The following is a 144,179-nucleotide window of genomic DNA, read 5'->3' as shown; positions in this document are numbered from 1 at the left end:
TAAGCTCTACATCAAAAGCAGTACAAAACAACTCTAAACCTCCAGGCTACTGTGGGATTATACAGTCATGAAATACTTTATCCTGCCTTAAAAGCTGTCTTTGACTTTCCGCCTTGGGCGGTTTTTAGAAAAAGGCCCCAGCTCCCAGCTGCACAGCGTAAAAGCTGAGCTTGCAAGATGTATTTGTGAAGGAGAAATGCAGACGCCCCAAATTTTATCCAGCCCAAAGATCCAGGGCAGATAAACTAACATTAAAATATCTCTTCCCGCTCCCACAAGTTGCCTGATAAGTCATAGGCTATTGCTGGAACACCTACTGCTTAGTGACTGGAGGAGAAAGCTAGCTCAGAGCAGGAGAACATTTACTGGGAAGCTGTGATTGTGCCAAGAGCCGCAATATGCTTTTATCACATTAGAAAACCGGTAAGCTATGCTGTGATTTGGATGCACTGCCTTGACATGGAGATGCAGGAACAGTGTTGGCTGGGACATCACATTGCTCCCTGCAACAGGCCAAATTGATATTGTCAGAATTGGCTGAAAGAAATGGTGCTATGAAGAAAAGAGAAAAGGCTATGCAGAAAGGAAGAGGCTTGCTTTTCAAACAGCTGGGGTCAACGGGGACAGGGAACAAATTTAGGTTCCACTCCAGTGGTGTCATCACAAGTACATAGGATTTCCTTTCTACCATGTAAGGTAATGGTTGCCATTCACTCCTATGGAGAAAAATTAAGTACTGCATTTGCAGAAAGGGCAAATTCTGCTCTAGCCCAATCAGAATTGCCCTCTTGTGTGGAGGAGCTCTACAGACAAACATTGGTACTCGCAGAGATCTTCCTGTGATGTGCTTCAAACATGCCAAAGGCCAGGGGCATGGCCTCCAGAGGTCATTGATGACTGTGGTTTGGGTCCATGTGGCCCTGTGATCTACGCTCACATATTATTTCAGTGTGTGGTGTGAGAGGCCCTTATTTGCTTTGGAACCTAGGGCAATGCAATGCAGATGAAGAGATGGGCTGGTGCAGAATAGGAGCAAGCTGGATTCTGATGGGCTCAGCAAAGACAAAGTTCAGCCCCTATATCTTTAGCCAGGGGTGGGGAACCTCTAGCCCACAGACCAAATCAGGTCTGCCAGGCCAGCCAATCCAGCCTGCATCACCCAGCTTTCTGGTTGCATCACCCCTGATGTCACTGACTTGACACCAGGTGTGGGACATCTGCAGTTGCCAAGGAGCAAATGGCAGTGCACGGCTTAGGGTGTGATGCTAATTATTCCTTTGCAACGGGTCTTTGATAGGATATTGTTCCGATCCAGCAATGAATGCAAGCCCTGCTGCTTTCTAGCAGGCTCAGATCCACCTGATGTTATATGGTATCAGGCAATTGACAGATAGATGGACCTGCAGAAGGATGGCTAATTTTTGATCTGGCCATGCCGGACAAAAGTGGTTCCCAGCTCCTGCTCTATGGTGTCCACAAGCATCCTATAAAGTCCATGAGCACACTCATTTACTTTCCCCCATATAAAAATTGTGGTTGCCATTCATTCATTTTCCTATAGAGGGGGGAAAGAGCACTGGGGCTGTTTGTCCATCTAGTTTAGTACTGTCTACTCCTATTGGCCACAACCCTCTGGGGTCTCAGACAGAGGTCTTTCACATCACCTGAGAGGCCTTTTTGACTCGTCTGCTGCCATTTTAACTGGATTGAACCTATGAGTACTCTGTCATTGAGCTATGCTCCCACTGCAATCAGAGACACTGTAACAAAACCTGCCCCTACTTCTAATACTGGCTGGCCTGAGCTCCGCAGGCTGCGATTCTGCAGGGCAATGCAACAAAGCACAGCCCTTTCTCCAAACACACCCTCCCCACTTTAACAATGAGCGTTTTTGCTACTTTCCAAACCCTGGTTTGCTTTTTGCTATCCAGTTCTAGGTATGTCACTGTCAGCCCCTCATAATTGTTTCTGGTTAGCCAACCATGTTCAGGATTGGCTTTCCCAGTGGACATTATCTCCGAAACACATTTGGGGCTGAGAGAAAAGGGCAGGCTGTTGCCACGTTCAGGCTAGCCAAAGTGTCAGTCACCTTTCCTGCTGTGTTGATCCAGACAGAGACATCTAAATGCAGAAACTCATCCAAATGGCGGTGTATTCATCTGCTACCAATAAGCCTTCTGTTCCAGGGAGGTAAGAAATGCGCGTAAGTAAGTAGCCAATATTCTATGAATCAACTTTAGCAGCTGTTCTTACACATAGGTTCTTTTACCTAGTCTACCATCCAGGGAGCTCAGGGAAAACTCAGACTTTCTGGGAAAGATACAGAAACTTCAGCTCCCTCACAAGTAGCTTCATTCGTCAAATAATCACATGCATGTCAGTTGAAATGAATCATGAACCTCTACCTTTTCCTTGCAAACCCCACCTCCCTACAAGTGCCTCTCAAGGGGAGGAAAGGTTTCCCAAAAGCCTCCACATGCTACAATATTCCAAAATACATATAAGAGTGATTTCCAACAGAGGGGAATAGCTTAAGGCAGGCATAGGGAACCTTTTTGACCCAATGGGCCAAACCCTTTACTCCCCACCCCCATCCCTATGGGCCAACACACCTGTCAATCATCTGGTGTCCCAACCAACCACATCAGGTGACTGACACCTGTCAAAGCTCCTTGTGCAGTGCTTCCCAAACAACCAGCTTCAGAAGTGTTGCAAAAGAGTTTCACGTGCATACATGAAGTGGGGGGGAATCTTTGGCCCTCCCAGAAGCTCTAGCAAGCATGGCCAATGGCCAGAGATTATGGAAGTTGTTGTTCCCCACACCTGATACATGATGTCAATTGTAGGGCAGGTGCTTGTAAGCTGCCTGAGATGACCTTGCAGGCCAGATGTGAAGGCCTGGAGCAGGCTTCCTCAAACTCAGCCCTCCAGCTGCTTTTGGCCTACAACTCCCATGATCCCTAGCTAGCAGGACCAATGGTCAGGGATGATGGGAAATGTAGTCTCCAAACATCTGGAGGGCTGAGTTTGAGGATGCCTGGCCTGGAGGACCAAGGGAACCCCAGCTCTGCCCTGGGGGCTCAGGAGAAAGGCTTGCTACCATTGCCTCCTAACATCTGCTTTCTAAGACAATCACCTCACTCTTACTCATAGTAAACTGGCAGCCCCCGTGCCAATTATGTGAAATGAGGCTGTGGCTGGAGAGGGGGTGTGACCTGAAGAGTGGCTAAAGGGCCAGATAGGGAAACCTGGAGGGCCGCACTCAGTCCTTGAACCTGAGGTTTTCTGTGCATGCCTCACAGTTTATATTATACTGGGGGAGAGCGGAGGGCACCTGAACAAATAGCTCTCCTGTTAGGATACACTGAATTACTTTCCAGCCCACCTGAAAGCATTGCCGATTATGTTCTATTTTTGCTGTGCCTTTCCAAAGGACAACAAGGTAATAGCTCCTTGCTTTTTGAAGCTACAGGGTATGTGCTTTCCCTATCTTGGCAGTAAAAAGGTCTTTTCCTCTGAACTGCTTCTAGCTGCTTGTGTTCTTCTACTGTGCTGTCTTGAATTGCTTCAGCGTGGCTACCTCTGCTCATTACAAATGGAGATGAGGGTTTCTGTTGAAAACGTGCGGCAATTACCAGCCGTATTTTCAGAAGGTGGCATTGATTTGGCAAAGGTTAGGAATGTAAATAATTAAATAATAATAACAACAACACTTAGGATTTATAGGGTGCACTTCAAGTGTTCCAAAGTGCCTCACATATATTACCTCAGTAGTTCTTATAAATGTTCCGCAACATTATCCATATTGCAGGAGCAGGTGTTGAGACTGAGAAGAGCTGTTTGCATGGCCAGGTGGAGACCCCCCCCCCAACCCCAGGTGACCCCCCGGGAGGAATAATGACTCATGACAACGTGTTATGGGATTAAAATTGCCCACAACTTTATTAAACTTTCAGATGTACGGAGACCTTGGCTTAGGCATTGGGCGTTTATCCCTCCCAGTCCCCAACTGGGGATCTGGGGAACATCAGGGTGTTCAGGCCTAGAGAGAGTCACAAGGGCCAGGTAGAAAGGCTTGGAAGGCCACATTTGGCCCTTGGCCTGAGGTTCTCCGGCCCCAACATATGACATCAGGGAAAACGATATTGGACTGGTTAAGGTGGTGCTCACAGGTTCGATCCATCCTTATTTCTGAAGTTGCTATGCCAGCTTTTCAAAAGGAAAATCAGAAAATGAATGGATTCACCTTCAACCCTGTTATGTGCTCCAGTTGAGATGCCACTGAGTGAAATCTAAAGGGGAAATGTGGTGAAGTGCTATGGGGCATTGGGAGGGAATGCAAGCACTGAATCTTTCCTGCATAATGGTTGTGATAGATATAGCCGATAACTTTAGGTCAGGAAAAATTATTATCATTAAATTATTATTATCATTAGATTCTTGTAACTGCTCCTAGAAATCAGTGTCCCCTCTCCCCCCAAAAAATAATAATATAAATCTAGTCAACCTCCTATTTAGCACAGGAAATCAAATGCTAGGGTATCCCTTCTGCCTGAAGCCGCCTCTTGAAGACTTCCAGCAAGGAAGAGCCTTCCACCCAAGTACAGTGGTGCCTCGCAAGACGAAAAGAATCCGTTCCGTGAGTCTCTTCGTCTAGCGTTTTTTTCGTCTTGCAAAGCAAGCCCATTAGCGGATTAGCGGATTAGCGCTATTAGCGGTTTAGCGGCTATTAGCGGCTATTAAAGGCTTAAGGGATTAGCGGATTAGCTGCTAAAAGGCTATTAGCAGCTTAGTGCCTTAGAAAAAGGGGGTGGGGAGCGGAAAAAAAACCCCAGGAATCGCAAGACATTTTTGTCTTGTGAAGCAAGCCCATAGCAAATTCGTCCTGCGAAGCACCTCCAAAACGGAAAACCCTTTCGTCTAGCGGGTTTTCCGTCTTGCGAGGCATTCGTCTTGCGGGGCACCACTGTAATTGGTTATACAGTCATTGTTCTTACCCTCAATAACCTTCCCCTAATGATCAGCCAAAATCTGCCCTCCTTTAATTTGAGTCCATCTCATGAGGTCCTCCTGCCTGCTGAGGGAACAGAAAACAAGGCCATGTCCACACCATACATTCACAAGCACTGTTATATCACTTTAAACAGCCATGGCTTCCCCTAAAGAATTTGGGAGCTGCAATTTGCTAAGGGTGCTAAAGTTGTTAGGAAATCCCTAATCCCCTTACAGAGTTCCCTGTGATGAGGAATTGATTGTTAAACCACTCTGAGAATTGTAGCTCTGTGAGGGAAATAGGGGTCTCCTAACTACTCTCTTAAATGACACCTCCCATAATTCTTTGGGGGAAGCCATAACTGCTTAAAATAGTATCACAGTGCTTTAAATGTATGGTGTCAATGTGGCCCAAGCCTTTGCCCTCTTCTCTGTGCAGATAGGATTAACCGAAGTTGTAGTATATTCAAAAGTAACAGACACCATTCACGTGGCTTAAGTCTGTACTTGTTCGCTGTTGAATCTTCACACCTTTGCCTACAGATTCCTTTTCATTAGATTAATAATTTTAAATTAACATAAGCAGCAGGGCTGTCAGTCATCACAAAAGTCATGAGTTTGAATATCAAACCAGGGAGAGCTAGAGAGGAAGGAAATCATTAATTACTTTTCTGTAACTGACACATGCTTTTTTCTACTTGCTTTTTTTAAATGACATTTTCTCTGCCATTAGTTTACTGTGAGCATCTTCAGCGCTCCCCCTGCTCCCCCTTGCAGCCATCTCCCTCAAGAGCAAAATTAAATTTAAACTGCTAAAGTCAGACCTTTTCTGAAGTCAAGATAATCTTTAGAATAGATTTTTTTAAAGGTCGTTTTGAACTTTGTCGGAGCATACAGGCATGGAACAGAGACCCAAACCATTCAGCTAAATAATGCCATCCAACTAGCTCTGTCACCATTACTGGGACAAATTCATCACTTACTTGAAATTGTCTTCTCCCCTCTTTTCCCTCTACATACCATTTTCTGAGAACCACTCAAACTAAACATCTCGCACAAAAGCCAGGATCTTTGCAGAGCACCCAGTTTTGGCTAGAAATAAAACCCAGAACTGAAAATTTAATTCAGGGGTCAGCAAGGTTTACCTCGCCTTGGCTGGTTCACTCCAGTGGAGATCCCTCTGTGGGCCGGAACACATGTGTGTGCACGTGCGATTTCTGGTGTCTGCGTCCGCGCAGACTTGATATCTGGCGTCTGTGTCTGCACAGATGCGATTTCCAGCGCCGTGGGAGCGAGTCCCCATGCTGTGCTGTGCCAGTTTAGCACAGTGTGTGGGGACTCGTTGAGTGGACGGCTTGGTTTGGGGGCGGCTCGTGGGCTGGTTAAACTTGTGGCCATGGACCTTAGGTTGCCAACCCATGATTTAATTCAACTTTTCAAGCAGCCTATTCAGTGTGTTACCTCCTCAGCCTAGCACTGCCCAACAGACATGTAAGGTGGCTCACCAAGGGTTGGATAATCTTCATTACTATGCTTGTCCAAGTTTCCAAAACGACGGCTTTTCAAGTGCTTACCAGGCCTCAATTCACAGCTGGTGGAGTGCAATGAACTTGTTGAAATGAGAACTGTGCTTTAACATGTCTTCCAGTTTCTTATAATTTTTATTCCCCATTGAAAGAGGCTTCCATTTCTCTCCCTCTTTCTCGGAGCACTTTAGAATTCGGGTGGGTGTAGGGCTGGGCTTATCATATCATTGTGAAATGGCCTTTTCTGACCATTAACTATTTCTCCAGTGCTCTGTGGCCTTCCAAGGTTGCCTGCGCTTCTGGATCTAAGAAATATGACAACTCCCCCTGAACTTTAGTTGAAGCTGGGGAGGTTGGCTACTGAGCAACTGACCTTGGCTAGATAATTCAGTATGAAAGAAGGCATTGCTTTCTATTCTGACCCATGTTTGTCGCTTGCAGCGCCATTCCAGTTCCGCTGCAGTTCGACTTCTTACAAAAAGTATGCTATTTGTCTTGCTGTCTGCTGTGGTGAAATTTTACGTAAATTACATGATGATTGTGTTATTCCACACCGTTCATTTCAACGCAAAAGAAACACAATGCAAATGCAGGGCGGTGGGGGGGGGGGTGTCATCAATCACATATTGTTTGAGAACAACAACATTGAATACCAATCACTTTCACTGGATTGATTTCCATTCCAGACATGGGGCAAATAAGTAAACATCTGGCAATTTCCACTTCTGTTTCTGGTGGAGTTCTTTGGCGTCCCTAGAGAACACTGATATTGTTTTTAAGTGAAGTTCTTTATTTTACCTTTAAAACTGAATAAATAATCATGTCACACCAACTTCTTTAAAAGTCTTTTTAAAAGCACCATTCACTTTAACAAACAACAACAACAACAAACAGGTGCCAGATGTGCAATAAATAGCCTTTGTGCATTCACATGCCTACTGATTAACATCCTATGCCTTTTGGGATGTGTTTGTGGGAACAGATGTGGGGAGTGGGATTATTGGTTTGTTTTGGTTTTCGTTGTGTGTTTCGTGTCTTTATCTTGTATTTTTTATGCTGTGAACCACTCTGGGATCTATGGATGAAGGGCGGTATACAAATTTAATAAATAATATTAAAAGATAATGCTGGAAAGCCTAGATGAGGGTGTCATGAAGTATTCAGGAAATGTGGGCTCCCAGGTAGGCTGCAGAATGCAGAGCACCAGAGAGATGATTTACAGAGTGAAATAAAGGATACTCTCAAAGTCCACTTGGCCATTAAGTGCAACAAAACCCCAGCACATGAGAATTTCTTACAAACTTTCTCTCTCTTTTGAAAATTTTTGAATGTACAGTAGTTTCTTTTCTCATAAATTTGTTGGAGAGTGGAGGTGGGGTGAAGAAGCAGGAAAGCACTAACTGAGACACAATATGAACAGAACTAGTTTAGAATCAGTATTTTTAAAATATAGTCAGTTCATCAAACCAAGTAACAGGGTTCCAGTTTGCCAGAACCAGAAGGAACAAAATGGTCATCTAGTCCCAATTATTTCCCGAATGGGAGAAGTATGTTCCACCCACTATAGCCTTGCACTATAGTCAGCTGCTAGATTTTATTTATTTATCATATTTATATACCACCGTTCATCAAAATCTACTTCAGGGCAGGTTACAATAATCTTTTTTTAAAGAGCAATACAATATAGTTGGAATTGTGTGATACAGTACAACGCTTTATGTTCTGCAGTCCCACCTCAGTGCCCTATAAAAAGGCAGCTCCTTACATAGCACTGTGTCATACACACTTAAAATCCCAAATCTCTATCTCCCAGTTGTTCCTTATCTGCCCAATGGGATTAAGAGTGGCCCACCTCACAAAGATTTTGTGAAAATAATGAACTGGAGGAATGTGAACACTGATGATAGCTCAGTCCTCACCATGTTACGTGGCTGCTCTGTCTCATTTATTTCAGTGGGATCTATTTCCACGGAAGCATGTTCAGAATTGGACACCAAGAACTGATTTCAGGACGGCCAAAAATCTAGGGCAGGGCAGCATTTGTGGGGAAAGCAGGTGATATTTTTAAAGCATCAGAGTTCCCATAGTTGAGCCAAAGCTCTGGCGTGAAGCTGAGAGCCAGAGAAAGGCAGAAACTTCCTGTTGGGTTGTCTCTCTCTTTTACAGGCTCCTTCTGCACAAAAACTTTACTCCTGTTTCAAACAATGTAATTAACCACTGGGATTGCCCCTGCCCCTGCAGCGCTCACACTTCCTCAGTAGCAATTATGCTCCAGTTGAAATGTAGCTAATGAAGGAACGCTGAGCACCAATTATACTCGCTCCTAAATGAAAACAACATACCTTGCAGTGTAGAAGGCAGCAGGATAACCATCTTCCTTCTCCCCACCTCCAGCCCTTTTCTGCCTAGAGAGTGTTTCCCCCCCACAATTGCTTCCTTACAAGGTATAAAGCAAGATGGGAACATTCCAAGCAAAGGATTATGAGGTGGTCTAAATTAACTCTCCAGTCAGATGAGAAGCGGGGAAACATCAGAGCAAAACCCAGGAGTAGCTAGCTACATTAGTAAAATTATAAAGGAACGCTGAGGTGTGAATGGAACAGAAGCAGTCTCTTCACTGCTGGTATGAATCAACAAAATTGTTTCTGTTGTACTTGTTTTCCTGTTGCAAAAGGTATGCATGAGGAAGCCAGTCACAGCTGAATGTGTGCAGCTATAATCGCCTAAAATGGGAATATAAACACTTCGATGTGCCTAGGTTTGAAGCCTTAACTTGACAGCCCTGCTGAATTCAGTAGGACTTATTTCTGAGTAAATGTGCGTAGGGTTGGGTTGTATGTCTGCTTAAGTGCTTTTCTACGTTGGGGTCCAAAGAAACAACTAACCAATCTTTGCTATTATATTCCATCAAGTATACACCTTCTTCCTCCAAAGAATCCTGCTAACTGTAGTTTAAGGATGCTGGGAATTGTAGCTCTGTGACAGGTAAACTACACTTCTCAGGATTCTTTGGGGGAAGTCATGTGCTTTAAATGTACGGTGTGGATGTGACCATCAAGTTTGCCATGTGGTGGGGGAAAAAATGCTATGATAACCAGGCTTGAGTCTAGCTAGACTAGGGCTGTGTAGACACTATACCTCTAAAACGTATTCTAAGTGCATTCTTTCCCTCAAAGAATTATGGGCACTGCAGTCTGTTAAGAATAGCCAGGAATTGCAATTCAGTGAGAAGAGTTTGGATTTGATATCCCGCTTTATCACTACCCGAAGGAGTCTCAAAGCGGCTGACATTCTCCTTTCCCTTCCTTCCCCACAACAAACACTCTGTGAGATGAGTGGGGCTGAGAGACTTCAGAGAAGTGTGACTAGCCCAAGGTCACCCAGCAGCTGCATGTGGAGGAGCGGGAAAACGAACCCGGTTCACCAGATTACGAGTCTACCACTCTCAACCACAACACCACACTGGCTCTCTAGGGCTACACTGCTGAGGGCTAAACTGCTGAAAGTAGGTCTATTTCTAGCGGGGGGGGGGGGGTTGGAGAGGAAGAAAGGGAAGCCTACGAGCCTGGAAGCAGTAAGAGCTTCTTTTGACACCCCCCACTTTCTTCCATCTTCCTTAAACCTATGAATACAAGAATGTTTGTAGATTCTGCCTGCAGATAGGGTGCACATGCATTTTCTACTTCTCCCTGAACAACCCATGGATTAGCAAAGAACAAAGACATGCTGCACTGTAGGCTAATGATAATCCCAGGAGACACGTTTTTTCCAGGAACTCCCATAAAGGTTTGTCATCACTGCAATTAAGCTCAGTGATGAACCTGGGGGAAATGGAATCAATATGTACCTTCACCACTGTGCGGACTCTCCTCATTCCAACTCAGTTATCTGTGTGCTGGAAGAAAATGGCATAATTGCTGGCAATAAGCTTCAGAAGGGTGGCAAAATCATTCATACCTTTGTCTTAAAACATAATGGTGACCATGTTTACATCATCAGCAACAGGGACAGTTGCTCCAGTGTCCCTGTTTCTGATGATGTGAGGGGGGAAGTAAGGGGGAAGCTGTCTACCTCAGGGAAGGGGAACCTTTTTTATCTCAAGGGCAATAATAATAATAATAATAATAATAATAATAATAATTTATTACTTATTATTATTTATACTCCACCCATCTGGCTGGGTTTCCTCAGCCACTCTGGGCGGCTCCCAACAGAATATTAAAAACATGATAAAACATCAAACATTAAAAACTTCCCTAAACAGGGCTGCCTTCAGATGTCTTCTAAAAGTCAGATCGTTGTTTATTTCCTGCTGGGAGGGTGTTCCACAGGGTGGGCACCACTACCGAGAAGGCTCTCTGCCTGGTTCCCTATAACCTCACTTCTAGTCATGAGGGAACTGCCAGAAGGCCCTCAGAGCAGGACCTCAGTGTCTGGGCAGAACGATGGGGGTGGAGACGCTCCTTTGGGTTTACTGGACTAAGGCCGTTTAGGGTTTGAAAGGTCAACACCAACACTTTGTATTGTGCTCGGAAACGTACCCCTTGCAGCCATCCTTCTGGGGATTTTGTGCCATGGTGGATGTGACCAAACAAAAAAGTGGGTGCAACCACTTCTCTCTGTGTGTGTCCTATACACACACATGCATTTCTACAGACACATGTATAAATGCACACAGCCTTTCTCACACATCCACTCTACCCAAAGACCACCAGAATGCCACAATAAAACCTGTGAGTTCTTAAGATGGCCCAAGACTCTTTGTTGCTTTGACTGCCTTTGACCACCTTATACATCCTTAGATGTATAAACAGACACAAGAAATAAGTACAGGAAGCTCTACTAAGTCAGAACATCTCATTGTCTGCACTGACTGGCAACAGCTCTCCACACATTCAGAGACCAAGGTCTCTCTCTCGGCCCTACCTGGAAATGCTATGGATTGAACCCGAGGTCTTATACATACAGCAAGTGCTCAACAACTGAGCTATGGCCCTTCCCCAACAAGTTAAGGCAAGAGCAGATATAATAATTCAAGGGAGAGTAAGGATTTGTCTCAGCACCCTTGCCCCACTTCCACCCTGCTCTTCTCTCCCATCTCGGGGCTATCCATTTCTTCCCCAGCTGCCTCCTTCCTGTCTTGCCGCAGGCAGAGCGTTGCAAGGTGCTGAGGGCAGCTGCTTTATGAAGGGCTCCGGGATCCTTCCAATTCCAAAACCCCACATTCAGTCAGTGATAAAACGTTACATTATGATGGGTAGCCAGCCTGCATTATTGCCATCTGTAGTTCATGATTCCCCCCTTAATGAGGCTGCTGTTGAGAACCATACATAATCGGAAAAGATACTGATGCTAGCAGTTTCCTATTACTATAAAAATTAAAGCAGTCAAATCATTACCGCATAAAAAAGATTGTCTTTTTTTTTTAAGAAAACCTCAGAAACCTTCACATTTGTCGGAAGTACTTTTAATTTTCCGTTATTTAGTTCTTCAGGCACTAGAATGGCCCGGTTCCCATCCGTGCAACATAATTCTGTGAATTTTACACTGAAACCTGACAACACACTGCCCTCTACTGTATTTTTTCCCCAACTGGCATGTTAAAATACAAAACGAAGATTGCCTGTCTGCTTGACTGCACCCATCCTTTGGCATAAATGGATATCAGCAGATGGGTTGTTTGGATTTATCAAAGACTAAAACCCAAAACGTCTGTGCGAGAGTATCAGGATTACAGAATCCAAGACAGGAGAGGACGTCCATGCTGCTGGCTGCTCATAAGTTTTCTCTAAAACCCATTGTATCTGTTGAGAAACTGACAAGATATTAAAGGAGACTTTCTCTCATTTTTCCATTTCACACCCCATTCTCAAACTCCAGATTCCACACTGATCCAGCATTTTCCTAGGAGACCAAAAGTGATAACTAAGACGGATAACCACAACTAATGTTTGGGAAACGTAAGAGCAATCAATAAACACATGTAGCAGCTGCAGTCTAGTCATTTGGTTTTATAAAGAGACTCATGAATCCCCCTCCAATTTTGTTTCATGTCCTGCTTGTATACAAAAAGATTCATGAAATGCCAGGGCATGCCTCCATAGAAGAAGGGGTAGTAGTCTAGGTGAGTGTTCCAGGGCTCATTTGATATACTTAGGCAGTCAAGTCATGTACCCACAGCAGTGACCAGAGGAGAAATGAATGCTGGGAGAAGCAGAGAGAGAATAAGTGCCATGGTGCGTGCATCTGCAGCAGCACAACCAGATGACTTCATCTGCCCTAGCTGCAACAAAGCATGTCTGTCCTCAGCTTGACCTCACCCCCAAAGGTACACTCCTCCATTGTCTCCCAAGACAGACAGGTGCCAATTTTGCTTTGATTTAGAGCTGGATATTTGACCTTTTTGGTACAGAACGTACATTCCTTTCAACATTATATGGATGGATTGAATGCATTAAATTTAACTAGAGACAATGTTAACCGTCCCATACCAAGTTCTTTACTGCAGAAGGAGTTACCAGATGCAAAAGGCAAGGCAATGGCTGATCTCGTAACTGGGAACAGGAAGGTATTATAATATTTTTAAACCTTTAGTTTAGTTCAAGATGGGATTGGATGCTTAGGGTACCATCTTTCCTGCGTTTTGGAGAGTGCATTTCCCCAAGCCTTCTGGTCTGGGCAGAGGCAGCTCGAGACATTTTGGTGTCTGAAGCAAAAACGGGTGGCCAAGCACAGCGGGGTGGCAAACTCCACAAGGGCATCTCCTCAAGAAGCCCTCGCCAAGCCTCACCAGCCTGCTGGGTGGGTGGAGCTTCTGAAAAGGAGATTGGCAGCAAAACTGGACAGCAGAACCACTCTGCTGCCACCAAAGCCTCCTTTACTTGGGTTACTTCTGTGGTGGCACTGGAGCAGGCAGGGCACTTGCGGGGGGTGCCACCTCTTCCATTTCCACTGCCTGAGGCAGCTGTCTCAGCCCTCGTCATGGGTGGGCCAGCTCTGGGTCTGGGGGAATGTTGGGAGACACTTTAAACAAAGATGAAACACTGTCTATGCTGGTGAATGCATGGTATTAACAGTATTTGAAACCAGTTTTGTCTTCATGTAAGCTCATGTAATGACACCTTGGGGGTAATTTCCCTTTTTACATTTCTGTAATGGTGAAATGACCGTTTGCATTTCATCCTTTCATTGACAAATTCACTAAATCTATTTTCAGTCTGGTGAACCTTAAGCATTTTTAGGTCTCACTGTCTCTCCAGTTGGAAAGATTTACATCCCAAAACTGTTTGTGGTAACTCAGAGGAAGTTAAGTCCCACAGAGTTCTGTATGAATAGGATAATGTTCTTAAGTATGTGCTTAACTCTCCCATTGAAATCAATGAGATTTAACCATGCATAATTTTGGTTGTATTGCCCCACTGCAGTTTGCATTTGCACATTAGTCCTCCAGTCGTGGAATTATATCTGCTTCGATTTTGCTTCACCAAAACTGCAAATGCTGATTAGGAAAACTGAGTGATTATGGTAGTTTCTGAGATCACTCGTCAAAGAACAAATGAAAGGACAAAATGTTTGCTGGGGCACTGCATACTATGGGAAGAGCACTCCGGTAGCAAAGAGAAAAACCATGTAAATAGAATTTAAGAGACCAACTGCTAATACATCTGTGACAAAAGACAATGTAAAAATCTGTGCTTTTGAATTATTATCTGACCTCCCTGCTGTGCATACTTGAGCTGCTGCAGGATAAAATAAATTGGCTGTGCGAATAGAACGGCAGGAAATGTTTGAATATTCCTTACCCAGAAATGTTAACCTTTTGTTGTAGCTGGCCTTCCTGTCAAATCTAAGGGTATGCCTTTAGCAAGGAAAGAATCTGGAACTAAAACAAAAATGGAACTAAATCTGGTAGGGATGTGCCTTGGTTCTATGTGTACCCCAAAATAATGAGGTGAATCTGGGTGATCCAAGGTAGTAATTTATGTTACCAAGTTGAGTCATGCCATTGACAAGGCTTGTTGAGGAGGATCAGTAAGGTGCTTAGCTTTCTGATTAACCATGTTGCCTCAGTTTCCCCCTTTTTTTCGGGACTGTCCCCCAGAAACTAGAAGAGGAAAGTGGATTTCTATTTTCCCACACCAAAATGGTAAAGTCTGCACTTGCAAGAGAATCAGTACATCTATCTTTCTGAAATTTAATAGGCTTCAACCTCTCAGAATGGAGGGCCAAGGCTGAAATCTGTATTCAATTATGGCAGAAAATAAAAAAGTTGGAGTTTGATTTTTAAAAATGAATAAATATTAAAGGTTCCCTGCACACACACACACACACACACACACAAACCCTTGATAGGTCTGTCTTATAGTTGGCAGGCTCAATCCACTCTAGAAGAGTTCTTCTGCCTGCAAATTCCTTCCACTTATGTGAAAAGGGAGGAAATGTTACAGCCATTTTTACATTCTCCATTAAAGTCAATATGGGTAAAACAGAGCTCCTGACTATTGTGTTGTCTCATACAATATTTGTGTTCAGTAACTTGCCAAATGTACATAAACCTTTAAGAACAGAATTGCTAATAAAACAGAAAGAAACCATATCACCAATCAACTCTAAGCAGAACAAAAACCAAAACAAAGGAAAGGAAAACTTAGAAGGCAAGATATTCACAAATCTCAGTACACTGGGAATACAAGGCTTCTACTTGCTAATAAATAATAATTGTTGCTGTAATCAATAGGTAGAATTCAATATCGTGCTCTTCCAAGCATTCTGTCTGTGCAAGCATTGCAGCTTGAAAGATGGAATCACCTTCCTATCCTCTCCTCTCCTCACACACTGTTCTTGGGTTTCTCCTGCCCTGCAAGACAATTTCAGGGTGGAAGGGTGGAAGGAGAAGGGGCAAAGGCCCATTGTGCAAACAGAAGTCTGTGTACAGTGCTTCTGCCAGCTGTTAACTGTTTAGGTGAATCCTACCCAATGAATTTTTGCCGCTTTGGCTTCTTAGCAGATCAAATTCTGACTAGAATAAAGAACTGGATTGGAATGACACAATCTGAAACAAGTTGTTTCCACATGATACAGATACGTGGTGATTTGCTGCACATCCCTTAAATCTAGAACCAGAATCTCAGACCTGCCTAGCTGGAGCTAAGTTCCCAGTCTAGAGCTTCTTCCAGATGTTGGTGCAATGTGAACAATGGGTTAAATCACACAGCACTTGGTCTCTTGTCTCGAGTTAGCATATCCCCCCACATCTGGATGTTCAGAGATAAGAGAGCAGATGCGCTGGGTTACCATAGCAACACCAGCAAGGTTGAGGGTATGACTTGCTGAGTCATTCACCTGCCTGTTGGTTCATGAGTGGGTATAACAGTCTCTAGGGCATTGCTTTCATTTTGTCCTGTTGCATGTTTGTGTCCTGTCCTGTTTGCTGTCAGGGTCTGACTCTGAATCTCCAAGAGTAGGGGGAAGAGGCTGTGGGTTTTACACAGCAGCATTAGCAAGTATGGTGATAGTGTTTGTAAATCTCTCTGTACATATGTATCTGTATTTCAAAGTCCAGAAGAACTGTATATATTAGATAGCAGTGTTTAGCTTTGTCTTGTGTCTGGAGACAATAAACACTTTGTTACTTTGAACTGTGTGGGAGAGGAGCTTTTCTAAACCAGAGACTCTGGAAGAAGCTGTTCTGCTGGAAGCGGGAAATCTCTGAAGACACCGCTTGGGCTCTGCATATTCTGTTGATACAACACACTGTCTGAGGTGTGGTGAACTGCCAACTGACTTCCACAAGTCACCAGCACCAAATAGGTGTTCCTGGTGGGATCGCTGTTCCTAATGCATGCAAGATTCTCTTAAGAGTCCACCTGATGTCCTCTACACCAAAATGCTGGGCTGAATTCCTTCTCATTACAGTGGTACCTCGGGTTAAGTACTTAATTCATTCCGGAGGTCCGTTCTTAACCCGAAACTGTTCTTAACCTGAAGCACAACTTTAGCTAATGGGGCCTCCTGCTGCCACCGCGCCACCAGAGCACAATTTCTGTTCTCATCCTGAAGCAAAGTTCTTAACCCGAGGTACTATTTCTGGGTTACCTGAAGCGTATGTAACCTGAAGCGTATGTAACCCGAGGTACCACTGTAAGTATGTGTGTGTGTTTCACATAATAAAAAACACTTCAGAATACTTTACAAGGTAGTACTATTATCACAATTTGGGGGGGGGGGGGGCAAAGGAATTAACACTGAGAAATAGGCTCAGAGTCAATTAACCTGATATGCTTGCAGAGCTCCTGCTAGCACCATAGGGCTTCCCCCCTTCCTCCCATGTGTCCCCCATATCTTCCCCAAATCCACTCTGGATGGTTGGGAAATCCTACAGAACACTGGGGGAAGAGGGGGCTTGTTCCATCTGCTAAGCCATGGGTAGGCAAACTAAGGCCCGGGGGCCAGATCTGGCCCAATCGCCTTCTAAATCCGGCCCACGGATGGTCCGGGAATCAGTGTGTTTTTACATGAGTAGTATGTGTTATTTTATTTAAAATGCATCTCTGGGTTATTTGTAGGGCATAGGAATTCATTCTTTTTTTCTTTTCAAAACATAGTCCGGCCCCCACACCCCCACAAGGTCTGAGGGACAGTGGACCAGCCCCCTGCTGAAAAAGCTTGCTGACCCCTGTGCTAAGCAGAAACACTTGCGCTGACAGAACAATCATAGTATACCGTCGAATTCTTCCCATACTGTTTACAATTCCCTCTAGCCATGTGTACATATACCTGTAACTCAGGATAGGACATTATGCATCTGATGAAGTGGGCTGTCATCCACAAAAGCTTCCACTATAATAAATTGGCTAGTTTTTCAGGTGCCACAAGACTCCTGGTTGTTTTTACTGCATTTTCCTGCTCTTCAGTGGAGAAGCTTATCTCTTTTCAATTTGTACAGCAAAGGAAGCTTCTAACCGTGCCCAAGCTGTTTGTGGGTACCCTGATCTCATACCCCTCCCAGTTTGGGTGGCAAATTTGCTGTGTGAATCACACACAGTTGCAAGTTATAATTTACTTAATGGTGCCAACATATGCGAAACTGCTTCAAATATCTTTTAGCATAATTTGCTACCGACGTTAGTCAGTAAATCCGAGATGACAGCTGTTTCCATGTCACCCAAATGACCGGATACCAATGAAGCTTGCGACAGTCTTGTCTGGAAAGACTGCCTCATTTCATCATTAGGCCTGCAAAGTAGATCAAAAGTCCTAAGGATAAATATCTAGGGCTGTCTTCCAGCATATGATTGATTCATGTGGTTATCTACATAAGGTCAACCCATTACCATCTATTTCAACAGAGGTACCGGTTCCTGGATTTCTCCAATGGATGCCTTCAGCACCTCAGATGCATTTCTGCATTTATTTCCAAAATACCTACACTGACTTTTCAAAGCAATTTGCTTAGGGTACGTAAAAATGTACAAAGCTGCTTTATCCATTTTGGCACTGACATTGCTTACACGGATTGGCCGCTCCAAGGTTTCAGGAATCGTTCCCAGCCTTACAAGAAGAGACCTGGAACCTTCTGCATGCAAAACCTGTGCTATATCACTGAGCTATGGAAGTAAGTAAAGGTAAAGGGACCCCTGACCATTAGGTCCAGTCGTGACCGACTTTGGGGTTGCGGCGCTCATCTCGCTTTATTGGCAAAGGGAGCCAGAGTACAGCTTCTGGGTCATGTGGCCAGCATGACTAAGCCGCTTCTGGCAAACCAGAGCAGCACACGGAAATGCCATTTGCCTTCCTGCCAGAGCGGTACCTATTTATCTACTTGCACTTTGACATGCTTTCGAACTGCTAGGTGGGCAGCAGCTGGGACCAAACAATGGGAGCTCACCCCGTTGCAGGGATTTGAACCACTGACCTTCTGATCGGCAAGCCCTAGGCTCTGTGGTTTAACCCACAGCACCACCCGTGTCCCTGAGCTATGGAAGTACATAACAATAAAAAACATGAAACCACAAAGTATGTAAAAGCTCATAAAATAATTAGGAAAACATCATTTTAAAGAGCAACAGGGGGGAAACACTTATTCAGGAGTGGTCTGCACCTGGCTTTCTTATTTTTGTTTGTTTCAGCATAGGAAATCTATACTGTTTGAAGTGATCCTAACCACTAACTTTCCCCTTTTTTGCATTTTCTCTTATTTGATCAAAAGATTATGGCTACAACCGGACAGAAGTTTAGACATCCATGCAATTTTTATGTGTGTATATAAACTCCCAAATACTTTCCCACAAGCATTCATCTGCATTCTACATTTTTTTTTATATATTACCCAGAAGAGAAATTTAGCTTAAAAGAGAAAAGGCATTTCTCAACACAGTCCTCCAGATGGCAGATTTTGCCAGGTTTTTGCAGTCCTGAGCTCCAAAAGCTCAATATAAAAAGCACATGCATGTAAAAGTTTGCAGGCAGATGTTTTAAAGTATCGCATACACCTAGGAGATTTCAAACCGTAGTCTTGTGGTATGCTAAAGGCTAATGTATGTATTATAGCACAAGTTCCCATGGCTTAGAGTCTGCTTCATCAGATATCTGTGACAGCTCCATGTGAAGCTTTTAAGCACACCAGTTTTGCTATGTTAATTAAGACCTGCAGCAGGACAGGAAACCATTATATGAGTTCAGTCCCAAAAGGATACAATCGAACTTCTTTGTAAGTTCAGCAATTTCATTTTTATTTTTTGCTTCGAGAATGGCAATTAGGGACTTAATCAGGGATACTCCTTCAGCTTTACAATTGTTGGGAATAAGAACAGCCTGCTGGATCAGTTCAGTTGCCCAACTAGTCCAGCATCACTGTTCTCACAGTGGCCAACCAGATGTCTGTGGGAAACCTTTAAGCAGAGTTCAAGCACAAGAACAAACTTCCCTCCTGTGGTTTCCAGCAAATGGTATTCAGGAGTATTGCTGCCTCCAGCTGTGGAGGGAAAGCACAGCCATCATAGCGAACAGCCATTGAAAGCCAGTGTGGCGTAGTGGTTAAGAGCAGTAGTCTCGTAATCTGGGGAACCGGGTTCGCGTCTCCATTCCTCCACATGCAGCTGCTGGGTGACCTTGGGCTAGTCACACTTCTCTGAAGTCTCTCAGCCCCACTCACCTCACAGAGTGTTTGTTGTGGGGGAGGAAGGGAAAGGAGAATGTTAGCCGCTTTGAGACTCCTTCAGGTAGTGATAAAGCGGGATATCAAATCCAAACTCCTCTCCCCTCCTCCTCCTCCTCCTTCTTCTCCTTGAATTTGTCCAATCCTACTTTGCAGCCTTCTTGATGGGGGGCCATCACTCTTGTGGGAGCAAGTTCCATAGGTTATGTGTGAAAAGGTACTTTATCTGTCTTGAATTTCACTACATTCAGCTTTCTTGGATGTCCAACAACAGTTCTAGTACTACGAGATGGTGAGAAAAATGTTCCCCTGGCCACTTTCTTCATGCCATGCATAATTTTATTAGCTTTTGTCATGTCACCTCTCACTCACCTTTTCTCTAAGCTTCAAAGTCCCAAACGCTTCAAGCTTCCTTCTTAAGGGAGTTGCTCCACCCCCGTGATCACTCTGGTTACCCATATTTGCTTCAAACATGCAAAACTTATTTTGAAATTGAAAATATTCTTGTGGAGGTTGCTCACCACCCCAAATCTCTGCTGAGCAGTAGCAAGATTACAGGGGGTTCCGGGCGCTCACCCAAGGTAGTGTTTCTGTTGGGAAAATCGAGGCGCAGTGGAGGCTGGTGTCTTTAAGAAAGATGGTTTGTTTTACACATACAGTGGTACCTCGGGTTACATACGCTACAGGTTACAGACGCTTCAGGTTACAGACTCCGCTAACCCAGAAATAGTGCTTCAGGTTAAGAACTTTGCTTCAGGATGAGAACAGAAATCGTGCTCCGGCGGCGCGGCGGCAGCAGGAGGCCCCATTAGCTAAAGTGCTGCTTCAGGTTAAGAACAGTTTCAGGTTAAGAACGGACCTCCGGAACGAATTAAGTACTTAACCCGAGGTACCACTGTATTTACACCTAAAGTCTTCAATGGAGGGGGTGCAGAACATTATACCCCAAGAGCGTCTCTCATTGTCCCTTTCATGGCTTCAGCAAGCTTGGGTCCAGGACCCAAGTGCAACCTCTTCCAGTCAGCACTGCATGGAGTTCTGCCTACTTCCTCCTTCTTTTGCCCAGAACACCTTTAGATTTCAAAAAGGACACATTTTTCTGTGACATCATGCCCTCTGTCTCCTTGGCAACCTCCCAAATCTCCTGTCTCCATCCGTGCTTCGGAGGTGAGGAAGGATAGCTTTTTGCATTGCCAATGGCCTCAATGACACAGTACCTGGCTTCCCATTGTTTCTCAATAGCTCTGCACTTAGCTAACCCAGCTAGGATGGTTTGCATAAGCTAACCAAGGAATTTCTTGTCTGGCAGTTCTGCAGCTTGTATTTTCCCTTTAGATCCCAAATATTATCTAAATAATACCATCTATTAGTTTCTACTGTTCACTAACAGACTCAGGTACCCAAATCTACAATATGCAGTCAATATTTTGAAAATAGTTAATGGAAGCCCAGCTAAGCAGCCAATGTATTTTTCTCCGTACAACGCAATACTATATAGCGTAATACAAGGCAAGTGGGCATGGCAAAGGCATTTCAAGGCGAATAACACCGGCTGTATACAGATTATAGCATTGTGGTTGTTTATTCATCAGTTCTTCCAGTTGATTGATTTGTTTCCACAAAGTTCATGCAGAAGTTACCGTATGCAACATCCACTATATGCTGAGCATTTATTCTGAGTTGCATCCAACTAAATCATTGAGAGAGAGAGAGAGAGAGAGAGAGAGAGAGAGAGAAACTTGTACAAGAGCAACATAACTTCCCCTCCCTCTCTGCTCCCCTGAGATTCATAGAGTTCCAAGAGCAGATTTGGGGGGCAGGTGGGGGGAGGAGAGGGAGATGTTCCCTTGTGTTCATACTGCATGCTCTGAGAGCAGGATGCTGGGCGAGATGTGCCATGGGCCTGATCCAGCAGCCTCTCCTTATGTTCTTATGAAAGTACTTTGAATAAGCACAGCTCCTGCCTCCTTCCTCTGATCGCTAGATATGACACTATTTCCTTTCCAGGCTTTCACATAATCATCAATTCTACATGTGGTCCTATGAAAGGAACCCAGTGCGAGGTCACATGCAAAAATAGGAGGCAATAGCCATGGGGCATTGGCACAGACCTTCTAGAAGACAGATTTGCAGCTTTCTAATATGGTGAGTCTGTAGCTAGACACATTCACGTAAGATGCCTCTTTGTGGTGGACAGGAAAGATGCAGATCTTTTGCAGATCTTACTGCAAAAAATTGTGTGTGCTATATTACGAAAACTATTCATCTGAAGCCATGCTGTTGCAATGGCATCTCTGATATTGGTCAGACTGGCTGCACACTTGAACTTGAAGTTTAAAGTGAACTTCTGGACTTTCATTAGGTTGTTAGTCACCGTACGTGAGCAGCACTTGTCCTGATTTCACTGCTATTAGCTATGTCCATGATTCATTTGACATATTTGAGTGTGTTTCTAAAGCAGTAACAGGTCAAATGATTGACAACCTGGTCCTGAGCTTACATCCTTGATAGTGTTTGTTCATAAGTAAGATCCAATGGTGTCACTGAAACTTGTGTTTAGTAATACATGACATTGCATTATGTAGAACTTCCTCCTCCATAAATATTTCTGGGTTAGAGTTGCATGCACAGTAACTTCCTGGGCAGATCCAGAGCAGGCTATAAATCTCAAGTTGATGTAAGCTATCTTTGTGTCTTAAATCCACTTGCCCAAGAAATGTGTTATGTATGCTCCCAGGTTAACTAATCACCAATTACTCTTAATACAGAAATTATATCCAAAGTCTTCACTAAATCTGCTGTTTTCTAGCAAGATCAAGCAGGCTTTGCTAACTATATTCATGGATCAGAAAAAGTAAGAATATTACTGAATAGAATTACAGCAAATAAACAATGAATCCTCATGCATTAGGAATCTTGTCGTCAGATGCTGAAAAATATTTTGTCTGTGTTAGTTTTTTGCTAACTCCCTATTTATTCACTATTGAAAAACAGCCATATCATTATTATTTTTCCCCATGCTAACTCCTTGGTGATACCTGATGGGTTCTTATTTTTATATGTTTTGTTGCAAATATTGTGTATGTGTGTTTTAAATTCTATATTCCCTCTCTGATTGTTTGCGGGGAGTTACTGGGTTGTTCCTGTTTTTACTTTGATTATGTATTTTGTGTTTTCATATTGTGATTTTATCCTGCGAACCACTCTGAGACCTGTGGGTATAGGGCGGTATATAAATTTAATTTAACAACAACAGTCCAGCATCTACTACAACCATCACCAATGGCTGCTGCTTAACATTATTTGCTTTGCACAGATACGAAACAGCATTTGCCTTCATCTCTGTTTTAGTTAACCTTGCACTACAGTAACTTGTGCAGTTCGGTAGGATAAGAGCCTGCTGGATCAGGGCAATGGGGCAATGGCCCTTCCAGTCCAACATCCTCTTCTCACTGTGTCCAACCAGAAGCTCATGTGAAGCTTGGAAGCAGCACATGAGCACAACAACACTCTGCCCACTTATGATTCCCAGCAATTGGTATTCAGAGAAATACTGCCTCTGGCGGTGTAACTAGAGATTAAGATATGATGGAGGCAGACCAAAATACTTATATATGTAGATGGCAAGCCTTTCAACACTTTCACCTAACACCTAACCCTAATCCTAACCCTAACCCTAACCCAAAAACTTACTAACTTACTAACTTACTTACTAACAGCTTCAGTGAAATGTCAAGATCTCAGAATTAACTGGAGGAAAGTTGTACAGCAAGTCCCAATCTGCTGGCTAAGTAAGTAGCTATAGGATTTGGCAGAAGCACCTGGAGACTGGCTTTGAATGCAGAAGGCCCCTGCTGCCTTTCCTGGTAGAGCTGGGAATGTCCCCCACCTAAAACCCTGGAGACCTGCCTCCTCTTAGTGTAGACAACACTGAGCTAGATGGACTCATGGTCTAACTCAATATGCGGCAGTTTCTTATGTTCCTAGAATACCAGACACATGGCCACCATGACAGATGTGCCAGAAGAACAGCCTTGATACACCCAATGAACCCAGGAAAGGTGTGTCAGTGGAACAGTTAACTGGGGGAGTCATTGCATGGACGCATAGCATGGACTCTGTATCCTACACTCCTTTAATGGTAGCATGGGCTTCTGCCAGCAGAGTGAGGCTTCTACAGATTCCTAAAGCTCTGCAGCTGGCAGACTGTGAATAAAGGATTGTGTACTTTGGGTCCTTAGGTTCAGTATGGCACAATCCAATTCGGAACATGGGAAGGAAAGTCTCTACTGGGGGGAGGGAAGAGACCTTTGAGGATGTTACCAGTAACAATGGTGTTCTGCCAAGTTTTGTAGCATGGCAAAACAGGTGTTCTTTGCCATCCCACATAGATGGCATTACTTCATTTGCAGCTTATACATCTATTTGACAACAAAACCCAGTGTGAGAGAGATGCTTGTGCAATTTCAGAGACTCCATCAGCAATAGAACTATTACAAAATACACCAGAACCACCTCACCCAGTGGTGGCAGTTTATGATGCGTAATATTTCAGAAGCACGTGGAAGCTTCGAGTAAGGAGTTCAAAAAGGCCATTCAGCCTAATCAATGGAAGGCAGTGTTGCAGCCCATTACGCAAACAAGACTGAGGATAAGATTATAATTAATGCAACTCCAAATTATTTGCAGTGTTTCCTGGATGCCTCAGTAACATGCAGTGTGTGCTCAATTTGTGCATATGCTATGATCACATAAACTTGTTTTATCATTTCTTCAGTGAGGTGACTGACGTTGAATGAATCTGATTTTGAAGAAGGTAGTAGATTTTAAATATAACTATCATATGTACTTAGATAGTTTGAGTGGTCCCTATTCAAGCATTACTGATATAGAGTGGTTGGAAACAGAAGAATAATGGGGGAACCAGATGAGGAACCCGCAAGGGAAGACTTAGAACCTGGGGATTTGCGGTGGGGCAACGATGGGTGGTCAGAGCAAGATGACTGGGAGGAGGTGTCAGAAGCTGAAGAGGTAACAGGGATTGGTGAGCTAGGAGAGTCTATGTCAGAGAGAAGTCCAGAATCAGAGTCAGAAGCTGAAGCAGGAGAATGGGATACGGGATAGCAGGAGGCAGAGATGATCCTGCTGTGATGAGCTCACCTCCCACCTTGATTCCCAGAACCAGAAGAGGCATGAAAAGGGCAGAGAAGAGGTTGTCTTCACATAGGAGCAGTCTCCACTTGCTTGGAAAAAAGCCCTGGAGAGGTGGGGGAAGGTGGGGGACTTTCAGTCTCGGCAACTAATCCATCAGGCGTGACCTACCGGGGATGAGCTGCTGTGCTTATTAGGCTTGACACTCCACCAAATCTGTGCAGATTGTGTTCTTGCTAATGAAGAGCTAACTCCAACTTGCATGGTGCGAGAGCCAGTGTGGTGCAGTGGTTAAGAGCTGTGGAGGGAAAGCATAGCCATCATAACGAACAGCCATTGAAAGCCAGTGTGGTGTAGTGGTTTAAAGCGGTAGACTCGTAATCTGGTGAACCAGGTTCGCTTCTCCGCTCCTCCACATGCAGCTGCTGGGTGACCTTGGGCTAGTCACACTTCCTTGAAGTCTCTCAGCCCCACTCACCTCACAGAGTGTTTGTTGTGGGGGAGGAAGGGTAAGGAGATTGTTAGCCGCTTTGAGACTCCTTAGGGTGGTGATAAAGCGGGATATCAAATCCAAACTCTTCTTCTTCTTCTTAACTCCTGACAATTACATGCCAACTTCTAGTTCAACTGGCCTGACCTCTTCATGACCACAGCAGTTGTGAAAGACCAACTGTGGGAAAGCCTACAGAGGAAGGGGGAGAGAGAAGTAATATACCCATTACATGCCTGATTTCCTGGAACAGCTAAAAAATTGACTCTTTTCCTGCACTCCTCCCACATGATCAGAGGAACTAAACATTTTCTATGTACGGGAGGTTTTTTTGTTTCTTCAGCTTTTTGTTCTGGAATTCACTGCTTGAAAATTCTGGCCTGTTTTTCCCTTATACACATCACACTGCTCCTTACATACTGAAAAGGGACTGACATATCTGTCAATTTCTGTTTCTTTTCTTCTTTTTTAGTCTTAAGTTCAGTTCTCCATATTTCCATATAAGTTTGCATTTTTTAAAAAGTCTTCATGAGAATTCACCAGCATTTCAGTGTGATTTTTGCCTAGTATCCATTTTCCTATGCAGTTTTCTGCAATATACACATTTTCACAAAGCAATCTTCCCTTATGCAATTTTGTATGTTATTTTCACTAATCTGTGCATTCTTATGCACACTTTACCCAAGTGCATTTTTTTCCCTTTTGGTTAACATTATTGGTGGAGAGCTGCATTGCAAAATTTGTAGTGCCAATTTCAAAAGCTGTTTTTTTGGTTTGTGCATTGATTCAGAAGCTGCAAATTTGGTAAGTAAACCTTTAAGCATGGGCTGAATCAAATTTATTCCCCATTCCTAATTATTGTATTCGTGTGTGTGTGTGTGTGTAATTTATATATATATATATATATATATATATATATATATATATATATAACATTTTAATGGTTTTAATTGAATGTTTTGTTTTGAGAGCCACTTTGAGAACTCATGTGAAAAAAATGAAACTCTATTGAATAAATACAAATAAATGCTGTGGTTTGCAGCACCTTCTGATTTTTTTTCCAGGTTTTAGGCGTGCCCAGTAATTAACCAATTTTGTGGGGGGGAAATGTCTAAGTTAACAAAATGAAATTACAGGTTATTATTTCTCAATGGAGTCTCATGTGGTCCTACTACATCATTTGAAGAATTTTGCACTTGAAAGAGATGAATAATGAGTTGATGGCCGCAAGATATGCCTTGCAAGTTACTGGAAGAGATATTGCTCCTATTTCAGACTGTTTTGGAAAACATGGCATATTTTAAGAAAGATGGGGAAATGAAAGCAAATTCTGATTTTTTTAATAAGAAAGTGGTATTTATTTATTTATTAAAGAGTTTTGGAAAAATGAATGTCAGGATGCTGTACACAACAGTATACTTTATATTATGAATCACTGTGTTTGATTAGTGGATAGTGAAATTTGTATATGAGTGTTGTCTTCATTGCAAATATACAATAAAGAAAAAATAAAAATTAACACAGAGCACTGGGGTTCATCACTGTTGGCAGCAGCAGAACACCAAAGTACTGAGTTCATGAGAAAAGACTGAGATGCACCTGCAATCTAGGAACAGGCAATGAGACAAAAGGGTTCCTTCATTTTGTAAAAAAAAATACTCTGGATTTACTTTTTGGAGTCCATCAACAGCTATTGCATACGCTCCAACATTTCTCCGCTGAAAACAGGGACGTCCTATTCCATAATAATAATAAAAAAATTATTATTTATACTCTACCCATCTGACTGGGTTGCCCCAGCCACTCTGGGTGGCTTCCCAACATAATAAAACATTAAAAATAAAAAAGCTTCCCTATACAGGGCTGCCTTCAGATGTCTTCTGAAGGTTGTATGATTACCTATCTCTTTGGTTTGGGGGGGGGGTGTCACATAACTCCATATCCTCCAACATTTCTCTGATGAAAATAGGAATGTCTTAAAGAAAAGTGGAACATTCTGGTATCAAATCAGAAACTGGGATGGCTTTTGTAAATCTGGGACTGTCCCTGGAAAACAGGGACACTTGTGTCTGCAATTGTTATTGACTGCTATGTGCAGCCTCCTGCATCAGAGGAGCCATGCTTCTCAATGTCAGTTGCTGGGATACAACAGCAAGACGATTGCTGGTCCAGCATCCTGTTCTCTAGTCCAGCAGCCAACCAAAGGCCTGTGGGAAGCACACAAGCAGGACCTGAGCTCAACAGTACTCTGTCAGCTTGCGATTTCCAAAAACTGATATTCACAGACGGAATGCCTCTGACAGTGGAGGCAGAACACGGCCCTTGTGGCTAGGGGCTGCTGATATAACTCTCCTAGTTGGTGGCTGTCTCTTGTGGGAGCGAGTTCCACAGCTCATGCATTGTGTGAAAAAGAGGTTCATAGAATCTTAAGAGTTAGAAGGGACCCAAGGGTCTTCTAGTCCAATGCAGGAATCTCAACTAAAGCATCCATGACAGATGGCCACCCAACCTCTGCTTAGAAACCTCCAAGGAAGGAGAGCCCACCACCTCCAGAGGGAGTCCCTTCCACGGCCGAGCAGCTGTCAGAAAGTTTTTCCTGATGTTGAGTCTGAATCTCCTTTCTTCTAACTTGAAGCCAGGGTGCTTTACACAGCAATATTTATACGCATTTTGAAACTTCCAGCATGCAGCTTCGTGGAGTCTGAAAGGCGCTATGGCAGAGCAAATAAAACTTTTGTCCACTTTCCCCATGCCTTTTTTCTTGACACGAAAAAGTCCTATATGATGCAACCTTTCATCACAGGGAAACTTGCCACATCCCCTCGGTCATTTGGGTCGCCCTTTTCTGAATCTTTATTATTATCATTAAGAGATTCCACATTTGGGTTGACGGAGGGAAGAGTGCGCGAGCCCGGGAAATGTCCTTTGAACTCTCCTCGAGAGTAACCCTTCGTTTCACAACTGCGCAACACGGGCAGGGAAACCTCTGCGCGGCGCCAAGAATCCTGACCTCCCTTCCTCTCCCGTTTTGCTCAAGGGCCCATCCCTGGCGGGGGCTTATCCTGCTCGCCCGCCCTGAGGAAGGCCGAGGGGTTCAATCGTCCCTCTCCCGCCTCCTCTCCAGGCCCCTTGGCGGGCCCGCCCGCTCCCCTGAGGGCGAAAGCGGAGAGGGGCGGAGTCGAGGGCCGCCCCCACTGCCCATGCGCAAGCAGGGCGAGTGAGTTTACCGCCTCAGCAGCAGCCGCTGCTGCTGCATTTAGCCATAGCGGCTCATCGCCGCAGACACCGCCGCCGCCGCCGTCTCTTCTGCTCCTCCTCAGGCCAGAGAAGCCAGCCAGCCATGCCGCCTCCGGGTCAGGTCCGGATGCCGGACTGGGACGCCCTGAAGCTCCGCGTGCGGAGCCTGATCAGCTCCCACCGGGTCATGATCTTCAGCAAGAGCTACTGCCCCTTCTGCAGGAAGGTGAGGCGCGGAGGGAGGAAGCGGGCGTCGCCTTGGCAACGACCCCGGCAAGGGCAGCGGGGGCGTCGGAGGCCCGAGGAGGCCGCGCTGCCCGCCGCCGGGAGAGAGGGGGAACTAGGCCCCCCACCTCTCGAGGGAGCGCCTCTTCACAGCGCAGGCTCGCGCCGCGCCGCGGTGGGAGTGAGGGGCAGGGGGCGCGCAGACAGGGCTCTGCTGCCTTCAGTATCCGCGGAGACGCCCGCGCATCCTCCTCACGGGACAGCCCGCTCCCTTGAGGCTTGGCTGCGGTTGCGGGGTAAGTGTCCCGGAGTGGCTCCACCAGGGTCGGCTTTGTGAGCGTCGAGTGACAGAGCCTAGCAGGAATGGCGAGGGGCCTCGACCGCCCTCTGCCTCGGTGGATTTTATTGGTTTATCTAATGGCATTCCTATTGCAATCACCTTTTCCTCGCCCTCCCCGTTCTTGCAAGGCTATCCAGATGCTTGGAAAGGCTGGTGCGAATTCTAATCTGATTCGGTGTTTTAACTTATTGTATGCGTTCATGAGACCTCCGGGTATAGGGGCAATGCTGTATATAAATTCAATTAATAATAGTAATAGTAATGTGTAGCAGTTTCCACACACACACACACAGTTTTATGGTTTTAGCTTTTTGTAAACCGTTCTGAGATCTGCTTGCAAGCAGGCTGTGTATAGGTTTTATGAAATAAACAAATAGGTTTAATCTCCCTTGCCAGCTCTGTGAGGCAGGTTAGGCTGAAAAGCGGTGTCTGGGCCAAAGGTCACTCAGTGAGCTGCATGGCTGAGTAGGGATTCATTCACGCTCTTGCCTCTGACACACTAACCACTACACCATACTGTCTCTCGATGTTGACCTGGTATTGCTTTATTGGGGGAAAGGACACGATTCAAGGTGGGCCTGAACTAGAAGTCCGAGTCTTCATAACCCACTGCCCTTCTGCTTCTTTTTCAACTTTAATGCTAGGGTTTCCTAATTAATTACCAAATGGACTAAAATTTTAAAGATGCTGTTTTGGAATGAAACCTCATTGAAATAACAGACAACTGTGTCCAGGATCAGACTTCAGATCTGTTTGTAGGTCATATGTCTTTGATAAGTTTGTGGAATCCAGTTGTGATTCCTGACTTACGTTATGTGTTAGAGGTGTGGGGCATAAGATTGGAAATAGAAAAGGCAGTAAAACCAGTATCTATTAAATAGGGATTAAATATGGTGTTTTTAAAAGACATATTTGGGACCTGTAGCTCAAAATAAGTTCACTTCAGCTGACTTGAAGATAGCTCAGCTGTGTTAGGCATTTAACTGGCTAAATCTGTCATTCAAGGGAAATATGTTTTGATCATCAGAAGTCTGTTAAATCTTTTCAGTGGGGATGAAGAGCCTGAAGTAATCATAGGGTGGTAAATAAATAATAATAATAACAATAATAAGATTAATTAAGGTGTGTATTTTTCTCTCCCTTTGGTGTGTCAGGCGCCCACATCAGAGCTTTTGAAATAAAGGCTTCCCTGATGGAACTAGGGATGGGCAACAAGTCGAACCGCAAGAGACAGTCTCTAACTTTATCTTATGTTTGTGGCTGCAGCTAATATGTATGCTTTAAGCAGATAAGCTGATGATTAAAGCTTCTTCTATAATATGATCATGAGGAACAACAGATCAGTTAGATGACATGTTCATCTCTGATTACTTGTGCACTTTTTGACATGTCACTGGAAATGGAAGTTTTGTATTAAGAGATTTGTATGATTTAATTGGTTTCCTAGTCAAAGTATTGCTTATGGACCACCATAATGTTTTCAAGTGTGGTTAGTTTTTGCATGTCACATTGACATGTAAAGGAAAGGCTGGGGAAAAGTGGAAACAGAACTCTGTGCGTTTTCCTGGCCCTGTACAGCTCTTACTCTCTGTATGGAAAGTCATAACTGGTCCAAATCAGGAAGCAATCTAATACCAAAAATGAGTCATAGCAGAGCTAAAAAAATTATATGGGTAAAAGATCATATGTTCTTCTTGAACTAGTTGTCAAGACTGAGTATGAGTATAGGCTACTGTGTGTTGAAATCCCCTTCCACTACCAGAAAACAATCAAATAACATAGTAGTAAGCAATTAGGGAGCTGAAGTGAAATGTTGATAGTGAATTAACACAAGTAAAACCAGGTAATAGTTATCTAAATAATAGTAAAGGCGCAAACCAACAATAGAGTGAGAAGGTAAATGAAGATTTCTGGGTCAAAAAGTGGACTTGTCGAGATTAGGAGACTATGTGGCTCTAGATACATAGTACTTTTTTTAAAAGCTGGTGATTGTTTCTTCGTGTAGCATTATTTGGCTAACCATATAATAAAATTAAATATTCTGTTTTCCTCCACTGGCAGTTATTAGTAACAGTAAGCTGATTTTCAATGTATAAGGAAAAGCCACAAAAATATAAAGTATTGAACCCAACAGACAATTATTTGGTTGGTTAGTTCAAAGGAGAGAATTTCAATCCCTCGCTTGTTAGGGTTTAACAATGTAAAATCTGTCATTTATAATTAGTGTATAATACATTGTACTGCTTGGTATATTTATGAAAGGTTGTATTTAACATCACCAGAAGAAGGCACCATGAACAACAGTTCTTTCCCATCCCCTCCTGTTCCTGAGCATTCATGAAAAGCTTCTCTATGGGGTTTAGGAGAACCTACACAACATTATGGGCTGTGTCTTATGATGCTGTAGTCACAGTCATGTCCAAAGTCCGTTTTGGGGGCCTAATCTGGCCCACAGGTCTGTTTAATCCTGCCCCTGTGGCAGTTTATTTCCTGGGGTAAAATCCTTTTAAAAGCTGAACAACTTCAATCCTAAAAAAGGTCAACAACTTTGGACTTTGGTCAGCCCCCACGGCCCTTCACTTCATCAAATCTGGCCCTCTTTGAAAAAAGTTTGGACACCACCAGGAGGAAATAGTCTATTCCTGAGATCTTCGGACGAGTGTTGCAGTATTCCTTTGCCTAATTTGGGGTGATTCCACCTCCCATTGTAACCTTGTTAAGACACAGCCCACAGTGTTGGGCAATTTTTCTCCCCTAATCCTGTTGGGGATGGGGGATGGGCGGGGAGGGAAAGATTGGTTGCATAAGGTCCCTTCCACTCATGTGATGCTGGATGCAACTTGAAAGTCACAGAGCAATTATTTAAAATTTTTCTCTGACGTATCTTTTTAGTGGAGCTTACACTCAGATGAGCGTGCATTAGATCACAGTCTCAGAAGTAGAAATGCCTTAGTTCTTTACATTTGTGAATACATGTACAGTTGTACCTTAGTTTTCAAACGCCTTGGGAGTCCAGTGTTTTGGCATGCCAAATAATCGAAAACTGGAAGTGATTGTTCCAGTTTTTGAACTTTCTTTGGAACCTGAATGTCTGACGCGGTTTCCGATTGGCTGCAAGAGCTTCCTGCAGCCAATCGGAAACCGTGCCTTGGTTCCCAAATGTTTTAGAAGTCAAACGGACTTCTGGAACAGATTCCATTCGACTTCCAAGGTACTTCTGTAATACTAGAGATAACTGTAGATTGCTACACGCGGTATGCTTGGTTCTGGTGTCTCCAGGTAGCACATAGATCACCTGAAAAAAGCAAGGAGCCATTCAGAAGCCACCAAGACCCTGTTTTCCTGCTTGCATATAGATAGCAGCAGCAAGGTGCAGAAGTGCATCTTGGATTTGAATGTTGAATTCACAGGAATTATCATTCTCTAATGATATAGATTGCCATACACAAAAATCTTCACATGTAATCTGAAGAAAAAATCTTTTGAGTAAAGCCTTGTCCTTAAACCATTTCACTTATCCCAAATGATTATAATTATTCCACACTCTAACCAGCTGAGCTATCCAGAGGAGTTGTTTTCAATGTTCCTCAAAGCAATTTTCCATTTGGAAAAAAACTGAAGAGAAGTCTTCAGGGGACGGTTCCCAATGTTTTTCCAAGGTTTTCCCCAGGCTTCCACAGCTCTGAGGTAAGCGTTTTCTTCAGCTCTTCTATATCAGTGCAGTGATACAAGTTTTCTGGAAAACATTAAATTAGAAACTTTCCCCATTACCCTAAATTGATTGGCTTATGATAAGCAAAACAACATGCCACTTAAGCATGCTGTTGTTTTTATATGCTGTTTAAAAACTGTCAGAATTTTTAGTGGTCAAAAGTATTGCCCTTACAGTGCAATCCTATGCATCTCTGCTCAAAAGTTACTGCTATCTAAAAGTGTATAGGATTGCGGGCTAAGGTCATTTGGAGTTTATGCATTCATTTTGAAACGTGTTTTGTTGAAATACTTATGTTTTAAAACATAATTCAATAGCATGCACTTACAATTTTAAGAAAAATGACACAATTTTAGCAGGAACAAAGAGCTCTAGAGACAGATATTTCCTAGGTATAGAGGCCACAGCTTTGCATACACAGGGTTGTGGGTTCAAATGTCAGCATCGCCAGCTACTGCTGGGAAAGATCCTTGGAGATGTGCTGCCAGTTGGTGTAGACAATACTGAGCTAGATGGACCCAGTGGTCTGATTCATTATAAGGTGGTTTCCCCTAGTGTGTGGCTGGCTGCTTTGAATCCAGGAAGGCCTGCAGAGCTTCATGTTGTAACCATTTGGCATATTCACTGATAGGCTAGTCATCTTGGATGATAAGTATTGGAGCATTGGATGTGGCTTAGAGGTCATTGCTGGCTGCTGGTTTTGCCTCTGTTCTAATTATGGATGTTTGTTAGTTTTAATATCTGCTGTTGGTTACAGCTTCCACCACTTTGTTATAGGTAAAGATATAAAATACCTTTGAATGTTGGGGGTGAGACATTCCCTCCGCCCCAGAACTGATGTCGTATTGAGACAGGTAGATACATGGCTGGATTGGCTGCTTACATGGCATATTCCTGCAGAAAGCAGGTTTGAACTCCCATCAGCTGATGGGTGTGGAGTTCAAATCTGCTTAGTTTTGCTGTGCAGCAACTTCCCCACAAGGAAGTCATTGGCACAGCTGATCTCCACAGAAAATGATGAGCAGAGAGTTCAGTCCTGCTTTGTTTGGGTGCACAAGTGAACTTATTCACTTGTGCAACCTATCGCTGCAGAAAGCAAGATTGAATTCCTTGCCCACCTGTCCCACCCACCTGTCAAAGTTGGGCCATGGGAGGTGGGGAGTTAAAGATCTAGCCTCCTGGCCAGAAAGCTTCTCCACTCCTGGTGTAGACAATATTGACTTAATCAGTTAAGACAGCTTCCTCTGCTACACCTGTGAAGCCAAAAGGTCAGATAGAATTATTGTAATAAACGTATATGAATTATGACAGACTTTCTCTACAGAAAACATACACATATACTGGTTGATGCCCAGTGTGGGTCATGCTTGAAGTAGACACATTGAAATCAGTGGACTAGTACTCAAATTTTATCTTTGGTAAGTCATAATGCACAAACCGCTTATTCTAATCACTGTAGCACATTCTTGTTTTCTGAGGTTGTGATAAACAGGCAAATACACAATCACAAACAGTCTGGAAACTTGAGATTTGTGAAAAGATTATCGCATATGCCCATCAAATTCAACAGCAGTTTTTTAGCATGCCTGTAGGATGCCTGCCGGGCACCTTTGTTGCATATCTTTAGGCGCCAGGCAAAAATGTATCTCCATAAACCAGGCCTTTGGCTGATTTAACATTCTGTGGCCTTTTAAATGTGTTTGTGAGAGGGTTTTTTTTTTGTTTCTTTGTGTTATTTTGTGTTTTCATTTTGTATTTTTAAGTTGTAAACTGCCCTGTGATATTTGGATAAAGAGTTGTATAGAAATTTAATTAAAAAAATAGTGCATATATGAATATAAATATGTGTGCATGCATGCATATAATTAGTATCCAAGTCAGCATAATTTATGTTACAAAATCCTAATTGGCTCATAAAGTAGCAGCCATGGGAGCCAGCTAATTAGCTACACAGCAGTTTCTAATGTAGGTGAACTGGTTTAGAAGAACAAAAAGCAGATCAGATGCCAAGAATTGTTCTGGAAAGTAGAGTATCACACCAGACTCTCTTAATAGTACTGTTCATTTAAACTACCACAGTAGCTGCTTCTGTTGAATATTACACTAGCAATATTTACAATAAATTATCATTTTATGAGAGAGGAAATAATTCAAGGGTAAAATAAGCACTTGGCAAATGTTCCTATGTAGTTTTTCCTTAATATTGGGCCTGCAGCTTGTGACCCAGAAATTATGGATTTGTTGAAGGGAGGACTGGTGCCTTATTGCACCCTTGTTAACATCCTTAAAATGGTTAAGAAGAAATAAGAAGCAGGAATTGCTTATTACTAAGGCTAATCCTTGATAATATCTTCACCATCACCCCAGCATTTGCAATTGCCTCATAATGTAGCACTAGTCATTTGGGCGCACCTAACCAGTTCTATTTTACATTGCACAGTTTTATCAGCCTAGTGGGCTGATGAGAATAAAGCAGGGTGGGTTTTTGGTTTTTGAAAAAATAAATAAATAAATAATAAATTAAAATAAATAAATTAATAAATAAATTAAAACCATGATTAGACAGCTTGTAGAAGACCAAAAAAACTAATGAAAAGCCTGATAGGTCATCCAATACAAGCAATGGAAATATGCAAATTCATAATTATATTTTATTTAACATTCAATACTTCCTTCACAGGACGCGGGTGGTGCTGTGGGTTAAAGCCTCAGCGCCTAGGGCTTGCCGATCGCAAGGCCGGCGGTTCGAATCCCCGCAGCGGGGTGCGCTCCCGCTGTTCGGTCCCAGCGCCTGCCAACCTAGCAGTTCGAAAGCACTCTCGGGTGCAAGTAGATAAATAGGGACCGCTTATTAGCGGGAAGGTAAACGGCGTTTCCGTGTGCGGCTCTGGCTCACCAGAGCAGCGATGTCAGGCTGGCCACGTGACCCGGAAGTGTCTCCGGACAGCGCTGGCCCCCGGCCTCTTGAGTGAGATGGGCGCACAACCCTAGAGTCTGTCAAGACTGGCCCGTACGGACAGGGGTACCTTTACCTTTACTTTACTTCCTTCACAAAAAAAATTTGTTCTGTTTTGTACCTAAGAAATGGGTGCAATTCTCCCAAGAGCTTTCTGTTTTTAGTCCATTTCACAATATTAATTTTTACATTAGTGTGCCTCCATTATTCTGTTGAGGAAAGAGCTTGTGACAAATACCTTTGCAGTAGGCTTCAATTATAACAAGAAGTTTCTTTCCATCATTGCATATTTGACTTTGCTAATCAATAGCAGCAAACGGCCATACATTACTGCATTCTGTTATCTTTTTAAGAAATCATAACTAACTGCAAACACTTCAGCTGTTTGCATGACAGCTCATTCACATGTAGCAATATGCTTTGCTCCTCCCTGGTACAAGTGGGAATGAGAAGCCTAGAAACCATGGCTTATTGCATTTGAACCTTGGATCATGTGTTTGCTTGAGAACAAACCAGAATCAGCAAGCTAAGATCAAGCCACAACTTCATGGTCCTGGTTGGTTTGGGAGAAACAAATCATGTTTGTGAGTTAATGACAAGCCCATATGGCTTGTTGCTTTCAGTTAAACCATGGCTTGTTATTAATCCACATAAACTGGGTCATTGTGAGCTATTTTTTATTATATCTCTATTAAGTTAACCAGAAAATTGCAGACATTATATTCATTTGTACTGGTGTGTAATACCAATGAAACAACTAATTAGTAAATACAAAAACAAAAAACTTGAAAAGCTACATCCAAAGAGTAATGGACCCCTTATACTAGGGCTGCAATACATCTGGAATTCACCGGAAATTAATGGAATTTCAGAGGCGGAATTAACATCCAGAGGGAATTTCCGAAAGGTGGCGCTTTGTCCTGGATCTTAGACAAGTCCGTCAAAAAATCATGTTTTTTGGTGTGTTTGTTAAAAAAAAAAAAAAAGTTCAATAACTTTGGGTTTTGTCTAAAAAAAGTTCAACAACTTACAGAGTGTCCTGGTTTTTACTTTTTGAAATATCGCAACCCTACCTTATGCACACACAGTTCCTTTAGTTGTCAGAAATACTAGGTAGAAAGGGTATTGCCATTTAACCCAGACAATATCATTAGCTGGTTTCAGAGAGTATTTTAGACATTAACTTCCTTTTCACAAGTAAGGTACAAACAATCGAGGACTTGGATGCTGAGATGTCTTACATGAGCAGAAAGGCACTTGTACTTGCACAAAGCAGTCCTGCTGAACTCTGATTTCCCTGTTCTTCTGCAGCCTCTTTCTGCAGAGGAGGAGGGTGGAATGCAAAGTGGGGGTGGGGGCGGAGAGCCACAAACTCTGTGTTGCATGAGTGGAGTTTTGTTCTGCTTTCTCTAGATCTAGCCCTAGAAGTTCAAATTTGATATGGTTGAATTTGAAGTGTTGCACAATTCTGAAGATGGTTTATTTGAAAATAATAAAACAACAGTGGGTTAAAATCCACTATGATACATCATTTGGTATAACACAGATGTACAGTGGTACTTCGGGTTACAAATACTTTGGGTTACAAACTCCACCAACCTGGAAGTAGTACCTTGGGTTGCGAACTTTGCCCCAGGATGAGAACAGAAATTGCACGGAGGTGGCAGCAGGAGGCCCCACTAGCGAAAGCGCGCCTCAGGTTAAGAACAGTTTCGGGTTAAGAACGGACCTCTGGAACAAATTAAGTTCATAACCCGAGGTACCACTGTATTCTTAATAAAATATCTTACAAAGAGATAACCAGTAGATTGAAATTATCTAGCTTTCTGCCTCCGTAAATTGCTTTCACTTGATAAGTGGCTTTAATGGAAAAAATAACTGCTACAAAATAGGTTTTTTTTTCTTGGAGAATATGTATATATTTTTAATAGTAATACATTAAAAATATTCTCACAAAAAGTTTGTCTTACAACCAGCTTTGTAAGCAGTTTGTGATGATAACTTCCCTGTCCTATAAAGGAAGTCCCATTCAGTTCAGTGGTGCTTTCTGTGAATCAGGTGGGTATGGGATTGCAATGCTATCCAGCCCCACAGCGGTGATGGGAAAGGGGTTAGGATAGCACATAGTGATCCCTCTGCTAGTGGAGAGGAGCCCTTCTGGTGGGGAGGCTATGCCCTGACCAAAGGAAAACTGCTCTTGGCGGTTCTTCCTTTGCCATTAGCCAGTAGAAATGCTGAAATGGGACATTTCAGGATAGCATGCCAATGGCTTTGTGTGCTTTTAAATTATATAAAAGAAAACTAGCAATCTTCCATATAATATGTCATAAACAGTTATAGCCAGCACTTGCTGGTTACCTACAGGTGCACTGTATAATTTCATAAGAATTTTTTTTGCACTATTATTGAATGAGAAATAAAGGTTCAATTTTTATGCCTTTCCCTGGTCTCACTTAAAAACAAAATATTTATTTTTGCAGGTGAAAGATCTCTTTCAATCTTTGGCAATAGAATACAGTGTTCTGGAACTTGACAAGATTGGTAAGTAAAATTGACTTGCTATTTCATTGTTGATAACCATAGATACATTACACAAATGCACACCATTTTACTGAATGAAGGCATCCTTTCAGTCTGCATGAAAGAAAACAACTCCCAAAATGTATTTTTTATCCAGTTACTTAATTTTGGATTTTAAGTAAGTGAGTTTTGTGTTGGGAAGTAAAATTTTGTCGTTTTTTTTGAATTTTGAAGGACTGTGTCTGCTCTGTTCTTACGAAGCAGTTTCTGTTGCAAATGTAAATGTACACTCCTTTATTTCAAATATTATCTGTTGTATTGGTTGCCAACTTATTAATGATTGACATATCTAAACTTCAGAAATAAAGTTGCTGACTCATTGGCAAGAATTCTAGCACCAACTATAATCTGAGTTTATTGTTGAGCCCAGGCATTCTCAGATTGATAGTGCTGATTCTGATCCATCCTGGGGAAATGTTTCAGAAGTTCTTTCTCTTTCTTAATTCTTTCATCTATTTTGTACTGCATTGGCTTAGTTTGGAGTGAATGTTTTGGCTTTTTAAAGCATAGTTGTAGGCTTACTTATTCAGTAAAATCCACCATTCATTGGGGCTTTTACCTAGATAATGTTATCTTTATAAGATTGATTGCACAGAGCTCTCAGGCAGAATGAAAGGTAACCCACAGGTAAGATGAGAGCTTGCTTAATTCTTTTTACCAATATAAGATGACCAAATTAAATGTTTTCCCCTCACCTCTTTTGTGTGTTGCATGATCTGGACCAATACAGCAACATGATGCTAATTTTGGATTCTTTTAGCTTTAATCAATGTGTCAGGTACCAAAACATTAAATGAATAGTTCGGTTTGATGCACGTTCTGCCACATTTTGCTTGTCAGCAAGTTAAAAGAAAGCTATAGTAATAGTAAAATACAAATTTTTTTTAGATACAACCAATTAACAAAGTAACTGCTGCCTTCATAGGCTATATTCTTTGTGCTATAGATCGAGGTTTGTTTTTGTTTTGAGCAATCATTTGTTTTGTTGATACCCCATTTGTGAGCTTCCTTGGAGCCTCAATCTAGGTCAAAAGGCAGACTAGAACATTAAAAACAGGGGTACATTTGGAAGAAAGGGCTGGTGTTGTTTTGAATATGTCTTGACTTTTAATATGCATCAAAGTTGAAAAGCCAGGCTGAGGAAACAAGTGAGTTCTTGTCTCTTATATGAAACCTTCATGCAATAATTGAACACGAGGTTTAGTAAAATCCTTTTGAACTGTATCACTATATCCTAAGGCTTACAATTCTACAGAGACATAATTTTTTATGAGTTTATAATTGAGACTGGTCTTGTGTTTGAATTATGACTTGAAGTGCAAAAAGGATTCTACTGACTTAGGCTTAAGCCCAGTTTGCTCTAAAATTGCATCATTGCTAAAAATAAGCCATGGTCTAACATGAATGAGCAACATGCTTGGAGCTCACTTATTAAATTGTACCCACCCTGTTTTAGAAAACATATTGGAGGCTGGCCTTATGCCCCTGCCACCAACCTAACTGAGTGCTGTTTTGCATGTATCATTAAGCTAGTCTGCAGTATATTTCTTCCTAGCTTTGGAAAGGGAGAAGCAAGGGGGTGTCATTTCAGCAGTGTGCATCAACACACTACTCCTTTGTGATAAATCCCAGTTTATATTATATGTGGTGTTACATTACATGTGAACCAGGCCTTAATGATGCAACGTTGAGGTTGTGAGGATCTAAAGGTGGTTTCACTACCCATCTAGCACACTGCTGGGCTTGTGCTGGCAGGTTGGAGGAGTGTTCTTGTGCGTCTCCATCTACTTTACAGGGATTAAAAAACAACTTTCCCTTCCATTGGAAACAGTGTGAGTGGAAGAACAGGAAGAGATTTAGACCAGTTCGTGAGCTAGTCTAAATCTCTCTGCATTTGGGGGACATACTGGAGCACTGGGATAGTCACTCTGTCTTTGGTTGAGCCACAGCCACGAAAAAGTTGCCGCAGGGAAGGGGGAAATTTGACATCGGAGCTCACAATCTGATGTCAGGGAGGGAGATCTGTTGACAGATCCCCTTCCCTATCACTGCAGCATTTTCCATGGCCATGGTGCAGCCAATGTTGGGACTCTGGTTTGGCTAAAGCCAAAAGGTGGGCATCCTCCCAGGGGCCATAGATTGCTACCTCAGCTTAATAGGTCTTGCCCTCTGCACAGTGCTTTATAGATTGATCAGTTTATTTATTTGTCAGCAAGGTACTTTGCATTTCATACTGTACTGGAATGTTAGATTTTAGATTTAGAGAATTTTCAGGTTCTTGTTAGATTCATGATGTTAAGTCACTTCTTTCATGTAAACTGCCCAAAATGAATGACTGAATGACTGAATGAATAATTGTATCTGCAATCTGCTGCATTGCTGGAGCTGAGGCACATGGATCAATCTTAAATATAGTTAGTAAAGACTGGTCAACTGCAAAGCATAATTTATGAAGCTGCCTTGCTTCAAATAATCATAGTTAAGATTAACTACGTTTTTGGACTATAAACTAAACAGCAGTTAATCTAAAACAGATGCAGAGAAATTTATAATCTGCTTGTGATCATGTAGCTGAAGAAGATGGAGCATTGCTGAAGCTCATTCTCCATAGTGCTAAACCATGATGAGTCTTTCATTCAGATGTGGTCAGTCTGAATGACATGTTTTCCTGATTCTTATCTGCCATACTTATGTAACAGCTTTATATAAATTATCTTCTGTTTTAAGTGCCACTTTTATTGTAGCTGGTGGAATAGTGTCTTGCAATGCATAGATCTTAGCAGAGTTGTAGGTTTTAATTCTACCCTCCCTCTTCTCTCTTAGATGAGGGGCCCAGCATTCAGGAGGTGTTGCTAGAATTGACAGGTCAGAGGACTGTTCCTAATGTATTTGTAAATGGAACTCATGTGGGTGGATGTGATCAAACTTTCCAGGTAATCTCGCTCTTCCTCCTCTTGGCATGAAAATGAATTGTTATGAGATAATGATTATGCTTTTGTAGCTAGCGTCTCCAAACAGTGTCACTTGTGCTATCTTGTTATGCAGTACATAAAGTTTGGAATTCGTAAAGTTGCAACTATCCTTTGTATCAGGCTTGGGAAGTGTATGCACCAGTAAGAAGCAAACAACCACCCTGTTTTATATGGGTTCTTTTTATCAGGAGGACTTCAGGTTACATTATTGATATCTACATTTCCTAGTATTGCTCTTTCATTGCTGTTGTTGTTTTTAGATGTGCAGCCAGAAACGATATATGTTTACTTTTGCCTTCTATTTTCTTTCCCAATAAAGAGTGTATAGGATTGTGGTACTAGCTTTAAGTTTTCTTAAAGGTCAGGCAAGTGCAAGGGCTTCCTTATCAGGACAGCTGCATCTTAAATGAGTAAAACAGACCCTGATCTTAAAACATCTGTACTCAGTGAGTTTGTATCCAGCAGTTCTACTACTCACAGAAGGCTCTTGAATTTAGTGGAGGGTTCAATGAATGGAATGGGGAGGGAGGTGTTTTTGGCAGAGTTCCCCTTCCTTCTGAGACACCCTGTGTCGTCACAAAACTATGCTTCAGAGGGCAAGGTAACCCTCTGGAGCAGAATGGAAGGTGGTGCAGGGCACTACAGGAAAAGGTAGGATTTGTGGAAAGTTGCCTTCTCCTGCTGCTGCTAGATTAAAGAGCTGTCCATTTCTAGGAGGAGAGCATTGGATATAACCTTGCTTTGTAATACTAACAAAGTATTCTGTATTCTGATTTCTGTGTCTTGTGTCCTTTTTTACAGGCTTACCATAGTGGCTTATTGCAGAAGCTTTTAGGGGATGGGAAAGGCGAAGAGATGGAAGCCTACGATTATGACCTAATTGTAATTGGTGGTGGTTCCGGTGGGCTTTCATGTTCTAAGGTATGAACTCTACAAACAGGTTCCAAGCATATAGTGAATTGTATGTGGTTTCATAGGGACACGGGTGGCGCTGTGGGTTAAAGCCTCAGTGCCTAGGGCTTGCCGATCGAAAGGTCGGCGGTTCGAATCCCCGCGGCGGGGTGCGCTCCCGCTGTTCAGTCCCAGCGCCTGCCAACCTAGCAGTTCGAAAGCACTCCCGGGTGCAAGTAGATAAATAGGGACCGCTTACTAGCGGGAAGGTAAACGGCATTTCCGTGTGCGGCTCTGGCTCGCCAGAGCAGCGATGTCACGCTGGCCACGTGACCCGGAAGTGTCTTCGGACAGCGCTGGCCCCCGGCCTCTTTGAGTGAGTTGGGCGCACAACCCTAGAGTCTGTCAAGACTGGCCCGTACGGGCAGGGGTACCTTTACCTTTTATGTGGTTTCATATTTTCCAACCGACTCCTTACATTTTTAAAAATCTCATTCACAATACCTCAGCAGCGTTCCATATCTGAGTGGAACCGCAATTCAGACCCTTGCCTGAACAGGGTCTTTTGACCCTGCAGCAAAAGGGCTAAAGAAGCCTGGCCGGGTGTGTGGGTGTGGGTGATGATGTTTCTATGAGAGATTCAAGTTGCATTCTTCAAAATAAAACAAAATTGGGATTACGTTTCATTGAATTAAGTGGACTTTACTTCTGAGCAAGCATGCATAGGATTGTGCTGTCAAGACTATTACATTATCTCTGAGCAGCCAAGAAAAAGGGGGTGTTTGTATATAACAGCAATGGAAAACCTGTGACCTTCCAGATGTTCTTAGAATCCCAACTTTCATCAGCCACCACCAGTTGTAGTCAGTGGGTCAAGGATGATGGAAGTGGCAGGGCAACAGCATCTGGAGGGCCACAGGATCCACATCCCTGGAGTATGCCATCCAAGTTAGCTTTACACGTGAGAGACCCTGCAGTCTAATTACTAGGAAATAGCTCTTGAGATCTAGTCATCTGCTTATTAAGAGAGGAGCTAATGGATTGCTAGGTTTTGTGTTGTGTTCGAGAACAGTTGTTCCCAAACATTTCTCCCTGTGAATGACTTGAAAATGGCTGGTGCTCTTGGCATACCACTTAATGATTTTCTGCCTTGGGGAGAGATATTGCTATTGTGATAATTTAATAAATAAATAAATAAATAAATGGGGAGAGATATTGCTATTGTGATAATTAAATAAATAAATAAATAAATAAAGTAAGTAAGTAAGTAAGTAAAATAAATAATGCACTGCACAAGATACTGTGCGAGTTTTAATTGTGTTTTTATTGCTTTTATTTCTTACATTGTAATTTATTGTATTATAATTTGAATTCCATAGAATTTAAATTGTTAAACAATAAAATATAATATAGGAAATAAAAGAAGTAATAAAAATACAATTAAGAATCAAAATACATATTTAGTGTGCTTGTGGATCACTGATGGTTGTCCAGTACTCAACTTGTTTGAGAATTAAACCATTCATAACGCATGCCATAAATTTAAGTTTAACGCCCCTTCTTCTCTTGGAGAAGGAAAAGGATATTAATTGACAGAAGTCTCTTTCTCCTGTATATCATGATACTACAACACACCTATTGTACATATTTAACCAGTGGCAACTTCTTATTCACATTTTGTATTATCCTCAGTTTGGGCATGGGGGGAGGGAGTATTTGAATGTATGGGAAATCTTTGCATTCTAGAGAGTCCTGGGGGGCATAGGTGAGAGTCCCAGGAATGAAACTGCTTAGAAAATAACCCTAATGTGGTAGAACAAACCAGGATTTAAATCAACTGTGAGAGGTGAAATGTTTCATGTAGGGTGTGTCTATGCGTGGGAGAAGTAAGGACATAGCTAAGAATGCTAGTGTGAATTATGTGCTAAATTGCTGTGTTGAAGAAACATGAATAACTGCATTTCAGCCAGTGGCTGTTCTCTTCCTTATCACAAATGGTAACTTCTGTTCCTTAGGGCATAACTGCTTTCACGAATGTGAACTGTTAAACTGCACCTAAAAAGGGACAGTCTTCTACATCTGCATAGGTCTGATGTTCACTTGTTTGTTATTTACAGGAAGCAGCTTCCTTAGGAAAGAAGGTCATGGTGCTAGACTACGTTGTGCCAACACCACTGGGTACAACATGGGGTAAGTAGTGATTTGAACAGATTTCAGTGTTGCTACTTAGTCAGCCAACTAGCATGCTGGGGGTTGTTCATTCATTAGTGTCTTGCTGTGTGCTCTTGAGCATAACATATAGTCAATGTGATGGCTTTCTAACTTCGGCTTTCTTCAAATCCTCAGCAAACCTCTCTTTAGATCTGTGTCCTACAAAAAGTATTATTTGGCTAATGTTTTTGTTCGTATGGAAGGACCTGAATATTTCTCATCAAAGGAACTCTTAAACCTATGCAGCACAAAATTGGAACCACGGCCATGATGTTCCCATTACATAAGCACATACTGATCTTGTGACTGTGGCATTGGCTTCCTCGTTTTAGGTTACGGCAGCAGAATAATGACTTTAACAGAGTCATGTTCAGAGTGCAGTGTAGTATAGTGTAGTATAGAACAAAATGTCTATGAATCCATTTATCCAACTTTGATTCTCCTTCAGTGCATTCTAATGACATGATGTGTTTAAGAGACTGGATATGATGAACTCCATGAGTATATTGCCAGTCAGTCAGGTGGTTCCAGACATGCAAGCGGGAGGGCCTCTAATCCAGTGGAGGTTGCTGCTGGAGGGAAGCAACTTTTGCCAATCCCTCTTTCCTTACCTGCAGTCCACAGTCTTCCGCACTGTTCCAAAGGATCCCCCGATCCTCAAGAGCAGCTGTAGGGGGGAGAAGGAATGGGGGGCTGATTTCTGTTCCAGTCATGGTTGGTCTATACTTACCTGGCAGGGGAGACACCTTGATCATGTAGAAGCAGAGATGTTGAAGGTTTGTTCTCGAAATCTTGACTAGTTCTTATTCTGTAAGGTTATATGAAGCATGTGGTCTTTACTGTAAGCCCTGGAAGTTCACTCCTGGCAGCTTTACAAATAGCTCAGAGGGCTTATGCAATCCCCTGGTAGCATGACAGGATTCCTTGCCAAAGTTGATTGTATCTGAGATATGCTTAATGTACACTCTTGGTTTCTGATATTATTGGGATAGAATTAAACCTTTCAACAGCCATTCAACCACTGGATTTTATGGACCCCTAGTGATGAGTGTGCATGTAAGGTCTCAATTCACATTTAAATCTTCCTGATGTATAATCTGCATGGTTATGTGAGTTGCACCATCTAAGATCAATGGATATGTATTTCTTAGCTTCTTCCTTTCCCACAGGCGTGTGTTGCTCCCCACCATGTACACATACTGTATATGGAATTGGAAAATTTAGTCATTTTTAGTTTGGTAAAGCCATTTCTGCCAGTGTGAGGCTTGTTAGTAAAAATATTTCATTGTATTTCACTTTCAGTTTGTATACTGCCTTTCTATGTTACTATACACAAGGCAGTTTGCAGCAACAAAACATACAACAAAGAACTCACATTTTATAGTAATCTGATCCAATACAGAAAGTCACAATAAAACATAACTTTAAAATGTAACTACTTATATCAAATAAATTAATATTCAATAATCAGAAGTGCCTCCTGTTTCACTTCTGTCTGTAAAAGGATACATAGAACAGGGCAAAGGCGGGAAACCTAAATATGTGAAGCTGTGTCAGTTGTCAAGTCTTAACCACCTTTAATACTGCAGCTGGAACTTTGGTGAGGCTGGGGAAGAGGGCTCACCAACATTGCCCTTTCATTGCTGCCGGCCTCCTATGCAGGAGATAAGAGGAAGCTGGCTGTGAATAATCTTGATCAATAATAAATGTTGCTCAGCACGCAGTAAGAGTTTGTGTTGTTGACCGTGTATGCAAGGTATCTAAGTTACGCCAGCAGTTCTCTTCATCCTAATAGTAGGTCTTACTTAATACAGTACTGTTAATGAGAAGTTTCTTAATTAAATGTACACTTTGCATTTCAGGACTTGGCGGCACTTGTGTAAATGTTGGCTGTATTCCTAAGAAGCTGATGCATCAGGCAGCCCTGTTGGGTCAGGCACTGCGAGATTCAAGGAAGTATGGCTGGGAGTTTGATCAGCAAGGTTTGTAAGAAAGCAAATAATGTATTTATGGGAGGAAAGAGCAATTGGTGCATTTTTATCTTTGGGACCAAAGCCCTGAAACTGGTGTAAAGTTAACTAGGCTACTAGCATGTGCTAGTGAAGGAATGTAAGGAATTTGGGATTCTGCTTTCTCTCTCCCCCCACGCTTCAGTAGGCTATTTAATGGCACCAAGTGATTGTTCTACATAAACTTGTGCTTGTCTTCTTTATACATCAGTCTTTGGAATCTTAGAGAGTCATGTGTCACTGTTTTTTCAAACGTTGTTGATGTAGGCAAATTTTATTGCAACTACTGTCTGTGTTATTTATCTGCAAATATTGAAACATGAGACCTATGAGATCATTCTGAGTACCTGCATATCTCACATTGGAAGTGTTCTCATAGGAAATAATGGAAATTGTGGACTCATTATGCAAATGTGCAACTAATGATTTCATGGGAAAGCATTGTGTTCATTAAGCAGCACATGCATGTATTGGTTTCATTGGTGGGATCTGATAAATTAATTTTTGTATGAACATTTCTTTTAGTTAAGCACAACTGGGAGACCATGGTAGAAGCAATTCAAAATTATATAGGATCATTGAACTGGGGGTATCGGGTCGCCTTGCGTGATAAATCTGTGACATACCTCAATGCCTATGGAGAATTTGTTGGACCACACAAGATTAAGGTACCTGCAGAACCTTGTCATTGTTAACATTTGAGCTATTCAGAAGTTTTGCTTCTATAATCATTACTGTGTATGAACAAGTTAAAGTGATAGATTAGGAAAAGCAATGCTGTTTAACCTATTTTGTTTCAGTTGCAACTGTATGGTCTTGTACAACATCATACACCTGAAAAAGTATTACACAATTGACATAATGGATATATGATTAGCCACAAATGAAGTTGCTTGGATGAATAAGTTTTCCCTAAATATAGAATTAATTAAAGTAGGGTAGATACAGTGGTACCTCGGGTTACATACGCTTCAGGTTACGTACGTTTCAGATTACAGACTCCGCTAACCCAGAAATAGTACCTCGGGTTAAGAACTTTGCTTCAGGATGAGAACAGAAATCGTGCTCCGGCGGCGCAGCGGGAGGCCCTATTAGCTAAAGTGGTGCTTCAGGTTAAGAACAGTTTCAGGTTAAGAACAGACCTCCAGAACGAATTAAGTTCTTAACCCGAGGTGCCACTGTATTTTGCTGTGTGAAAAGAGGCAGTTGAGAAACAATAAATTCAGTTTGTACTAAGTTGTAATTGCAGATTTAATTCAATACTGTAACTACATGAAGATTATTTTAATTATTATTGTTAATTATTCACAAGTAAAACAACATAAAAATCTGCATGATGTAATATGGTTGTTAGATTATTCAGATCAGTGTGTCTTACTGCCTTGTAAGTAATTCTTGGTAAAGTAATTTGCTGGCAGTATCTTGGGGGAAATGCATTGCTGTGTGAAAGAATACCAGTTCTAAAACTTTCTTTCCGTTGACTAGGCAACCAACAGAAAAGGACAAGAAACTTACTGCACAGCTCAGACATATGTTATAGCCACAGGAGAAAGACCGCGATATCTTGGTATCCCAGGAGACAGAGAGTACTGTATTACAAGGTGAGCTTGAATTAAATGACTGCTTTTTGGTAGATTAAAAGGGCTTCTCAGTATTTAAACATCAGTGATAATACTGTTTCATTTTCAGCGATGACCTCTTCTCTCTGCCCTACTGCCCTGGAAAGACTTTGGTTGTGGGAGCTTCTTACGTAGCCTTGGAATGTGCCGGATTTCTTGCTGGACTTGGTTTGGATGTCACAGTTATGGTACGCTCTATCCTTCTTCGTGGCTTTGATCAAGAAATGGCAGAGAGAGCAGGAGCCTATATGGAAACCCACGGTGTAAAATTCATCAAGAAGTTTGTTCCTGTTGAGGCAAGTATCTCCCCTGGTTACGTCAGATAGGAAAACGCTGATGTTTGAAATCTTTTTGTGCAACTTTGAGCAATATCGCATATGTGTAAACACAGTTGGGGGGCGGGTTTTGCCTGCAAAGGCTAATAAAGTGAACATTGTAATAAAACAGTATTATGTGGGTTGAGATAAAATTCCTAAGTTTATGGCTGTTCCATGCAGGTTGTAAAGTTGGAGGAAGGCATGCCGGGAAAACTGAAAGTGATTGCAAAATCCACTGAAGGAATACAAATGATTGAAGGAGAATACAACACTGTAAGTGCTCTGCACTTGTGATTTTTGTTTAAATTTATTATTGTGGGGAGGTTGGTAAGTTAGTTAGTCTTAACTTGGCAGTGCTGAGACTTAGGCCAGAATCTAGCAGTAACTGCTGCTGCACAGCCTGGTGCAGCACTCTAACCCTAACACTTTTGCAGCAGAGTTCATTACTGGATCACTCCCTTTTGCTCTCTAGTCATAGAGTTGGCCAGATGGTAGCTTGTCATGAGCATGTTGGAATCTATTTTTAGACCCTGAATAGTTTTTGAACTCCTTTTTAAACCACATGTGGGGAACCTTGGGCCTAGGAAGAAGAAGAAGATGCTTAAAGATATTTTAAATATATTAAGAAGAAGAAGAGTTTGGATTTGATATCCCGCCTTTCACTCCCTTTAAGGAGTCTCAAAGCGGCCAACATTCTCCTTTCCCTTCCTCCCCCACAACAAACACTCTGTGAGGTGAGTGGGGCTGAGAGACTTCAGAGAAGTGTGACTAGCCCAAGGTCACACAGCAGCTGCATGTGGAGGAGCGGAGACGCGAACCCGGTTCCCCAGATTACGAGACTACCGCTCTTAACCACTACACCACACTAGCTAGGAGCCAAATGTGGCCCTCAAGGCCTTATCTGTGTGGCCGTTGGGTACTGTTTCCATGCCACACCCCTCACCACCCTTGTGTCACCCCCTCCTTGTGTGTGTTTATGCCTGGTTAGAATATATCCTTGAACTCTGATAACAGCTCATTTGCCCCAATGAAGGATGGAGAGGGGTGTCAGTGTGTAAAGTAGCTCTGTCCAATTGCTCTGTCCACTTTTGCCTCTGGTACCACCTTCCACTGGCATGTAGCCACCTGTAATTGCCTAGAAGGCAGTGCAACCCTTGAGCTGGAAAAACAGCAACCCTCCACCCCTGGTTTAAACCAAATAGTGCTACTTGGATTACATGAGACGCTTTTCAATACAGGACCACCAAAACAAAATACATGATTCCTTTTTGTGCAGGTTTTGATAGCTGTTGGCCGTGATGCTTGTACTAGAAATATTGGCTTGGACAAAATTGGTGTGGCAGTTAATGCAAAGTAAGTATTCCAACTCTTTAATTAATCTTGGTGCATACTGAAATTTGTTTAGAAATCAGCTTTGGTCTTTTAACAGACTTTCTAGAACATCTACTTTCAGAAGTCTGTTCTAAATTATCACCTAGAATCAGTGAGCTCTTAAGGGTGAAACTAGTTATCTTAAGCATGCTGACAAAATTAGTTTAAAACTTTATGCCTATAAATTCCTGCATTTCACTATTACCAGTTGTTAAAATTGCAAATCCATCTGTAGAGCATGAGAATCTTAATCTCAGGGCCGTGGGTTCAAGCCCCACATTGGGCAAAAAGATTCCTGCATTGCAGAGGATTGAACTATATGATCCTCATGGTCCCGTCCAACTCTACAATTCTATGAAAACCTGCGTAATTTTTCAGTTTTGAAACTTAACTACAGCAGGCTTTATTTATTTTAAATTAGTATGAAGCCAAGCAAAGAGAGTCTACTTCCCATTAAATTAGTTTAATTTGTTTTATAGCTTAACACTTAGAGAAGCATCTGATATTATTATATCAAGGATGAAACCTCATATAGCCTAATGAGTGTGGCTGTTGGAATCTGCTCATTGTAGAAGTTGATCTGGCCTGACAAGTATGAAAAATTGGGTTGTACTCATTAGACGTTAATTTTCTTCAATATAGTGCGACCAACTGGTATTCTGATGTCTGTCTTCACGTATAGTAATGTCCAAGGCCACATGAGCAGATTTCCCTTTGCTCTCTTTCCCATGTCATCCTAAATCTGCTCCAGAGGGTCCCCAAGTGCTCTAGAGCAGATGGGGGGGGGGGAATTGCTGCAGGAGAGAGAAGAGGAAGTTGTGCCCTGAGTGGATTGACTTAGTTGGATGTCTCTCATTATTAAGTGTAATCAAATCGTAGCACTATGTCAGTGTTAACTTCCCCCCCTTCCATGTAACAAGGAATGGGAAAATACCTGCAAATGACGAAGAACAAACCAGTGTGCCTTACGTCTATGCTATTGGAGATGTTTTGGAAGGAAAGCCAGAACTTACACCAGTTGCCATACAGGCAGGCAAGCTGTTAGCTCGCAGACTTTTTGGAGGGAGTAATATAAAGGTAAACCTTCAATTTCTTATGGTTATTACTGCTTGCGTGCTCAAATAGTTTTTTTGAAATGGTCTTCTGATATGGTTAAGACGCCTGGAATTGGCTCATCCATGTTAGTGTCACCACTTTAAGTAACTTCTGGTCCAGTTTATGCACCATCAGTTGCTCATAGCATTGGACTTATGAATCTCGGTGGAAGGCACTGATCCCTGTCCAACTCCTGGTATAGCCACAGCCATTTTTTGTATCTATTTATATGCCACTTGATTACAGTAGTCTCTAAGCTGAGTTGTGATTGCATGGTGACTATCTTATGCTCCTAACAAAATTTGGGAGTACTAATAATAATAATAATAGGCCGGGCTCAGAGCGGCTTACAAGCAATAATAAAAACAAGATACTACACAGACTTTTACATGAATTGAACTTTGGAAGAATTTCCAAGAATCTCTTCGCATTGTGAGACTTTTGTGGGTGAGCTGAGAGCTTGTTGGACCCTGTGTGAGAATCCAGAGACTGAGATGGAGGGTGTGTCAGAAGGAAAATGAATTGATACTGATTTTTATATATTGGTAACTTTGTATTACTGTAACATTTGTATATGTAACACTGTATTTTTCTAATATTTTGTTTTAAGTTGTCTGTTGGTGCTTCAGTTTTCTGTATACTGCTTAGAGATATTTTAAATGTATTAAGAAGAAGAAGAGTTTGGATTTGATATCCCGCCTTTCACTCCCTTTAAGGAGTCTCAAAGCGGCTAACATTCTCCTTTCCCTTCCTCCCCCACAACAAACACTCTGTGAGGTGAGTGAGGCTGAGAGACTTCAGAGAAGTGTGACTGGCCCAAGGTCACCCAGCAGCCGCATGTGGAGGAGTGGAGACGCGAACCCGGTTCCCCAGATTACCAGACTACCGCTCTTAACCACTACACCACACTGGCTCTCAGAAGTCAAATAATCAAAGCAAATAATCAAAAGGACAGGGCTAGTGACTGCATCATATTGAAGCATCCTGAAAGTTGATGGGGTGGGGTGAGCTTGGAAACATATACAGTCATACCTTGGTTTTTGAACAGAATGCATTCCAGAAGTCTGCTCAACTTCTGAAATGTTCAGAAACCAAGGCGCGGCTTCCAATTGGCTGCAGGAGCATCCTGCAGCCAATCGGAAGCCGTGGAAGCCACACTGGATGTTCGACTTCCAAGGCATAGTTCGCAAACTGGAACACCTGCTGCCTGGTTTGTGACGTTCAAGTTCCGAGTTGTTCATGAACTAAGCTGTTCGAAAACCAAGGTACGACTGTACAGACCAGTATCTGCCCTGCTTTAAGTGTTAAGCTTGGGCTGCTGCTTTTGCTGCAAGAGTATAAGCTACTGTTTATACTGTGGCCAGTGCAAGTTTTATAGGATGGTTGTTGCATTTTCATCCTAATTGCTTTTATGTGTGAGTCATAGTGTACGCTTTCAATTTTAGTGTGACTACATCAACGTACCAACTACTGTGTTTACACCTCTGGAATATGGCTGTTGTGGATTATCGGAAGAACGAGCCATTGAACAACTTGGACAAGACAATTTAGATGTGAGACTGAAATCTTAAAACTTTGCAATTAAATATGGGTGCTCTTTGGGGTATTAATATATGTGCAATCATACTGTGCCTCATAATCTAGTTTATTTTTGTAGGAACAGTAGCTGACCTGATATATTCTCCTTCCCGAAGAAATCTCCACAGAATTTTAGGAACTGTGTCTTCACAGCCCTGTTTCCGTAGCCCAGTGTTTTTACTGGTGGAAGGGTAGTCCCTAGCCCTCTGTTGAAGTTCACTCATACACACAGGCATTTTCCTTGACAGCATAAATGTGGGGGTGGGGACATTCTTCCACATGCTTTTGTCCTTTTCCTTTTTGCAAGGATAGGGATAGCAGCTTCCCTTTCTTTTTCATCCCGAGGGTGTAGGTTCCTGAGATGCTTGCACACACCACTTTAGAGATACTGTAAAAGTGCAAGGGATATTATTAAAAGTGCAGTACAAAGTCATTAAAGGGAAAACAAACTTTAAAGGCCTAATTTTCTTTTCCAGGTGTATCACGGGCTGTTCTGGCCACTTGAATGGACAATACCCAATAGAGACAACAACACTTGCTATGGAAAAGTAATCTGCAATAAGCTTGACAATGTACGTATTCTGCTCTAAAAACATTTGTTTTCTTGCATATTCATATTATCCAAAATATAAAGAAAGCCAGGGGACATTCACTTCAAAGTTATGTGGATTGTTCTGCCCAGGGTGCTAAAATGTGGGAACAGAGAGTTGCCCTATAGTGAGTCAGACCATAAATCCATCCAGTTCAGTATTATCTCCACTGACTGGCAGTGGCCGTCCAGATTTTCAAGCAAGAGACTGCCCTAGCCGTACCTGAAAATGCAATAAATTGAATTTGGAACCTGCTGTAAGCAAATGCTGTACCACACTGACCTACAGCCCTCCTCCAAGTGTACTGTAACTTAATTTATCTGTTCTAATTCAAAACTGTACTAAAAGCAACTTGCGGCTTCTAATTCCCTGGCTTTATTTAGCTGCTGCTTATTGAAGCCACAAAGCAGCTCAGCTTCTTGGAAGTGCCCAGCTGAAAATACTCTAGTGGTACACAACGTGGGACAGCTAATGAAGTTGTCTCACCCTAACTGGCTTGTAACCACAACCCTGTTGTCTAGACTAGAGTAGCCAATGTAGTGCTCTCCAGATGTTGTGGGTTACAACTCCACAACATTCCCTAAACATTCAACCCCTGAATGGATGGGGTTGATGGGACTTACAGGTAGTCCAGAGTATATGGAGGGCAGCCCACTGGCTGTCACTGGTGTAGTGACACCCTTTCAATTAACATAAACTCATAGTGTATTTTAAAGGTAAGCTTACATAGTTCTATGTGTATTTAAGTTTGGGTCTGTAAAGAAAAACTGCATTCGTGCATGAGCTCAAAACTCACTGTATCTCACTGGAAGCAGGAATCTGGTCAAAGCTTTATGAAAGCTGCTACTGCTCTTCTGAAATGGTTTTCTTAAAGTAGTGTGAGAAAATGTATTCTTGTCTTCTGTTTTTACCATGCGTAACCTTCATTAGTGGAGCTAAGTCATCAAACTAATTATAGGAAGGATGAAAACCATCCTTCCTATAATTCCAACCAGCTTGTTGGGGTTAGACCTGTTCCATATACCTTTCATATGGTGAACAATAGAACTAACCCTTTTCATTGGTTTCTGCCCAACTTCTCATTAATGTGATGTATCAGTGGTTACCTTTATTCTCATTTATTTGTACAGTGAGTGAATACATTTGTATATGAGCTTGTGGCTTAGAAATGAATAGATACTAATAATTCAGTTTAAGTACTTTTAATAGCGGTTCTAAGCATCTCACTTTGTATTTTTTCCTGTTCTCAATTGGTGTAACATACTAAGGTAGTGTCTGGTATGGTAAAATTGATTGCCGTCTCTATTCATGTTGGAATATTGGAAACTAATTCAATATTCAGATTGCAGGGTTGTTTTTTTGCAAATGGTATACCAGAAGTAGGCAGAACAACTAGCAAATAAGCAGCTGCCTACAATTTAAGGGAAAATACTAACTGGGACAACTTACCTCTCTCTTCTCCCTCCTCCCTTTTAATTGAAGAACCGTGTGATAGGATTTCATGTTCTTGGACCTAATGCAGGGGAAATTACACAAGGCTTTGGAGTAGCAATGAAATGTGGTCTCACAAAGGAATTACTTAATGATACGATTGGTATACATCCAACTTGTGCAGAGGTAAGAGTTTCAGTACCACTCTCATCTTATACGTTTGTGGCTTTTTGAACTGATTGTCCTCTCTACAATAACTTATCTCTTAAGGATCTCCTATCTTTAAACAAACAACCACTCCTTGTCCTGTTACATCTCTTTGTTGCAACACATTTTCTTTTTTCTCCCCACTCCCTTGTGATTCTTCTCTAGAGACCTACAGTATTTACTTTTTTCTCTCTCTTGGGGGTCCTGAGATAAACATTGCCTAGGTGGCATGACATTACTCTTTAAAACAAACATTTGAAAGCACGTTTATAATTTTTTGTGCTTAAAGAATCACTGCTACCCTTTTTTTCTGACACATTGGGGGTTGACGCTCACAGTAAGAGAATTCTGTGTTGGGCTTTTAGTCCAGTTACACAGTTGCAGCAGGAATGGTGTTGAATGAAATGTGGATTTCTGAATAGTATTAATAAAAATAATTTGTGGATTTCCCCCCCTCTCTTTCAGGTGTTTACTACAATGGATATTACAAAGGCTTCGGGGCAAGATATCACTCAGAGTGGCTGCTGAGGTTAAACCCTGCTGTTTTAAACTGTTTCCTGTTGGTCCCACTTACCTATGTTGAAGATTTTAGGAAGCATTCAGATATACACAGGTAAATGAATATCTGAATGCTGTATTTTGCTACCAGACATTTATTTTCTAAAACTTCAATGGCAGGTGGTGGTGTCTGCAGGAAATGGCAAAACAGCAGGGGGTAAACTTAATCCTGACTTGCTTAGAAATGACACTTTTGTGTATTTTTGAAGCTTTGGCTCTGAACCCCGTCTGGAGGCGAGTCATGGCTGATGACTTCTATGCAAAGTTGGGAAAACCTATTTGTCCAGTCAGTAGAGATTCCTTCCAGAGGAAATTCTGAATCATCCAAGTGAAGTTTAATTCTATTAATTTCAGGGCTTTTGTACAAATGCAACAGGCAGAGTGAATGTATAGTTAATAACATTGGCTAGCAACAGCTATTGACCTTGATGGGTCAGTAGTGCATTTTGTTAATTGTTAACCTGAATGGTGAGAGATGTTTGCAATGTCTATAAATATCCCCGTTTACACGGTCGTAAGTTGGAGAGCGAGTTTACAAAGTTAATGTGTTATGTCCCCATATGCATCATAGCTCACAGGACACATAATGGGATGACTTGATTATTTTATCAATAGGTACTTGGTCACCAGAGAAAGCAGTCATCCTATGTCACAAAATTATCGCTTACAAATTATTATTATTTGGGGGGGGGGGGGAGTTTCTCTAGTTTTCCATAATAACTTTACCCCTGATTTTAACCCTGTATTTGACTACTCAGAAATTTTTTTTCCAAGTAGAGTCAAAATTGTTTCATGGTAATATTAATATGTTCCCTTTTTATGCAATAAGTGCATTGTTTCAGCCATAAAATGGAATGCATTTGGTCTAGATTACTTGTATGCAGGCGATTAGCTTGAACTGTGTCATAGCAATAAACACTGGTTTATTGTGCTTTATAAAAATTCCAGTACAGTGAAAACCTGAAGCCCCATTGGCATTCCCTACTTACTTTGAGGAATGTATGCTTGAGTTTAGTTTATTCTGTGATTAAAAAGTATCTTCTGAAATGCATTATTTCATTATCATATGAACAGGTTTTTTTTATCTATTTATGGTGTATCATGAATTTAAAGTTCAGTAAATGAGCAATGTAATGTGTTGTGCACTGTCTCATTCCTGAGGAAAACTTACCTCTTTTCAAAAAGACATATCTCTTACGACTCAACATTTGGAGACCCAGAAAAGTTTATGGGATGGGCATGTTACTTCCCCATGCCCCACCAATCATAAAAAAGCATCGTCCAACAGTATGAGCAGTCTAGCCTTAACGGCAATCATTGTCTTTTCTCTTACTGGGGCACTGAGTATGGTGGGTGGGGAAAATGGCACAAAACCTAATGTTTTAAAAGGGTGCTTTAATAGTGGTGTTGGAAATACTTTAAATACAGAAACTTGAAGCCCTAAGATTTTCAAATGAACAGAAATTCTAAGTGTAAAATTTGCTATTGCTGTCCCTCTTAACTTAAGGATGCTCCAGCTGTCTGCTAATGTAAAAGGAGGAGGAGCTGTCTACCGAGTCAGTGAGCTACAGCTGTTTTACCAAGATGTAAAAAATACTTTAAAACAAAAGTCTGTTGCTCACAAAGGGAATATTAATAGCAACATCAGACATCAGAAGTTTTACATGCCTTACTGGAGGCAACTGCTAGATAGCAGATGTGATTCAAAACAGATTTAGCAGGAAGAAGATGATGTCATTACACTGAAAATATTAGCAGCATGTGAATAATTCCAAATTAAAATCAAAGTATCAATGCAATTTAAATTTCCGCCTTTCCCCCTGCTTATGCATCACCCTTTTACTTATGAGTGATTTTAAACCTTTATTTTTTTTGTCATAAGCAGGGATAAACATGGGCAAACATTTTCTGTAAGTTGACTGAACTCTAATATGCTCTTCTGATTCCATAACCTTCCATGTTATTCATTAGGCTAGTTCTCCTTGGGGCTTCTTCACAAGCATATACGCACAAAGGAAAAAACTGCACACTAAGGCAAAGCAAATTTTGTAGCATGGCACACACTTTATGCATACGTGTGCGCGCACACACACAAATCTGCCCTGTGGGAAGGATTGCAACAGAGGGATGCAGGCCAAGACCCACTCTGAGCCTGTGCCAGCTGGACTGTCCCGTGCTGCAGAGTCTTTCTAGTACCAACTGCCCTGTGACCTTCTTGTATGTTCATATTTTGTGTGTGTTTATAAAATTGTAATGTTAATTTGTATGCCACCTTGGAAGGATTTGTATCCTGAAAGGTATAATATTACAAATTGTAAAAAATAAAGAAAATTGAAGCAGTTGCTGAAGGGTACAGTAGCCATACTCTCCACATGACAGCAGTCACATATGAACTTGTAGGAAACCTGTCAGTCACTGCTTTCCAAACACAATACTCAGTTCATCAATATAAACACTTGTGTAATATGTGACCTGATGGGTGAACATTGCATTGGGTGTGCATTTCCTTCATATGTCTTGTGCCAGTTCTTTGGTTGAGCAACAATCCTCTCTTCACACGGGTTAAAAAGAAACACATTGACTACTGGGGGTGGGGGGAGAAAAGTCACAGCTACTTCAAAACACTAAAGAAGCCTTTATAGAGCCTGCCTCTTACCCTTATGTATTCTACAGTAATTCAGATCAATAACAAGAAGCAGAGTACAGGACCGTGTTGATAATTACATTTAGCTAGGTTTTTTTCCAGTTTCCATCTCTGAAAACATCAGTAAAAGAAAGGCTGAGACCTTACATGATTTTGGTTTATGTTTTAGCCAAATTTTGTTAGCTGAAAAGTGCTCTACATTTTCAGCTGTAGTTTAAATGCTGCAGGGAAAATGCTGATTTCCTGAAGGTGTGGAGCATTACACATCTTTGGCCAAGGCTCTTGTCTATTTTTATTGGACCAGCTCTGTCGACAGGTGTTGGGCAATTAGTTCTATCTTGGAAAGTGTTGTGAAACTCCCAAGGATTTTGTTCCTGATAACACAGTTGCGGGAAGGCATGATCAAATTTTAGATTAAATACATAAACTCACACCAATAGTAGTTGTCAAAGTATTTCAAGCTTCTCGTAACATGTAAATTCAAGACAGCTCAGCTGGTAGACCGTGAGACTTAATCTCAGGATGTGGGTTTGAACCCCATGTTAGGCAAAGGATTCCTGCATTGCAGGGGTGTTGGTCCCCCTGCAATGCAGGAATTATGATTTTATGCCAGCTAAATTTGGTGTATCAACTAATCATTGCACATGCAGAATAACTAAATCATTTCACTACCACAAAAGAACTTACCCTTCTACCCTATATGCCCCCCATCTGTTCTGGGTCCCCCCCCCCAACTCTGGAGCAGAATTGGGGCAGTGTTAGGGTGGGGGAGAAAGGGAAAGTTCCATTGGACTCTTGGAAGTTGCCCTGCATGCACAATGATTTGGTTGCATAACCATAACTCTGCAAATGATGTCCCTTACCATAACAGGCCAAGTATGGGTAAGCATATGATTCTATTGCCATGTTAACATAACATTGTAAATGAAGCTGTGTTGGCCCATGTGAAATTCTGAAGTCAGTATTAAGACAACAGCTTTCTTCAGCCAACCAAATTGACAAAATAGTGTGCACATTTTCTCGTCACCTAAAACTCTTCATCGGACGATCAGGCACCCCCAAATTTGGCCCTCCAGCTGTTTTGGGACTACAATTCCCATCAGCCCTGACCACTGGTCATGTTAGCTAGGGATGATGGGAGTTGTAGTCCCAAAACAGCTGGAAGGCCAAGTTTGGGGATGCCTGGACTAGATGGTAAGCTGAGCAATGTGGGCGAGAGACTGGTTCGGTGTAGAAAACCACATCTGCGTTGGCTCCACTTCCAGAGGAGTAGGTGAGGAAGCCAACCTGATGCCCTCTAGGCATTTGGGATAACTCCCATCATCCCAGACCAGCACAGCTGACACACAGGGTTGATGGGAGTTGTAGTCCAAGGGTAATAATAAATTTTATTGATATCCCACCCTCCCCAGCTGAAGCCGGGCTCAGGGCAGCTAACAACAATAAATAGTACAACATTCTAAAATCATTTCATTATAAAATTAAATTCAAATCAAATTGATGGCAACCATTGGGCTAGAGTTCTGTGAAGGGTACCAGGTTGCCCTCTGGGAACATGGGATACAGTCGGAAGCACAGTATCAATAGCAGGCCAGGGGTTGCACTAGATGACCCGCAGGGTCACTATGGCCACTGGGAAAACAGCATGGCCCATTGGCCTGATCCAGCAGGCTAGTCTCATGTTCAGGTCGAGTCTCCCCGACGATCAGGCTTTGCCCTGGAGAGGAGATTGATTTCCTTGCTCTGTTTCGCGCTTCTTCCTCGCCTATGAACAGGCCTTTCACGGGAGGACCAGGTTGCGCTACCCGCTGGGAACCGGCGCACCTGCCCCCCCTCCCCTTCGCGTGCCTGCAGCAGAAGAAGCGCGCGCGCCTCTGAGGAGAGCCTCGGCCTCCAGGCAGCTTTCAGGGAAGCGAAGCCCCGCCGCGCCCCCCTTTCCAGCGGCTTCATCTCGGCCTTGGGTGGGAAGGGGAGAGCATAAGCATCCCGGCGTGGGCTGCCTTGGACCCCGTCTTAGGCCCTGGCTGCTTCTAGGCGGCGCGCAGCAAGAAAGCCGCCGGTGGGGGAAGTGGGCGCGCGCTCCTTGGCCGCCCACGCTCCTGGAAGGTTCGGGCGGGTTCCGGAGGTGGAGGGGGCGCGCGGGCGGTTGCCATTCCCACCTTGCCATCCCCAGGGCCGCGGTGTGAGAGGGCTTCCCTCTGGAAGGGCGGCGCCAGGCGGCTAGGGGCTCGTCACACTGAAGTGGGAGCGAGAGAGGCAGCCTTTCGGCCAGCAGCAGACAAGGCAAGGTCCCCCCGCCCCATTCCCTCAGCATCCTCGGACTCTTCTCTTCCACACAGTCCTCCCTTCTCATTTCGCAATTCCCCACCTCGAAGCAGGGCAGGATTAAGACCTTGAGAGAACCCAAATACTTGGAAGGTTTGGATGTTCCCATATTATATATGCATCTAGTTCAAAATATAAACCATAAAATGAAACGAAATGAAGTGAAACCTACAGTAAGATGGAAAATAATGCTTATCTGTGTGTTCTTCCACTTTACTTGTATTTGAAAAAAATTAATCCTCCCCACTTTTCTAATTGTAAAAATGTCCTTGATCAGATCCTCAAAACTAATGTTACATTCCATTCTATACTTAGTAGAGATAAGGCATCCAGCCTGCTGGGGGTGCCAACTTGAATAAAATATGGAGGTGCAAGTAAGCCCTTCCCTGCATAATCAACCACATAATGCAGTGCACATTATGTCATTTAAATGGCAATGCCCATCAGCTTTGGTGGGACCCAGTGCCCTCAAATATTTTAGGGGGGGGAGGGCTGAAGACCCCTTGGACCCTAGGAGTTGGCTCCTATGCAGCCTGCCTTGTTGTGTAGTTGTTCTGTTGTGATTTTTAATATACTTCAACTGAGAAAATGAATGCTCAGCAATTTGTGACCATTAATGTTAAAAATCCAGCAAAGGAAAATTGCTGTGGTGCCCCCTTTCCTTTGATGCCCTAAGCACATGCTTATTTGCTTAATGGTTAACCCTGCCCTGCCCTGGATTCCAGGATGGAGGAATGGTGAGCGAGGCACCTGGTGCCTGGCACTGCCCCTACCCACCCTCTGCCCCAAATTTACTAATAGTAAGTAGCAGTACAACTGCTGGACTGTGAACGGTGGCATCACCTAACATATCTTATTGTGCTGCCTTTGGTCCAGCAAGGGCGACAGGCTTCTTCTTGTTCTTTCTGTAGCGTCATCTGTGCACATAGTGCTTTGCAAAGGGTGTGTGAGAGAGGTTCCCTGTCCCACGGGGCTAAGAAGAAGGAAGGCAACAGCAGCAGAAGTAGGGAAATGGTGGAGGAAGGGGGGAGGGAATCCAGGCACGGTTAACTAGAGGATTATTTCCATTGCACATACTTTGTATTTATTTGTTACAGTAAAGGTAGCATTGGCTATAAATATAAACACACACACATACTACTGGCCTAAAATGTAGCCAGGTTTGTTTATTTATTTCTCAATTCAGATCAGAACTGGTTTGGGGAAGAACACATCAGAACACAGTATTTCCTAAGAAATGGCAGGATAGATATTACTGTGACTGACGCTGTTGTGGGTGCACCGCTTCCCAAACCAGTGGTGGGGACACAGTGAACGCAGAGTAAATAGGAGTGTATACATGACCACTGTTTCTGGAAGAAGTTGCCTTTTGTTCCTCTGAAGAGCTGTTCTGGATCTGACCAAAGGCTCCTCTAGTCCAGTATCTTGAGACCACAACAAAGCCAGCCAAGTGCTTCTAAGGAATTCTTCATGCAGGGAATGAAGGCATCCACCCTTCCCTCATCAATTGAGACCCAGCAATTGTTACCCAAGCAGTTGGCTGCCTTTGAACATGGAGTTTCCATTTAGCAGTGATAGCTAATAGCAGTTGGTACACCTATCTTTTCAGGACCTGGCTACATAAAGCCTTTTAAATATAATCAGAGATCTAGTAGCCATCAACACATATTGTAGCAGCAAAGCCTATTAGTTAACTCTGTACTGTGGGAAGACGGACTACCTTTCTTTTTTGTCTTGAATGTACCTCCAGTCTGTTCTACCAAATGATCCATAGTTCTAGAATGAGAGGGTGGGGGGGAAGCTTTCTTCTTCTCGACACAATTAACGTAGTACATTCCAGCTCTTCTCTATCTCCATCATTTGATGAAAAATGCAGATTCCGTGGTAAGTGGATATCAGCAACAAAAAGAAACTAGGCAGTTATTATATTAGGATAAATATGGGTTTTAGAAAGTCAGTACAAGCCAAACTGGGGGGTAAAGTGTCCTTGGAGAATAAAGCCCCATCTTCAGGTGCCATAATTTCAGATCCTGCTGTTTGTTTTTTAATATTACTTATATTGACTACCTGCCTTCAAAAAAAGGTTTATTTTCTTGTTATGTTTTATTGCTTTATTCCTTGTGTTCCACATTAACAGTCTTTACATTAACAGTTAGCAGTTACCATATTGGAAGGAGTGAGGGCTGGGTAGTACTGCAAAAATAAAAGGGCAGGGCAGGGATACCAATGGGGTGGGGGGTGGGGGGAAGGCAGCTGATATAAGACCATGGGTGAGCAAGGAACAGGAACAGGAGATCAGAAACAAAGGGAAGAGTAATGACCGCTCCCCACGTTAAATGGGGGGGGGGTGCCCTTTGCATGGTCGCGCGCAGCCCCTGGGACCCTATGCGGCATCATTAGCACAGGCTTGGCTTCGCCTTCCCCAGGTGGGATTCCTGGAGGTCTCTGCCTACCTCAGCCAGTTGCCCAATCCTGCCTGGGGAGGCGTTGCCAAGGGGATCAGGCCAGGTAGGGGGAGGGACCACCCTGCCCACACAATAGGGGGAGGATCTTACCTGGGAATCGTCAGTTGGCTCCAGAGCTTCTCCTGCCCTACCCAGCCTCAGTTAAGACTTCTTTTGCAGGTCAACCTTTTCTCCACAGGTATGCGGGCGCTGCTACGTCAAGCTCACTGTATTGGCAGGTTTGCCTTTCCCGTAGCAAAATTCCACGACTTTGGCAGTATCAGGCCTTGGGCGGAATCCTTTAGTCTATCTTCCCTAAATGGCCTCGGTCCAGTATACCTGAAGGAGCGTCTCCACCCCCATCGCTCTACCCGGACACTGAGGTCCAGCACCGAGAGCCTTCTGGCGGTTCCCTCACTGCGAGAAGCAAAGTTACAGGGAACCAGGCAGAGGGCCTTCTCGGTAGTGGCGCCCTCCCTGTGGAACGCCCTCCCACCAGATGTCAAAGAGAACAACAACTACCAGACTTTTAGAAGACATCTGAAGGCAGCCCTGTTTAGGGAAGCTTTTAATGTTTGATGTATCACAGTATTTTAATATTCTTTTGGAAGCCGCCCAGAGTGGCTGGGGAAACCCAGCCAGATGGGCGGGGTATAAATAATAAATTATTATTATTATTATTATTATTACTTCCCTAAATGGGGGTGGGCGTGTAGCGGTGACCCACGCCCCCCTTCTCTTTGCGGCGATGATACCAGGGTTCCCCGTTAAATGGGTTGTTTTGAGGGGAAGCTTTGGCCATACGCCTAGAGGTTGTCATTGTTCTCCCCTGCAACGGCGGCGTAACAGGGGCTGGTGCTCTCTGCTTGAACATATGTTCTCCAGAGCCAGCCCCCCCCCCACATACTCTGGATAACCCTGATATTCCCCAGATCCCCGGCGGGGGACTGGGAGAGATTAACGTCCAATGCCTGAGCCAAGGTTTACCCACATCTGAAACATAATTAAGTTGTGGCCAATTTTGATCCCATAGCACATTGTCTTGAGTCGTTATTCCATACGGGGCCGCCCAGGGTTTGGGCGACTCCACCTGCCCATGCAATAGGTTCAGCTGGTGAGTCAAGCAGTGGGATAGCAAAATTTGGGATGTGGGTGAAGAGCTCAATGTAAGCTATCAAATGTGACATGAAGCAAGCAGAATGGGGAAGAAAGAAACAATTTAAAACTTTACATTTCTAACAGTAAGGGCTGGAGCCAACTTCCTTGGAAGGTGGTGGACTCTCCTTCATTGGAGGTATTTAAGCAGTGGTTGGATAGGTGTCATGGATGCTTTAGTTGAGATTCCTGCATTGCAGGGGATTGGACTAGATAACCCTCAGGGTTCCTTCTAACTTTCTATGATTCTATGAAAACCGGCACTTTGAACCAGACCCAGAATCAAGATGGCAACTATTAGGTAATACTGTATACTTTTAAAGTCGCATTCGTGTCATGTCCTTCATCTGCAGCAAACTTCTCTATCTCCATCATTTGATGAAAAATGCAGATTCCGTGGTAAGTGGATATCAGCAACAAAAAGAAACTAGGCAGTTATTATATTAGGATAAATATGGGTTTTAGAAAGTCAGTACAAGCCAAACTGGGGGGTAAAGTGTCCTTGGAGAATAAAGCCCCATCTTCAGGTGCCATAATTTCAGATCCTGCTGTTTGTTTTTTAATATTACTTATATTGACTACCTGCCTTCAAAAAAAGGTTTATTTTCTTGTTATGTTTTATTGCTTTATTCCTTGTGTTCCACATTAACAGTCTTTACATTAACAGTTAGCAGTTACCATATTGGAAGGAGTGAGGGCTGGGTAGTACTGCAAAAATAAAAGGGCAGGGCAGGGATACCAATGGGGTGGGGGGTGGGGGGAAGGCAGCTGATATAAGACCATGGGTGAGCAAGGAACAGGAACAGGAGATCAGAAACAAAGGGAAGAGTAATGACCGCTCCCCACGTTAAATGGGGGGGGGTGCCCTTTGCATGGTCGCGCGCAGCCCCTGGGACCCTATGCGGCATCATTAGCACAGGCTTGGCTTCGCCTTCCCCAGGTGGGATTCCTGGAGGTCTCTGCCTACCTCAGCCAGTTGCCCAATCCTGCCTGGGGAGGCGTTGCCAAGGGGATCAGGCCAGGTAGGGGGAGGGACCACCCTGCCCACACAATAGGGGGAGGATCTTACCTGGGAATCGTCAGTTGGCTCCAGAGCTTCTCCTGCCCTACCCAGCCTCAGTTAAGACTTCTTTTGCAGGTCAACCTTTTCTCCACAGGTATGCGGGCGCTGCTACGTCAAGCTCACTGTATTGGCAGGTTTGCCTTTCCCGTAGCAAAATTCCACGACTTTGGCAGTATCAGGCCTTGGGCGGAATCCTTTAGTCTATCTTCCCTAAATGGCCTCGGTCCAGTATACCTGAAGGAGCGTCTCCACCCCCATCGCTCTACCCGGACACTGAGGTCCAGCACCGAGAGCCTTCTGGCGGTTCCCTCACTGCGAGAAGCAAAGTTACAGGGAACCAGGCAGAGGGCCTTCTCGGTAGTGGCGCCCTCCCTGTGGAACGCCCTCCCACCAGATGTCAAAGAGAACAACAACTACCAGACTTTTAGAAGACATCTGAAGGCAGCCCTGTTTAGGGAAGCTTTTAATGTTTGATGTATCACAGTATTTTAATATTCTTTTGGAAGCCGCCCAGAGTGGCTGGGGAAACCCAGCCAGATGGGCGGGGTATAAATAATAAATTATTATTATTATTATTATTATTACTTCCCTAAATGGGGGTGGGCGTGTAGCGGTGACCCACGCCCCCCTTCTCTTTGCGGCGATGATACCAGGGTTCCCCGTTAAATGGGTTGTTTTGAGGGGAAGCTTTGGCCATACGCCTAGAGGTTGTCATTGTTCTCCCCTGCAACGGCGGCGTAACAGGGGCTGGTGCTCTCTGCTTGAACATATGTTCTCCAGAGCCAGCCCCCCCCCCACATACTCTGGATAACCCTGATATTCCCCAGATCCCCGGCGGGGGACTGGGAGAGATTAACGTCCAATGCCTGAGCCAAGGTTTACCCACATCTGAAACATAATTAAGTTGTGGCCAATTTTGATCCCATAGCACATTGTCTTGAGTCGTTATTCCATACGGGGCCGCCCAGGGTTTGGGCGACTCCACCTGCCCATGCAATAGGTTCAGCTGGTGAGTCAAGCAGTGGGATAGCAAAATTTGGGATGTGGGTGAAGAGCTCAATGTAAGCTATCAAATGTGACATGAAGCAAGCAGAATGGGGAAGAAAGAAACAATTTAAAACTTTACATTTCTAACAGTAAGGGCTGGAGCCAACTTCCTTGGAAGGTGGTGGACTCTCCTTCATTGGAGGTATTTAAGCAGTGGTTGGATAGGTGTCATGGATGCTTTAGTTGAGATTCCTGCATTGCAGGGGATTGGACTAGATAACCCTCAGGGTTCCTTCTAACTTTCTATGATTCTATGAAAACCGGCACTTTGAACCAGACCCAGAATCAAGATGGCAACTATTAGGTAATACTGTATACTTTTAAAGTCGCATTCGTGTCATGTCCTTCATCTGCAGCAAACTTGGAACTATTCCATTTTATCTTAACAACAGCCAGTGATAATTGCGAATAATTTATGATTTCCACCAGGAACCATTCTTATAAAATGTTGATTATCTATAGACTATAGTGCAACCTCCATAAACAAGGAGGTAAGTTGTGTATTCTTCAAAACCCTGGGGTTTTTTTAGTATTGAACTAGGTTCATGGAAAAACTTGATGCGCACACAAAATCCAAGCTATTTTTACAAATGGGATTTTCCACTTCATTATGCAAATTCATGTTTCTTGGTTTTTGAATTTCAGGTAAATGTTTTATTGGTTACTAGTATGGTGAATCTTCTGCACCAGCCAGAAATCAGCATAGGGTCTTATTTGTTCTTCACCTACTAGCCAATAGCTTTTGGTAATGGATATAGGCCAAGGGATTACCAGTGCTATAAAGAAGCAAAAACGAAGAGGTTCCAAGAAAAAAAGGTGAATATGGTACTATATTAAAATTCAACTTTTAAATTATCCTTTTGGGTTTATCTGCATGTAACTTTGAAAACATTTTTTTGAGTTATGCACCCTTATATGCCTCATTGTCGCATTTCTAAAAAGAAATGGGTTGGGTGCAAGTCTAACTTGACCATTTTCTAAGTCTTTAAGCCCTTTCTGCTAGTTGTAGATTTGTGAAAGCTGACGGTGGGTATTCAGCAATAAGTTTCAGTCCTCTCAGCCCATTATAAAAGGCACCCCCTTTCTCATTATTTTAAATGTCCATATACCGAGCCCTAAAACAATCCCAAAATTCACAATAAATATACCCCCCCCCCCGCCCCAGAGCTGATAGACCAATTCTGAAAGTATCACATAATGTCTAATGTAGGCTCCTGCAAACAAAAAATAATTAAAATGTTAAGTTCTAGTAAAATCAGATTAAGGCTTTATTTTTGAAAAACCTCTTAATTAGAAATATGCATTTTTTTCTAGGCACTTTAGAAGTTTGTTTTGTAGAAGTTTGTGGGCGGGAGGGGGGGTACTTTCTGGCATGCTAGACTCACTGGGATTAGTGCGTTCTAATGCTTATGGCAGGAATGTACTTAGCTTTCAGGAACTTTTAACTAGCCTGTATCCAGAAGAGACCTCAGTTACAGTTGCTGCCTTCTGCTCAAGGCAATAGCTTGGCAGTCTTTTCAGCATTCCTGCAGTCAGGCGTGTGCTTGGGATCCTGCAGACTGTTTGCTGTGTTTTGTTGGTGTGCCTGCTTGTCTTTTGTTCCAAGTTGTGCATTTTAGTTCCCCTCGAGAGATAACACATTTGTTCTTGCGATTGTTAGAGCTGGCTACTGGAAGCCAAAGCTACGTTGCTGATTTTGTAGTTATGGTTAATGTGTTAACCTTTAACTTCTATTTTCTGATTGCTAACTGCCAGCAAAGTAAACCCAGCATTCGTTTTGAGATTCCATCTGCCCCCCCCATTAGTCATCACTTCTGTTGTATATGTGTAACATATAAGCTGTGTTGCACGCCACCTCAATCTCTGAGCGATGTGAGATTCCTGGAGTTCCAGGTGCTCATCTTGGTTCATGTTTCCTTTTGGAAATAGGGCGCAGTGGAGACTTTGGTGTCTCTATGATATCTGGTTTATTTACACACATATACAACCTGAGCTTATGGTGGAGGGGTTCCCAGCATCAACACCCAATAGGAACTTGTGTCTCCCATAGCCACAGGCTTGGATTCAAACAAAAAACAAACATTGCTTTCTGACCCTCTGCTTGCTGCTTCCCACCTCCCCACCCAAACTCTGACCTAAAAAAACCTCAGGCTTTTTCCCATTTAACCATCTATGGACCATTATTTGTCCTCTATCCCCTTAATGGCCCACCCCCCAGGCAATGACCTCATGAGGAATCTAGCCTGGTTTATATTGCTAGGATAATATGGATTAGAAGTCTGACGCCCACAAACTCATAACAGATGCAAGATATAAGATGACCTAGTTTCTGAGGAACCATAATGTAGCCCGTAACTCATAATAAAACATGACAATCATGTTATTTGTGATTAGCTGCATTGCCCTTCAGCTGTGAAACCATTTTGAATTAAATGTATAGTTAAACTGGTACTATATTAATTTCATTTGGGATATTTTGCCCTGTGGTAGAATTGCTGGTATATCTTTCTGTTGGTCTTTACACTTCTCTGTGAAAAAGGAAGTAATTATCCTACCAACTTTTCTAAATTTCATGTATATTTTAGTATGTCAGACTAAACATGTGAGGGGAAAAAATATTCCATGATCTAGCAAGGAGCAAAAGCTGTCAAAACCAGGCATTTGTATGGTTTGCCCTTCTAGATTAAGTGTGTGCATACAAAATAATATACAGGGGAGAATCTCCTGCATTTATCACCCAAAATATTACTTCTTTTTCAGAACATTTTAATTTTTTAAAAATAATTTTAATTAAATTTTCAAATTTTACATCTTAAAATGAATATCTTGCATTATAGTCAACAACTTCCCTCCCTCTCCTTCCAAGGTTCTTTTAATTTGCCCACCATTCCTGCATATTTTTGTATATTCATCTAATTCAGTTCTCCCATCTTACATCCCTTTTAAATATGTTATACTGTTGAATTTACCTTAATACTGCCAGCGTTTCCAACTGTACACAATTATTTTCTACATACTCAGCGAAAATTTTCCACTCCTCTTTAAATACCTGTTCTTCTTGCTCTCTTATTCTACTTGTTAGACCTACTGACTCTGCATATTCTATCATCCAATCCTCCTTGATAGGGACCTCCCTCACCTTCCATTTTTGGGCTAACAAGACCCAAGCCACCATTGTTACATACATAAATAAGTTTTTCTGATAACTGGGTATCTCTGTCTGAACCATTCCTAGCAGGAATGCCTCTCGGGGTTTTTTTGGGGGGTGGGGGTGTTTTAAACATTTTTGCATCTCATGATATATCATCTCCCAATATTCTTTAACTTTATTGCATGCCCACCACATTTGAAAAAAAAAAGTTCCTTCCATTTCTTTACATTTCCAACACAAATCTGATTTCGTTTTATACATCTTAGCTAGTCTACTCGGGGTTAGATACCATCTATTAATAATTTTCATGTAGTTTCTCTTTCTTTTTCAGAACATTTTTAGGCATGCTTTGCCCTATAAGCAATCATGGCTGAAAGCTATATTAAAATTTAGAGTAATGGGAAAACAAAAGTACACCCTTTTTCAGTTCTGTGGTTTTACATATGAGGACATAATAAAAATCTTCTGTTCCTTAGTAAGTCTTAAAATTAGGTGAATGCAACCTCAGAGGAGCAACAGCACATGACATATTACACTGTGTCATGATTTATTTAACAGAAATAAAGCCAACATGGAGATGCTATTGTTTCATCATGTTAAATGTGGTTTCTCTTCCGTTTTCACAAACTGCATTGTAGTATATTTCTTACCTAATCCAAATTTCTATTTCATTATTGTGAAGATTAACTTTTGAAGATGAGGTGCCTAGAATTGAAGAGCATCTAAAACCAAAGGATATATCACCTCAAGTGTAAGTATATACATACATACATACATACATACATACATATATTGTCTCTAGAGATCTGTCTCAAATGGAATCTAAAATTTGTAGCATATGAGCACCCTTGCCACTTTAATGAGTTTTGTATACCAAATATGTTTTAATTCTGTTTTGCTAGCATTTTTGTGCCCGAAAACAACTTTTCCACTCCAAAAAAAGGGGTACTTTGGTTATTTATTTGATTGGGTTCACATACTATATAAAAACTTGCTTTATTTCATTTTTCATGTTTTCATTTTTCATGTTTTTATTTCATTTTTCATGTTTTTGTTTTTCCACTTGAATTTTAGAACTTTGAGTGCAATGTGGCCAGTGGAAATAGGTATGCTTCAGTCAGTACCATTTTCCCAGTGCTGTTTATGTATGTCTCTAAAAAGTTAAATTATTCTTCCTGTTGCAGATTTATAGGAAAGGGCACTGCCTTTCTTTCTTTTGGCTTCAGATTAATTAAGAGCTACACCCAGCAAGGTTTAGATATCATTGGAGGTAAGAAGATGTAAATTCTACCCAGTTAAAGATAAAACACCTGTAGAAACATTAGGATCCACCTTCCCTTTCCTCTGTGTATCTCAGTATCCTTCCAGTCATATAAATCTAGAAATGTTGTTTGAAGTCATGGCCTAAAACCATCTTCTTCACAATTCCTTTTAGCAACCTATTCTAACAGGAGCAAACGACTGGTGTTGTTAGATGGGAAAGGATTTTTCAGTCTGGATTTGCTTCCTACTAATCTTTCTGGTAAGGTAAATCTATAGTCTGCTTTCAATTTCATTTCACATTTGTGTGTACTTTCAGAAGGAAGAATTAAACAAAGCACCAAATAGCGTGCCCACTAAGAGCTTTATACCAGCCTCTGCCACTTCACATTTGATTAGTGTCTCTAATAATCTGTTTTTTTTTATAAAAAAAAACAACAACTATTTTTCTGATGACATTCGGCAATATTCAACAAGTAATTGTGCATTGAGTTTCCCTTGTGTGTCTCGTACTGCAGGGGGTTGGGTTGAGAGAAACTCTACAACAGAATTAGGAGGGCTGGGGTGGGGTGAGGAAACCCCGTTGTGTGATGAGAAATCCTTGAGTTGACAGAATGCCGCCTTAGTGCTACATTGAATTCCACCTTTAATGGTTTTGTTTTCAAGTGTATTTTCATTTTGTGTCAGTCCTTTTGATCAAGTAGCCCAGATTTCTCTCTTTTTAAAAAAAGGAAACAGAACATTAATTTCAGCATTAATGTTATTTTTTGATCAAAGTAAGTATTAGATGTTTTGTTTATTTTCTCTTCCTGTATAGTGTGTTCGTATACATGTCAGTAGTACTGCATGTGAGGGATGTCAGTTTGCATTTCTTAGTGCAGAAAGTATTGATCTGATGTCTAGAGATCTTTCCTATTCTATTTATGGTAATTCAAGAGGGTTCTGGAAGCGTCTCTGTGTGAAAGAAGCAAGCAGGAGGTTCATGGTGTTTGGGTTATTTCTTCAGAGAAGCTGAGGACAGATGGTTTAATCTGGTTCTCTTATCTCTTCTGTCAAAGGTCATGCTGACTATATAAGTAAGGCCTGGGTTTTACTTTCTCTGTCTATCTTTTTCTTTGGTGTGATATTCTGTTCTGTATATAGTGTTAAGGTTTAGTCTTGTTATAAGTTCTTGTTAGTTTAAGATTAATCTGCTGCAACTGACAGTGCCACTCCTAAATGTATTGGATTTGTGACCTTTATGCTCATTTGCCTTCAGTAACAATAAAGCTTTGCTGGATGAAGTACAATTGCCTCTGGTCTATTTTTGGGAACCCTGCAACATGTTTTAAGTTTTTCCTCCACACGCACAGCCCTGGAACCACCCTCCTGACACCTACGCCACTGCTCCTTATCTTTACCAAGCTGGGGTGCTGCCAAGGAAGGTCAGGGCTGTGCAGCTGAACCAATGGGAACACTGGAGTGTGCAGCCACATGGCTGTGACCTTGCCCCAGCCTGGTCCAAGTAAGCAGCAGTGACAAGGGTGTCAGGAATGTGGTTCTCCGACTCTTCCTCACCTCTCTCTCTCTCTCTCTCTCTCTGGTGGTTGCATTCTGTAACATGTCATTGACACAATAATAGTACATTAGTGGTGGATTTATACTGGACTGCACAGACACCATTCCACTTTATTACTTGTTCTGCGATGTTTCCCTAATATCACATTAGCAAAAGTGGAGCTAAATAAATAAATAATTGGAACATTTTGCAGTATGAAAAGTTACAGGATTTCAGCAGGAAGTCACAGCCCTGTGTGTGTACATGCAGGTCCCACAATCTGTCCACTCACAATATGGAAATTCACCTATCCAAATGTAAAGAATTGTGTCCACACCTCACTATACACTCTGCAGATTTAGCCCCCTTCCTTCCTTACTTCCTTCCTTGCTTGTTTGTGGTTGCTGGGCAGTGGCAGCCATTTTGGGGAAGAAACCATGCAGGGAGAGAGCAAGATCAGATACAGTCATAGAATCATAGAATTGTAGAGTTCGAAGGAACCCTGAGAGTCGTCTAGTCCAATGCCCTGCAATGCAGGAATCTAAACTAAAGCAAAGGAAAGCAGGAGAGATCTGACAGATCAATTTTTCCTTTGTCTCTCTTTTGATGGTTGGCTGCAGCCAAACCAGAAACAAACCATAGAGAGAGATTGGGCAACTCCCAGTTTAGAAATGTTCCCATAGGAAACAATGGTAATTATGGACTCATTATGCTAATGCTTGTCTAATTAACAATTTCCAGGGAACACATTGTGTTCAGTAAACTGGACTAGCATTTATCTTAATCTGTTCTTTGAGGTCTCCTAGCTGAGGAGCCATTTATATTGATAAATCTGCTCTATTCAGTGCCCAAATCCCTTTTCCATTTCTGTTCTGCTAGATACAGAGCATGAAATTGTTCATAATCCTATGCCAACTCAAGTTAGTCATGTTAAATAAAATTTTAAATATTTCTTCTATTGAATTGTAGAATATGAATTTTCTACTGATTTTAATGACTATCTTCTGAGTAGTTCCATTGAAGATGGAGCCAATAGTATAAAACAGTTGGATTAGCTGAGCTTGTATTCAACTACTTGCCAGGAAGACATAGCAAACGAGAAATTCTATGCAGATGATTGAATGGACTGGTGGAAGTAGACAGATCTTTCCACCTCTCCTCTGCATATCTACTTGGTGGAAGGCTAGTTAGAAAAACCTGCCTGCTAAGTGGTAGCACCTTTGCTGGCTACAGAGGAGAATACTTCCCTTTCTCTGTAGCCAGCATGGAAACACATGCTAGTACTGTAGTGCCTTTGCAGCTTGTTTCCCTCACCCTCTCCCTGTCTAGTAATGTTTGTGGATTTATTTACAAGGCTAGATTAGATTCCCAAATAATAATAATTATTATTATTATGTAAAAAATCTTGTCTGTGTTCAACTTTTCAGTTAGAAGAGAGTTGGAGTTTCCAAAGTCTCAGCTCAGCTCAGCAAGAATCATCACTTACTCTGAAAAGTATAATGTCTACTTTGTTCTGCAAAAAGATTTCTCAATTAAGGTAAAATTGTGTTTTGTCATTCTTGATACAAGTGTTTTTTTTCCTCATGAGAAGAGAAACGATTTGCAGATTCTGGCAGCAAAGTAATAGGACTTCAGTATTTCCCTGTTAGGGAAGATTTGCACAGCATGTGAGCATATGGAACTAGCTATATGTCACTTTCAGAGAAGTTTAACAGAGCCCAAGTATAACTACCCCCGCCACTTAATGGATCCAAATGGTTTCCAGAGAGTTGTAGGGGATGTTTTATCCCATGTTGATGTCCTTTCAGCTGATTCCCTGGTGGCCAACTGGAATGTGGAGTTAACCAGGGCTATTGACTGTTTGGCTCTGAAGTGCCCTCTCCGATTGCATGGAGCCTAGACAACCCTGTGGTTTTCCACGGATCTAAGGGCAATGAAACAATTGCTGAGACGGCTAGAGTGCTGGTGGCTGATAACTCATTCTGAATCTGACCGGACACGGGTTAGAGCTCAATGTCGAGCCTACCAAGTGACGATAGCGACGGTGAAGAAGACCTTCTTCACCGCCTCTGTTGCATCTGCGGAAAACAGCAGCAGGAGACTCTTTCAGGTGGTTTGCAATTTAGCAGAACCACCTGCTCCATCGGGGCCCAGTACGGGCCACATGATCTCCTGCAATGATTTTGCAAAGTTTTTTTTGCAGATAAAGTCGCTCAGATTTGGAAAGAGGTAGACTCCACCGTGGGAGCAGGGCCAGGGCGGGAGAGTGCTAGATTCCTGTCTAGTTAAGTTGCATGGGATCAATTCCAATCTGTTACCTTCAAGGATGTGGACAGGCTGCTTGGACAAGTGAAACCAACCACCTGTCTCCTTGATCGTTGCCCATCCTGGCTTATAAAAGCTAGCTGGGAAGGGTTGGGCAATGGGCTTCGTGAGGTGGTGAGTGCTTCTCTCTGTGAGGGAGCCTTCCCACTCACACTGAAAAAGACGGTTATCAAACTGCTTCTTAAAAAACCAACTATCGCCCAGTGTCACATCTTCCATTCTTGGGTAAGGTGATTGAGCAAGTGGTTGCTGAACAATTCCAGGCACGCCTGGAAGAAGCGGACCATTTGGATCCCTTCCAGTCAGGATTCAGGCCTCATCATAGGACTGAAACTGCCTTGGTCGCACTGGTTGCTGATCTCCTGCGGGCTAGGGACAAAGGTGAGACCTGTTTCCTAGTTCTGCTGGATCTCTCTGTGGCTTTTGACACCATCAACCATAACATCCTTCTGGACCATCTAGAGGGACCGGGAGCAGCCGCCAAGCCCATTTAACACCGGTCTTGAAAGACCTACATTGGCTCCCAGTACGTTTCCGAGCACAATTAAAAGTCTTGGTGCTGGCCTTTAAAGCCCTAAACGGCCTCGGTCCAGTATACCTGAAGGAGCATCTCCACCCCCATCATTCTACCTGGACACTGAGGTCCAGCTCTGAGGGCCTTCTGGCAGTTCCCTCACTGCGAGAAGCCAAGTTACAGGGAACCAGGCAGAGGGCCTTCTCAGTGCTGGCACCCATCCTGTGGAACGTCCTCCCACTAGATGTCAAAGAGAACAACTACCAGGCTTTTAGAAGACATCAGAAGGCAGCCCTGTTTAGGGCAGCTTTTAATGTTTGATGGATTACTGTATTTTAATATTTTGTTGGAAGCCGCCAAGAGTGGGTGTGGAAGCCCAGCCAGATGGGCAAGGTATAAATAAATTATTATTATTATTTTAAAGTTCAAAGCAGCTTAGGGAGAAGGGAGTTCTGAGTGAAGAAACTGGGTGTTCAAAGGGTTAAGTGCTCCACTTCCATGTGCAACATCTTGGCTTTAAATTATTCACTTTCAAAGCCACATTTCACTTTTAAAAGCAGTGTTGAAGCTCAGTTGCATGCCTTTGCATGTGACATATGAAAACTGTTGTCTGCTTGAGCTGCCCCTATTTACCTGAAACTCCAGTTTTTTAGTAGCTGTACCTGGTAATCTACTGTCTCTGCTTGTGCATCCACCCACCCACCCCTTTTTCCCTTTGCCTGTTTGGGGAGATTTTGTAGGAAGCCAGTGTAATTTAGGCTAGCATAACTCACATCCACATAAACTATCCCATTCCAAACTCCATTCAGGAGCTTTTGGCAAGGGCTAATGCCAAGTGTAGGGGACCAAGCTTTGAGGTGTGGGCCCTGAGTCACATGACCAAGCTGAACAGGGTTTGGAATAGGTATAAGTCTCTCTTTGCCCCAACCTGCGCCTGCTCCTCCTCTGGAATGTCCCTTTTAGTTCAGCAACATCTGGCAGACCAAAGGCTTCCCACACCTGCCTTAGCACATTAGCAGGTAAGGCTTAGTCATACATACACCTCACGGAAGAACCCTGACCAAACCTAAGAGAAGGCGTGTAGTGGTGATAGGGGATTCCCTACTGAGGGGAACAGAAGCAGTGATCTGTGGGCCTGACAAGATGTCTCGGGAAGTGTGCTGTCTCCCCGGGGCTAAGATCCAAGATGTAACTGAACGACTGCAAGGAATCATAAAACCCACTGACAAATATCCCTTCCTCTTGGTTCATGTGGGAACCAATGACACTGCAAGCAATAGCCTCCAGAAGATCAAAAGAGACTACGAGGCTCTGGGCAGGAAATTGAAGCAATTAAATGCACAAATCGTCATCTCATCTGTCCTCCCAGTTGAACGACGTGGCCCAGGGAGAGAGAGGAAAATAGTGGAAGTAAACAGCTGGCTTCGCAAATGGTGTAAACAGGAACGGTTTGGATTCTTAGATCACGGACTGCAGTTTCTTGAGGATGGACTTCTGGCAAGCGATGGGCTGCACCTCACAACGGTTGGGAGGAATGTTTTTGCCAAAAAACTAAGAAACCTCATCAGGAGGGCTTTAAACTGACTAATGTGGGGGAGGGAGACAGTGCTCCTGAAGGTAGGAGTCTATTAATTGATGAAGATGATCATCCAAATGTCATAGACCAAATGGAGCAAACAGCAAGCAGACCTAGTGGTGGGAGGAAAAAATCCTTAAATAAGAGACACGGGGGAATGACTAATGGACTTCAATGTCTGTACACTAATGCACAAAGCATGGGAAATAAACAAGATGAGCTTGAGCTCTTGGTACAGCAAACTAAATATGACATAATAGGCATCACTGAAACCTGGTGGGATAAGTCCCACGATTGGAATGTAAAAATGGAGGGATACAATCTATTTCAGAGAAACAGACCAGACAAGAAAGGAGGAGGAGTGGCGTTATATGTCAGGGATGTGTATACCTGTGAAGAGATCCAAGATTTAGAACCTCAAAGCCAAAGTGAGAGCATTTGGGTCAAAATTAAGGGAGAGAAGAATAATAGTGACCTCATTGTGGGAGTTTACTATAGATCCCCAAGCCAAACGGAGGACATAGATGATGCCTTCCTGGAACAGATGGCCAAGCATGCAAAAGGAAGGGAGATAGTAGTAATGGGGGACTTCAATTACCCAGATATTTGTTGGATGTCAAACTCAGCCAAGAGCATAAGGTCAAACAGATTCCTCACTGGCCTTGCAGACAACTTCATTGTCCAGAAAGTGGGAGAAGCAACAAGAGGAACAGCCATTTTAGATCTGGTCCTAACCAATGTCGATGACCTGGTTAATGGGGTAGAAGTGGAAGGATCATTAGGCGCAAGTGATCATGCTCTTCTGAAGTTTACTATACAACGGAAAGGAGCAGCCAAGCATACTAGGACTCAATTTCTTGACTTTAAGAAAGCCGACTTCATAAAACTTAGGGAAGTGCTGGGTGAGATCCCATGGACAGTAATACTAAAAGGAAAGGGAGTTCATGATGGCTGGGAGTTTGTTAAGAGGGAGATAGTAAAAGCACAACTTCAGGCAATACCAATGAGACGGAAACATGGAAGGTGCCTAAAGAAGCCAGGGTGGCTATCTAAAGAACTTTTAACTGAGTTAAGATTAAAAAAGGATGTGTACAAAAAATGGAAAAGGGGGGAAACCACCAAAGAGGAATTCAAACAAATAGCCAGCACGTGTAGACACAAAGTCAGAAAAGCTAAAGCACAGAATGAACTCAGGCTTGCTAGAGAGGTTAAAAGCAACAAAAAAGGCTTTTATGCGTATGTTCGTAGCAAAAGGAAGAACAAAGAAACAGTGGGGTCACTCAGAGGAGAAGATGGTGAAATGCAAACAGGGGACACAGAAAGGGCTGAACTCCTCAATGCCTTCTTTGCCTCAGTCTTCTCCGATAAAGAAAACAATGCCCGACCTGAAGAATTTGGAGGAAATGATTCAGCAGAGGAAACACAGCCCAGAATAACTAAGGAGATAGTACAAGAATACTTGGCTAGTTTAGATGTATTCAAGTCTCCAGGGCCAGATGAACTGCATCCAAGAGTATTAAAAGAACTGGCAGATGTGATCTCAGAACCACTGGCAGTCATCTTTGAGAATTCCTGGAGAACAGGCGAAGTCCCGGCAGACTGGAGGAGGGCAAATGTTGTCCCTATTTTCAAAAAGGGGAAAAGAGAGGACCCAAATAATTACCGCCCAGTCAGTCTAACATCAATACCAGGGAAGATTCTGGAGCAGATCGTTAAGCAAACAATCTGTGAGCACCTAGAAAGGAATGCTGTGATCACCAACAGTCAGCATGGATTTCTGAAAAATAAGTCATGTCAGACTAACCTGATCTCATTTTTTGACAGAATTACAAGCCTGGTAGATGAAGGGAACGCAGTGGATGTAGTCTACCTTGATTTCAGCAAGGCATTTGACAAGGTGCCCCATGATATTCTTGTAAAGAAGCTGGTAAAATGCGGTCTTGACTATGCTACCACTCAGTGGATTTGTAACTGGCTGACTGACCGGACCCAAAGGGTGCTCATCAATGGTTCCTCTTCATCCTGGAGAAGAGTGACTAGTGGGGTGCCACAGGGTTCTGTCTTGGGCCCGGTCTTATTCAACATCTTTATCAACGACTTGGATGATGGACTCAAGGGCATCCTGATCAAATTTGCAGATGACACCAAACTGGGAGGGGTGGCTAACACCCCAGAAGACAGGATCACACTTCAAAACGACCTTGACAGATTAGAGAACTGGGCCAAAACAAACAAGATGAATTTTAACAGGGAGAAATGTAAAGTATTGCACTTGGGCAAAAAAAAATGAGAGGCACAAATACAAGATGGGTGACACCTGGCTTGAGAGCAGTACATGTGAAAAGGATCTAGGAGTCTTGGTTGACCACAAACTTAACATGAGCCAACAGTGTGACGCGGCAGCTAAAAAAGCCAATGCAATTCTGGGCTGCATCAATAGGAGTATAGCATCTAGATCAAGGGAAGTTATAGTGCCACTGTATTCTGCTCTGGTCAGACCTCACCTGGAGTACTGTGTCCAGTTCTGGGCACCACAGTTCAAGAAGGACACTGACAAACTAGAACGTGTACAGAGGAGGGCAACCAAAATGGTCAAAGGCCTGGAAACAATGTCTTATGAGGATCGGCTAAGGGAGCTTAGCCTGTTTAGCCTGGAGAAGAGGAGGTTAAGGGGTGATATGATAGCCATGTTCAAATATATAAAAGGATGTCACATAGAGGAGGGAGAAAGGTTGTTTTCTGCTGCTCCAGAGAAGCGGACACGGAGCAATGGATACAAACTACAAGAAAGAAGATTCCACCTAAACATTAGGAAGAACTTCCTGACAGTAAGAGCTGTTCGACAGTGGAATTTGCTGCCAAGGAGTGTGGTGGAGTCTCCTTCTTTGCAGGTCTTTAAGCAGAGGCTTGACAACCATATGTCAGGAGTGCTCTGATGGTGTTTCCTGCTTGGCAGGGGGTTGGACTCGATGACCCTTGTGGTCTCTTCCAACTCTATGATTCTATGATTCTATGATTCTATGGCCACATGACTCGGAAGCTGTCTCTAGACAAACACCGGCTCCCTCGGCTTATAGAGCGAGATGAGCGCACAACCCCAGAGTCGTCCATGACTGGACCTAATGGTCAGGGGTACATTTACCTTTTACCTTTAAGCTTTACTGAATCAGCGGGCACTACTCTCGAGTAAACATGCATAGGATTGCAGTGGCAGTTTTGCTCTGTAACCAAAAACATGGGCATCCCATTTCCTTTTTCATTCAGTTCAGAGACACTGTTGCAAAGCTAATGAATACAAGCATACAGCAGTCACAAAATAGCCTTTAAAGAGGTTCTGACACTGATGCTTCTGTGAGGATAGGAATGAGACAGGTACACAAGATGCTAGAATCTTCAACATTGCTTATTACTTTGGTAATCCAGACAGCATTTTTTGTCAACTCTTCCATATCTGAGCTAATCAATCTGGTTTGCCTGTCACAGCAAGCCAAACTATAGTGTTGTTGGATGTTGTTCAAAATTCAGTTTGAAAATTACCTTATTTTTCTGTGTATAAGACTAGGGTTTTTTCCTAAAAAATAATGTCCAAAATTTAGGGGCGTCTTATACATGGATAGATCTTCCCCCATTTTCTTAAATTGGAGTCCCCAAAAATACATGAGGATGTCTTATAGACGGAAAAATACAGTATATATGTATCAGGAGACATATTGTCTCAGAACTATGCAGAATGTTGCTTTTTTTTGGGTTGTGAGAAGAAACAGGTTAAAAGTATATACGTATTATAAACTGAGGGAAAGATTTAGTATTCTTGATAATGTTTGATATTTTGGAGAATATCTGGCCAGGGAGTTATAGTTTTTCATTGTACACCAGTATAAAAGAAAATTATTTTATAGTAATAACCAGATGAAACATGACAACAAAAAAGTTCCATAAAACGTGAATCTAATACTGAAAGGGGTTTCCCCCTCATTTATGGTGAAAGCATGAAAACGCAAATAAATTTTGGATACAAATTAAACTGGCCATGGAAATAATAATGCAGAAATAGTAATAATACTAAATTATAATGTAGAAATAATAATAATAATAATAATAATAATAATAATAATAATAATTTAGAACCCACTTTATTTTTACTGACAAGGAAAGAAAGTATGTGCACATTAAAAAGAGTTAACTTTAGATGTAATTTGAAATGTTGTAAAATACAAGATCTTTGACATCAGTATTTGTTTTTTTAAGGTTTACAACAAGGATTATAATGAGACTTGTTCAGTAGAAAATCCAGGTTTTGGACGGTTAACCTTTCTATCATTCAACCCAGTGAGAGATGAACTCATCGGTGGAGGAATCATGGGAGTAAAGGTACTGCCATTGCCATTTTATTTATAAGCCACATTTTCCCACAAATAAATCTGTGCTCACAGTCACAGAAAAAAATCAAAATACAACAACAATACATAGTAAGCCATATAGTAACAATGCAACATAACACACACAAACAAATCACCAGCAATTAACAGTTCATTTGACCCAAACATTTAAATAAACATACACATTACTAATAGATCAAGTCAAAACATATATTAAGCAGCAGTTGCTCTTCTGGCAGCTGTTGCCTTCTGAAGGCTTTTAAGGCTGGATGGAGGCACAAGACTAGTAGAGATAGTCATCCTCTGATGTCCAACACAGAGTCTTTCACCCCTCACAGTTATTCCTCTGGAAACAGCTCCCTTCTGAAGGGATGTAAAAACAATACAGAGGCCTAGGCAAAGCGGGTAGTAAAATTCAAAAATGACCTGGGCAAAAGAGGAGAGAGAGGTTAGCCTTCTCCCCGCATGGTACCTGTTTTGTAACTAGCCAGACTCAGCCATAGAAATGCTGTTTTGTGGTGGGTGCCCATGGTGTTTTCCAAATCTGCCTGCAGGCCCAATAAGTTTGGCAAACCCTGCTTTTTTGTTTGTTGGTTTGTTTATTATTTGAATAGTTAAGTTCATGATTCCATGGCAGCTTACAACACTGGATACTTTCAGACATAAATGAAACAATCCTTGTAACATTTTAGATAGAAGGCATCTTGGAAGCTGGTGAATCGCATCAACTCCATAAAGAGGTGTGCTGAAAGCATTGTTGCCAGTCAGTCTTCAGCAGAGTGGACATTCTATAGGTGCATGAACACTAGAATACTGTTTTCCCTGCATTAAGTTTGAAGGCATGACGCCAAATTAATGTAACTTGGAAGCTGCATATTTAGGGGTACTGATCAGGAAAATCAGGATATATGAGGCCTCTTATTTTGTGAATCACTCACTGGAATCCAGATTTTATCAGTTATGTGTATATGCATTATTATTCCATGGACACTTCTATTATGTCACTTGGTGGATGGCAGATCATGCAAAAACTATTGAACTAATTAATACTGATTTATGATCCACATCTTTATTATTCTTTTACTACTGAATTACTGAATTAGGTGGATTCAGTTGAAGAAGAAGAAAAATCTTTTAATGCTTGTTTGGTACAGAAACCTGTAAAATTATCATTGCAGCTCTCTGATGAATATTTTGCCTGCTAATAAAAGATTTGGAGAATAGATTTTTTTGGGAGGGGGGTTCCTTAATTATATAATACATATTGCTGTTTTAAAAGAACATGAGGATTTCTTCCGTCTGGTTCTAGCAGTGTCCTTTCTAATAAAAAATAAAATAGCACACTTTCTGAAATGTAAATCCCTTGCCAAAAACATTTCAACACATCTCAATCATACGCATATTTACTTGGAGATAAATCTCACAGCGTTCCAAATAAGTGTCCATAGTAATGAGGTCGTAAACTTCTAAATTTCCAACTGATGCTATTTAAGCTTTTCAACTATTATAATATTATAAGATTATAACATTTTCTATTTTAGATTTGGAAGTTTAAAGAAAAGAGGATCTCAGAAGAATCTAACATCTATCCAATGTGCAATTATGGCCTCTTCCCCAGGTACATGAGTTTGTTTGAATTTTGGAATGAGCATTTAGACTAAGGAGCCCAGACCCAGATGCCTGTATATGTGTACCTTATTTCTTTGATGCAATCCATCACAATTCATGTATGTGAGTTGGAATATACAAATATGCGGAAGTATAACTATGAGAAAAGTATCACCCTTTCCATTTGTGATTCAAGCTTTCTGGTGCTCATGGAGCTGCAGCCAAAATATCATCACACACAAGCAAAGAGGTGTCAGCAGACTCAGAGTAACCTCAGGTTTGCATATATGCAAACATTGTTTAGAATATGCATGAGGGAGCAACACCCCTTTTCCCACTAGCCTCATCATAACCCTAATAATGTTGAGGAACTGAGAGCAGGGGAAACGGGCAACAGCTTAAGAGAGGAAATGGAACTAAATGACTGAGGAGAGGAAGAGACACATAGATAATATATATACAGTGGTACCTCGGGTTAAGAACTTAATTCGTTCCGGAGGTCCGTTCTTAACCACTTTACCTAATGGGGCCTCCTGCTGCTTCTGTGCCGCCGGAGCACAATTTCTGTTCTCATCCTGAAGCAAAGTTCTTAACCTGTATAATGAAATATTACACACAAACACACACACACATATATACACAAACAAACAAACACACACACTGGTACCTCGGGTTACAGACGCTTCAGGTTACAAATGCTTCAGGTTACAGACTTCGCTAACCCAGAAAATAGTACCTCGGGTTAAGAACTTTGCTTCAGGATGAGAACAGAAATCGTGCTCTGATGGCACGGCCGCAGCAGGAGGCCCCATTAGCTAAAGTGGTGTCTCAGGTTAAGAACAGTTCCCCCCCCCCCAAAAAAAAGTTTACACAAATTCTATTTTAGCTCACAGCTTTGCAAATGGAATGAAAATGTTTACTTAGACTGAAATCCTATATGCTTGCCAAGGATAAGCTCCATTGAGCATATCTTTTGGCAGGCTTTGGGCAGAGATGTGAAGTGTTAGGTGATATTTTGCTGCCAGACTTTTATAGAATGATGAACAATTTAATGCTGATTTTTTATTGTTCTGTTGGAGATATTATATTTGATTTCAATTATAAAATATTGTTATATATTTTTATTGTTGTGAACCTTTCTGGGCCTATTGATAAATAAATAATAGTATGCAATACGTTTAGCAGTGTGTGGTTACACCCATGTCTTGGGTCCAGAGTTTTCATGAGCAGATCTTGGTTCATGTGATGCTCCAATTGGATGGAGGAAGGGAGGAGGTGGTTTTTGCTGATTCCTTCTTCCCTCTGTAGCCCCTGGTGATGCTTGAAAAGCTGTGCTGGAGGGTTGAGGAAGTGACCCTGGCTCCTGCAGCTAAAAAGGAGAATTTGTGTGAATTGTTTCTTTCCTTCCGCCATTGGCTCTCGGTGTCCTTTCCACAAACAGAAGCAGCCCTTCCATTTGTAGAAGTCACACATTGGATCCAGTCCTATATTTCTTGCTCAGTAGTGACAGTTCATATAAAACATCTGGTTCTAGCAGATTTTCTCTTTTTATCAGATTCAAATAATTCCTACAGTATTTTCACATTGCTATGTTTTATTATTGTGTATATATATTTAATGCAGTAGAGAATATCCACACATGGGGAAAAGGTGGTGCACAAATATGGATTTTGATGTCCTTATGCAAAGATACTACTGCTTTTCTGAATGCCATTTCACCTGCTACAACATCAATGGGAAAATGCTATTCGAGATACCAAACGCACATACAAGCGAAATTACCTCTTGTGTCTACTCATCTGACGTTAACGTTTTGGTTACTTCCTGCAAAGGCAATGAAAGTAAGTTGTCCCAGAGAGGCTACAAATAATCCAATGTTATCTTCATACTTATCTCCTTATTTTATGGCACATTTTATTGCTGTTAATAAAAAGGGTTTAAATCAACAGTCTCCAATTACTGTTAATTTAAATGTGAAATTTGTAGGAGTACTTATTTAAAATATTTTTATCTTGCCCTTTATCACCACTGATTTGGGGGGGGGGGTACATGCAGTAAATACATAAAATTAAACCTCAGCAGTGAAATACAATGCAGTACTTAAATGACAGCAACTAAAATACCATGGTTAAAAATATTCTTTATAACAGCAGGGCAGACTTCATCCTTCCAGTCTGAAGCTATGAAACCTATAACCAGCAGAACCCTGGGCAAATCCATAAGTTTTCAGTTGGGACCAACCTTGGCAGATGGGCTGCCACCACAGAGCAGGCTGCTTACCGCATCACTGCATAATGAAGTTTTTGTCAGAAGAGACCCCAAAAGGACCTCTGACAATAACAATGCATGTTTTACTAGTACAGGAGGCACTTCTTCAACCAAATTAATACATTTCATATATTATTTTATACATCATTTAAACCATCCACATCCTGCCTTTCCTTCAAAGTGCTCAGGGTGGCTGCCAATAAATATAAAACCACAAGTTACCAATGAAAAGTTTGTTAAGTGCTAAAGCAGCAGCAAGGAATAAGGAAGCATTTAATGGAATACAAGCTTCCACACAAGAAAGCCAGAAACTTAATGGGGACAGTGGATGATAGATCACAAGGTGCAATGTAGCCTGCACTATCTCCACATGGAATTTCCAATGGTAGATCGTACAAAAATAACTAGACTAGATGCACTCTTAGAAAGGTAAATAGGCCCTGAATTGGCTCTGATTCTATTGCTCATGGAGCCAGAAGACACTATGGTCACACTTGCCAGTCCAGGAAAACTGCTTTCTTGCTGCTGTGACTACTCTGCTAACAGTGAAATTTATAATTTGGTGGGATAAAACATTTCTATTTAGTCCAAGTTCTCAGTTTTGACGCAGTCATGAAGAGATCAGTTATGGAAGTATAGATTCCGCGCCCCCCACAAAAAAAAATTAAGACAAGAATTTTGGAGTTCACGGGTCACAAGCTAACTGTTAACTCTTTAGAGGAATAAAGGTACCCCTGCCCGTACGGGCCAGTCATGTCCGACTCTAGGGTTGCGTGCTCATCTCGCTCTAGAGGCCATGAGCCAGCGCCGTCTGAAGACACTTCCGGGTCATGTGGCCAGCGTGACGACGCTGCAGCTGGCGAGCCAGCACCAGCGCAGCACACGGAAACGCCGTTTACCTTCCCGCTATAAAGCGGTCCCTATTTATCTACTTGCACTTAAGAGTGCTTTCAAACTGCTAGGTGGGCAGGAGCTGGGACCGAATGACGGAAGCTCACCCCGCCGCGGGGATTCAAACCGCCGACCATACGATCGGCAAGTCCTAGGAACTGAGGTTTCACCCACAGCGCCACCCACATCCCCTTTAGAGGAATAAAAGGTAAATGTAAAGGTACCCCTGCCCGTACGGGCCAGTCTTGACAGACTCTAGGGTTGTGCGCCCATCTCACTCAAGAGGCCGGGGGCCAGCGCTGTCCGGAGACACTTCCGGGTCACGTGGCCAGCGTGACATCGCTGCTCTGGTGAGCCAGAGCCGCACACAGAAACGCCGTTTAGAGGAATACTTAGTACCAAATCAGTAATGGATTTATAAGCAGGCCAGATTTGTCTGTTGGATTTTAGAACTATCTACTACTTATATGAGATATAGACCTCCTGCAGCATTCACTAACTAGGACTTCAGATTTGGAGATTGTTATCAGTAGAATTTAAAACTGGATGTTTGCAGATAGAATTATTTGGGGCTATGGCTTAGATCCAAGAAAGATATTGCAATGATAAAGCCAGACTAGATGTCACTCAGGTCTCTTTCAGCTTTAGAATTTTATGACCTTACATTGTGTTTGTTAAAACTACTGGAGAGTAATTTGCAGATATAGAGTTGAATCCAAGTCTTTGTACAATGTACAGAAGGAGTTTCTACCAAATCCCTTTCTCTGCACTTCTCAAAACCCAAGCTACTTAAATCCCAAAATCCCACTCCTAACTCCTCACAGTTTCAGCCAAACCATCTACAGCCTTCTAAAAAAGTAGTTTATGGAGCTGTCATAAAAAGTAAGGAAGCAAGTCAGATCCCCTTTTTCCCCTTGTAATTCAAGCACTAAACATAGGATAGATCTTGACAGAACAGTGCAAAGCTGGAGACTGGAGTGTCCTCCTTAGCCAAGCAAATAGTGACATGATAGAGTGATCCAGGTGATTTTCCTTGCACAGAAGTGGAAAGCATATCACACCCTCTCTAATACCCTAAAACTGCAACTAAAGAAGCCATCATAAAAGGAAGGGGTTGACATACCCAATTTCAAACACTGATTTCAGTAAGAAAACCTGTGGATCCAACTCTGTAATCATAACTGAATTGTTACAGCTTTACTAATTTCGTGTCTTCCTGTTATTCTTTTTACCCAGTAAAATCTTGGAGTGACCAAGGCTCCTTGCTGCACACATTTCAAGGTCATTCGAAAACTGTCACAAAGCTTCTGCTGCACCCAAACTCTTCCTCTTTATTTATCTCTGGATCTCTAGATGGATCAGTCAAACTCTGGTCATTTGATACAATGGACATTTTTTACAGGTAGTTTAAACAAGGTAGTACTCCCTAATTTATACATATATGGGTTTATATCTGGAGGTGGAAGGGCACCTTTGCATCCAGTTCATACATTTTATACACCAGGAGGTTGACTAGCATTCCATATAGCTTCTAAAATACTAATGTTGTAATCCTATGTACACTTACTTGGGAATAAGCTCCATTGAACTCACTGGAATTGATGTCTGAGTAAACATGTATAGGATTATGCTATGAATTTGTTTTAAAATGCTCCCCCCTGAATATATTGATTGTTAAAGATATTGCATCACTTACTTTGTACAATTCACTATAAATCGTTCAACAAATTATATAATTATAATGACTTTTAAATGGCTTTTGTAGGGGCTGGTGTTATATATTTCTTATAGTAGCATTTTTCTGTTATATTTGAATATGATACAAACAGCAATTACCTATTGTTACAAAGTTCCTTCTTTTTGCTGGCTGTTTGACAAATGTGCCAAACTGACTAATGATGTTGTCCTCATCGACTTAGCATCAGTATTTGCACATAATGTGGATGATGAGGACAATTTTAATGAATTTGGTGTGCTTCCAAGAGTGTCATGTCATGAATTTCAACCATGGACTGGCTGAGTGCAGAGGAGTGGTGGGAGGCACTAGCTGGGGAACCCCCAAGGGAAGAAGGGTCAGAGACAGGGGATTGGTGGTGGAAAGACAATGTGTGGTCAGAGGGAGCAGACAGGGAGGAAGAGATATTGGAAGCTAAAGAGGCAACAGGGTTTAGTTAGCAGGAAGAGGCTGTGTCAGAGAGCAGTCCAGAATTAGAGACAGAAGCAGAGGCTGAGTGGAGGCAGGCTGCTGAAGAAGCCAGAGAATCTCCCCCCTCTGTGATCAGCTCCCCCCCCCCGGTCCCTCAGAACATGCAGAGAAATGAAGAGGGCAGAGCAAAGAGAGACAAGACAACAGAGCCTTAGGCTGCTGGAGAAGGATCCTGGGGAGGATCCTTAGAGAGCAGTGGGAAGGCGGGTACCTTCAGTCCTCACAACTGCATCACTGGAGCAAGACCTAGTGGGAAGAGTTGCTGTGGTCACTAGGCCTGCACTGTTTTGGTTTCTTTGAACGAAGAGTTAACTTCACTGACACCAGGTGTTTTATGGCTGATCTACTCGTAACTCCAGCTCCCAGCACTCTTCTTCAGCTCACATCTGGCCTATAATACCATTCTTTTATATCCAGCATATCACCATTCAAAGAAGGAATACGTTGGATTGGCACAGTGGATGATACATTTCTGTACTGCTGTTCTCCCCGCAATCTTCATATATATGATCTGAATTCATTTACTACCTTTTGGACTCGTTTCAACAGTCCAATAACTAAACTCTACGTCTGTAGTGCACATGAGAAGTCCAGCAGGGTGGTTGCTATGGGTGCTGACAACAGGTATGTTGAAATGTTGGGATTTCTGTAAAACAGATTTCTTAAAAAGCAAATTCTTACTGTTTCCAGTGTGATCCTTCCCAAAATAAATATATTATTATCTGGATGATATAACTCTGAAGCAAATGGTTCAGAATCATTCCATACAGATCTACTCAGAAATAAGTCCCACTGAGTTCAGGAGGACTTATTTCCTGGTAAGTGTGTATTGGACTGTAGCCATAATATCCTTATGCTAGTATCTAAAACTGAAAGCAGTTTCCTAAATAAAGACGACTGCATATATGGGGCCCTTTTATGGCAATGTAAAAGAGTTCTTTTTAAAGTGTATACCAGTGTTTCCCAAACTTGGGTCTCTAGCTATTTTTGGACTACAAGTCCCATCATCCTTAGCTAGCAAGACCAGTGGTAGGGATGATAGGATGTATATAATAGTTGACCTATAGTTTTTTAAAAAATAAAAATACTGTTTGCTCTCTGTTTTCTTTCCAAAGTTTAAGAATATTCTCACTTCAAGATGGGGAAACGTTATGCACAGTTCTGCCACCTCCTTATCCTCCTCTGATCCAGCCAGTTCTAAGTTTTACCTACAACCGAGCCAGTGGAACTGTTTTCTTCCTCCTGACACCTTCAGAAATATGGGTCTACACAGTAAGGTAATCATGCAAACTGTTTTGCTTGCTATTCCAATTACTGTCAATCCAACTCTTACTCATGTGTGGTTCACAATTTGTTCAGCGGGTGAGGAAGAGGCTTAGATTGAGTCTAATTGCTATCATGTGATAGCAGGACCCAGCAGATCCTACAGCAGCCAAGCCCCACTCCCCAAATGCTCCATTTCAGGACTTTTCATTGACAGGGATATCGCCAGTGGTAGCTTCTGCCTGCCATTTGGGAGGATGCATTGGGGTGTTCCTCACAGGTGAGGGCTTCTCTTCTGATAGAGCCAGGCAGGACTGGACACCTCCTCCAGCATGGCAGATCTGGGGTGTAGATTGCTCTTCCTGGCAGTTTGCTAGCTGGAACTGTCTGTCTGTCACTGGGTGAAGATTGGGGTCACGGGGTAGGGGAAGCTTCCACTTGCAAGTTATTATTGGGGTACAGTAAAAGGTAAAGGGACCCCTGACCATTAGGTCTAGTCATGGCTGACTCTGGGGTTGCGGCGCTCATTTCGCTTTATTGGCCAAGGGAGCCAGTGTACAGCTTCTGGGTCATGTGGCCAGCATGACTAAGCTGCTTCTGGCGAACCAGAGCAGCGCACGGAAATGCCATTTACCTTCCCACCGGAGCGGTACCTATTTATCTACTTGCACTTGGACGTGCTTTTGAACTGCTGGGTTGGCAGGAGCAGGGACCAAGCAACGGGAGCTCACACCGTCACAGGGATTCGAACCGCCGACCTTCTGATCGGCAAGTCCTGGGCTCTGTGGTTTTACCCACAGCGCCACCCGCGTCCCATTGGGGTACAGTAGCAGAGGGCAATTCAGTCAGCACAATACAACCATGTGGTTGCAGACAAGGTATCAGTGGCATAGCTTCAGTGCCGCTTCTTACCTGTTACAAGATAGGACCATTTTATTGTGGTTTTATGTTGTGCTGTGGTACTTTTACATAAACTGCTTTGAGCCAAGGAAATGCAATATTTAAATATCTTAAATAAACAAGTTAAGTAGAGTAGGTTAAAGAACAGGTCATTTACAATTTGAGGCCAAGAATATGTGTATTGGGGTGTTCCTCGCTGGTGGGGGCTTCGCTTCTGTACTTCAACTGCAGAAACAGAACCAACTTGGCAAAGCCTAATGCAAAAGGTGTAGGCTGAATTTACTGTTCCAGTTTACAAGGCACCTCTAGCTTGTGCTTCTCTCAACCACACTCATCCAGCCATTGAATTTGACTCTAGTTCCCTCTGTAAAACCTTTTGTTGTGCCCTTTCAGCTCTTGCCAAAATGGCATTGTCTCACACAATGTGCTCAGTGAATTGTAGCATTTTTGGCTTAAACATGAGCCCTGGTGATTGATAGTAATCATCCACCCTTAATTCCAAAGAATTAGTTTGGATTAACTCTCAAGAGATTTTCTCCCCTCTATTGGCTGATGTTAGCAAGTGACATTGGGGATTTTTTAAGCACCTGAAGATTTTACTGTTATTAGGTGCCAAAGAAGCCAAAAATAAATTTGCTGATGAGTAAGATAAACTTGCATTCTCACCGTAATATTGAAAACAGTTGATTGGTCAGTTAGTATGTGTTGCTGCAAGTTAAAAGGTATAGAAAAATGAAATTATATTTTTAATGTTGTTCATTCTGAGGCAAAGAGGCAGTGAAGTGAGCATTACATAAAAATACTACATTACTTGTCCATATTGACTTATTTGAGACACATTTTTAATGGTATTTGATTTGTAGAGATCAAAGTCAGGACCTTCTTAAAGATGGTAAACAATTTAAGGAATCTGTCCCCTGGGTGAAGTTTCCTCTGTCCCCATCTTAGTTACATGTCAATAGCTTTTAAATATTTGTTTTGTACTGCTTTAACATATTGTTTTATGCTGGTTGCTGTGTAGGATGTGTTTGTATTCTTGGTTTCTATATTTTTACTTCTGGATATGAAAGCCACTCTGATTACTTGTTTAAACAATATAACAATAACCTGAAATTAATTAAATACATACCATGTTAACAAAAAAACAATACAACCCCCACCTGCTGCCCCACCATGAAGAAGTGCCTGGTCCTTTTCCACCACGCCTCCTTCAGGGTCTTCTGTGCTGTTCTCCATGTGTCCCTGAAACTGCTCTTCTAAATAAAGGAAGTACAATGTGCAAAATAATAAATGTGCATCTGTTGTTTTAATGATAGAGGTGTGCATTTTTAAAACATGGCAATGTGTATTATGGCTCTAAAATGGAATGGTAAGAATTGGAAATGAAACTTTAGAACAGTAGATCACACACACCTCAACCACTGTAATGTATTTGTGGCAAGTGAACAGTAAACAAAACAATTTCCTTAATTATTATTGCATTTGAGTCTATGTTATTTAATTGTTGCCGAATCCTTCCTTTGCCCTAAATTCCCAACGTCTCAGTATCATTGTGCCTCCATTATACTCCTCTGTCCTTATATCAAGGCAAAAAGGTCTTAGTTTCACATATTCACTCATAGGACCTAAACTGGTTGTGACTGACCAGGAATGAGACCTTGGGGTCGCCGTAGATAGCTCAAGAATGATGTCAACCCAGCAGCTGTGAAAAGGGCAAATTTCCATGCAAAGAACCCTTAGAAAAGGAATGAAAAATAAACCTGTGCCAATATAACAATGTTGTTATACAAATCTACATTTTAGAATACTGTGTACGGTTCTGGTCACATAACGTTAAAAAGGGATTTTGTAGAGCTGGAAGAAGGTTCAGAAAAGGGCAACCAAAATGATCAAGGGAATGAAGCAACGTCCCTGTGAGGAAAACTTTGAGACGTTTCAGTTTAGAGAAAAGACGAGTAAGAGGCAACATGGTACCAGTGTATATAACATCATGCATGGAATGGAGAACATGGATAGAGAAAAGTTTTTCTCCTCGTGACACTAGAATTCACGGACATCCAGTGAAGCTGAAGATTCAGGAAAGCAGCATAGTTAAATTATAGAACTTGCTGGCACGAAAGGCTACCAACTTCGATGACTTTAAAACATGATTAGACACCCTCATGGAGGACAGAGCTATCAGTGACTTTTGCTATGTTCTTCCTCCACAGTTTGAGGCATTATGCTTCTGAATACCAAATGCTGGAAACCACAGGTGGGGAGAGTCCTGTTGTCCTCAGGTCCTGCCTGTGTGTTTCCCACAGGCACCTGGCTGGCCGCTGTGAGGAGAGGATGTCGGACTGGATGGCCCACTGGCCAGATATAGAGGGCTCTCCTTATGCTCTTAGGTGCAGCTGCTTTTCCTTGCACATGTTGCTCTTTAAAGTATTGCTGAGCAGATGTGCGCCTGTCATATTAGTTCAAATATGTTTAAAAGTGCAGTAGAAATATATCTGGGCTTTGCAGAATTTGGTAAATTCTATGTTTTGCCATTGTATCCAGTGGCGTAGCGTGGGTTGTCAGCACCCGGGGCAAGGCAAGTAATTTGCACCCCCTAACCCGTGGATTTGCGCCCCCTAACCCGTGGATTTGCGCCCCCTAACCCTAACCCCCAGATGTTGCGCCCGGTGCGGCCGGCCCCCCCTGCACCCCCCATGCTACGCCACTGATTGTATCTTCAGTGAAAGACAATGGTAGAACACTGAGGCAGTTCAGGGACTCTCAGCTGTGGTCAAAATGGAGCTTATTCCTGGGAAATGGTGGGTATCACCTCCTGCTCAGATTTTCCTCGCCAAAGGTGTGGGGACCATTCCTGAAGTGGCTTAAAGGAAAAGAATGGCTGAGCAGTCCCCCAAATGGAACATGATGCAGGGAGAAAACCAGATGAAACCAGATGAAAACAAAATTAAAGCCTGATATATGATGAATGCATTTCCTCTGCAATAGCCTGTCTGGTGTTAACTTTTGAAGCAGGGTTAGTTAGAATCTAACCATAGTGGTTTTCAATATTTTTATTACTATTTTTTTACATCCATACCCCGCTTTCCAGACTTTTGTAGTTTCAGTTTTTAAGAAACTTTAGAATGTTCAAACTCACAGTTCTATTCATAGAATAGTTGCATTTCACATTCAGCAACGTTTGTTGTGGGTGTGAAATGGAAACCAGTGCACCACTGTGCACACTAATACTTTTTGTATATAGGCTGCCCCAAAATCTTCCCAAAAGGCAAAATACGGTAAGGCAGGGCAAGAGTTATTTAACAGAGATAAAATCATGATTGATCCTGGAACACTTAGAGCATATAAATATGTTTCCTAACCAGCCATAATAGGGTGTGTTCAATTCTATTCCAAGAATGATGAACCTGCCAGCTTACCCCCTTTGAGCAGAAGACAGAGAGGTTTGTTTTAGCATTAATCACCCCTTTTCCTTGAAGCCTTGAAAAGCGATATCTCATTTTTGCCTTTGTTCTGGTCAGTTGCAGCTTCTCTGCAGCTTCGTAAGTAAAGTTATCCATTAAAGTAAACTGGATAAAGCTATCAAGAGCTGAACTTGCTAGGTTTTGAAACATGGAAACTCATAAGGGATTCCTCAGTGAACAGACTGATAATAGCAGACAAACGTGTACAAGCTTGCACGCTAGTATTCATGTTCTGTAATGAGCAGCTGGAGGAGAAAGTTGTTTGTGTTCTGTGAAACAGTTTAAATGGGTCACTGGAAATGCTCAATGGACCACGCACCCTAGAAGATGATGCCCAAACCCTCCACCAATGTGCAAGGAGTCCTCATGTGACTCAATGTGGAAAGGGTTGGGTGAAGCCAGGAAGTTTTATAACGAGTCTCCTTGGGAGTTGTGAACCTTTTGAGCTTGATTTAATTAAGAGAGTTAATCTCGATTACATCAGAACTATCTAGCAGATGAAAAATCTTTCAAGCAGCTATCTAGCTGCTGAGGCTTGGCAGCATTTTTAAAAAACATCATCCTTTCTACAAATCAGTCTCAGCAAGGGTATATACATGAGAACATACAAACAGAAGAATAATGTTTTTCAGTACTGCTTGGCAGTATGAAGGCCTGTGCATACTTTTTCCTTTCAGCGTATTTAGGAATAAGATCTGAATGAATGGACATACTAAATTAGCTACACTGGTTTCATTGTCTTGATTATGGTTCATCTCATATGTCAATCGCAGAGGACCCACAGAATCTAGAAAGTATCTTCTGGATTTCCAGCATACCTGATTCCTTTCCTTTTAAAAATCAATTTTATTAAAGGTTTTCGACCTAATGTACCATAAAATTCAAACTAGACTAAAGAGAATAAAGCAACCCAATATATCAAACAGAAAAAACTAAAGAAAAAGTAAAATACATTAGTAATAATACTCAAATGATCCTCATAAAACACAAAATTATAAATATATGTAGCACTCAGTATACCTGATTTATGAATTGCTTCTCTTCTGCAACATTTTGTAAAATCCTGTACAAATTATAACAATCGAGGACTAACAATAGTTTGGATGGGAAGGTGAATTTTGCCAATTCTGTCTTACCATGAAGCGCCCAGCCCCACCATCCACTGACTCTGGTCCTGGGAGTTGGGGAACCCTCCAGAGGTGGTACCTCGGATTGCAGATGCTTCAGGTTACATACTCTTCAGGTTACAGACTCCGCTAACCCAGAAATAGTACCTCGGGTTAAGAACTTTGCCTCAGGATGAGAACAGCGCAGTAGCAGCAGGAGGCCCCATTAGCTAAAGTGGTACCTCAGGTTAAGAGCAGTTTCAGGTTAAGAACGGACCTCCAGAACAAATCAAGTTCTTAACCTGAGGTACCACTGTATTGTGGGAGATAGTGATGGGGGCTGCTGGGGGAAACAGGAGAAACCACCTTCTCATCTCCTCTGCCAGCAAGCTCCTTCTGCTGAATCAGAAGGACCTTTTCCATCCAAGGCACAAGTCAACTCCATGGCAAAGAGTTCCTTTCACCAACACCAGCTGCATTCCTGGGCCAGGGGCAATAGTAGTAATAGTAGTAGTAGTAGTAGTAGTAATTAATATTATTTATTTATTTATATATACCCCGCCCATCTGGCTGGGTTTCCCCAGCCACTCTGGGCAGCTCCCAACAGAATATTAAAAACATGATAAAACATCAAACATTAAAAACTTCCCTAAACAGGGCTGCCTTCAGATGTCTTCTAAAAGTCAGATAGTTGTTTATTTCCTTGACATCTGATGGGAGGGTGTTCCACAGGGCGGGCGCCACTACCGAGAAGGCCCTCTGCCTGGTTCCCTGTAACCTCACTTCTTGCAGTGAGGGAACCGGCAGACGGCCCTCGGCACTTGACCTCAGTTTCCGGGCTGAACAATGGGGGTGCAGACGCTCCTTTGGGTATACTGAGCTGAGGCTGCTTAGGGCTTTAAAGGTCAGCACCAACACTTTGAATTGTGCTTGGAAACGTACTGGGAGCCAATCTAGGTCTTTCAGGACCGGTGTTATATGGTCTTGGCAGCCACTCCCAGTTACCAGTCTAGCTGTCAGTCTAGCTTAGTCACAGTGGTCCATGCCCTGGTAGCTTCACAGCTGGATCTCTGCAATGTGCTGCAATTGTGAGTTGCAGCAGGTACAGAAAGCAACAGTAAAGTTGGTGGCTACCCACAAACATAACACCAGTTCTGGAGAACTGCACTGACTGTCAGTTAGCTACCAAGCTCAGTGTGTTGCATTGACATGTAAAGTCCTATATGGCATAGGATCTATAGTAGGTGTTTGCTCGACTGCCTAGCCCAGTATTTGAGATTGGGTGGACATTAAAAACCCTTGTAGAAATATTTTCCTCTACTCAGGCATTTGGTTAGTTGAGTGGAGATGTTTTGTCACTCTCATGGTGCTGTAAAGTAAGTTTGATTTATTGCTGTTGCAGCTTGATTTTTTATATATTGTTGTTTCATTTTATTATGTTTTTATGTTGTGCCTTGCTGTGAGAATTTAATGAGCAGTGGGTTCTAAATTACCTAAACGCAGCACAGCTCTAAATTACCTAAACACAGCAAAGTGTTTAGGTACTTTGAATTTGGTTTTAAAAATACTGAAAAAAACACTCAGACGATTTTTGTATAAAAGCAGATGATATGACTTCTGTATTATGAAAGTGAGTTACTACCATTTGTTTTAAATGTAGCAAGAATGACAGACTTATTATGTCCCAGTTTGTTCCTATTGTTTGGTAATGAATCTGTGTTTCGTTTTACACATTCAGTGGGATAATGCGTAATTGCAAATTAACATGTGACAAACATAATGCTTGAACTCATGATGAGCCATTCTAATAGTCACATCCCTTAACGCCTTGAGAAAATGGGGTTATTGCTTAATTAAGTTACACCCATTGTTATTGATGCGTTGAAGATTACTATCGAGGACTTTGTACGTACTAAAGAACAAATCTGCCGAAAGCATTAACACTGAATACAATTTTATTTTTTTTAAGTGGGTAATTTGGCTCAAAGGGAGAGGCTGCATGGTGAAATTAAGCAGATGAAAATTTAATGAACTCAGAGTTGTATTTGATGTAGCGCTATGGCAAAGGTTCCATTGGTGCAAGGATTTTCCTTGCAAAACAGAACCTTCTCCCCCCTCCCTCCTTAAATCTGCTGTGGGGATCCCCAAACCCTCCTGAGCAGATCTGGGAATCACGTGGGCCGAGGAGAGGAGGAATTTCTCATTGCACTATCAAGAATCTTTGTGCTGCCTTCCACTAATGCAACAATCTCATTGAATTTGGCCCTTGTTGCCTGAGGCTGTGTACAAAGCACTAAGCAAAATACTGAGGAGCTTGTAGTACAGAATACCAGACACTCCAAGTGTCCCTATTTTCCAGAGGCAATTCCGGATTTAAAGAGGTCATCCCTATTTCTTATTTGATCCCAGAATGGCCCACTTTTCCTTAGGATGTCCCTTTTTTCATGAGAGAAATGTTGGAGGATATGGAGTTATGCAACCCCGGAACCACTATACAACCTTTAGAAAACATTTCACAAGGCAGCACTGTAATGTTTAATGTTTTTATGTATGTTGGAAGCAGCCTGGGACAGCCCAGTCAGATGGGTGGGTATAGATAGTAAAATTGTTATGGTTTGTTGAGACAGAGGCACTCTTCCCTTTTGTTGCTCATGTTCAAATGTTTCTTCCTTAATAACTAGCAATGAGCTAAATATAATGGCTCCTTGCTTATATAAACTACCATAAAAGTTGTCCAAACTGCCCTAAAAGTGAATTTTTAGCCTCTTATGCCACTGGGGATTTAATAATGAAATTCTGTTCTATTAACCCTATTGATTTTCAGTTCCCTTATGTAACTGTGATTTGTGGTGTAATATGCAAGGATTTGAGAGGTTATATTGCTTTGAGGTTTGACTAACTAGATCCTAAACTGCTTCTAATCTAATATTGTAAATGTCACTGTCATTTTTAATAGAGGATGTGCTGTTTATTCTGGGAGAGTGTGAAGCCATAAAAAAAAAACACCAATTACTTGCTGAGCCAGCAATCCTAGGACGTGCCCATTTGAACAGCAATAAATAAATTTTGGTGGCTTCCAGTGGAAGTTTAGTGGAACTTTGGCTTGGCTTCCTTCTCAGAGGTTTGGCCAACCACTCCTGAGATGCAGTGGTCATGTGACTGTGCTGCCGCTGCATCTAAGAAGTGTTCATCTTGCTGCTTGCAAAAGAAACTCCAATACGGAAGTTGACTGTGAGTTTTCACCCTGTAGGCATGAGGGCAGCGTGGCCATCTTGGTTTCCCCACCCCTGCCCTCCAAAAAGGAAGAAAGCTTTCAGGCGATGAAGAGGTGCAGGAGGGGTTCAGCTCTTCTCACCTGTTCCCTGCAAGGGACCTCAAGTCATTGTTAAAGAAAGCCTTATCTTTGCAGGTCACTTTTGTGGGGAGAGGATAGCATTCACCAAATGCAAGTCTCTCATGATGAGGTTTCATTTTCCAGAGAACTCTAACTTTTTGTTAGTGTGGGGCCCCCAAAGCTTCCCACTCCTTGCTCAGGTGCCTTTATCTCTATGATAAAACTGAGGAAGATTTCTTGAAGGTCAGAAAGACTCTTGCATGATCTCACTTTAACGTTACAATAGTAATTTATGTAAGTTCAGAATGTTGTGGGAGGTTTTAACACCTGAAATGTGCTTTGATTCTAGGACTAATCCAGCATGTAGAGCAGCAGTGTGGACTATAGGAGAGTTACAACAACACTTGTATAGGAAACATCCCTTTGCTTCGTAAGTTTCCTTAATCTGTTCGGTAGTCTTTCTAATTGTTGTTGAACTGCTTTTTCATCTGGCGTAGGCGTCAGTTCATTAAATATTTTTGTCTGTTCAAGCCCTCTTTGGCTGCATTGGTAGAGTGTATTAATCCAGTTAATTTCTTCAGGAATAGTTTTGAAGTAATTTCATTCCACATGTCTAGAGCACCAGATGTGATCCCTAGTCAACAGGGAGTGATGAATGTGAACAGAATTATAAAAAGGGTTTACAGATAAGATGATGCTTGTATTCAAGAGATTTTACATGCTGAATATTTCTTACATGACAACAGAATCCCCTGTCCTGGCAGCCTGGGGTGTCAGAATGAATTATTCACTACATTAGTGGGCATGGACTTCAAGCAGACCTAAAGAGGTCTGACTGAGTCATAAACTCTGCCTATGGAAGAAATGACATTTGCATTTTAATGAAATTTCAGATGAGCAACAGGGAAAAAATTGTTTTGAACAAGTCACCATTTTAGATTGGTGTGTTGATAAGGCTATAATGCATGTATCACACACACACCCAAAAGGAGAAAGAAAAAACACAAAACAATATTATTATTGTTTTAACATGTTGGTGTTTACTGTCCTGGGCTTCTTTGGGAGGAAGGGTGGGATGCAAATGTAATTAATAAATATTTTAATTATTAAAAAGCAAAAAATGATATGAAAAAGGGTTCTTTCTGCAGATATAGTTTTCCGTGACATTCCATTTACTGAACACGGGGCCCCAGCTTTTTGAGGCCCGTGGGCACACATGGGATTTTTAAAAGGAGAGGGAGAGGGGGAGATGTGGGCAACACCACAAAATTCCTGTTTTGGGAGGCTTTGCCAATAGCAAAGTGTTGGCAGTAACCCCGCTTGCTCACACTATGTGTGCTTCTTGTGTGCTGGAAGGGATGCAGACAGGCTGGGAGGGAAAGAAAGAAAGAAAGAAAGAAAGAAAGAAAGAAAGAAAGAAAGAAAGAAACTACAAAGATTCCACCCCCAAAAGAAGATGGAGAAGGTAGCCGCCCCCCTAAAAAAGACCCTAGAGAGGGAGGAAGCAAGTGTATTATCAGACATCCAGAGAGGAGGTGGCAGCAAACAAGCCAACAAACCTCTCAGAGATGAGGAGGAGGACCAACTTCCTCCAGCAAATTCCCAGAGGGGAATGAAAAACAAATAATGAATCTTTCCACCCGCCCCTTCCCACAACTGGCAAAATGAGATTCAGGAAGGAATACAGAGGCTTTCAGGGTGCTGAGGGGCAGGGGCTTCACAGGTACCATTGTACCCCTGGGTGCTCTGCACCCACTGGTATTATGTTTGGTGCAGCAACTTTACTGGTCAAAATTCATGTAATACTGGTCTCTTGTGCCCATGTCACTCATATTGCATCCAGTATGTGCTCCCACCTTTGAAGTTGCTTCAATATTTCTTCCTAGCTGTATTCAGAAGAATGAACATTTTCAACATACTCGAAAAAGAAATTTCAGGACTTCGGTGAAATGCGAATGCCTCTGCAGCTTGTCTTCACCATTGTGCTACTTGATAGATGAAGGAGTGGTGTTTGCAGATAACCAGGAATTTCTGGTTCTTGGCATGCAGGTAAAAAGCCAGATGATATATGCATAAAATTAATTTAATGAACTAGTTTTGTACTTGCCAGTAAAGGTTAGTATGTATACATTTGCATGCTTCACAGGGGTTGGAAAGGCAAATGCTGAATTGACTGATATTTACAAATCTGGTGCTTAAGGTATGTCCATAGGCTAAGCCAGCTTCTTATGGACTAGTGTTAAAGAAACTAGCACCCTCCAGAATATGTTAACCATTTTAATCTGCTTTATGCAGTGTTCTGCTATGGGGGATTTTCCATCTTCTTCCTTGAGGAACTGCCTGAGGACAGAGGTGTGCGTGGGCAGGGGAAATAGGGCAGGCTTTTAGAAATGCAGAGTGATTACAAAGACACCCAGAAAAGCTTATTAAGATAACATCCAAATGTAGTCATATGAAACTTAAAACCCACAAATTAACCAATTATGCATTTGATACAACGCATCCTTACATTATTGTGTTGGTCATTCATCCCACTCTTTTTCCTACTCTGGCAGGCAGTATCTTTCCAGTGTCAGAGCCAGAGGTCTTTTCCTGATCGGTCTGCAGAGGTCCTTTTCAGGATCCCTTACATTTTAGATGCTAGGGTCTGAGGTGTGTGTTCTGCTCCCTGAGCTATATAGTCCCTCCCTTCATAATAGATCGGCAAAGATGTCTGCTTGAGACTTGGCTAACTGCTGCCAATTAGAATAGATAATACAGTGGTACCTTGGTTCCTGAACTGCTTGGCTCCTGAACAAATCGGCTCCCGAACACTGCAATCCTGGAAGTAAGTGCTCCAGTTTGCAAATTTTTTTGGAAGCCGAATGTCCATTTCGGCTGTCGGCATTGTTTCCGGGGCCAATCAGCCATTCAGAAGCCATGCCATGGTTTGCAAACGTTTTGGAAGTTGAACGGACTTCCAGAATGGATTGCATTCGGGAACCAATGTACCACTGTATTGGGTTAGCTTTTGACACAATCATATAATCTTAGAGTTGGAAGGGACCAAAGGGTCATCTAGTCAAACCCTCTGTAATGCAGGAATCTCAGCAAAAGCATCCATGACAGATGTCCATCCACCTTCTGCTTGAAAACCTCCAAGGAAGGAGAGTTCACAACCTCCCAAGAGAGACTGTTGCACTGTTGAACAGCTCCTACTCTCTGAAAGTTTCCCCCACATGTTTAGTGTACTGTGTACTGAAATAGCCCTTTCCAGTGTAAGGAGGTGGACTAAGGTTTCTAAGTCAAGAAGGCAAAACAGTGACACCGGGAAGCTGAATAAGACCAGAATTTAATGTGATTGGCCCCTGCGAGGAACAGGATATTGGGCTACATAGTCCTTTGGTCTGATCCAGCAGGATACGAAGGGAGATTAGGGGATTAGGGAACCTCAGCAGAAGTTTGCAGGGTCAAGAAGAGGAATGAGCATGAAGGATGAGCAAAAGTCTGTAAACTACATGCCCGTACATGACTTGGTGTGCTTTGAATGGGAAGTGGATGTAGTGGCAAGGAAGTGGGGGTGGGAGAGAACCAATCACGGTGAGGGGAAATGAAGGGAGAAAAGCAGTCAATAAAGTTATCTGGGCCCTGGACATTCACTAAGCTCAGCAGAGGAGCAGCAATTCCTGGAACAGGATTCCAGGTTAGCTTTTAAGAAGTCCAAGATTTGAGTCCACCCTTCACTGCTGGTTCTGTCACTAGGATATAGCTAGGATATAGCTAAGGTAAGCTTTTCATTTAGTTACTCAGGTCTGTGCTTCTAATGGATGGCGATGAGCTTGTATTCATTTTATATATTTATATTCATTAGGGTGTATTTCACAGCTTGTGGGTTGATCCTTTCAAGCCAAATAAGCATTAATAATGATATTTGTGGTTTTGGTATTCTTTTATCAGCAATAATAATAATAATTTGTCATGGTAAATTATGAAAACATTAAAAAAATAACCACGACCACAGAAAACAGTCAAGAGATGTTGTGTAAAACCCAGTAAGAAACAGTCAGTTATACTCAGCATTTTGAAAAGTAAGATTACTTGTATGCTTCTGTTATAGTCTCACATGAAAACCAGATGTCAGGGAACTGCCATCGGAGCCAGAAGGAGAGGGAGGGCTCCAGAGGGATTCCGGAGAGCGTCCCGGGAGGGAGAGAAGCAGCACATCTTCTGGGGAAGGAAATCAGCGTAGCACCAGTGGAGGAGGGGGGGCAGATGGGGGAATCGGCGAGGTGGCTCCAAGATTCCTCGCCGGGGACCAGCGGGGAGAGCACGGGTCCTCCGATGCCCACACCCTCCCTGCGCAGAAGGCTTCCGTGCAGGGAGAGTAGGCGGCGACTAGGCGTCAAAGAACTTTTATGCTGGAAGAAGTTCAAGAAACACCCACTGACGGATTCTGCCAGCGATTGAGACAGCCACGGGCGAGTGGCTGTCCAGACAGAAAGGGTTCACTCAGGCAACCCACCCAGGTGTGGCGCCGATTTACGCACGAGCAACCCCTAGAACCATTACACCAGACTTCCACACAAAATGCATCTCTAGCTGTTTGGCTACATAACACATGTGTTCAAGAACAATTTCACAGATTGCTGACCCTGAAATCTGAAACATGAATGCTACAGCAGTTTGCAACAAAGCATTAAAAAACCTTGTATAACTTGTTTCATTATGGAGTGATTTAGCATCTGAAACTTTGTTAGTTTGTAGATCTAATAGTTAAAATGAAACAGGTTGAGTACAGAAAGTACAGTAATTGCAATTATCTTACTGGCAACCTGTCACTGTGCTCTAAAAATCTGCCTGATAGTTAAGAAATTTGATAGTGGACAGATTATGGGGAAAAAACATCTTAGAGCATAATTCACACAGTGCCCTCCCCACCCCCTGCATGTGAAGCTGCACCTGGGGGAGGAGATCAGCATAGGTCTCAATGGGATTATTTTCCATCTCTCTTTTACTTTACAAGCTTAAGTGTACATAGATTTCCATACCTTGGTCATCAGTGAGAATAGGAGGCCAGTAATTCACCCATCCTCCTCCTTCCCATTACACCACCCTACAAAATACAGTGGTACCTCGGGTTAAGTACTTAATTTGTTCCAGAGGTCCGTTCTTAACCTGAAACTGTTCTTAACCTGAAGCACCACTTTAGCTAATGGGGCCTCCTGCTGCTGCCACGCTGCCGGAGCACAATTTCTGTTCTCATCCTGAAGCAAAGTTCTTAACCCGAGGTACTATTTCTGGGTTAGCAGAGTCTGTAACCTGAAGCGTATGTAACCCGAGGTACCACTGTATTCAAGTCTCATGGAAGCTGTCTAGTCTTTATTTATTTATTAGAACAGAGCATTAAGTAATGTCCTGGGATCTCCATGTCTTTGACTTTATAGGCGCACTCTAATATTATGGCATTCTGGGGGAAAGCTGTGGGTGTTTGTAGGTGTGGGTGTTGATGGATAGTGTGTATGTATGTGTGTCAGATTTTTCATCTCATTGAACATAATGAGCCATCGTTCAGCCTGGACACCAAGATCCAGCAACGAGGGTCTTCTGGCGGTTCCCTCACTGCGAGAAGTGAAGCTACAGGAAACCAGGCACAGGGCCTTCTTGGTAGTGGTGCCCGTCTTGTGTAACACCTTCCCATCAGATGTCATGGAGATGAGTTACTATATAACCTTTAGAAGCATAGCTGTCAGCGTTTCCCTTTTTCAAAGGGAAATTCCCTTATTCCAAATAGGATTCCTCGCAAGAAAAGGGGAAAGCTATGTTTAGAAGACATCTGAAGGCAGCCCTGTATAGGGAAATTTTTAAGGTTCAATGTTTTGTTACGTTTTATATATATGTTAGAAGCCGCCCAGAGTGGGTAGGGCAACCCAGTCAGATGGGCAGCGTACAAATAATAAATTACTATTATTATTAAAGGATGGACGAATTCTATTTCTCCACACATCAGTACAGAATTTGGTTTATTATGAAATGACTGCTTATACAGATCCAGTAAGTATGCTTTTTTCTAATCTTACTTTTCTCAACAATATGTAAAAATGTTTTTTTTAGTTTAAATATAACCCTTTTTAATATACTGCATATTTCTGAGAACTGACGGGATTGTGATAAGATCATCACGTTACATTAATTGGACCAAAAAGGCTGCTACAAGAAGTGTCCTACATGTATTATCTTGAACTGCTAATTGTCCTCCGCATAGCATATATTTTAAAGGGTGAGGCACACCACGTGCACTTAATTACCATAATCTAGTTGTTCCGTGTTTGCACAAAATTTCCTCTAGGCAGGGCAAAGCTGGGAGCAGAAAGGCATGCCCCTTTCCACACAAATTATCCAACTAATTCCTTAGTTATGCAAAGACTATCCACTGAGGCCCATCAGTGCTAACCCTCTCAGCAAAAGGGAATTCTGGCAGGCTAAGCTTGTCCAACCAGTTTGAATCATTATAGAACCGCAGTCTTAGGAAGCAGGGTTCTTGAGAGATCATCCAGAGCAGCATATCTCATTAAAATGTTAAAGATTAATATGAAACATTATTGTGAAACCTAAACATACCAGCACCTTTCCAAAGAGTATATGAAAATGTGCTCTAAGTGGCCCGCTGATTTGGTTTTTTTTAATTTTTAATTTTATCCATTCAGGAACTGCTATTTTAAAATATAAACATCAATTGGTTTAGGTGGTCCATTTAAGACACGATGTGGCCCATCAGCAGCTAATAATTATGTGCCAGAGCCCAAGATGCAAACTGATACACTTCAGAAGCTTACCTGGTCTGGAGCTCATGTCGCAAGTGAACACAGCAAACGATACCATTGTTTTTACAAGGCTTGTGAGTAACGAGAACAATTGAGTGCTGGTGTGAGAATATGTCTGTGTGACACATTAATGGAAATGCTAGAGTTATTGTGCTGTGTCAAGCTGCAATTGCTGCAAAAACTACTACTGCTGCATGGTTGCTCTCTGGGGCAACCTATCAACAAATGTGAAACCTTTGTTGAATGGATTGCAGTAGCTGCCAATTTGCTACCAACCTAGATTCAATGTTTTACTACTAGTGTATATAGCCCCATACCTCTCATCCTACAGCCTACCCCAGTCACTTAGGTATGTGGTTGAAAATCTGTTGCTGATGTGCCCCCCCCCCCCACAAGGTAAGAACTGTTGTAACTTGAGCACTTGCTTTAAGCATTGTGGCACCAGTTGCCTGAAATCCTCTTCCCTTAGAAATGAAACAAGCCTGAACTTGGTTGCATTTTTCACTTCTGTTGAAAACTTCTTTTCTCCCTTGCCTTCCCAAGGTAGCCTATTTTATCTCTCCAGTTTTTAATCCTTGTTGAATTTTATGTTTTAATACTGTTTTGTGACTTGTTTTGTTTTATTCTACTTCTGTGGTCACTTTTTATGCTGGCTTATTGCTTATCTATACTATATGCTGGCTTATTGCTTATCTATACTATATTCTGTATTTTTACATCGTATCAGGTGGAGTTGGTTTTTATTGGAGATAGTAAGCTGCTTTGTGCAAGGGCGAAACTAGGCCTTTTTTATCCTGGCTCAAAGACCCAGTTTGGCACCCCCTCCCCTATGCACATATTCACACCCACAGACAGGCTGGGAGCCTCAATGAGGCCCCTCTGGAGGCTTCACCCAGGGCAAAAAAACCTGGCTGTGGCTCTGCTTTGTGAAGCAAGTTCCTAAAAAAAAAAAAGTATAAAATTTTAACTAAATAAAAACAAATAAACCCTTTTCTTATAGTCATTGCAGAAGCTGTGTAAAAGGAAGAATTGGGTTGAAGGAAGATGAATCGCTTTATAAGATAGTCATGAAGGAATGTTCTCCACAAAGGGGTGGCAATCTGAAGGCCATTCTTTTCTTGTCTATAAGTTACTAGACATATAGACAGAGAGAACAGTGAGTTTGTATATACCAAACTGAAATTATATACCTATTTCAGAGCAATTCACTCTTCATTGGTCTGACATCTGGAAGTGTGGATGTTTTAAATATAAAAGAAGACAACAAAACAACTTTGCTTGGAAAAGATGTGAAATATCATGGTGAGATTCTTTTAAAATAATTTAGTATACATACAAATAGGAAGAGTGAAACCTTAGCCTTTTTATAATAAAATTGTTAATGTCTTTTATGGAGATTTGAACACATTGATGCTGCAGTCCTACATGTATGTCTGAGAAGTGATGACAAGATTGCATAGTAAATCAGCATAAAAATAAAAGTTAAAACATTGTTCCTGAGGAACATTATGCTGGTATAAAGGGCATGACTTAGCCAAAGTAAGCACTTTTAAGTGAAGAAAGAGTTCAACACACATTTAAATCTTTCACTGAAGACAGTGGGATTACATAGAGGCTAGTTTTGGCAGAGTAGCTAAATGTTGGTGACATTATTTCAGGTCAGGCAGGCCGTGTCCTTGTTGAATGTCCAGCAGGCATTTTAACTGAATTCTAATCTTAGAGTTTGGATTTGATATCCCGCCTTTCCCTCCCTTTAAGGAATCTCAAAGCGGCTAACATTCTCCTTTCCCTTCCTCCCCCACAACAAACACTCTGTGAGCTGAGTGGGGCTGAGAGACTTCAGAGAAGTGTGACTGGCCCAAGGTCACCCAGCAGCTGCATGTGGCGGAGCAGAGACACGAACCCAGTTCCCCAGATTACGAGTCTACCGCTCTTAACCACTACACCACACTGGCTCTTAACTGATCTTTTTGTCCTAAGTAACTTGTATACTGCTTAGAGCAGGCATCCCCAACCTGCGGTCCTCCAGATGTTTTGGCCTACAATGCCCATGATCCCTAGCTAACAGGACCAGTGGTCAGGGATGATGGGAATTGTAGTCCAAAACATCTGGAGGGCCGAAGGTTGGGGATACCTGGCTTAGAGACTGTTGCAATTAAGCAGTATATAAATGGTCAAAATAAATAAAGTAATAATCAGACATTTGTCCTGCCCCCCCAAAAAAACCTCAGATAGTGCAGCCTGCTTCTACTTTCGCTTGAAATAAGTCTCTTTGATTTCCATGGGATTTACAAGCCTGTGTGCATAGGATTCCAAACTAATTCTTTTGGCAGATGGAGAAATCCTTAAATTAAACTTTGTTGGCCTCATAACGTTTTGGTGACCTGGTTTGTACACCCTGGTAAGCCATAGCTTGAAATAAGCTATGGCTTACAGAAAATAAGCAGCATGCTCAAACCATTCCCAACTTACTCTTCCCATTGCTACAACAAAACAAATCACAGTGTTGGCTTCATATTACATGTGAACCAGTGCCCATGGTTTGTTTCTCTCTTAGCAAACAATGAGCATCAAGCCAGGAACAACAAAGAAAACATAGTTGCATCAAAAATCTCTGACAAATCCAAGAGAATAAACAGGGTCACACTCTTCTGGTGCCAGTTATCCTCCAGTGTGAGCAACAGAATTTCAGTCTCACATCCAAGCTGGAAAACAGATTGGAATAGATGCAAATAATCACTTTCATCCAAGAAAATGTGGAGTTGGGCGAACAATTCCACATTCAAGGACCTTTTTGCCTGGGGGAAAAAAATGACACCACATGATAGTTATTTAGATCCAATGGGACAAGCAATGGCTCCTTGATAAGGAGTTTGCCAATTGCTTCCTTAAAAGGAGTCAGGGCATCATCTTTTCTCATGGCATTTTAAATCACAATGATCCAGTCATGATGGACATGAGTGCCGCAAATGCGGCGGCAATCCTCAATGCTCCAAGTATCTTGAATAAACATGTTCCAAATAGCAAAAGCTGGACACAGTGGCTGAATATCTGCAGAAGGTGTGGGGAAGCTTCCTCTCTCAGGTCAAGTTTCCTAGGGCCAACATGACCACAGTGGGGCCAAAAAACACACATCATTCTCACACGGGCATCAAATTATCATGCAAACACCTGCCATTTTGCCTGATTTCTCTTGCTCGCTCACACACATCATTTCACTTGCATTTCATCTCTGTGCACTAAGAAAAGGCCCGCTGCACAACCATATCACTTCAGATTGCACTAGGCATGGACATTGGGCAATGTGCTCCTCTCAGCAGATGGCTGAGCTTTAGCATCCTCCAGTCTCTCCTCTCACATGCTGCAGGAGGCACAGTGGACCAGTGGAGCAGGTTAGAGAACAGAGAGTGGGCATGACATTTGGAAGTAAACAAAGCGAAGCCAGAATATTTTAGTAATAAAGTTGTTAGGTTACAGAAAGAAATGGAAACAGAATAAAGCACAATATATTCTGCTCAGGTGTTGGTGTTGTGTTAACATAATTGAGTGGACATCATTCTGTGAGAACACTATAAATAAATGAATGTGTGTAGTTCTAATCCATTAAGTTATCTCAATAGAACTTTTCATGACATAATTGTTTCTTCAAAGGCACAACTTCTTATTGAGTGCCCTCTGAACAAGCCTGCAATCCTTACCTGAGAGTCAGCCACACTAAATACCTGAATAAACATGCATAAGATTGCATGGTCATCCTCATTCTATATTTGTATATGCATAATATCCAATGAGAATATTGATTATTTCAGAAAATTATTAATGCAGTTTCTCATTCAGCTGTTGATACAGCCTTCTGGCCATGAATGGATGATCTGGGCAGCTATTTCATGATCAACAGTAGCACTGACTTTTCCCATGCCTAACCTTGTGTACAGAAGGAGCTTGCCATTTAATTCCACCCACATATTTTAGTCCGTAGTAGATCTTTCGAGTTCTACTGAAGTTTTGTAATACATTTCAAAAATGATTCACACTTTCATTCTGTAGAGGCTGACTTGCTAGTAAACCTATTTTTGACTAGTTGTTACTAGTAATGGCTTCTCTCAATTCATTTCACCTGTGTGGTTTTTTTGCTTTTTTTGCACTCTTTTATATTGATAGAACTTATAAAAACAATGAAGAGTTCAGAAAGTTACAAAAAAGTAATATATCTTATCCGTAAGCTTCTGGTTTTTTTGAGATGAATGAAGGTTGGAACATTCTGTATTTCGGTTTCAATGGCCTGGGGGTATCTGGTTAGAACACAATTCTTTTTCTTTGGCTAAACATGGGCCTATTTTATAGTTTAGATAGGATCAAACCAATTGTGTGTTTCACACACACACACACACACACACACACATTTTTAAAACAGGGGCAAGAGTCAAATAACTTGCTCACTTGATCAACTGATAAGTCCCCATTTAGGGCCAATCTGTACATGATAGAGGCAAACCTAACTCTGCCTCAGTTGTGGAAAAAGTAAAAGTAGATTGGTAGAGTTCCAATTTTAAGAGTAAAAAAAGCACCAAATGAGGAATGCAGAATTCCCACCCATCCCAAGCAGCTTATCCTCCTGTGTTACTTTACCCACTGGAGAGAGAAGTGGGTTAAGGGAAGACCAAGGGGGGGAGGGGGAACCCAGGGCTGACACATCGTCATTATAACCTTTTCCTGACGGTGCCCACATTGTTTGGGAGAGGGTTAAGGTGAATGAATACCCCTCCCCACCAAGGCTGCTCACAGAGCCCTGCAGACCTTAAACCCACCACTGTTCTGGCACATGATATTATCATTTCCTGACAAGGGTGCATTCAGAATCTGAAATCAGATCCTCAAATTCACAAATTATATCAGAGTATTCCTTTTCTTTAAGGGAAGAATGAAGAAGAAGAAAAAGATGCTTTTTCGGACAAGTACCACAATGGCCCTGTACTGGCAGTGGATTCCTGCAAGAATTATTCTCTCTTTTTAAGTTGCGGGTAAGTGAATAGTTTGATGTTACCTTTTGTAACATGGGAAAAGGAAGACAGGTACATGTGCTATAAAATCCATAAATCTATATTATGGCTGCTTGCCCCAGACCAGCACCCAGCATAGTGGGGCAAATTCCAGCACCCATCACTGCTGACACCAGCATTATTTTAACCTTTTCTTTTTAATACTGTATTTTTTTAAAAAAAATAAATAAATCTCCACCCTAAGAAGAGAAATACTAGGTAGGAGGGAGATGGTTACAGGCAAAGCTGGCATGCTTTATCATAATTTCAGTATTTTGTTGCTGCTGCGATTTATTGTTGTTGCTTTGTTTTTGTTGTTGTTTATCAGGTGGGGTATCACTCTTGTTAATGACCTTAGTATTGGGGGGGGGGGGGACACTAAGTGGAAATAAATATTATCCCCTGCCTCAAAAAGAGTACAAGTCTCCATTTTGCCCATTGTGAAATATGATAACTTGCAGACATCCAGTGAATTTTTATTTATTTATTAAATGTGCACCTGGAGATAGAGAGATGCCTGTGTGCATGGAAGAAGATTGCAGAGGGTGGGTGGGGGGAGTGATTTAGGGGAGGGACAAAATAATACAGTCCAGACACATTCCATTAAGCCCCACCCACTGGTGTGGGCAGTAGCTGCAGAATAGCAATACAGTTAATATCTATTTGGGCTTTAAACTGAGTGTGTAGAATCCAATCTCTCATGCCGAAAACCAAATCTGAATGACCTGCTTGTGTTTCTTGAAGCATCTCATATTAGAGGCGTGGGGAATTAGATTTAGCTAGCTGGCAGGCCAGATCTTCATTTACCCCAGCCCCTGTGGGTCAACTTTGTCAGGTGGTTGATAACGTTCACCAGTCAATCATCTGCTGCCATAACAAGAGCAGGTAATTTCCTCACCCCCGCCCTGCCTCTGCAGAGAAAGATATTTGGATTCAAAGCACCTCCTTCAGCAATTCAAATTGCAACCTCTAGGAAAAAAGAAAATGGAGCATTTTCTCTCTCCAGGGGGAGCGGAATGGATTCAAAGCACTGGCGGAATATCTTTGAATCTAAACCACTTCTACCTGACCCCTTGGCTATACTAGGGAGTTCCCAATACCAGTTGATTTTGGGGACTGTGTTTTGAAGCACTGGCAATCAGCTGATTGACACCTGTGGAGGGCTCTTTTCAAGCACCTAGAATTAGCTGATGTCTAAGTAGGAGCTTCAAAGTGCCTCTTCAGCAACAAGCTAAGAGGGAGGGGTATTATATCTAGAAATAGAGAGGATATGGTGCTAACAGGTAGAATTAGTTGGGGAGGGTGCTTTTAGCCCACTGAAATCAAAGATTGTTGCCAAAGTATATGAAAACATTTTTTAATAGGAATTTAAGCAGAAAATGAATAACGTGGGGAGGACAACAATTTCCCTTCAGCCTCCCATGTCCCTTCTAAATCTGTTCTCCAGAGTCTCTTCCACCCTCTGGAGAAGGTTTAAGGAGACATGGGGGGCTGCAGGGTAGAGTGGGGATGACTTAAAATTACTTCCCTCCCCATTCTTCTCATGGAAGTCTTACCATCAGCTGAGCAACACTGTTGGATACAAGCTTGTGTGTGTTATAATTTTGTTTTATTTCTCAAGTGTAGGATTTCATTCATTTAACACAAACAATAAAAACACATGATTTTAGAAAAACCTTCATCCTGTGATCAGGAACCTGGTATATTCAGTCTAAACTGATGTTCGCATGAAATGTGTATGATTCAATTCCAGTTTGCTTTAGTACTGTGTGGGTCTTGAAAGTAAGCTTCTGCATCAGAGTGAGTTATAGTCTGTCTTAAGACTATTTCCCATGATGTTCCCTTTATTTTCTAGTTCAGATTCCACGATAAAGCTATGGGATACACAGAAGAATTTGGTGGCAGATATTACTCTTGATAACACTTTAAGCACAGCCTGTTTCCTGAATAGTTCGGGTGATATTTTACTGGCTTTCAAAAATGATATTTACGTCTTGTCTCACAGTAAGACACTGGGCTTATTGAATGCAAATATTGATGCCTCTAGCATCTCAGCAACAGGTAACCTCTATAATTATATTAACAGACTTCTTCATTTTAAAATAATATTTCATACTCAGGCAGTCTGATCCCATCCATTTTTACTCATAAACAAGTCCTACTGTATTCACTATGGCCTATTACTCTGTAAGTGTGTATAGGATTGCAGCCTTTTCTGCTAGTTGGTGTATAAGATAATTTGGCATGATGCAATTAGCAAACTTACCGCTAACCAGCATTTAGTATTCATATGTACACCAACTCTAACCAAGGTTTCTGTCATAACCATGTTTTGAAATGGGGTTTGAACTCTTGGTCTGTGTCAATCATGGTAAGTACAGATGTAACAGTAACCTAAGGCTGACATATGCCATAGAATTTCTGAAAGGCGGTACTTTGTCCTGAATTGTCTTGGGAAAGTCAACCGAGAAATCGTGTTTTGTAACGTGGGGGTTTGCTCAACAATTTTGGGTTTGAACCAATTGTTAAAGAGAAAAAGGATCCATTCTGGAAGAGGAAGTGTACTTTGCAAATTGGGAACCAAACTCAGGAAACCATGGTTTTCAGGGAAATTGTGTTATATCTGCCCTGGCTCACTGTGGTATCTTATTTGGCAGTGTTTTCCCATTCATTTGAGTGAAGAACAGAAAATTAGTTATTGATGACCAATATGCATGTGAAAAACAACTCATATTTCTTTTTATTGTTTTCAGGCGTATAATGCTAAGTAGAAATTGTAAATAAAATAAGAATGGTTTATCATTACGGTTTCATGTTACAATGTGAATGCTGCAATATAAATGCTGCTATCATGATCTCTTCTCCAGAATCCTATATTTTTGAAAGTCAACCTCTGGAAGAGCTAGAAAGAGGGAAAACTTACGTCTCGAAGCCAGTTGAGATGGCATCATATCTGGTATGTTGTAACTGACATAGCATTTTTAGCAACATGAAGACACAGAGGTTGCCTAAATACTGTGCTCTTGGAGACATGATTCACTAAACTGAATTGCATCTAAAATCAGGTGCAAAGTCTGCCACCCGCTGTTAGATGCCGTGCATTGCAATAACTGCAAAACTAATATCTGTTTTAAAACTTAGATTTGGAATCTGTCATTAACAAAATAATATTTTTTTTCCTGTATGCTATGTTGAAGACTAGATTGCCACAGTTTATTTAAATAAATTCAACATTATGTAATGTTTCTAGATTTAATTTATAGTAGATTTTTTTTAGGATCTGCTTTACTTCGGGGCAGATCTATTTCTGTATAGGATCAGATTTCACAAACTTACAATAAATACTTTTCATAGTATCACCCTATTAAGTCTTTAAGGCTAAAATATGATACCCACATACTTGGTAGTAAACCTAGGTGGAATCTACACACATATAAAAACCACTGTGAAAATGCTTTTTAAAAAATGTTTTGAAAAATACATTGAATTTAGCATAGCTCACTGTTTCCATCTAGTGTCACATTTGTATATTGCATTTTACAACACATTTAAAGCTGTGTAGCTGATTCCATAATTTAACTCAATGGGACCTACTTCTGAATGTATATATATAGGATTGAACTATGACTTGAACACACTGAACATCTGTAACACGTATTCCTGTTGACTAATAGCAATATTATAAAAAATAGACTTTTATCATACCATGAATATCTTTACTATTTCTCTAGGTACCTTACAAGGGATATACCTTCACTGAAGACTTCACATCAGACTTGTTGGTTTTACCAAAGAAGAAAGGAAAGGTTGGGTTGTAGTGTAATGAAGCATATTTTGCACAGTTATGACACAGATCCTTCGGTAGCACAAAAGACACCTATATCAAGTTTTAAGTTATATCAACAGCTACTTAAATTTAATTGGCAAATAATGAATTAATCCATTAAAAGGCATATAATTAGGTGTAAACAGGTGAAGTAATTTTAGATGTTCAATTATAAACAATTTTATTTAAAAAATAGTAAGCAGATTACATGCATTTGTACTTTTCTCTTCCCTATTAGCCAGTCTGGAGATTACCAGTGGCTCCCTCAGCAATCTACTGCTCTCCCTGTTCCTCAGATGTTTCTCTGAATTTATTTGATTTCCTGCTCCAACCTGGAACTCCCGACTTAGAAGAACGTGATAAAGCTGAAAGTAATGGTTTAAATATAAATATAATCAAGGGGGCGCTTTTTTTAATGATCTTTGGGTTTGTCCTCCCCTCCATCCTGGAAACCTATCCCAAAGCAGTGCAACAGTGTTTTTCCCTGGCATGGCAGAGCCTGTTCCTTATCGGCTTGCTTCAGCACACAACACTAGAAGTGTTTTGTGACTGAGAGAAGCTGGGAACTGGTTTTGCCCTTTTCTACCTTGCATCTTGATTGCTCCCATCCATTCTGTGGCCCCATTTCCATTTGGCTTCCATTCCCCTTTTGTTCCCTCGGTTGCATCTGCAGTGCTTCTAACCATAGCTGAGTAATGGTGTGAGCCGATGAATTGATAGGCTGTCTGTTTTTTAAAAAAGTTAAAGGACCCCTGACAGATAAGTTCAGTCACAGACGACTCTGGGGTTGCAGCGCCCATATCGCTTTACTCGCTGAGGGAGCCAGCATTTGTCCGCAGACAGTTTTTCCGGGTCATGTGGCCAGCATGACTAAGCCACTTCTGGCAAACCAGAGCAGCGCATGGAAATGCCGTTTACCTTCCTGCCAGAGCAGTACCTATTTATCTACTTGCACTTTTTGGCATGCTTTTGAACTGCTAGGTTGGCAGGAGCTGGGACCGAGCAACGGGAGCTCACCCCGTTGCTGGGATTCAAACTGCCGACCTTCCAATTCGCAAGCCCTAGGCTCTGTGGTTTAGACCACAGCACCACCCTGTTAGGGCATGTTATTCTGTTCACAGTCAAAAGTTTCATTGACTCTTCGTGTAAGAATACAAGGAGCAGAAGCAAAGGATCTGATTGAAGTTCTCATTGTTTTCTTTCCTCAGTGTCCGAAAGAATGGTTGTGACAGATGATAAGAAGTATGTGCCTGGGCCAAAATTTCCAGCACAAACTCATTTAGAAATACCTTTCTTTGGAGTTTCTCCATGTTCATCTGTAATCTGTGAAGAGCCCAAGACAGAAACACAACCTAAGGAGCAGGTTTGTATTACCTCCTTTGTGGCTAACTTAACTATACTGCTAGAGTAGCAGGCTTCATTTGGAGAGTAGAAAAACAGAAGCTATAGGTTTCTTTGTCTTAATATCCTGAGCATGCATCCCCTTTTAAAATTTTCATTGGAGCCAAGTTTATAATATCATTGGCTTACTATACAATTTTGAACTGAAGCGTACAGCAATACTCCATATCTCATGTGATACATGGCTCAGATAGACTAAGACCCCTTTAAGAGACACAGGGTCAAGGGACACCACAACCTCTCATCTGTGTCTAAGAGAGCACTATTCCCCAGTACTCCTAGAGTTGCTAAAAGAGCAGATGTCTCTTTGAAATATCAGAAGACTGCTTTCATTATGGACTGAGTTTACAGCCCGACTTCCTTGGCTCAGAGGACCTCGGTGGGAACTTCTGTCTGGTATGACACCAGGGAAGATCAAGGGCAAGAAATTTCTGCCTTAATAATCCTGATTCCATATGTGCACCATGTAATTTATGATCCTGTGCTAGATTTTGACTGTGGCTTTATTTTTGTAAGCTGCTATGGCAACCTAGTTTGGGCTATAAAGCAGGATAGAAGAATTCTAAGTAAGTAAATAAATAAATAAACACTTCAGAACATTTGCTCTACTGCTTAATTTTAATAGCGGTGACCTCGTATGTATTGATTCCCTGAATTTGTAGACAGATGGCCAAAACAGAGACGTTACGACTACTTTACACCATATGTGGACAAGCTTTTCCCATCAAGGGCAAAAAGCCACAGGGAAAATTATTTATAAGGCCAGATAGCCAGGAACACTCTTGCAGAGCACTCTATGCTCACAAGAGGGGCTTAAGGATTGCCTTCATTGGCACATGTCTATTAAATGGCAGCTTCCTATGACTTTGACTGAGAAGTGATCAACTTCACCAGGTCCCATAAGTCCAGATTCAGCAATTAGCTATTCTGCTTCACTTGTAAGCTAATATTCTTGAGAGGAAAACATCTCCTTTTGCTCTCTCACCCTTTCCTTCTTAGCTGTCTGGACATAAAACATGGAACGTTTCCACAATTTTTGATTTAGCTCGGGTCTACATTACAGTTATAGGATTTCCAGATTTTATGTTGCTAGACCTTTGGAGATCTCAGAAATTGTGTGTGTTTTTAAGGGTGTTGGAACTGAATCTTCTTCTTCTTCTTCTTCTTCTTCTTCCTCCTCCTCCTCCTCCTGAAAACTAATGCTACTTTATTGCTTGTTAAGGTTGCTTCAGCAGAGAGTGAGTTACCCATTGTGGAGCCAATACAGGAGATTATAAGTAAAGAGCTGCATTTGATAAAAGAAGAAACAGTCTCAGAAGCTGCAGAAGTTTCAGGAGTTGCAGAAGATTCAGGAGCTGCAGAAGCTCCAGAAGATTCAGGAGCTGCAGAAGCTTTAGAAGATTCAGGAGCTGCAGAAGCTCCAGAAAATTCAGGAGCTCCAGAATCAAAGCAAGAGACTATCCAAAATTTGAAGGAAAAAAGGACCCTAGAGTGCTTAGATTCAATTCCACACATAGGTATTCCAAGATTATCTACTTCCACTATTTGCTTTCATCGGAGTTTCCCTTCCCTGTTCTTGAGCACGCGCCCCCTCCCAATGTCTCAGTCTCACAATTAGGCTTGAAAGAATGCCTTGGCTTGGCTAGGAAAGGAGGCTTTGTTCAAACCTAGTTTCAACAGAGGGGCAATTTCAGGCCAGTTGCAGCTATGGGGGAAAGATTTGCCTTATCTCTCCATCAGAGATACACACTCCTGTACATTGAAATCCTCCCCTACCAGCCCCACTGCAATTGGACTTGAAAGAAGCCTTCTATTATAGCCATAGGGAAAAAATTCAAGCCTAATTACTGGCACAAGAGTTTAAGCACATCTTTTGTTTTAGTTTCATTCTTTTCTATGAGAAGAGGGCATTGGAGGGCATTCCTTCAACTGAAGATAATATGTCCCCTCTGATACATATTCAGTGGACCTCAGGTTGCAGACGCTTCAGGTTACAAACTTCGCTAACCAGGAAGTAGTTGCTCCAGGTTAAGAACTTTGCCCCAGGTTAAGAATGGAAATCGCGCGGCAGTGCACAGCGGCAGCAGGATGCCCATTAGCGAAAGCACACCTCAGGTTAAGAACAGGCCTCTGGAACAAATTAAGTTCTTAACCCAAGGTACCACTGTAGGCAGTGCCCAGTTCTTCAGGTGCCTCTCCAGAGGTAGGGTTAGCCTTTTGTTCCAGATCAACCCTGCCTCGCACACAGAATGCTTGGTTCCTGCTGGAACTTTCAAGAGACTGACTGTTTTCCTTCTTCAGGTCTAAACTTTAAAAAAAATCTTACAGCCTTCAGCCTTATAGCCTTACAGCCTATTTCTCCCCCCACCCTGCCTCCTTCCCATTCTCAACCCATCTCCCAATGCATTAAGTACAAACTTGAAATAAGGGACCACAAATCAGCAAATGGGTTTAGGAACCTTCCCTCACTTCACCTGCATCAAGAAGAGCCGTTTACCAGGTAGCGCAATGGCACTGCATCCTCTTCCCCAGCACCAACAACTACCCCAGAAAGCACCCATGATAGACAGTTCTAGATCAGTGGCACCATCTGTAGCTCACCCAGAAGCATCCCAACTCCCTCCCCTTCATATAGGGCAGGTAGAGGACAGTAGCAGGACCAGCCTTTTAGAGAGGCCCAGCAGAAGTTGGAGCACTGCAAGTCCAGTGAATTGGAACAAGGCCAGGTGCTGGAGGAAGCCAGGGAATAAGTACTCAATTTAACACAAGCCCAAGCTCACTTTGAACTTCTCTGGTGAGAGACCTCCCAGAGTTCATACAATGAGCCAAAGACTTAGTGGCTCCATGAGCCTTTCCATCAGAGGCAGCCAGTTCCTTATGTATCTGCTCCATGCCTCATTCACCCCCTTAAAAACACAAGAAGAAGAGAACAAAGCAAAAATTGCTGTATTGATAGACCAAGACATAAACTTGAGAAAATCCACAGTTCCCATCCAAGGATCTCAGACTGCCCTTTGTCCAAGTGGCTTCCTTCCTCTGCCTCAGTGAGAACGTCTCCAGAGAACCAAGGCAAGTAGAAGACAGTTCTCTAAACTTGTTATAGCATAAAATAGGGTCATATGTTCCCCCTCTGGCATCCTCTACCTTGACTTGGATGCGCAAAAAGGAGAAAGAAAGCATCTGAAGAATTGGACCCTGCCTATCTCTGCCAGGTGTTAATCCAAGGTTGAAGGAATGCTTCTCATTTCAGAGCTCTGGTGTGAGGTACAGAAACAGCAGTTCCACAAGAAAATGCCTTCTGCCTTCAGAAGGGCACCTTTAGATCCAACCCTTTATTTTCATGTAACTGGTGTGAAGACTCATAAAACTGAGAGGCTTTTTCATCATTTTTTGTAGATTCTTTAATTTATGGAACAACCAAAGAAAGATATTTGGGCAAAGACAGTCTATTCAAGCATGTAAAGGTATTAATCATCCTGTTTAATATTTTCTTTCATGTTAATGATGTTTAAATTCCATTGATTTAAACAGAAGCATTGATCATAACTGACTCCAGTTGAAAACAGTAAACATAAAGATACTTAATATTGGCCAAACTATATCACTAATTTACTGGGATGATTTTGGGTGTGTGCTTTCTAAAGGCTATCTTACTAACTTACTACATATATCCCAGTGTTGATGTGAAGTATATGTTTCACACCAAATGTAGCATGAGTTCTCAGCTATCTTTCTCTGGAGATCAAAAGTATAAAACAAGAACAAGGCAAACACTTAAAGCAGGCCTAGGCAAACTCAGTCCTCCAGCTGTTTTGGGACTACAGCTCCCATCATCCCTGACCACTGGTCTTGTCAGCTAGGGATGATGGAAGTTGTAGTCCAAAAACAGCTGGAGGTCCAAGTTTGGCCACCACCAGTATAAGGGGTTTCTAACTGGGACAACTAGTTATATCATGCTTCTTATAAGATTAGGTATTCGAATTATGTGATGTTATGAAATATGCTGCGTAATTTTTCAAAATCTGTGTGATATGCTTAGGAACCCAAGAAGCTCGTGCCCAAGAAGCTCCTGAAAATAGAAAGGTTGACTCTCAAAATGATGCGGACACCCAAACATGCAAAAAATAGTTTGCTTGCAAAGGTATTTTTTGTTGTTCTAACAAACGAAAACATTATCTGGATATTTATAATTTTAACTCAATTGCCAGTGGTTGGGGCGGAGATGAAAGAAAGTTTGTTGTCATTTACATAGTGACTTTGCATGAGAGACACTCCCCCCCCAAAGAGAACACTTATAATAATATGGCTTGGGTATACTAAGGTACCTTTTACATATTAATTTCTTTATTGGATACTGGCAGCCGTTCCACCTGGCTGCAGGAGACACACAGGTGAGGCAGCGTATCCACTCCATTGAGTCAATTGGGATAAGCTACTATTTGATCTTCCTCCTCTGGAATTGTCTCCTTGGTGACCGTTCCAACTGGTCCTTGCGCAAGGAGAAAGCTTTGGAACCCAAACTGGCTTCTTTTTATTTCTCTTTCCATACCTCCCCGCTTTTTTGTCATCCTGTCTTTTAAATTGTACATTTAAACACAGGGCATTATAATTATTTTTTAAGGTCCATATTATTGGGGAATGAAGGAAGCTTCAGCAAAAATGAGAGCTAGCTAATTTTCTTCAAGAAACGAGTATACATAGAGTCTGCCCCCAAATGCAGCACTTCTGCTGCTAGAACATGGGGCATGGTTGGTTCAGTTGGTTCAGTGAGGAAGGGGAAATGCAAGCCAAGAACTTAATTTCAGTGGTGTTGGTACTTCTCACTTCTCACTGATAGTTATGGGCATGGTTGCAAACTGCAAATGACCCTTCACATTGCATCCAAGCCTCTGGCCACAGGAGTAGCAACACCACTGCTTGGCAAAGGTGGACTATAAGTGACCATTCCCATGCTTTTGTTCAAACTACTGGAGTTACAAGTGCAGTGGAACCACAATTCTCTTTCTTAGCAAAGTGGATTTGCAAGTCCTGGTTATAATTTAATGTAGTTGGTGTCAAAATGAAAGCAAACCATGGATGGAAGGGAGGGAGGGAGGGGGAGGGTTGGAGTGCCCAAGAATAAGCTTCTTCCAGCATCATGGTGCACCCATGATTGTCTGTATGGCTTGTCCTGCAGAATGCTTGATGCAGAAAAATGACTTTCCTTCTCTTTTGCCCTCTAGAGTGCTATGAGATCCAGAGACCACACATACGCCTCAGGTGCCCAATCAGCTATTTCTGTTGGTAAGATCATATGTAGGGAAGGCAGGAATAAAAATGAAGAAGTAATATTTCACAGTAAATTTGGGGAAGACATTGTTTTAAAAACATACCGTATTTTTCGCCCTATAAGACGCACTTTTTCCCCTCCAAAAATGAAGGGGAAATGTGTGTGCGTCCTATGGGGCGAATGCAGGTTTTCGCGGAAGCCTGGAGAGTGAGAGGCGTCGGTGCGCACCGACACCTCTTGCTCTCCAGGCTCCAGGAAGCTATCCGCAAGCCTTGCGCACCTGGGGGGAGTTCCCCTGGGCGCGCAAGGCTTGCGGGCGGCAGCCTGCAGCGCGGAGCACGGGGCGCCCTTCGGAGGACGCTCCGCGCAAGCGTCAGCAAGCCTTGCGCACCGGGGGAGAACTCCCCCCCCCGCGCGCAAGGCTTGCGGGCGGTAGCCTGCAGCGCGGAACACGGGGCGCCCTTCGGAGGACGCCCCGTGCTCCGCGCAAGCGTCAGCAAGCCTTGCGCACCGGGGGAGAACTCCCCCCCGCGCGCAAGGCTTGCGGGCGGCAGCCTGCAGCGCGGAACACGGGGCGCCCTTCGGAGGACGCCCCGTGCTCCGCGCAAGCGTCAGCAAGCCTTGCGCGCCGGGGGAGAACTCCCCCCGGCGCGCAAGGCTTGCCGGCGGCAGCCTGCAGCGCGGAACACGGGGCGCCCTTCGGAGGACGCCCCGTGCTCCGCGCAAGCGTCAGCAAGCCTTGCGCACCGGGGGAGAACTCCCCCCCGCGCGCAAGGCTTGCGGGCGGCAGCCTGCAGCGCGGAACACGGGGCGCCCTTCGGAGGACGCCCCATGCTCCGCGCAAGCGTCAGCAAGCCTTGCGCGCCGGGGGAGAACTCCCCCCGGCGCGCAAGGCTTGCCGGCGGCAGCCTGCAGCGCGGAACACGGGGCGCCCTTCGGAGGACGCCCCGTGCTCCGCGCAAGCGTCAGCAAGCCTTGCGCGCCGGGGGAGAACTCCCCCCGGCGCGCAAGGCTTGCGGGCGGCAGCCTGCAGCGCGGAACACGGGGCGCCCTTCGGAGGACGCCCCGTGCTCCGCGCAAGCGTCAGCAAGCCTTGCGCGCCGGGGGAGAACTCCCCCCCGCGCGCAAGGCTTGCGGGCGGCAGCCTGCAGCGCGGAACACGGGGCGCCCTTCGGAGGACGCCCCGTGCTCCGCGCAAGCGTCAGCAAGCCTTGCGCGCCGGGGGAGAACTCCCCCCCGCGCGCAAGGCTTGCGGGCGGCAGCCTGCAGCGCGGAACACGGGGCGCCCTTCGGAGGACGCCCCGTGCTCCGCGCAAGCATCAGCAAGCCTTGCGCGCCGGGGGAGAACTCCCCCCGCGTGCAAGGCTTGCGGGCGGCAGCCTGCAGCGCGGAACACGGGGCGCCCTTCGGAGGACGCCCCGTGCTCCGCGCAAGCGTCAGCAAGCCTTGCGCGCCGGGGGAGAACTCCCCCCCGCGCGCAAGGCTTGCGGGCGGCAGCCTGCAGCGCGGAACACGGGGCGCCCTTCGGAGGACGCCCCGTGCTCCGCGCAAGTGTCAGCAAGCCTTGCGCGCCGGGGGAGAACTCCCCCCGGCGCGCAAGGCTTGCGGGCGGCAGCCTGCCGCCCGGCGCATGGGGCGCCCTGAAGCAGAGCGCCCTTGCACCGGGCAGACATCGGCCAGCCCCACAAGCTCGGGGGACAGCGGGGAGGCGCAGCGCCGCCATCCCGCTCCTCCCTGACCTGGTTTTGGGGGGGAAATAAAGGGAAATTTTTTTCCTTTATTTCCCCCCCAAAAAAGTAGGTGCGTCCTATGGGACGGAGCGTCCTATGGGACGAAAAATACGGTAAGTTGGAATTCACCATTATACTAATTTGATTGTTCTGTCAGCACAAGCATTTTTGCTTACCACCTCTTCTCCCCACCCTGTGTGCTTTTTCTGGGCATTGTCTCAACCCCCAGAGTGAACTTGGGGGAGATATGGGGCATGCAGAAGAAAGAGAGGAGGGGAAAGCCCCATTGCACTAACTGGAGTCCCCTCCTGGCTTCTGCTAGTACAAAGGGTTAGTTGAATCCATTCCAAAGTACCGCTTTTTGTTTTGTTTTGTTTTGTTCCATAGTACTTTTAATCTTGGGACGCGGGTGGCGCTGTGGGTTAAAGCCTCAGCGCCTAGGGCTTGCCGATCGTAAGGTCAGTGGTTCGAATCCCCGTGGTGGGGTGCGCTCCCGCTGTTCGGTCCCAGCGCCTGCCAACCTAGCAGTTCGAAAGCTCCCTCGGGTGCAAGTAGATAAATAGGGACCGCTTACTAGCGGGAAGGTAAACGGCGTTTCCGTGTGTGGTTCTGGCTCGCCAGAGCAGCGATGTCACGCTGGCCACGTGACCCGGAAGTGTCTTCGGACAGCGCTGGCCCCCGGCCTCTTGAGTGAGATGGGCGCACAACCCTAGAGTCTGTCAAGACTGGCCCGTACGGGCAGGGGTACCTTTACCTTTTTACTTTTAATCTTTAGAGATGAATGAAGACTGTATTTAATTGATATTTTATTTAATTATTTATTGAATTTATATACCGCCCTATACCCAGAGTTCTATTTCTGAACTTTTTAATGCCTTTTGTTTTTTAAAAATTGCAATTATCTGTTGAGTTTATGGGAATACTATATTCTGTTGGGAATCTTGTATAAACTAGTTCGTTTCCTCTGCCTCATACATTTCCATTTCAGATTCAGTGGGTTGGATCCAGGCTAACTGAGCAGTCCTAACTTGGCAATAGTGGGGGAGATACCACCATCTTATTAAAATTACAATTGCCTTCCTTTCGTTGGTTATTCTACCAGTTGCAACAATTGGTGATCGCTTGAGTTCCTAGGAAAAAGCCTTACGCTGTACACTTACCATAAATAACCAGAAGATGGAGTATAGGCTACACTGTTTGGGAAATGTGAAATTTGCAGATGCAGTTACTTGTTGAACACTGTAGAGCATTGGTTCCCAAAATATTTCCCCCATGGACTGCTTGAAAATTGCTGAGGGTCTTAGCAGATCACTTAATGACTTCTCTGACTTGTCACACCAACTGCAATGCATTGTGCTAGATGCTGTATGATTTTAAACTATAGTCTTATTGCTTCTTTCATTTCTTATATTGTATTTTATTTTATTTTATTTTATTGCAATTTGCATTTCGTAAAATTCAAACTGTAAAGCAATATAAGAAAGAAAAGAAGCAATAAAAATACAACTGAAAAACAATATGCCTATTTAATGCAAGACATGCCATGGTCCACCTGGATGAAGCTCACAGACCATGGGTGGTCCAGGGACCACAGTTTGGTAACTCCTGCTGTAGAATGTCATGGTCATCCTCTTGCCAAAGCGAAGCATAGTGATGTGCCTGGTGAATTGTAGCTAAAAGCCACACAAATATATACTCTCTGTTTTCTTTAATAGTAAGAACCATGACCCTAAATTTACTGAAGGCCAAGTTTAGCACTTAAATAGCTGTATGAATTCATGAGTAATTCTATTCATAAAACCTCAACACTATACTTAAATTCACAGTGGTATGTAATCTAATGTTTCAAAATGCTAAGAAGGAGATATATGAAGGATACTTAGTATTAAAAAAATGGCAGGTGGTCATGTTGTTCGACTAAAAATAATAATCAAAAGTAACAGTAGAACCTCCAAGTACTATTAAATGTAAAGGGACTCCTGACCATGGACGACTCTGGGGTTGCGGCGCTCATCTCACTTTACTGGCTTTACAGTTTCTGGGTCTTGTGGCCAGCATGACTAAGCTGCTTCTGGCGAACCAGAGCAGTGCATGGAAACACCATTTACCTTCCCACTGGAGCGGTACCTATTTATCTACTTGCACTTTGTGCTTTCGAACTGCTAGGTTGGCAGGAGCTGGGACCGAGTAACGGGAGCTCACCCCGTTGCAGGGATTCGAAGTGCCAGCCTTCTGATTGGCAAGCCCTAGTCTCTGTGGTTTAACCCACAGCGCCACCCATGTCCCCCAACTACTGTTAGAACCAACTAAAAAGTTAATGACAAATTGAAGTGAATGGGCTGCAGTTTCATCAACATCTTTCATCAGTCTGGATCAGGCATGGGCAAACTCAGCCCTCCAAATGTTTTGGAACTACAACTCCCATCACCCCTGACTACTGGTCCTGTTAGCTAGGGCTGATGGGAGTTGTAGTCCCAAAACATCTGGAGGGCTGAGTTTGCCTCTGCAACAGCTGATGTGGGGTCAAAAAAAGACTCTTTTTATTTTATCTCTAAGCCATCTTGAGTCCCTGTCAAGAGAAAATTTGGGGTATATAGATTGCTATACAGTATTTTTTGTAATATTTTTAAGAATGGAATGGAGGAGACATTGTTTTTCCAAACAGTGTGTGTGTGTGTGTGTGTGTGTGTGCGCGCGCGCGCACCATTATTGGTACCTAGTGGTGGCATAAAAGCCTATGTCAGCAGTTAATTTGGTTCTGTTCCAATTAGTGCTAAAGGCAGAACCGGATAACTGCTCACATTTATATTTTCAGAGAGAGCAGTTGCATGTGCTTGTAGCCATTGATGCAACCTGAACTGTTTTTGGGTTTGTTGCTCCTTGGCTCACAGAAGCATTTCCCCAGAACTATGTTTTCATCAATTTTTAGAAGTTTATAGTGATACATTGATCATGATAGTAAGAACGTGGAACTTCACGGGCGTGAATATCACCTCTGGTCTAATCAAGGCTGCTGGCAGTCATGCAGTGAAATCCTAAGAGTGTCTAATCAGATATATTGAGTTCAGTAGAACTAACTCCCAGATATGTGTGTATAGCAGATTTGGGTATTTGGGACTACAACCCCATCATCCATGACCATTAGCCATGCTTCCTGGGGCTGATGGGAGTTGGAATCCAAAATATCTGGAGGGCACCAAGTTAGGGAAGACAGCTAGTGTATAGGATTCCTGCCTTAAAATGGATTGTGTGGAATTTCCAGCAGCACTTGCTACAGATTTACAAATCTCTGCCATGTATGACAACTTGGATAGGAGTTTTACTCTGGAGCAGGGTAAATTAAAGAGTATATTTATTCAATTTGTGCAGAGGGCCAATACCCCAAAAATACTCAGGGGTATATAATCATTTACATATGAATTAAATACAAAAGCAGGTAAGAAATGACTGTACTTAATCCCTTTTGTAGTTAGTGTTGTCTCTTGAATACTGGCCCTAAGACCTTGAAGTTTTAGCCATATAAAGGCTTTCTAATTAAGTAAGCAAATGGCTATCAATATTTATGATTCATAGTTTCAGCCACAGCTTCTCTATATTAATCCAGTCAAAGGCAGCAGAAAGAATGAGAGAAAGAACAGGCAAGGGTAAAAAATTTCTCCTGGTTCCTCTAGGAAGAAGAACTGTGGCTCTTGTCTAGGAATTCTTGGATCCACTGGAGAACGCCTTTGAGTCATCATGTTTTAATTGGGTTGGATCCTCAATGAGTCTTCCTCCACCACCTCAGTGAGGGAATCAGAATGTGAAAAACAGAAAAAGCATAGACTCTCGCTTCCATGGTTATTAGTATCAGCAAGCTGGCCCAACATTCTTAAGCAGACACTAAGCTGAAATCCAAAATATTAAAATGGTTAACTGCTTATCCTGGATGGAATAGCTCTGGCACTTCCTTAAGCAGAAAAAATGTCTCTTTTGAAAAGGGAGGGCAGGGGTTTCTCTTTGGATCACTGTCCAATCAGCACCCATCATGGCCAAGTTCAACACTGCAAGCCTATCTATGATTTTATCAAAATTCCCACCATTGTATGGGCACTGACCATTGTTTCTTTTGAAATTAGAATTTGCTCCATATGCTAAGAATGGGTCCAAAATTCACCATCTTAGATTCCTTATAGGATTAAAAGTCTGTCCAGAAGAGTTTAATACTTCAAAGACACAGGTGCACTATTAAACAGAGAGTGATTGTTTGATGAGAAAAGTTTGTTGACAAATGGCAAACACCTCCCAGTGCTCTCATTGAAGATAACAAGGATAACTTTAGCAAAGAGAAAAGATTAGTCATTGGCTTGAAATTCACATCCCATGCCATCTAAGGTTAAAAGCAATTAGAACTGTTTACATGGGATGGCTGCTTCCTCTGAAAGCAATCTTGGGGTCCAGGTTACAGATGGCTGTTGGTCCAAATTTTGTCTCTATGGACTTTTCCATCACAGTGCACTCCCCTCCACCCAGTGACACTGCTACTGCTATTGTGATGTAACATAAAGCTCATTATAAAAAATGGGTTTCTCTCCACCAGTTTAACAACATCATACTCAGGCAAAGCAAATGAAGGGCAAAAGAAACTAAGCTAAGGTTTTTAATTCCTATACTATTTTTAAAATTATAATTGCTATCTCAAGTATTTTCTGAAGGTTGAAAATTTGTGTAGCATTCTGACAGGCTAATGTTTTCACGGTATCAAATGTTCTGAAACTCTGTAATTAAAGGAAGCACCATGGAGAATGTTTTGTTCTTTGTGCTTGATATGATATGAAAGTAGAATGGCTGTATAATATAATATAATATAATATAATATAATATAATATAATATAATATAATATTTAATATATAAATTACAATACTATACAATATGAACTGTTGATCTCATCAGTTGAATAAAGGCAATGGCTTTAATCAAACTCATTAAATGTTTTTTCTTTCTGGAATGAGGTTATATATAGTGCTGTCAGCATGTGACTCGTAGGTGAACCTCTTTTACCAGCTAAGGTTGCTTCCTCTCCTTTGCCAGTAGGAGTGTCTTATGAGTTATATTCCGCTCAGCTGATCCTCTGCCTGTTGGGGGGAAAGTGCCATTCCATTAGACTATTAATGCAACATAAAGTATTCATGAGTTCATTCATAACATTTCCAAGCCACACCATTAACAAGGCTTGGTTCACACACAATGCTAAGCCATGGTTGTTTAAAGTATGGTTTAGATAGTAATGTCTGAACTCAACCTATCAGACTGGTCCCTGTTTGTTTTCTGACCTTCAGCAACAGTGAAAAGCCCTACTTTCATATGGAAAGAGGGTTTCATTTGTGTATAACGGGCAAGAAAAATTAGACTGCTTGTCTCATCCTATTCCAGAGCAGGATATTTAGGTACTATTAATTAATGGCTAAAGATGAACCACATATGCTTGATTTGGTTCCTGATTTTCTCTCTCTCTTTGTACTAGGACAAAAACAATTCCCTGCAGTTGGGACTGAGGTATGGAATACTGTATTTGTATTCAGAATACTGGGATTGATTGTATGTTTTAAAATTTATTACCAGGATGTTATGCTTTGAAAGATTGCTGTTATGCTTTGGAATTTTGAAAACTACTTGAAACAGCAAAAGTGAAAAGGTCTCTCCTCCACTTATACCATACACTTGCTCTTGTTTTGGTAGTTTCATCATTGGTAGTCTTGCCTCCTGTCAAGAACTGCCTGACCCATAAGGGGATAGGTGGCAACTATCCAAGGCTTATAGCTAGCTCCCTTCTCTGAGCCAAGATCCCAGGGCCCACAGATAAGCATAACATCAAAGCAAGCCAATTACCATGTATCACAGCAAGTGCATAAACACAGGGGAGCTCATTGTTGCTGCAACTACCAATTAGTTTCAGGCTTATCCTGACTACCAGGATAGGGTTTGCAGATCTTCTGGAACAGGCCCACCTTTGCTTCAACAAATACTGCAAATGTTTGGATTCCCCAAGCCTCTCAGTTGTGCATGGATGGTGTCATGTGGTTACGTAAAGATTGACAGAGCATGTTTACTTTTAGTTATATTAGAAATTGTTGAGGATTTTTAGTGGTGGTGTGCATCTACTTCGGTAATGGGAGAATTTCCATAATCTTTCCTAAGGAGCGCACCAACGTAGCCTGGGTCTTGAAGGGCTTCAGTAGAAGTAATGAACATCTACATTTTCTGCTTAAGTAAACAGCTGTTAGGATCATTATTTTAAAATTTACAACCTCTTTTTTATGTCTTGTTTTTGTCTGTTTTAGGGTTTGGTACTTGCTGACAAAAGGTATGTGTGATGAAAGTATGATGAAAACATGTATTTTTCACATGTAAGGAACAAGATTTTGTTTCTCATTCCATTATCATTTGTATAGTTCCTTTCTACATCGCTGTGCTCAAGGTGGTTTGCTCATGCCTTGTGGCAGGCAGCAACACTATTTATTTTATCTGCTGCAGCAATCAACCAGTAGCGTAGCTCACTAGCAACAGGCGACCCATCCTGCTTCTCCCTTTCCACTTGCCACCACCCACTGGCCATGTCCCCCAAGGCAAGGGGTGAATAATTACACCTGCATTGCGGTGGTGTTCTTGGGAGTAGCTGTCTCCCAAGAAATTCCAAGATTTCTGTTTGGCAACCTCAGCTAGTCTCCCCTCTAGGTCTTACTCTCTTTTAAAAATATCCTTCCAGCTCTTTGAGGCATTTTAACCACTGGTTACATACCCCATGGTCCAAGTAACATTGGTGTGAGGACCACCACCCCTAGAGGGTGCCCGTAAACCAGCACAACCCAGAAATCTAACTGAGCAGCTTATTTAAAAGGAGTATAGAAAATGGGGCAAGGGAGAGAAACAGAGAGTAGGCATGGTCAGGATGAAAATTAAACACTTAATCAGAATATTTATCCTATACTAAGCACACTATCACAGCAGAAGTTATTCTCAGTGGTAGCTGGTAGCTTCTGGAGTTGGTTGCAGGGTGAGGGATCAAGAATGGAATGTAGAGACCATTTTTGTGGCCTTTTGTGCCCAGGTGGCTTTGAGTTACAGGTCACTAAGCTCAGCCCAGCCCAGGATGGGCATGCCTTAAGGAAAGAGAGCTTAAAGTTGAGAGATAAGGCTGCCAAGGCATTAACTACTGATGGAGCTCCCCATCTCCCTGTGAAACAACAAATCTTTCCTTGTGGGGGGTTGGTGGAGAAACATGGGCTGTCCACCACCAGGTAATGGACGTTGAGACAGGTGAACCAACACATATGTGGTCCTTATTTCTTTGGGTGATGTATAGCCGGAGTAAAATATTTCTTTAGGATTTAAAATATTTATAAATGTTGGAGGGGAAAAATGTAATTAGAGCAGCTTATGCTATACAGCATAACCTGAGCCAGATGTCAGAAATATTCCTCTCTTCTCATTATAACCAGATATACTGTATATATCATACATTGTAGATAGACAGACAGGCAGCGTTTTACAGAGAATTGTACATGCTGAAAAAGTATTGTAAAAACAATCAGAAGCCAGTGCTGCTATTTAAATTTTGTTTGATGAATCAACAAGTGTAGTGGAGGAAAGCTGGATATATTTTTCATCATTTGCTTGAAGCTATTCTCTTCTTTTTTGATCCTTCAGTGAATTTCAAACTAGTTTGCTTGCACAATGAATGATAAGGGCCTGGGGGTTTGCATTTCTGCTACAAACATCCAGAGAATTCTTTTAATCATGCATGCAGTGGTGCTTTCTGTGGTCATTTCTCAGCTGCCATAGCCCTTGCTTTCATCCTGTGAGCTTTTGAAACTGCTTCTAAAGTTCAGGGTAGGGTGAGCATGTGAATAATGATTCTGTTTGAATCCCACCATTTACTATATAGAACCACATCCTCAGCCCTTGTGGTTCAGCTCAGGTGAACAGGGTGCTCCGAGACCCATCTAAAATAGAGTTCAGTAAAGTAGAAAAATCTATCACATAATGTATCCAAAATATAGAAGCCGTTTAAACTTTACTAAATATTCCAAGGTACAAAAATAAATGTGATGGAGATGTTTTTTGTTTTTGTTTTTAATTTGAAGCCTGTCCAGTGACAAAGTTGTAGTTAAAAGTTCATGGCGGGGGGGGGGGGAGGATTCGGGACTCTCAAGTGCAGGCATGCATGTGACAATATGTATCTTAGAGCACAGGTTCAAAATGCAAAGTGTATTTCACAGCTTCTCCTGATCTACATTTTCTAGATAAAATATTATAAAGAAAAGAAAGTCTTTGGGGTGTGTGGGGGTGGGATCAGAATCAATTCTTTCCATGAGGGAGTAACACACACACACACACACAAACACACATTTGCAGAGTTAAAGCTATCATTCCTTTTTCATCTACTTAAAAATGTATAATGGAGTGCTATGAACTCTAATACACAGATTTCTAGAAGTCTAATTCATTGCCAGCTGTGAATATCAGTATGTTGTGGGAATTTATGCCTTGTCTATTTTTATTTTCCCATGAAACAGAGTGATCATTTCATGGGCACCAACTATTATTTATGACAGACATTTACAATCTTTGCCTTTACAATTTTTTAATTGAGATTCATAGATTCAGTTAGGATTTCATGCCTGTAAGTAGTAAACTGTGTGACTCAGAAAGAACTCATGAAGACTGACTATAAAGAATGAATTTAGCTGGTAGCTATGAAAAGTGAAATGACATTGTATATAGACACGTATCTATATTATAACACTTACCTTAGATCACGGGCTTAAATAAAACAGATTGCACAATCTGCAAAAGTTTAAATGTTCCTTCTTTAAATGGAAAAACCTGCCATGACTCTATGCCAAGGAGAATGGGCACTGGAATTTGTTGCTGCTTGGGTTATAGCCATGGCAACAGGGTAAGAGGTAGAGCTGTTGAGACATGGCTGCCTCTGGGGTTTCTCTATATCTCTTCCCCAAATTTTCAGCTTCCTTATTTATTTCATGAAATGTATATACCACTTGATTCTTTAAAAAAAAAAATTACCGTATTTTTCGCCCCATAGGACGCACCGGCCCATAGGACGCACCAAGTTTTTTCGGGGGGAAATAAAGAAAAAAAAAATTATTTCCCCCCCAGGCACTTGTGGGGGCGGCAGTGGGGAGAAGCGCTCTTCTCCCCGCCTTCAGACCAGGTCCGGGGACAGCGGGAAGACGCGCTGCGCTTCCCAGCTGTCCCCGGAGCTTGTGGGGCAGGCAGCGGGAAGAAGCACTCTTCTCCCCGCTGCCTGCCTTCAGACCAGGTCCAGGGACAGCGAGAAGATGCGCTGCGCCTCCCCGCTGTTCCCCGACCTTGTGGAGCTGGCGCTGGGGCTCTCCTGGTGCGCACCGACCCCTCTCGCTCTCCAGGCTTCAGTGAAAGCCTGCATTCACCCCATAGGACACACACACATTTCCCCTTCATTTTTGGAGGGGAAAAAGTGCGTCCTATAGGGCGAAAAATACGGTAAATCCCCAAAGCCGTTTACAACAAGATTTTTTAAAAAATCAAGAAAAAATTACAACAATAGTTTAAGACATACAAAGGCAAAATACTAAAACAGATTAAAATTACCTCAGTGTTCCATGCATCTGGGTAGGCTTGTCGAAACAAGAATGTTTTAGCAGACACACAAAATTTTTGCAGTGGAGGTGCCTGCTGGATATCAATAGGCAGGAACTTCCAAAGTGGAGGTACTGCCACACTTAACATTCACGTTCTTACAAATGTGATACAGGTATTATGTAGCGCTGGTGAGTAGTGCAGATTCTGCTGATTGAAGTAGTTGAGGGGGCACCTGTGGGGTAAGGTGAGCTGGGAGATAAACTGGTCCCAATTAAAGAAATCTCCAGCCATTTTATTTGTGAAAAGGAAGCTTTACAATCAGTTCTCTAGCCAGTGTAACTGACAAGCACCAAGGCACTTGTTTTTAAATTTTGTAAAAGTTTAATGTTCTATTATTACTTCTGAATACAATTACACAAATCCAAACCTAGTCTGTGCTCTGCATTTTGGTTATTGATGTTCTGCATGGATCTTGTCCCCTGCTTTCTATCCTGTTTTTCAAGACTGCAAGACTTATTTCAGGGGAAGTTTAGCAGTTAGCATCATGTTAGTGGCTATCACAGTAGGCTCAGTCATAGGTCCTTGCCACATCTGGTAGAGTCTCAGCAGAAATAGTCAGGTGGGGGTAATGACAGAACTTTCAAGTTCAGGTTAAACAGGTTAGGACCTTGGATAGCTCCCAGAGACTGGACCATGCTTGTCAACATAGAGCCAACTGTGAGGCAGACAACACCTCTTCTGCTGTAGGCCCTACCTTCTAGAGCAGGCTTCCTCAACCTAGGTCCTCCAGATTTTTTGGAGACTACACTTCCCATCATCCCTGACTACTGGTCCTGCTAGCTAGGGATCATGGGAGTTGTAGGCCAAAAACATCTGGAGGGCCGAGGTTGAAGAAGCCTGCTCTAGAGGGAAAATGCTGCCTGTACTCATTGTCTGATTTTGCATTCTTCAGCTTCTGCAAAGCTGAGAAGAGAGTGATGTGGCTCGGAGCTTTTCCTCAGAGCCTGAAGATGGTGGTTGCATCATCTGATCAGTAGGGCACAAATTTACAACCGAAAAAATGATGCTTTAGAAAATATAAAGTTTAAAATAGGATCAAGAAGATGCGTAGTATACTTCGTATCTATGATGGCTATTGTCAGCATTTTCATTTCTCTCCTGTTGCTGGATGTGGTCTGAGGTCTTGAGATATACGCTGATGCAAGTTTTGGAAGTGATCCCACAGATGGGGAAAGCACTTCAGGAGTCTGTTATATACATAACGACTGTATGTTTGATTGTGTACCTCTGTGTTAGGTAGTGCAGCAACGGTTACCATGTAAAGGGGGAGGATGTCAGCATTTTCATTCTCTCCCGTTGCTGGATGTGTGATTATTACATCACATGTCTGTGTTTACATTCCATGCTTGGATAGTGTGAGAACGGAAATGAGTCCTATCTCTTCCGTTGTATTGTACTTTTGTATTTTCTCTCTCTCTCTCTTGGAGAAGATGTGAGAGGACGCCATGATTGCTTTGTCCTATATATATTGCTTAATAAATATAACTTAGATGTCACACCTCATCGCCTCAGCTTCCAGTTTTACTCTGCTGTATGAGTGTGTACATATTTTCAGATATGTGTCGCTGCTGCACACCGGGACGGAAGAGTTATGAACTTCCCGGGCTGCAATCCACAAGGAAGATGCCCGGAGAGGTTTGTCTCAGTTCGGGGGCTGTGCAGTGTCCACCCCCGAAGCTTCCGACAGCTATAAGGGTTTAGGCAGTCTGTAAACTACTCTAGACCCAAGTTTTCCAAGGACCTTGAACCTGGCTTGGCTGTAAATGGGCAGCCAGCCAGTGCAGATGTGACAGCTTTGCTAAGACATCTTGCCAGCCCTGTCACACCCCACCCCGCCACTTTAGCAGCTGCATTCTGCACCGGTTGAATCTTCTGAACCAGGCCCAAGGGCAGCCCCACATAAAGCAAATTGCAGTAATCCAGTCTCAAGGTTACAAACACACAGACTACAATAGTCAGGCTACCTCTGTCCAGGCATGGCCATAGCTGGCGAACCAGATGGAACTAAGAAAAGGTACTCCTACATATTATATTCAATCAATTTTGCTTAATAAACAATTGCTTCATAAATCAGTTTCCACATGATGTTAGTTTGTTCTTACATAAAGCATCAATGCATTAAAACGTGACTTAAATTTGATTTATAAATCTTTTTATTTCATAGGCCCCATCCAAGAAAGAAGACCGTCCCGCAGGAAAATGAAAGTTATGAGACCTCTTATGAAAGAGATATTATAAGGTACAGAGTTTTTAAAATTAATTCATATTGAAATGTTAATAATCTGCCTGTCTGTCGCTAGGGATGCTCTGTGTGACTCATGCTAAACCATAAAATACTATGGGAAGTATTCAGCTGGCTTTTACTTGGAGTAAATCAATTGAAATTAAAGGGTCTACTCTGAGGAAAAGTAAATTGAATACAACACAGTATTAATAAAATACTAATTAGGGACTAAACCTAAGCATTCAAGGAGCTATTGGATGCTGCCAACCTCACTCTCTGACAGCAGAGTGAACACAAAAAGGGGGCATTCCAGAGATGTGTCAGGGGTGTCTTGGATCCATTGGACTCAACAGCCCTTCTCCCCAGTGGGCCTCATGAAAGGTCAAAACTCTGTGCAAGCCCTGGAGCTGGCTTAGTTACTAAGCTTCCCATTAGTGCCAGTCAAAGTGAGGGAAATGGAGTGGCTTAGGGAGTACTAGTTCCTCTGTTGTGGAATCTCATATACCAGCAGCACCTTAAGATCGCTCTGTTAAAACAACTACAAAATCAAATTCAAGAGAAACTAATGCAGCAGCATATAAATACCCACAGCCAAATGCCTGATGAAATGGTTCAAAACTTTAATTACTTAGTTAGCACTGATTGTATATGGCATAGCTCCTTGGTAAGGAATTCAAATGTTACCATCTTAGTTTTATCCGCCGTGTTCTCCTTAATTGTTTCCATCAACACACCATCCGCCCAACAAAAGTAATTTCAGCCATGACGGGCATGCAGGGTTCTTGCTGCCTTGCATGCAGAAATCAAGGTGACAAGTCTAGCTGAGGGCGATGGATTTTGACATGCCTCTAAGTCTCAGGTTTTTATGTATGTTTTGCATCATTTGCATTCAATTCCCCCTTAGCCTTAGGGAGACTTTTATGTGCATTTTACATATTTTATTTAGAATTCCCCTTAAGAATGCGGGAAGTTTAAATAAAATCCCCCCTGAGTGGAAATTGAAATATATATAAATGTACATAGAATATGTAGAATTCCCACTGAAAGTGACGGCACATCATCAAGACTTATGATTCCTAGTGGGACTTGCAGCATTGATTTCAGTATGTATGGCAGCAGGAGCTCAGTGCAATAGCAAACCGCTTTTAGGCATTTGAAATTACTTCTTTGACAAGCAGTCCTCAAATCACCTGGTATGGAAAACTGGAGAGAACTCCTGCCCTGATCTCACACTGGTCCAGGCAGATAAGATCATGTGTGTCCACTTGGGCGACACAACTCATTGGATTCCTCCCCCATCCCTAATTCAAACTAAACTCACAGCAGCATATAACTTTGCACTTTCTTTAGGGTGGTGGCCTGGAGGAGGAAGCAAAATGAACGAATTCGCCAAGCAGAGGAGCGGCGTCTGATACAAGAACATGCGAGAAGGTCATGTTCCCGGAACCACTGTTTCACACCTAGCAACTCCCTGCAGTGTAAGGAGGTTGATTTCATTAACACATTGTTATTAAATGTAGAACGTGGGGGGCAGGGGGTTGGCATTAGAAATGACCTGTGTCTAAGGCTTTGCTCAGTCGGTAGATCACGCGGCTCTTAATCTCAGGGTTTGGGGTTTGAGCCCCATGTTGGGCAAAAATGAGTCCTGCACTTCAGGGGGTGATCCTCGGGATCCTTTTACAATGCCATGAATCTATTATTCACAGCATTGTAAGGGGTCCCATCCAACTTTACAATTCTATGGTTCTTCCGTCAGGTGTCAGACTAAAGCAGAAACCATGACTAGACAGAACTGTTTTCTTAAATGTGCTCTTTATATTGGGCAGGCATTTGAGGCCACTGATTGAGGTCTTAACCATCTTTAACACTGAGAGCCCCTGCAATTGCACAGTCATGTAGTGAGATCTGCAATTTACTATGTTTGAGATAGGATTTGGACCAGAGAAACTGAAGAGACAGAAAAGTTTAAGCATCCCTCTTTCCCTACGCTCCTTCACTTTGAGTTCTGTCTTTCCAAAGAGTCTTTTGTTTTGGGTTTTTTGGGGGGTGGGGTGGGATAAAACAACATTGGGGCTTGTTACACATATATTTGCATAGAATGTGGAATTAGCCTCTCATTGCTCTTAAGGAATTTCAACATGCATGCTAAAATTAATTCCTCAGATTGGCTCTGAGGGAAAACTGTAGTTCTGCTTTAAGTCGCCATTGGCTCAGCATACGTACACTATGACACACATTTTATTTCGTGATCTCTCTGAACTTCCTTTAAAGCTCCAATAATGTGGGGTTTACAATAGGCATCACTGTTGCCAGAGGCATACCCAGGGGTTGAATAGGTTGCCCCACTCCAAGGGCGCAGGCCAGAGCAGGGGCACATAAATTGTGCCGCTGCTTGGCACCCCTTGGGCAGCAATGAGTTTTCCTGGGGAAGTGGAGGGCACCAAGCTATCACTACCTTTGCCTCCACAGCAATATATTTCTCTGCTGCCCCTGGTTTGCCCCCTCTTTCCTCCCAAGGATCCATCAGTGCCACCTCTTAACAGAATGTCTTTCCTTATGCTCAACACTTGTCCTTCCATAGCGACCCCCCCACTCAGAAGGAGCACACTGCTTCCTGTAGAAATGCTAAATTTTAAAAGTCACTGAGCGCCTGGAACTAAGAATCACAGTAATGGTTTTCAAAGCAACCCATCAGAGCAGGCTTGTATGTGCGTGTGTGGTTCATTTTTGGTGCGATCTCGTTTGTTTCTTGACATGCATGTACAGTCATACCTCATGTTACGTCCGTTCATGCTACGTTCTTTCAGGTTATGTCCCACGGCGACCCGGAAGTACCGGAAAGGGTTACTTCTGGGTTTCGTCGCTCGCGCATGTGCAGACATGCAAAATGACCGCATGCACATGCGCAGAAGCAGTGAATCACAACCCGCGCGTGCGCAGACGCACCGCTGCCGGTTGTGCTCTTTTCATGTTGCAAATGGGCCTCTGGAACGGGTCCCGTTTGCAACCAGAGGTACCACTGTATGTACAACAACCCCACATTCGTTTAAACAAAATGAAATGTTTCTGATCTTGTTGGACATTCCAAAAGAGTTTTCAAAAATCTGCTGAGAAGAGTTACTCAAAAACTGCTTGTTGTTTATTTCCAGTACAGAAGAGGATAAACTTACTTTTGAGGGCCATCCTACTAGTACCATGCATGTACTGTGGAACATGTGTAGCCCCTCACAAGAGTCAGCAGAACTCTCAGCCCTCACCCCTAGTGAAAGCCCCCTACACACCTCCCTGACCCTATGCTGCCATCTGCCTTGCACTGCATTCAGGCCATTCCTCCCTCCCTACATGCCCATTCTCCTCCAGGACTCCTCATCCAGCTCTACTCCTGCTTTTTCTTGGAATAGCCTGCATCCTGGGGACTCCTCCCTTGGACAGAAAGACCAGACCACAATGCTGAGGCACCCAGCAGCACCATGGGGAACTGGTGGAAGAGTGGGAGCTCTGCTGGCGCCATGTGGAGCAGCTTCACATCCGTCACATTTTTACAACAACAAAGAAATTGAGCAGAGTTGCCCTATGAGTGGAGAACAAAGAAAAGGACAAGAAAAAAGTTTATTTCTACCCTCTACTTCTCTTTGGTGCTTAAATCTAAACAACATAGAAAGCAAATCGGTTTTAGAAGTTATGATTCATTCATTGCCAGCATGTTTCCAGCTTTGGTTTACTTGATGATGGCTTCTGTTCTAAGTGACAAGGAAGGCTAAGCATGTGGTTTACATCTGAGGCATCCATTTGAGAGGGAACAAATCCCGCCATGTCCGAGGGCCTTCCTTCAATTCTATATAATTATGGCACCAGCAATTTTAAGTCAAGTGCACACCCTTTCCATGCCACCGCAGACAGATGACATCAACTGAACAGATCTGATAATTAAAACAAAAGCTTCCCTTTAGTATTTTTCTAGTTATACAATATTCTACCACAAAGCAGATGTGTGAGCTATTTTGCTGGTGAAATATAGCAGTTTTACTTGCATCCTTGCACATGTGAGCAGGCTCAGTAATGTGAACAAGGCATCACACATTAGCTGGGTGAAAACTTGATGTATTTTAAACACAGACTGGTGTATTTTAAAATAGGCAAAGTGGTAGATTACTCACCTTTAATACATGCCTTCATAACATATCTCAAAATTCCAGAACAATTCATAATTTTTATAAAAACACACATTTCATTCCCTTAGGCCATAATATTTATCACAGGTATGATTTTTTACTTGAAAACAAGCTCATTCCTTTTTGCTTGAGGACATATTCATTCTTATCCAGAATCTCATATTCTGCAAGAACAAAGCCATTTTAAATGTATGCAGTAAGGATTTAACCATGTAAGCATTGCATGCATGTACACTGTTAACACACCAACCTGTTTGGCTACAGATTCATAGCATGCTAACATTTCACACTGGCAATAAGATCCGACTTAAATGAGATTCTAGGTACATGTAATGTTTCACAGGTAAGTTTTTCTTGTGTACCCATCATCCTGTTTAAATTAGGCCCACAAACAAGTGAAATACAGTGTTGTATTCCATACAGTGTGCCCCATGACTGGCAGCTGCTTTTGTGAAAAAATACCAGTACAGCAATGAGAGCCAGTGTGGTGTAGTGGTTAAGAGTGGTAGTCTCGTAATCTGGGGAACCGGGTTCGTGTCTCTGCTCCTCCACATGCAGCTGCTGGGTGACCTTGGGCCAGTCACACTTCTCTGAAGTCTCTGAGCCCCACTCACCTCACAAAGTGTTTGTTGTGGGGGGGGGGAGGGAAAGGAGATTGTTAGCCGCTTTGAGACTCCTTAAAGGGAGTGAAAGGCGGGATATCAAATCCAAACTCTTCTTCTTCTTCTTCTCTTCACAAACAAAAAGGGCTTCAGTGTGAAAAGAAATGCAGATAATACATGAAAGGGTATGTTTATAAGGCTTGGTATCAGCAGTTTGGTATTTTTCTCCATGCTTATACACAAATGTACATAAAATAGCAGTCTTGAACTCAGTGAGTACAACCCAGAGAAAGTTTACTGAGCTTAGGTCCGATTGAAAATCACTGGAGCAAATTTAACAAATGATGTGGAGCATGTTCATCCTTTTAGAGTTTCTTCTCCTCGTCTTAATTACCTAGATCAAAATCTACAATCTCCTGAAAACTTCCCTGAGAATTTATTTACCTGGATGAAGCCTTACAGACAACACCCCGGCCGTCCATACACAGTGATGGAAGAAACAACAATCAATCTCCCTAGAGAATTCCCTTACAGGTAGAGGAAACATTAAAACATTTCTGTGTTTTTTTGTTAGCTTAATTCCTCATAAAATGTCTTGCAAACGTCTTGCAGTGTTTCATACAAATCAAAGTTTTATTGCCCTGAAGTTAAAGTGATTGAGGACTAGCTGCTCTACTGAAATGTTAGTAAAGAGCATCAAAGTAAAGAGCTAGACATCCCCCTTCAATTTGCTTTTTTCCAGATTTCTCTTCAGGGCTCTGTATTTAAGGTAGGTTTAAATAAACATATGGGGACAACAGGATGGCTACCTTGTCCAGGTCATCCATTATATGCAGAGAGGATATTGTGCTGGTATCCTGGCACTGAGACCTAAGGGAGTATTAGACAAAGGATTGAATGCAGTTGGTGCACATTTCACTCTTAGTATGTGAAAAAGCTCAGAGGCTGATCCTGTTGATTGTCCATTGGGGCTTGTTCCTAGGTTAAGTAAGCATAGGATTGCAGTCTCAGATCAAAACACCTAGAGTTGTGGTTTTTTTTTATTTAACATTTATATTCACAAACTATGCTGCTGTGTCTTTTAAGAATTCTGGCTTGCATTATTTTAGAGATCAGTGTAACCTATTATATTCATAGGTTGGCCTGGGGAACTCCAACCACTCAAGATGTAGACATAAAATTGTATCGTCCCAAGGTGAAGTTCGATAAGGAACGCAAAGTAAGCAGCCTGCATGTAGAGAAGAATTTGCAACCAACTCAATCAATCCCAGCCAGAGGGTATGTTTGGAAGACAATACTTGTTCCTGTGCCAACTAGGTCCTGCCATACTGTTCACCCCTCACTTCCTTGTGCCCTTCTTCTCAGTCTTACTGATGACAGAAGGCAGCATCACATCTTCATTTCATGGAAGAAAGAACTTTGATTTTCACCATGGTTTTTGTTTCTACTCAACAAAGATTTGATTGCTTTTTAAGCAAAAAAAAAAAAAAAAAAGGATTGTGTGATTATGGAAGAAGATTCACAATTCTGCTTACTTTAGCGAAATGCTGTCACAGAAAATGCATTGGTTTATAGATGCTGGTTTACTAGATTATATTACATACAGGGATTACACTATTTTTCATTGTCACTAAAATGTGCAGATCTGGAATCTGAACTGGACAGACAGGCAGAATTCACCAGAACATTTTATGGACACTTATTTTAAAAATCTGGTGACAGAGTTCTGAGAGATCTCTTGGACAAAATTAGTGCAAGGCCAGCATGTTCCAGTGATGTCACTAGGGCTGTGTACACATTGTACTTTTGAGGAGGCACATTCTTTCCTGTAAAGAATTCTGATCACAGTAGCTTACCCCTTGCAGAGATACCAACAACCCATTAAAAAAACTATAATGCCTAGGATTCTTTGCAAGGAAAATGTGCTTCAAATGTGCTTTAAAGGTGTACTGTATACTCAGCCTAGAGCATTCCTGAATCCAGATGGAGGCTTTGTGAAGATGCCTAATTGCAGAGATAGTACTGGTACAATAATAACCTTATCTCTCCAGTAGAGTTATTTAAGGGAGACAGTGGGGATCTCATCCTCACATTTGTTATACATTCATGCACTTATCCCATATTTTTCCGTCTATAAGACACTCCAATGCATAAGAAGCCCCTATTTTGGGGGACTCAAATTTAAGAAAATGGGGGGGAGATACTACCCATGTATAAGATGAGCCCAGACTTTGAACATTATTTTAGAGTAAAAAAAACCATAGTCTTATACACGGAAAAGTACGGTATATACATATACATACAATACATAGTGTATATACTGTACATCAGGGTGAGCCAAGTGGACTGCAATTGTACTTCAACACAGACCCCATGGGCCACACACTGCCTTGTCATGGGGCGGGGGGGGGGGAGCAAGGCCCAAATTTGACACCTCCCAACTATCCCCAAGCTCCCTTCTCAAAGCCGGCTAAGCAAGGCACTGGGCTATGGGAAGGAGGCACAAGGCTCTGGCAGAGTCCTAGAGCCCTCCCACCTCATTCCCAAAGCCCAGTGCCTCGCTTACCCAGCTTTGGGAAGACAGTATGAGGGTTGTGGAGTGGGGCATCAAATGTTGCCGAGGGCCACCCAAAAAGGCCTCAAGGGCTACGTGTTGGACTGCCCTGCTATATAATTTAAACATTGCTACATAATTAACAGTTACAATCACCATCATCCCTGGTGCAAAAAGCCTCTGGAAACAGCTGATAATCCAGCATTCCACAGTAAATATTTAGGACCCCTGAAAAAACACATTTCCCATAATTCCTGGTGCCTGTGTTGCTGCCATGTCAATGTTCCTGATTCCAGGGAGCGAGAGGCCTTGCAAAGAGGCCTCTCTGTTACCATGGGCATCACAAGGTAAGGGGTGGACGGAGGAAGCAGCTTCAGTTCTGGGATACATTGGCACCAGGCAAATGCATTACGAGCCAGACCTGAACTTTAGTGGAGTTTTGTCTCAGCTTGTAATGAGCTGGAAGTGTTGACTCTTCCGTTTACCATCATGAGTCCCATAATTCTGCACTTACATGTCATCGCTATTGCTAACAACGGTTCTCAGCATTATGAGACACAACCTTTGGATATAGTACAGTATGAAAACCATGTATTTTCCCCATCCCTGCTTTTGATTGCTAGTTGTTTTTAAGTCCCATTGTCAGCATTCCTTAGTGTTAACTGTTTATCACTTGGTGATCTGTCTTCTTTCTTTCCTTCTCTCTCTCCAGGAGATTCATCTTAGTGAATGACCCAGTTGGAGTACCTTCTACTCCTCCTTTGAGCCCACTGGAGAGCAGGTTACTCAGTGCTCGTTTCCCTAAACAGAAAGAAAAGATTCTGAATTCTCTCTTCACAAATGTGCAGGAACCATTCTAGGCTTTGCTTTTATTTTCAGCAGCTTTGTCTTAGTGAATGAGATGCCTTCATCATCTGCTCCTTCTGTGGGCCCATTGCACACAGCTTTCTTCATTCTTTTCTCCCAAACTTGTGGGCACAGTGCTGTCTCGTTTCATATTATTTGAACTGGTCTCCAATATTGGTTAGCCAAGTAATAACACCATATTCCAACCCTCAATTAATTTTGCAGTATGAGTTATTTTTATGATGGGCTGTTTGCTGCTCTTAATTGATTCTTACTTGGATAGTTCATAAATTATTTTCCTCCGCACCAAGCACTATTTAGCAAATAAGTACTAATGGCCAAATAGAAAACATATGAATTACTACTTATATGAATTACTAATGGAGTTAAAAGCCAGAGATCTGATTTGTGCAAATGTCCATAGCCTACGGTTGTGAGAAATTTTGTTTTCCTGATAGAATTAAGTACTGCATTTTCGTTGATGTCAACTTCATTTGGGCTTTGGGTGAAACTTCCAGTCCTTACAAACTACACACAATCTTGTTCTCTTTCTTCCACTCATCTTCATGCAAGAAATTAGCAAGGGGCAAATAGAATCCTTGCAAGGGGCATTACAGGAAGCACTGTAAGTCTCACCCAAAGCTCAAATGAGTTGTTGTTTTTAATTTGCAAGTAGACTTTGAGCAACTATTGGCATGTCTACGACTGTCACCAGCACATCTTTTTGGGCTGTCCATTTGGCAACCTGGTGATCCATTCAAGTGGATGCTGTTTCTCCTTCTTGAAGACAAATTGGTAACTACATGAAGGATCCTTGTTGCTCCTGATAAATTCTGATGTGTAACATCATTCAGAATTTATTCATCCATGCCGATACTAATGGAGATAGTTACCTTATGAAGATTCTTCTGACTCAAAAATAGTTTGGAACGTCAGCTGTCACACTACTCAAGTCTACCTAATTGGGTTTCCTTCCCTCTGGAATCCTGATTTTGAGGGAGTATTAAGGACCACTGGGTTCTGACTCTTAAGACACATTAATATATGCTAATTGAAGTGGTACAAATATGGTGTAGCTTGCAAGTTTCAGAAAGACTACAGAACTTATATAGTTAAACCAAAGATTAGCTATTGAAGCTACTATATCTAAAGACTGAGGCAGGAGTAAAAGTATAGGTAGCAGTAACAGGACTTAGAAACTAAGGTTTGTCCTAAGCAAGCGTCTTTGCTATTTCCACCAGAGAAAGTCAGTATAATTTTGCTAAATAAAAAAATGAGATGCATGTTTAAAAAGCTTTGGTCAGTATTTGTCTTTTCTGTGTGCAAGATCATCTTGTACACTAAGCATTTGGCCAGTCTTTGAGCTCTCTTCCAGATACAGTTCAATATGTCTGGTTGCTATATATCCTAGATACTTAAAACGCACACGCGCACACACACACACACAGAGAGAGAGAGAGAGAGAGAGAGAGAGAGAGAGAGAGCTCGAAACATTAGGGCTGGCTTTACCCTAAAGCAGCATAAAGTGATAACTTCAGGCCACAGGGTCCAGAAGGGGCACCACTTTTCTGCCCCTATGTATCCTCAATAAAATGAACTTTGTGTTGTTTTTATCTCTCACTTCAAGTGTGCACTGAAAAGCATTTTCCTTGGTTTCTCTTCAGCAATGAACGCTCTTCTTATTTCTTCCTAAGCTGGAACATCTTCCAGAAGCCTGGAATCTCTAAGCAGGATTCAGCAGTATGTTTTCAATTATTATGTGCATATATATATATATAGTTTTAATATATTTTCCCCTCCTAACATTTAGTTTTTATGGGATCATCACTTACTCTAAAGGCCAAACTAGACATGGCTGAAAATGTATCATTGTACTTAACATGTGGCAACATAAGATCCCCTCCCACTGCAAAAAGTAACCTCAAATGAGCACTTTTCATGAGGTCCATTGCAGTCCCTCCCTATCTGATGTGATCCCCTCCCATCTGCTGTTAGCATTTTTTGAAAGTGAATGTTAAGTGCAACTTCCCAGCTGGCCTTAGGTTTAGGGGAGCTGCATATGTTAAATTTAAATAACTTTTAAAAATTGCTACCAATTTATATTTATTGTGATTTTCCCTATCCGCTTGCACGTAATAACTTGGTTAAGGGGCTAATCTTTTCCCCAGCTGCTGAACCCTATTCTCCCTTTACTGTTGCCATTCTCCCTATGCGCTGAGAGCTCTCCATGATCTATGGGGCACATGAAGGAGGTGCTGGATTCAGGGCTGGATTTAGGTTTGATGAGGCCCTAAGCTACTGAAGGTAACGGGACCCTTTATATGTCCAGCTGTCCTTTGTCAACAACAAAGTGTTGATGTTTT

General features: G+C 42.4%; 2 protein-coding genes and 1 long non-coding RNA gene across 8 annotated transcripts; 2 read left to right on the top strand and 1 right to left on the bottom strand.

Moving 5' to 3' along the window:
• The first annotated feature begins 28,363 nt into the window (after positions 1–28,363).
• Positions 28,364–57,556, top strand: TXNRD3 (thioredoxin reductase 3). 4 transcript variants are annotated; one of them, XR_014508419.1, is made up of 17 exons: positions 28,391–28,778; positions 38,266–38,326; positions 41,189–41,298; positions 42,139–42,258; positions 44,346–44,418; positions 46,302–46,421; positions 46,974–47,116; positions 47,934–48,049; positions 48,138–48,363; positions 48,565–48,657; positions 49,661–49,737; positions 50,676–50,832; positions 52,296–52,403; positions 52,905–53,000; positions 54,501–54,635; positions 55,122–56,770; positions 56,825–57,556. XR_014508419.1 is itself a non-coding variant. In XM_083428769.1 (16 exons), exons 1-16 carry the CDS (start codon positions 28,656–28,658, stop codon positions 55,182–55,184), a joined length of 1,821 nt encoding a protein of 606 aa, XP_083284895.1. In that variant the 5' UTR covers positions 28,364–28,655; the 3' UTR covers positions 55,185–57,556. The 4 variants fall into 4 exon arrangements, 2 of the variants coding, with proteins under 2 accessions (XP_083284895.1, XP_083284896.1); XM_083428769.1 differs by having other exon boundaries at positions 28,364–28,778; positions 55,122–57,556; XR_014508420.1 differs by having other exon boundaries at positions 28,514–28,778; positions 50,676–51,158; positions 51,221–52,403; positions 55,122–57,556.
• Positions 57,557–59,977: 2,421 nt separating this feature from the next.
• LOC310671246 (uncharacterized protein) lies at positions 59,978–142,029 on the top strand. Of its 3 annotated transcripts, none has more exons than XM_083426987.1 (34): positions 59,978–60,141; positions 66,538–66,708; positions 69,726–69,794; positions 70,228–70,313; positions 70,479–70,565; positions 73,268–73,377; positions 80,504–80,626; positions 82,176–82,252; positions 83,866–84,083; positions 86,638–86,803; positions 88,025–88,231; positions 88,723–88,884; positions 98,021–98,101; positions 99,558–99,720; positions 103,627–103,701; positions 104,393–104,545; positions 105,671–105,773; positions 109,387–109,492; positions 111,366–111,571; positions 112,378–112,466; positions 113,242–113,316; positions 113,575–113,707; positions 114,545–114,699; positions 115,960–116,254; positions 118,134–118,201; positions 118,777–118,878; positions 119,960–120,020; positions 127,238–127,269; positions 128,055–128,077; positions 133,583–133,657; positions 134,993–135,120; positions 138,815–138,950; positions 139,554–139,694; positions 141,683–142,029. In XM_083426987.1, exons 2-34 carry the CDS (start codon positions 66,641–66,643, stop codon positions 141,828–141,830), a joined length of 3,921 nt encoding a protein of 1,306 aa, XP_083283113.1. In that variant the 5' UTR covers positions 59,978–60,141; positions 66,538–66,640; the 3' UTR covers positions 141,831–142,029. The 3 variants fall into 3 exon arrangements, with proteins under 3 accessions (XP_083283113.1, XP_083283114.1, XP_083283115.1); XM_083426988.1 differs by lacking the exon at positions 59,978–60,141 and adding an exon at positions 66,087–66,383; XM_083426989.1 differs by lacking the exons at positions 59,978–60,141; positions 88,025–88,231 and adding an exon at positions 66,089–66,383.
• On the bottom strand, positions 129,316–130,750 carry LOC310671254. The gene is made up of 2 exons (XR_014507930.1): positions 130,518–130,750; positions 129,316–129,716 (listed from the first exon to the last, which is right to left on the bottom strand). It is a non-coding gene; the product is annotated as an uncharacterized lncRNA (long non-coding RNA).
• Positions 142,030–144,179: the final 2,150 nt, after the last annotated feature.

The sequence above is a fragment of the Podarcis tiliguerta genome (assembly GCF_965153285.1).
Source record: "Podarcis tiliguerta genome assembly, chromosome: 2".
NCBI classification, from domain to species: Eukaryota; Metazoa; Chordata; class Lepidosauria; order Squamata; family Lacertidae; genus Podarcis; species Podarcis tiliguerta.
Note: the sequence above shows the minus strand (reverse complement) of the source record. Positions and strands in the feature narration are given on the sequence as shown.

Excerpts from the sequence above, each read along its gene's own strand:
- LOC310671246 (XM_083426987.1), top strand. The coding sequence starts at position 66,641 with ATGGATATAGGCCAAGGGATTACCAGTGCTATAAAGAAGCAAAAACGA. Across the intron at positions 135,121-138,814 it reads ACCTAGCAACTCCCTGCAGT|ATCAAAATCTACAATCTCCT; the intron begins GTAAGGAGGTTG and ends TTAATTACCTAG. Across the intron at positions 139,695-141,682 it reads CAATCAATCCCAGCCAGAGG|GAGATTCATCTTAGTGAATG; the intron begins GTATGTTTGGAA and ends CTCTCTCTCCAG.
- TXNRD3 (XM_083428769.1), top strand. The coding sequence starts at position 28,656 with ATGCCGCCTCCGGGTCAGGTCCGGATGCCGGACTGGGACGCCCTGAAG. Across the intron at positions 38,327-41,188 it reads TCTGGAACTTGACAAGATTG|ATGAGGGGCCCAGCATTCAG; the intron begins GTAAGTAAAATT and ends CTTCTCTCTTAG. Across the intron at positions 49,738-50,675 it reads GGTGTGGCAGTTAATGCAAA|GAATGGGAAAATACCTGCAA; the intron begins GTAAGTATTCCA and ends CCATGTAACAAG.